General features: G+C 37.9%; 1 protein-coding gene, 1 long non-coding RNA gene and 1 pseudogene across 4 annotated transcripts; 2 read left to right on the forward strand and 1 right to left on the reverse strand.

Annotated features, from left to right (window-relative positions):
- Nucleotides 1-7,396: 7,396 nt before the first annotated feature.
- Nucleotides 7,397-65,697, forward strand: Efemp1 (EGF containing fibulin extracellular matrix protein 1). Of its 3 annotated transcripts, none has more exons than XM_046423691.2 (11): nt 7,397-7,553; nt 8,836-8,923; nt 13,311-13,359; nt 13,527-13,913; nt 49,539-49,661; nt 53,233-53,352; nt 54,352-54,471; nt 55,751-55,870; nt 59,670-59,793; nt 59,883-60,078; nt 65,019-65,697. In XM_046423691.2, exons 2-11 carry the CDS (start codon nt 8,843-8,845, stop codon nt 65,178-65,180), a joined length of 1,482 nt encoding a protein of 493 aa, XP_046279647.1. In that variant the 5' UTR covers nt 7,397-7,553; nt 8,836-8,842; the 3' UTR covers nt 65,181-65,697. The 3 variants fall into 3 exon arrangements, with proteins under 3 accessions (XP_046279647.1, XP_046279657.1, XP_046279637.1); XM_046423701.1 differs by lacking the exon at nt 7,397-7,553 and adding an exon at nt 7,970-7,991; XM_046423681.2 differs by lacking the exon at nt 7,397-7,553 and adding an exon at nt 8,347-8,366.
- A 15,522-nt stretch (nt 65,698-81,219) lies between these two features.
- Nucleotides 81,220-116,000, reverse strand: LOC124079971 (uncharacterized). The gene is made up of 4 exons (XR_006847549.2): nt 115,538-116,000; nt 109,871-110,042; nt 91,217-91,331; nt 81,220-84,125 (listed from the first exon to the last, which is right to left on the reverse strand). It is a non-coding gene; the product is annotated as an uncharacterized LOC124079971 (long non-coding RNA).
- Nucleotides 86,133-87,256, forward strand: LOC124079957 (homeobox protein TGIF1-like; annotated as a pseudogene).
- Nucleotides 116,001-144,179: the final 28,179 nt, after the last annotated feature.

Raw genomic sequence — 144,179 nt, forward strand, 5'->3', positions numbered from 1 at the left:
ACTCTTGGCCCTTTAAAAATCAACTACAATGAAAGCATCTGCTTGAACAGAGATCTTAAAGGAAAAAAAAAAAATCTTCAATCCAAGCAATATCCCTCTTGTGGATATGTAAACTTTTAACCTCTTACCTTGAATAGAATTTCCACATTTGCCCTATTTAATCAACAATAAAAGTCAGATATGTCATTCCTTATATTTTATCCTTTAGAAGCATACTATAAATTCTAAGTAGAAAGGGATTTATTTTTTTGCCTTTCCACATTCTACAGTGAGATAGAAACTAATGCTAGTCTATCAAAATAATTTATGTTTTAAAATTCCTTAAAGAGCAGAGAGAGAATAATAATATCCATCCCATTTCTAGGCTTTGGTCTCAGGAGTTCCACTGGCATAGCACATGACATGTTCAGGGAAAAAAATTCATAAATCTGTCTTACTAAGACTATTATATATTTTTTTAAATTATAGTTGTCAATATACACAAAGTCTTCATGATTTTGTTTGAACCACTATTCCCTAAAAATCAATTTAAATATTTTCAAAGAGATTTTAAAATCTGTCTTGTAACCTATAGTCAGTATCAAGATATAAGATTAAATATTCACAAAAGGACAAATGAAGAGCTTCTCTTTAAGGAAAATCCACAACGTAAAGGAAAAAATTATTCAACTAAGGTAAAATAAAGTTGGAAGTCAACAAAATATTATGGAAAGGTACCAAACTGGCAAAAGTGGAAGAGTGATGATCTAGTAATTTAAATTACACATTGAAATAAAATTACTAATTTTCAGAGAGTATTATTTCTAATTTCATGCTCCATAATATAATCATCTTGAAACACCATCAGCCTTGATTAGCCAAATGAAGTTTCCGGAAAAGCCAAGTTTGAAATAAGAAAGAAGGGATTTGAAGCCGAAAACAAAATAAAGTTTCCCATCTGTGTCTGCATCTGAGGTTGCTCTGTAAGATCTGATAACTTGTTAGAAAGCAATCTCTTTTGCAAGGCAATGGATTTACATCATACATTTTTATCTCTCCAAGGAAATTCTAATTACTGGTTCCAATCATTTCTGATTGATTTGACTTTTATTCATCCAAGGTATTCTCTGCTCGGTGATGAAATCAAGCCTCTAATAAAATTCCAAAATTTTCAGAACAATTTACAAGCTCCAGATGACTGAAAGTTTTCTCATGTTCATTTGGCATTTGGGAACAGAGTTTCCCTGAATATATTCTGAAGAATGATACATCTGGCACTCACTAAAACAAAGAACTTACCAATGACATACTTAAAGCCAATTAATGTGCAAATTTGTCAATATTCTTTGAGGATCAAGCTTCAATACAACCACCACCTATTCAGTGAGTCTTCTAACATCCGGGCCACCAGTCCCATGGGTTTGTGTTTGGAGGTTATTTTAGCAATAGAGTAAATAAGTACACATTATCTTCTGTGCACAAGTTTATATTTATTTATGTATGTTTTGTTTTGTTTTTAAAGAAAAGACTTAGCATCTGTTGAAAGCTCTCTGAAATTCATCCTTTCTTTTGACCTTTTGGACTCCAATTCAGTGAGAAAAGACAAACTATAATCAAAGAACGTTGGCAACCATCTCTTCCAAGGCATTGTTTCAATCATGGTAAGTATATAATCAATCCATTTGTGTGTTTACCATGAGATTATTTTCATGAATAATAATGGTAAATTTAGCTATTCAAAAACATTGAACTTTTTAAGCATCAATATGAAAGCAGTTCAAGAAAATAGATGACCGGCATTATTCTTGCAAGAGTATACAACAGGGCTTTTAGTTGTCAGTGATCAATTTTTATCAATTCTCTAAGAATACTAGCATTTAACAATGAAACTCTTTCTATAAAAGGAAGAAATTTATTCGGTCACTGTGGCTCCAGCCTTGGCTTGTCCTTCAGCACCTTCATATAAAAAGATACCTTTACAAACCAAGTGGACCCAAACATTGCCTGCTTTGACCACAAGGCCAGAAATTATTGGCTAATTTGGTGATTCATGTCTTGGTCCCAGCATGCCAGGGATACCCACTGTGGTCCTTGTTGGATGCAGTCACTCTATATCACTATGAGCCACTCTTAGAAATGAGTCACACTGATAGAATGTTTGATTCCAACATTCTAAGCCTCCTGCTCCACCACCTCCTCATTGAGGGATGTCTTAAAGTGTGTCTACCATTCCTAAACCAAACATTGTGGCTTTAAGAGATTTGATGTTATGACTAGCAGGGTCTAGGTACATGCTCGCCCATCATGCCAGGGGAAAAATAAACTCCATGCAAATCATATAGATCAGAAAAGTTCTAAGCCAAACCTGCCTGGATTCAAAGATAGATAATTATCATCCAAAGAATAAAATGAAAAAAAAAAAAAAGGTTCATGAGATGCCCCTGCTCTGGTCTTCCTTGTAGTTCACAATGGCTGGCCTGAAGCCCAGAAGTCTTGACATCCTAGATAGAATGAGCTGTCTTCCAGTCACAGGGACAGGAATAGTGCTGTCTGTGTGCCCTCTCTCATCAGCACACAGAGACAACTTAAACTGATACAAAGGGCAGTTTTCTGCCACAGCACCGGGCCTAATGGTCTAGCTAGGTTCTGGGCCTTGATATGCTTGTGCCTGCACTGACCCAGTCCCCCATCTATTCTTTAGGGTCTACGAATTTTCCTTTGGTGTGCACTTAGGGGCATCCAATAGATGGAACTGGTCAGTGCCTACAATATAAGGCTGGTTTCCAAAGGAAAACCAGGATACTGTCGCTAGAAGGAGAGAGAATAAATGAGGAACAGTAAAAACAATATAATGACCTCAAATAAGCATGATGTTGATACCAGCAGGTGAAATACTATAATTATTGCAGAAAAATAACATCAACATGTGTGCAGAACTGACTCAAACAACCTGGGTGACTGCCAGCGCTCCCCACAGGAACATAGTAAAGTCCAGGCAAGAACTCCTGGCTACCTGTTCCATACATTTCCACTACTCACACCTTCAAGTCTGCCTGGGACCAAGAGATTTCCCAGGACAGAACTTTCAGTAAAAAAACAGGAAAGTCCTGGGCAAGCCAGGACAAGTTGATCACCCTATAAATCACCATGTAACAGATCCATCTTTAGTGCCCTCTTACCGAATTCATTTTTTTTCATCAATTTTAATTTTTTACATACCAGGGAATATTCTTAAATAGTTTTGAACCATAGGATTTGTTGACTCCATGACTCAAATATTTTTAAAATAAATAAATAAATATAATAATAATAATAAAAAACCTATGTGGGATCTTGAGACTTCTGATTATTTTCAGTGAACTTTTAAAAAGGTAAATATTAGAGAAAACATAATAATTTTTTTGTGTGTGATATTTACAATGTAACATCCAGCAAACTGGGAGCACAGGGCTCCGATATTAAAGCTATTGTTACTTTTTAAATTTGTTCTAATTAGTTACACATGATGATAGAATGCATTTTGATGCATCATATATAAATGGAGTATAACTTCTCATTCTTCTGGTTGTACATGATGTAGAGTCACACCAGTCGTGTAATGTCCAATCCATTCTACTATCATTCCTACCCCCATTCACTTCCTTCACTCCTCTCTGTCTAATCCAAAGTACCTCTACTCTTCCCTAGCCCCCTGCCATCAGTGTGAATTAGCATCTACATATTAGAGAAAACATTTGATCTTTGGTTTTCTGTGACTTTTTAAGTCACAAAAAGCCGGAGTTGTCTTCTTGAGGCAGTGACTATTAAATGGAAAATCTTTGAAAATCACACATACACACAGAGAGAGAGAGAGAGAGAGAGAGAGAGAGAGAGAGAGAGAGAGAGAGAGAGATTGAGAAGCTCTCCAAGTAGAAGAAGCTGAATGCTCAGCTCACCCAAGGACAGAAAGGCTGGGAATCGCTCTCAAGAAATACTCCAGGCCTGTCATTTTGTAGTGCGGGGCCCAGGTACAACACTTGACCAGGGCCCGAGTTCCCACAGAGCGAGTCTTGCTCAGCTAGCAGTGAGTACATTTTCTGCTGCAAGGAGCACCTGACTCAAACTCCTTGAACCATGAGGAAATATATTATCTGGGAAAGCTAGAGTACAGAGGTAAGGCACAGTCCATTTTTGAGTAGCTCAGAAGCCACAACGACTTCCATGATCCCTAGGCATCCTTGCCCTCATGGTCCCCTTCCATCATAAAATAATAATAACAATAATAACTATATTTGACAACTACAATGGTATCAAGGTCAATCTATTTTCTTCTGATTTTAAAAGAAATTAAATCATCAAGGAGAACCCCTGAAAGTATCATGGGTCCTGGGATAGATACATGAGACCCAAGTTCTTTGCATCTGTTGACTATGGATAGTGTGTATCATCTGTGGGCTCAAGCTGGTTTACCGCCAGGCTGTACTGTGGCTGCTAAGTGGCAACTGAGGCAGTGGATCCTTTGTTCTGCTCTACTGTCAGCACAGAAAGCCTTTCCCCCAGCTATGGGAAAGAGCCCCTTCCTTTCAGTTCTTATGGATCCAGCATTGGTATTACATGGCCCACACCTGAAGCAGCAGTCATAAAACCCCAGAGTTGACTGCATTACTTTTAGACTAATCAGAAAAAATACCCTGGTGTTTGGAATGGGCACAATACCTAAATAATATTGGGTCATGTTGGAACAGAGAAATGGTCTACCACAGTTCACACACCACAAGTTCTAGCATCTAAAAACAATCATTCACATGTATTTGATATTCGCCAGAAGTTTCTTACTCAATCTTCAAAACAACTTTAAGAAGTACAGACTGGTATTCTCCCCATTTTACAAAAGCAGGAACTGAGGCTTAGAAACCGTAAAACATTTGCCCAAGGCAGATTTCTTAAACAGAACAGAAAAGGATGAAATATAAAGAAAAAAGTAATAAATTGAGCTTCATCCTAATTAAAAATGTTTGCTCTCCAAAGACAGAATTAACAAATTGAGAAAACAAGAGAGACTAGGAGAAAATATTCAAAAAAAATTAATATCCAATAAAGGACTTGCAGGAACTATTCTTTAAAAATAAGTAAATAAAAAATAAGAAACTCTTGCAACTAATAATAAGACAAAAGAAGTAATAAATAAATAAACAAGATTTGTATGGGCCTTTCAGAAAGGAAGATACATTAATAGACAATAAGCATGTGCAAAATGTTTAGCACTCAACATCAGAAAATTATAAAATAAAACCATAATGAAATACCACTTAAACAGCAACAAAATAGCTAACATGATAAATACCTGGCAATATTTATATTGGCAAGTGTTGTCATGATGTGGGACAATGTTGTCGGTGGAAATGTAAAATGGTACACTTACTTCCGACAATATTTTTGGCATGTTCTTATATAGTTAAATATACCTCTACCATATAACCTAGCAATTGTACTCCTATTTACCTAATAGAAAACATATATGCCCACACAAATATTTCTGTGCTAATGTCCATATTGGAGTATAGCTACACAATGGAATACTATGTAACAATAAAAAGGAATAAGATTTTTATTATCAAAATTGATAATAAAATTTTTTTTTATAATTAAAATCTTTCTGATACTCCTAACAAGGATACATCTCAAAAATATGATAACTGAAGGAAGTCAGAACCAAGAGATTATATACTGTATGATTTCATTCACATGAACGTCTGCTGGGAAAAGGGCTGCAGGGGGAACAACAGTGTAAGCAGGGAGACCAATCAGGAGACTGTTGGAATAATTGAGATAGGAAACGCAATAGCTTAGACCAGGGTGTCTGCAAAGGAAATGATGAGAAGTGGTCCAATCCTGGATATTATTTGAAAGTGAAGCCAACAGAGTTTTCTGAAAGACTTGAATGTGAGAAAAAGAGAAATCAAGCATGAATCCATGATCTTGGATATGAGCAAATGGAAAGATGAAAATTCTATTAATTGAGCTGGTAAAACAGGTGGGTGAAGATGAGACCAGCATATGTGATCAGTATGAAATGTCCATTAGATGTCTAAATGAAGACAAGTCCACAGTTGGATATACCGGAAGAGATCCAGGCTGCAGATAAAAGTTTTCACCTCATTTTTCTGGAGAAAGGGCTGAATACAAGTAAAAAGAGTTCAAATGAAATAGAAGAAAACACCTGGATAGATCTTTTACTGTATAAAAAGTAAAGATCCATTTTAGAAAAGGAAAGTTTAAATGTTATTAGTGTCTGGGGAAAAGATGTACTGGAATTTTGATAATAAAAATCTTCAATACAATTATCAACACCCTGTATGTTCATATAAGGTACAAGGAAGGTCATGGAACTCCTCTGAGCTTGTCCAATAATGCAAAACTTTTCACCAAGCTGGCAAGGTCTGGGCACCCATGAGAAACTTCTCTCTCCTGTAGTCTCTATCACCTTCCCACTCTTGGTCACACCTCTGCTTTCTATTCTTAGGCAGAGTTTTTAGTTCTTAATCCCTCCTTGTTTGCAGGTAATCTCTGTATTTGATGGTTTGGTTCTTAATAGGCACAGCTGCCAAGGAAGCAAACTATTAATCTGATTTTAAAGTTGCAGCTTTCAGAGATAACTCCAATCTGTGTGAGGATTCAGTGAAAAGAAAAAAAAAATCTCTGTCCAGATTCCCAAAATTCCACCATTAGGTGAAAGGGGGAAGAAACAAAATACCCAACTTTGAATAAGCAGCGTTGGGGACTCCATCAAATGAACCAGCAGAAAAAAAGATAAACTGCAGAGGAGAAAGGAGAACCACTGGATAGCGAGGGTTGAAAAACCAAAAGTAAACCTCTCCTCACAATTTGGTTGGGGTGAATTCCATGGCCCCCTTCCCAACACCTTGCACACTGTAGGCCACAAATATTTGTTGAATGAATACAGGAATTCTCGTTTTTGTTTATTTGAGGAATCACCTTTTCCCTCAAAAAAAAAAAAAAAAAAAAAAAAAGCCAAGAAATAAAGAAAAGGAAGGAAGGAGATAAAGAAGAAGCGGGGGAGGAGGACCATTTCTGTGGATGGGATTAATGTACTCTCCCAGGATTCACCTACTAGGGAAAATTTTTTTTAAACAACTTTTGAAACTTTCAAGGAGAGACGTTTGCCCCTCTTAGAACCCAAGAAATCTCCCTGTACTCCCTGAGCATCACCAAGGCTGATTCAAAAGCAGGGCATCACTTCTCAAATGTACTCTCTGAGGCCTGGGGTCCCCGTGAGTCAAAAAACTCCGGAACTGGAGAGGAGTGCAAGCTCTGGGCGGCGTAGACCCGCCCTGGGGGGCGCAGAACCAGCTGCGCGGCGCGCTGCCCCGCGGGCTTGCAGCGCTTGGCTGGGCGCTTGCGCCTCCCTCCGCTCTCTCCTCCGCCCCCCTTCGCCCTCCCTGTTTCCCTCTCTTTCTCCTCCTCCTCCCGCCGCCGCAGCCGCTGCCAGACTTCGCCAGTTCAGACCCACCGGGCTGCCCTCCCCTGCGCACTCCCCTCGCTGCCCCGGCCAGGAGCGCAGCACCGCAGCGCAGGTAGGAGCCCCCTACGGGGGATCGCACCAAGCACGCCCAGCACTCCCGAGGCTGCGCGCCGGGGAATAAGGTGTGGTGACCTGCGAGGTGCAGAGCGCCCGAGAACTGCCCCGGACTGTGCAAGGTCTCTCAGGCAGAAAGGGAGGTGGAGGTGTGCGGTCTAGGAATGCGATCTGTCAGCGCGTGCGAGTGCTCCTGACATCTGTTGGGATGGGCATGTGTGTGCGCGCCTATGACCAACCGGCAGGGTATTGCCTGTAAACGTAGTTTTGAAGATTTCAGGAGACCCATGTGAGAAGTTTAAGCTGCACTTGGATTCCACACCAGCTAAAATAGAAGCCGGAGCGCTAAGCAGCTCTGACTGACAACCGCCTCTTAGCTTATAGTTGAGAAAGTGGACCTTACGTCGCTGGAGGCGCCAGGGCCCGCTGCCCCAAAGTTGGTACCCCTGGGGCTGCCGCGCGGTCCACGGTTCCCCCCCTAGGCAGCCGGATCCTGAAGGTAGCAGGTCGGGGACCTAGGGATTGATAAAATACAAGGAATTCAGAAGCTTTGGGCTGCTCCTCTACAGAACCTGAGGTTTTTAAACAAAGCTATGTGCAGAAATGCACTTTGAGAGTGTGCACTGAAGGATGTGGGACGCTCTGAGGGATGTGGGAAGCTCCAGTATTTTACTAGAACTGGGAGGAGGTTGCTTTCCGAATTTTGTTTTGATATTTTGTTAAGGGGGAGGGGGAAGTTTGAGGCCAGGTAATCCATATTGATTCGCAGGTATTTTTGCTGAGCTATGCAAGGAACTTCACTTAGCTGGAGGTGAGCATATAGGGAAATCCTTAAAAGTTCAAGGGAATAGAGATTTACTGCCCTACTTCCACCCGCCCCTCCCCCCAGGGAGAAGGGATTCACCGTCGCCTTTAAAATTAATTACTCTTGATTTTCCTCAATTCCCTTTTTTCTGGAGCCTGCTGTGTAAGTGCAGTATAAAATACACGCCGAATGTCCTCTGAAAGTGGATGAATGGAATAAAGAGAAATGCAATTCTGCAGCCCCTTTTCAGTCTTTGCTGCCTTGTTTGGTGGCTACCGGGAAGGTTGGGGAGGGGGAGGAGAAATGAGAAAGCAGAAGAGAAGTTGGGTGTTGTAGAGCCTTGGCCTCCCCACACTCCCTGTCTTGCCTGTTATTTCACTGCTGAAGTCCCCCCCCGCACCCCCACCCCCCGCGCGCGTCCCAACCCCCCCGCAGCAGATACTAAACATCGATTTTGTCCTGTGTTTTCTTTGAGATTCACAATGTTGAAAGCCCTTTTTCTAACTATGCTGACTCTGGCTCTGGTCGAATCACAGGACACCGAAGAAACCATCACATACACGGTAAGGGGAGATGGAATTTGAGATAAGAATGTTCAGTGGGATTCTATGACACAAGAAAGATTTTACCCACCCCTGCCAGTGAATGCCGGTTGTATTCTGTGACGGGTAATAAATTAAACACCACTTTAGTATGGTTCACATTTAAGATATGTTGTAAATTGCCCAGAATCCTTTTAAAAGTTCATTTAGATCACCAATTGAGATAAAGACCAAAAAAAAAAAAATGTAATGATTTGTATGAGAACAAAAGAAAGGAAACCCATGTAAAATTAAAATCAAAGTAAGCCACATGTTTCCAACACATTTAATAAATTAATGGATGTAAGAAATCAGGAAACTTGGATTCCTACATACATGCAATTGAAATCAATAAGTGCAGAATAACATCAAGTCAAATAAGAATGTTAAGCATGATATAAACACAACATCCCATTTGTGCATGTGACTTTTGTCATTGAAGCAGCCTTTATTAAATTTATAAAGGCTATATATTCACTTATAGTATAACTCACATAAGTACCCTACAGTATTCAGTATTGGCTAAAGCAGATTTAAAATGCAGTTTGTGCAACTCTGCTTTGCATTTTTTATTAGTATCTCTGATATTTCCAAATAGTGTTTGATTAACTAGTTAATGCATGAATATAACCAATATATAATGAAATGTTAAAAATATCATCTGACCACTCCCACTGCCAAAAATAGATGTGGTGAGAACAGAGCAAGACAGGACTTACCTCACTTGTGGTGAGTTTGCATCTCTGTTTTGTGTTTTCTAGTTTTTTGTCTATTGTGAAGTGAATGACATTTGTCCTGGTTCAGAATATGAAAAACACATTTTTCTATTTGCTCCCAATTTTAAAAATTAAGTAATCATACTCAAAAGAATGCAAAAGAATTTTTTTTAAGTTTGAAAGTGATTTTATGTCAATTATTGATAATAAACATTATCTCACTATTTTTTAAACTCCAGAATGTTAGTATTCATCTGGCAAATGTTTCTTTTTGTTGTTGAGATCAATTATAAATAAAATAGTATAATATAAATATTTTGTTAACTTGATGTTAAATGCAGTTGCTTCCTCTGCTGAAGATAAATAAAGCAAGAGAAATTAATGCATGTGCTGTTTATCTTCAAATGAAAATGTTTTATTATTCTGGTTAAACTTACTACCTTCTCAGGGAACAAAAATTTAATTTGCTTTTCCCTTTTGTAATCATATAATAAAAGACTTTATAATTGCTTATTTTATGCCTTTCTGTTTGCTAATAGCCTAAATCTAACTTATTTTTAGTAGAGAAAGTTTCCTGTAGATTAAGCACTGTAGTTTTAAGACTATAACCAGAGTTCACTATTATTCTAATAGATTTTCCAGATATGATGCACTTTTTGTGCTAAGATTAGGTCTCTTCTCTTTTGAATTGTATATGCCTAATAATCCATAGTTAAAGGACATAAAGGACAAGAGGTACCTATTCTCAAGTACTCCACTATGGAGACACTATCTCCTTTCATCATCACAGCAAATTAAGAGGTAAGTGGCATCATGCTCCTCCTGCTGATGACGGAACTGAAGACCAGAAGGAGTGTCTGCCTTGCACATGACTACACAGCCAGCAAGTGGTAAAACTAAATTCAGTCTAGGTTTGTTTAATAATAGGTCCAAAATGTTCTAGAACTAAATAGCTACAACCAACTGCAAGTCTTCACTACTTACCATACAGATTATTCAAGTGAACTGCCATCTTTGCCTGGTTTGAAAGATACTTTTTGGAAGGATGGGCTTATACAAGACAGCCTCATATTCCCCTTCCATATTGAAGGCTGGTTTTAGGCAGCTACTGACTCAACAAATATCTGCATAAGCCTCTCTCATCACTATCCAAAGAATTTAAGTGGCCAGGCAAGACGGCATACGCCTGTAATTCCAGCATTTTGGAAGGCTGAGTTGGACCATTACAAGTTCCAGGCCAGCCTCAGCAATTTAGCAGGGCCCTCAGTAACTTAGCAAGATCCTGTCCCAAAATTAAAAAATAAAAAGGGCTGGGGATGTAGCTCAGTGGTAAAGTACCTCTGGGTTCAATCCCCAGTACCAAAAAAATAATAATTTTAAAAATTTTTAGTTTATTTATTTACTAAGAAAATTCAGCCTTCTATCTCAGGGAATTTACCCTAGGAAGGCATCATTGAAAACTACAAAGTTTCTAAGTAAATACAAATAATATTATACAGATTATATAAATTGCTAAAGAAATAGAAAAGCAAAGAGGTGATTAATGTCAGTGCTGGCCAACATAATAAAGAAGATACTGGGCTGGTTCTTGAAGAAGTTATGACCTCAGATTGATCTAGAAAGGCTAAAGATGCACTTGAGTCAGAGAGTGTGACATCACCATTTACTGGGGGTGAAATGGCCAAGACAAAGCCAGGAGGGCAGATGGGCTGGAGCTGGGGGTGGAGAGAACCTGGAGATGGTAATAATGAGCTATGAGAGGTGTGCAGCCCACTGTGAGCTCTTAGTAATCAATAGAGCAAAAATGATTATCATAGGGGCTACTGCAGAATGTCTAGATCAAGAGCCTTGTCGCCTCATGAGGCCAGGGAAGGTAGTAGGTAGAAATGTGGCTACTGTGGTCGATGTAGAAGCAGACTCAAGTAGGCAGAGCCCGAAGGAAAACAATTAGAGAAGTCAAAGCTCATGTTCATGGGTCTTGAGAAAGGTGGTAGTGGTACCTTGGAAGCGTTGGGGGAAAATAGAAAAAAAAAATAGTCTGGGAAATAACATAAGTTTAGTTATCATCCTGGTAAATTTCAGATGTCAGTTGAATAGTTCAAAGGATATCTCTACCTCCATTTAGCTAGTTATTTGCCGTACATCCTTTGTTGAATGAGGAACTCTTGGTTCTGTTAAAAGGATCTAGTTTGTTTGTTTGTTTACTCCATTTTTGCATAATCCTTCCTGAAGCATCTTCCTCGCCATGACTTTCTGAAGCAAACATCTGATCAAATTGTCTCTGGAGCTTTAAAATTCTGCAGGGGACTCTTAGCACCTACAGTAACTTTTCTCAAGATGTAGCCCATAGGGGCTGGGGATATGGCTCAAGCGGTAGCACGCTCGCCTGGCATGTGTGTGGCCTGGGTTCGATCCTCAGCACCACATACAAACAAAGATGTTGTGTCCTCCGAAAACTAAAAAATAAATATTAAAAAAAAAATTTTCAAAAAAAAAAAAAAGATGTAGCCCATAGATGACCTATTTGGGAATCACCTGGGATATTTATTAAGAATTCAGATTCCAGGTCTCTGGTCCTGACCTATAGAATCAGATCCTTTGTTTGAGAGCGCATCAGAATCCACATTTTAAAAAGCACCCTAGATAATTCATCCTAAGGCATAATAAAGCTTGAGATTCAGGGACCTTCTGGGTAGAATCTAGTTCCCTCCATCCCAAGGAAAGGCTTCCTACATTTGGCCCTGCCCACCTCTCTAACCTCACTCCCCCACCCAGAACTACTTCCAGTCCTTTCCCTCTGACAGTTCTGTGCCTTGGCTCACAATGGTCTTCCTTCTTAGAAGAACCACATCTCCCTAGGAAAATCCTCCTCATTCCATAAAGCCCAATTCACCTGTCACCTCCCCTGTGAAGCCTTTCCTTCTGCCTTGTTCATACCCACCCCTCAGCCCAGGGCAGAGTGCCTCACCCCTTCCACATACACCCTTGTGTCACACCACTGACATCTTGCTCCAACTTGTCCAACTACCTGTCTCCTCTTCTGGCCCATGAGCTGCTTGAGGATTGGGGCAATGTCTTCATGATCTTTGCATCCACAGGGCCTAGAACAATCCCTATGTGCTTGATAGATGGCTTGTTCAGGAAGTGAACAAGAGAGAACCCATAAGAAATAAAGTGAAGGGGAAGGCCAGGTGTGAGAAGCAGCTAATCATGGTGAGCAAAGCCGGGAGCTTGATTGCTCAGGAGGATTTAGAGAGAAGGAAGATGTCAGGGCTGGGGGAAGGAAAAACCTGGTGAATGTTTTGTCTTTTTTGGTAAAATTTACAATGTGGGAAAGGGGATGAATAATAGTGTAGTCAGAGAGACTGAAGAAGATTAATCTCAAGACAAAGAAAAGGATTCAAGAAAGATGGTGATGGGCAACTGTACCAAACCCAAGAGTTCAGACAGTGGCTGATTGAGAAGGGAACCCTGAAGCAAACCAATGCATAGACTTGTCTTTAAAACGAGGAAAGCTCGAGAATGTTAAGTTACCCATCTTGTATATCTAGGACCCCAGCCCAAGGATTGTTGCCCATGAGCATAATTTTGAGTGTCTTCTTAGGGAAACAACCAATTGTCTTCTGGCTCCATCTTTGATGTTTTCTTTGCAGCAATGCACTGATGGCTACGAGTGGGACCCTGTAAGACAGCAGTGCAAAGGTGAGCCGGCCTCAAGGACTTCCCATCTGAACACAACATTCTGTCTCCATCTCTTTGTGTTGCTCCTGCTGTCCTGTTTGTATTGTATCAAAAAGGCACGTGCATACAGTTACATGTTCTATTTTCCCTCTAAAAAGATTGCTGACTTATTGTATTCCTGACCACAGATATTGATGAATGTGACATTGTCCCTGACGCTTGCAAAGGTGGAATGAAATGTGTCAACCACTATGGAGGATACCTATGCCTTCCTAAAACAGCCCAGATTATTGTCAATAATGAACAACCTCAGCTAGAAACACCAGCAGCTGAAGCAGCCTCAGGCGCAGCCACTGGGGGTGTAGCTGCCAGTAGCATGGCAACCAGTGGAGTGGTGCCTGGGGGTGGTTTTGTGGCCAGTGCTGCCGCAGTCGCAGGCCCGGAAGTACAGACTGGCCGAAATAACTTTGTCATCCGGCGGAACCCAGCTGACCCTCAGCGCATTCCCTCCAACCCTTCCCATCGGATCCAGTGTGCAGCAGGCTACGAGCAAAGCGATCACAACGTGTGCCAAGGTGAGCATGACTTACTATGCTATCAAGAAGGTTCTCACCCAAGCATGAACCTGGTAAGAACAATAGCAGGAGCTCATGTTTACCAAGGGCTTCCAGTGAGACACTGTGCTGAGTGCTTTGTCCACCCTGGCATATTTAATCATTGCAATAATCCTAAAAGGTAATTGTCATCAGTGTTGCTATTGTTTTCCAAGTGAGGAAACTGTGGCTCAGAAAGTTCATCAGTGGTTCCCTCCCCTCCCATAGCTGTCCCTATTTATAGTCACTTAGGAACATTTCAAACTTTCTCAATGGCCAAACCACACCCTAGCACAATTAAATAACTGTTCCCAGAGGTAGATTCCAGGCATCAGTATTTTTTAAAAGCACCCCATGTGGATCAGCATGCAGCCAAGTTTGAGAACTGGAGGTCACACAGGTGGAAGTGCAGATCTGGCTTTCAAACCCCCGGCAAGAGGGCACCAGAGTCACAGTTGTCAGAAGTAGCAGTCAGGTGATTTGTCTGGAATTTGAAATAGTGCTCCATAAATGTCTCCCATTGGTTTCTCAAGCTTTATTGTCATTGAACTTATCAAAATACTGACGTATTTTCCTCATTCAGCAATAAAGAAACAGGGCTCCTGCCTCACTACCTTGGAGGGAGTCTCCACTGTTCACATTTACTTCTTTTAAAGCTCTCATTTGAGCACATTTTGCTTCAATCACTTGCACCATGGCACCGTCTGCCTGGGCTTTTCTGTTTATTTTCACAGAGAGTACACATCACTGTGTATTCTAGAAACAGCTGTAGACTCATGCTAGCACAGCGATAAGAATCTCAGGCTTTGAAGACATGTAGGGTATTAGCTAACTGGACTGTGCTAGGGATTTTGTTTCCCTTTTCCTTCTTAGCAAACCCTTTCAGAGCTGCCTGATAATGGAGATTGTGTTAATGAGATGGGGCTGTAGGACTCCTTTCACACTGCTAGGAGCTAACTATGTAGAACCCATGTTATGGGGCTCGTTGTCACCACCATGTAAGTGCATGGCACATGCACACTGGCCAGTGGAAAGGACCCAGGAGTTCTCATCTCCAACTTCTGAGTGAGGAAGAGAACACCTTCCTTCCTCCACGCAGTTGGGGTCATGGAGCTACTGCAATCAGTGGAAGGTGAATCTCCTTGTGCCCTGAGATGCTGTCCTATTTACCAGTGCTTCATTTTATCTTCTGTATAAGAGACAATAGATTTTAAATGGCGTATAGGTAAGGAAATCTATCATGCTCTGACTTTTATTATTTCATATTTTGTGTGCAAATTTTAAGTTACCCCACATCAAGAGCTAACCCATGCAGGGATGGTGTCACTTTTCAGAGGGAGCATCATTTGAGCATCTGTTTCGTGTTACTGTCATGAGTCAGAATTCCAATATTGATGATGAATGTTTCAGCATCTGCTTGATATTTTGATATTTAATTTAAGGATTATGTCAAGGAGATAAACTGATGAGGTTATTTTTATATATGTATTTGGGTGAATATGGATTAAAATTACCTTGAGTTTATTTAAGATATACAAACTTTTAATTGTTATTTAAAAATATAATTAGATTGGAAGATTTGGTGGTATGTTTCCTGGAATTTAAAAATTTTTGTTGGATTTCAGCACTGACTTTTCTGTTTTGAGTTATTTTTAGTCTTTCGGATATTAGAAATTTAAAAGTACTTGGGAAATTAAAAAAAAAAAAAAACAGAAAATGAATGGGTTATTGCCCAAAGTGGTTTATAGTCCATCATTGACACTTATGGTTGAATTTAAGATCACTGCCTAAAACTGCATGAAAAATTCTAGAATGAAATATTCAAGACTTACAATACCCATTGGTCACAGTAGAAATTATACTTTGAATAATGAAAATGAAATTCCATTTAATTTTTCTTGATTATATTTAGACTACCTTCCAAAATTACTTTTAACATATTAAGACATTTCTAATTCTGCTTCTTTGGGATTTTTCTTTTAGTTATAAACTGAAACTATTAATTATCTTCTTGTAGAAAATTTAAATACAGATGTGTTTATTGTGTGCAAACAGGGTATTTCCAACCCAAACAGTTCTATATAATTGAGCCGATTTCTAAAATTTCAGATTGGGATCTGTACCATTGAAAGTAGGGTTAAAAATTTTTTGGATGACTTAAGGCTCAAGTTGGATTTCTTCCCACCTTACAATTTTACAAAGTGCCCATAAATGTGGATTTATTCAATTGTTGATAAAGGGGAGTTATTTCATATGATAACAACAGGATAATCTGTCTAGGGAATCTGACTAACATAAGTCGAGTCACACTTGTGCCCATTTATTATTGAGCTAATCAAACATGCAGTCCAGGTTCTTCTAATTGCCTGCAGATGTATGACATTCTCATTCCAGGCCAGCAGCACAAAATAACATTTTATAACCAATATGAAAGTGTGGGGACCTCTGCTTAAAACAATAATGTGCTCCAAGGACCTATATTCCTGACATCATCATGCAGTTTGAGGAGCCTTCTGTTTTAATAAAGATCTCCACTCCCTTTTAAATGTTGCATACTTCTGCCCAGTAAACCAAACACATTTACCATGGTTGGCTGGATGAGAATAGTGAATGCCTCCTTATGAGTCATATTTGTACAAAAAATATTTCTTTTTTCCACATATATTTTTCAACAGGTACAGTTTATCATTACATAACCTAAAACTAAGAACTTTTTTTTTAATGTAAGGGTTGAGATCTGTACCATGTCTCAGTCTTAAAATCAACTTTGCCTTTGAATGCCTTATACCAATCACAGAAAGTTCCTACTAATTTAAATAATATTAGATTTTTTTAAATTTTTTATTGTTGGTTGTTCAAAACATTACATATTTCTTGATATATCATATTTCACACTTTGATTCAAGTGGGTTATGAACTCCCATTTTTACCCCATATACAGATTGCAGAATCACATCAGTTACACATCCATTGATTTACATATTGCCATACTAGTGTCTGTTGTGTTCTGCTGCCTTTCCTATCCTCTACTATCCCCCCTCCCCTCCCCTCCCCTTTTCTCTCTCTACCCCCTCTACTGTCATTCATTTCTCCCCCTTGTATTATTTTTCCCTTTCCCCTCACTTCCTCTTGTATGTACTTTTGTATAACCTTGAGGGTCTCCTTCCATTTCCATGCAATTTCCCTTCTCTCTCCCTTTCCCTCCCACCTCTCATCCCTGTTTAATGTTAATCTTCTTCTCCTGCTCTTCATCCCTACTCTGTTCTTAGTTACTCTCCTTCTATCAAAGAAGACATTTGGCATTTGTTTTTTAGGGATTGGCTAGCTTCACTTAGCATAATCTGCTCTAATGCCATCCATTTCCCTGCAAATTCTATGATTTTGTCATTTTTTAATGCAGAGTAATACTCCATTGTGTATAAATGCCACATTTTGTTTATCCATTCGTCTATTGAAGGGCATCTAGGTTGGTTCCACAGTCTTGCTATTGTGAATTGTGCTGCTATGAACATCGATGTAGCAGTGTCCCTGTAGCATGCTCTTTTTAGGTCTTTAGGGAATAGACCAAGAAGGGGAATAGCTGGGTCAAATGGTGGCTCCATTCCCAGCTTTCCAAGAAATCTCCATACTGCTTTCCAAATTGGCTGCACCAATTTGCAGTCCCACCAGCAATGTACAAGTGTACCCTTTTCCCCACATCCTCGCCAGCACTTGTTGTTGTTTGACTTCATAATGGCTGCCAATCTTACTGGAGTGAGATGGTATCTTAGGGTGGTTTTGATTTGCATTTCTCTGACTGCTAGAGATGGTGAGCATTTTTTCATGTACTTGTTGATTGATTGTATGTCCTCCTCTGAGAAGTGTCTGTTCAGGTCCTTGGCCCATTTGTTGATTGGGTTGTTTGTTATCTTATTGTCTAATTTTTTGAGTTCTTTGTATACTCTAGATATTAAGGCTCTATCTGAAGTGTGAGGAGTAAAGATTTGTTCCCAGGATGTAGGCTCCCTATTTACCTCTCTTATTGTTTCTTTTGCTGAGAAAAAACTTTTTAGTTTGAGTAAGTCCCATTTGTTGATTCTAGTTATTAACTTTTGTGCTATGGGTGTCCTATTGAGGAATTTGGAGCCCGACCCCACCGTATGTAGATCGTAGCTGACTTTTTCTTCTATCAGACGGCGTGTCTCTGATTTGATATCAAGCTCCTTGATCCATTTTGAATTAACTTTTGTGCATGGCGAGAGAAAGGGATTCAGTTTCATTTTGTTGCATATGGATTTCCAGTTTTCCCAGCACCATTTGTTGAAGATGCTATCCTTCCTCTATTGCATGCTTTTAGCCCCTTTATCAAATATAAGATAGTTGTAGTTTTGTGGATTGGTTTCTGTGTCCTCTATTCTGTACCATTGGTCCACCCACCTGTTTTGGTACCAGTACCATGCTGTTTTTGTTACTATTGCTCTGTAGTATAGTTTGAAGTCTGGTATCGCTATACCGCCTGATTCACACTTCCTGCTTAGCGTTGTTTTTGCTATTCTGGGTCTTTTATTTTTCCATATGAATTTCATGATTGCTTTCTCTATTTCTACAAGAAATGCCGTTGGGATTTTGATTGGCATTGCATTAAACCTATAGAGAACTTTTGGTAATATCGCCATTTTGATGATGTTAGTTCTGCCTATCCATGAACAGGGTATATTTTTCCATCTTCTAAGATCTTCTTCTATTTCTCTCTTTAGGGTTCTGTAGTTTTAATTGTATAAGTCTTTCACCTCTTTTGTTAGGTTGATTCCCAAGTATTTTATTTTTTTTGAAGATATTGTGAATGGAGTGGTTGTCCTCATTTCCATTTCAGAGGATTTGTCGCTGATATACAGGAATGCCTTTGATTTATGCATGTTGATTTTATATCCTGCCACTTTGCTGAATTCATTTATTAGCTCTAATAGTTTCTTTGTAGACCCTTTTGGGTCTGCTAGGTATAGAATCATGTCATCTGCAAATAGTGATAATTTAAGTTAATATTAGATTTTTTAATGTACACTGTTTTATAAATATGTCTTTTAACCAGCTGTCTGTGTCAACAGTTTAGTGAAAACATGTTTTTATTCCTTTTCATGTATTTTTTCAGAGTTCTCAGTTTTTTTACAAAAAAAAAGGAAAGGCTTGAAATACAACATAATATCCAAAGAGCAAGTCAGACTCAACTGTTTTTTTTTTTTTTTTTTCAATTTTAGCCAAATGAAGGTAGGGAGAGTTTCACAAAACTAGTGTGATCATTGGCAGCTATAGAATTACATGACAATCACTTCGGTGTTACATACTTGGAGTCATGCATGGATAGTTTTAATAATTAGTTGTTTCCATGAGATATCACCTACCTCAAAGACAGCAGATATTTATCTATGCCAAAAGGAAGAGGTATGAATAGGGGATTTATTATAACCCATTGATGGCTTATGCTTGATTTTCTACATTGTTTTTACAAAGTCTCTATGTAATCTTTCTCAAAAGAAGGAATGAAAAATACTAGCTCAAGTCAAGAAAAGATTTTTTTAAATCACATATAAGTTTCTAAGAGCCCATTTTTGTAGGGAAAAAAAATCATTTGGGAACTGGCAAAAAAAAAAAAAGAAAAGGCATCAAGTGCCTAATTTGCTTAATTAACTTTCAAAAAAATAAAAGTAGGGCATTTTGCATAGCTAGTAATTAAGCCATCACCAGCTCAGTCAAGATTTACAGATATGATTACTAACATGCTAAAGAAACTGTGCCATCAAGAAATGAACTCAGTACAGATGCCTAATGAAGTTGATTATAGAGCCAAACCAGAGCACACTTCCTGGCTTATATTATATAAGGTGTCACTGAGAGATGTGAAAACATACCCGAGGGGTTCCAACTGTCTCCATCTGCCAGGACTGACCTGGTTTGAAAACTGCAAGTTCTATGGTTCTGGAAACACCTCAAACCAAGGCAAACAGGATGGTTCATCACCCCAGCATGCACACCCCTAGAACCAAACCCCATGAAGCTCACAGCCAAGAGAGCAAGTCCTAACATTAGAGTCATTAGTTCACTTAAGGCATTGTGTCTCCAGTGAGATTATTTTTTTTTAAAATTCGTTTTAAACTTTTCAAAGCCAAAACCAAACTTCATGGATTTTTCATTACTTAGAGCCTTCCTGTGCAGTTATTGGGATCCCACTTGCCAGTTTGCCAATGAGCAGGTCTCCACATTGTTTTAGACTTTGCACAGACGGAATACCTAGACATTAGCACCTACAGACTTAGATATATAACCAGCTCATCTTTTCACATTTCCACATGGCCAAATTAAGGACCAAGCTTCAATTATAAATTTTTCAGTTTGCTAAAGATTTAATTTTTTAACTCTCAGCTGTATTTTCAATGATTGTATTTTATTTTTATCATTATTACCTGTATCACAGGAGCAAGTAAAACATTTTTTAAAGCATGCGTGGGTTTTTTTTTTTTTTGGCTCTTTATAGAAGTCTAAAGAAACATCAAATTATGCTCAGCTTAAAAAAAAAAAAAGCAAAAAACCTTCATTCTTGGTTACCATCCATTATGTTCTGCACATTTCTTTATAAACAGAAGGATAGCTAAAATACTGTTTTGAAAAGGAAATAAATTCAAGTTACTATCTATAAATCTACTTTAAAAAAGAGAAACTTGAACTAACATGTATAGCCTCCCAGATAGGAGGGACACCTTTCTTTGACTTCTTTCATTTTGAATTTAAGTAGTCTCATATCCAAAAGAAGATTTATAAATTATAGTGTAATCAAGTGGCTCATCATACCTGGCATTGTCATTACCAAACAGCTTTTAAACACTGCCCTTCTGTTGATCTTACTAATGTTATTAGGGTCTCTGGTTTGTTTTGTAAGGAAATGCCTAAATTTTGTTGCATATAATTACACAGCCCAATGAATAGCTTTGATCTAAGAAAATAGACATTTTGCAGAAAGAAGGCTATAATTTTATAGAGTAAATGATGATATTAACCAAAAAAAAATACTTAAAGCAGAAAGTAAAATGGGCATTTAACCAGCTTATAGTTCTTCACTGTTTTTAGTTGTTAACTACCTTTGAGTACCTGAAAATTCTCTAAAGCTATGTAAATGGAAAGGAGTTGAGTTTTGAGGGAAAACTTCATTACTTTTTAAGTAAGCTGAGGGAATGTAATAGAAGTGATTGATTTACTCCTGAAAAATCTAGCATTGTTTTATGATTTACTTTTCAAAATATTGTAGACATTGACTTCTAATCAATTTGAGATATTTTTAATGTGCATGTGAGAATATACATATCTGATTCACACACAATCAGAAAGTATCCTTAAAATTCCTTCATAAACACTGAATGACAAGCTGGGCAGAGTGACACTCACCTGTAATCCCAGCAACTCCGGAGGCCGAGGCAGGAAGATCCCAAGTTCAATAACTTAGCATCTTAGCAGCACCCTGCCTCAAAATAAAAAGGGCTGGGGATGTAGCTCAGTAGTTAAGTACCCCTGGGTTCAATTCCCAGGACAAAAAAAAAAAATTGAATGCCAACCATTTGAGGTAGAAGAAGAAATCAGTACAATCTCTTTTCTGTAATAAAAGATTATACCATTAAACACCCAACTCAGCAGTTTCCAAACTATGGTCACTACACCAGAAGCATCAACTCATCTGGCAACTTATTAGAAATACAGATTCCTGGGTCCCATACCAGACCTACTGAATCAGAAACTCTGGGGATGGGATCCAGTGATCTTCATTTAAACAAAGATTCTTGATGCCTGCTCAAGTCAGAATCAATACCCTAACTTAATCTTAACTTCAGGAAGCTACATCCAATTGTATAAATCAGAAGACAGGGTTAGAATACTTGACATGGGATGGTGAACAAAAAGCATAAAAAAACAAATTGTTGTTCTGTGGGGTAGAATAATATATTATTTTCCTTATCTCACTTTTCTTACTGTTGTCACCAGTACATTGACTCCTGAAAATGGGTGGTCATGAGTCCTGGTTAGGACTGTATCCCTGAAGCAAGGACTCAATATGTACAATCTCAAGGAAAAGGCACATCTGAAAAAAACAAGAAAGACTTGCATCTCTCTATACATAACCTACAAAGATGAAATAATATAAGTATCCTTAAATTGCCAGTAGGTGAAAAGTCGTACTCTGACTATGGTAATGATCGGTGCTAAATGTTAGCTCTATCTCCCATCAGGACCCCCCCTTAAGCTCATGGAACAAACTTGTGATATGAAGCAATGCTGTTTGGAGGTTTAGTTCGTATAAAGCTACAAAAAGGAGAGATGTTGGCTCTGACTTTGGTTTTAATGCATCTTTCAGTTACCAAAGTGATATGGGATCTTTTTAGAATAAGGTGCTTAGTTGACCATCTTATTACATTTAGACTCTGTTAGTCATCAGATATTTGAAGGGTATTCACATTAGTGTATTCTGTACAATTTAAACTTTATCAAAGATTTACTTCCCATCAAAGATAAGAAGATTCTTGTTAAGACTAGTTAACACTTAATCTGTGGAATGAATTTCTCTCTCCGCATAGAATCACAAAGAAACAGATTAGAGTAGAATTGCAAGCCTGGGTAACTTCAGGAATGTGCGCTGGTACTGGCTCATTATTTCTTTCTCCAGCAGAAAGTCTCAAGCTATATTCTCTGAAATCAACAAGTTGCCCTTTTGTAAGGATTGCCTTTGCACTTGTTGAATTACTGGCACAATTTTATTCTTTGAAACCAGAGAGTAAACAAAATTTGTCCCAAATGTGTTTGATTTTGCACGAATGTACAAATAAGTAATTCACGCCACATCTGAAATTCATTAGTATGCTGCTTTTTCCAGGAGGTAACCACAAATTGCACACTCAAAAGTAAAACTGATGAAGAAAACTGCCTTCGAATGCTGGCAAGAAGAAAACAGTCACTGTAAGAATTTAGACACAATTGCAGGTTTGTGGTTTACACCTAAATGACTTGCAAACATTTGATTAAAAAATGACATGAAAGGAAGGCTGAGTGCCAAGATATTGGCAGCAGCATGGATAGTTTACAGTTGTCGATTTCATATGACCATAGATAAATGGATGAAAAAGAACACAAAAGCATTCGGTTAGTGTTCAACAAAGTCAATCAAGTCTGAGAATCACTTTCTATTGTGGTTTGATAGACAGTCTCAAGTAAAAGGAAAAAAAATTGTCATGGTCCTTAAGGGACTTAGCATAATCAACACACGGGTTACCCAATAGCCAGTAAAACAAACAACAAAGCACTAAAGTAACACACAGACATCACAATGAATTACCAAAAGTAGAAGTAAAGCTAGTTTGTGACACAGGTGGTCCCACAAATTTTTATTGAAATATATAGTTGGACATGAAAAGAAAACATGTCCCTAGAAATATAATCAAGGATTAAAGTCTATTTCCTTCCTGGAATGGAGAAGAGAATAATAAGTTGATAGGACTGATGTAGAAATTAAGATTCTTTCATCAGAGGAAATACCCATCCCATAGCCAGGCAGAACTATCGAGAGGCCGGGTATCTATGTTCCTTCTGTCCCAGAACAGTCTCCCCAAAGAAGTCCCAGGGGCACTGTGCTTCTGATAGGAATGCTAGCAAGGTAAGTTAGGAACACAGACCAAATCAGAAAGTAACAGTCCACATCTATAACTGGTTCCACCCTCAGTAAATCCCCCCCAACAAAATAGTAGTGACTTCATTTAGCCTTGGCTAAAAGTCTTCCAGAACCATGTTCTGCATCTTTGTATCAACATATCCTTCCTCAGAAAGCTCATGGTGAATAATGAGAATATACAGTTTGGAGAAATCTTAATATGCATTATGTTTGAAGATAATCATAAGGTTGGAATTCTTTTTCATCTTTTAAGTTTTACTTTTAATTGGCAAACAACTGAATACAGTTATGGAGCACAGTGTGATTTTTGATAGATGCATATATTATGGAATGATTAAATCGAGCTAATTAAAACAACCTTCACCATACTTATCTTTTTTTGCGGTATGAACAGTAAAACTGTCTTAGTAATTTTGAAATAACATTAAATTATAATCAACTATAGTTGCTGGCATGTACAATAGATCTCAAAAACATTCCACCATTTAACTGACACTGTACCCTGTGACTAACATCTTCCCATTCTTCACCACCCCCAGCCCCAGCCTCTCTCTGGTAACCACATTGTTCTTTCTGAATCTAAGAATTTGACTTTTTTTTTTTTTAGATTCTACATGTAAGTGAGATTAGGCATTATTTGTGTAAAGGCTGGAAGATATTGATGTGAGCTCTCTGATATTCTGAAGACCCTGAAGGCTTTTTGATGAAGGACTGTGAAATAAAGAGGTTTCCTGGGAGTAGAGGCCAGAAATTATACTTTTAAAATCTGTTTTTAGAACCCAAGAAAGGCCGTTACTTAAATGTAGGTACTTTAAGAAGAGCAGTTCTGATCTGGCCCCAAAAATAGGAAGAACTGAATTGCTAGGGAAGTGTGTAGGAAAGCCACAGCTCTCGGGGGCTCAGGATGAAAGAACATGGCTCACTGAGGGCCCCGTGAGAGTTAATAACTGGCTTATACTTGAAGTGTAGGTGAAATAAAAATAAAATAGGGAACGGAACTGGAGCCTGCCATAAAACTGTGTATATGGCGTTCCTTGGGCCCAGCTAAAGTGAGAATCATGACAGGAGTTAGACCTGCCTTTGTGCATATAGTTAAATGTTAAAAGGCTCTGGGGACTGTGGCAAAATAAGTTTTCACTCTGAACAGCTGTTTTTGCAAGGAATCTAATCCTGATCCCTTGACTGGAGCCACAGAACACAATTCAAAATGGAAAACAGCTCCTGGAGGCCTGTTCATTGCCCTCCCCGGAGACTAGGTCTATCAGAACCTGGATTAGGGAAGAATTTTTATCAGTAATGATTAGATTTCACTTGTGGAATATTTCGCAGTAAAGCCCACTTGTACACGCACTCACACAATTCTGCCATCAAATTGTTAAATTTTTAAATTCACTAAAAGCTTAAATATCCCAATATATTCTAGTACATGAAAATTACAAAAAGCAGTGTACGTCTGTTTTCCGAGTTGATGTTGAATCCTTAGCATTGTTAATTTGAAGAGGCTTCTTCGAGAATTAGTTCAACTTTAATCATTCTTCTAAAATATGTGAGCAATTTGTGTATCTGGTATCATTCAACTTTGCAAAACTCACCAATGAACTTTTTTTTTCTAATCACTATTTTTCAAAATTTAAGTTCTAAAGAGATGCTATTGTATAAAATGTTTCTTTTTTCTTCTCATTATGTTCTTTCCTGAGTAGTTGATGATATCAAAAGACCCCTTCTCTAAAAGAAAAAAGAGCATCCCAGAAGAGATTGTTAAAAAGACACTTGGGATACCTGCCTATACAGGATACACACCCCATGTTTGCCTGAAGTTAGTTTATTTCAGCTATTGTTACACACACAGGTGTACATATACACATACCTACTCAAGCACATATCTATCTATACACATGTGTAAGCACAAACTTACACTCACCACTATTTTTAGTAGGAAAGTAGCATGTACCAAACTGATCAAAGCTAATAGACTTCCAAAATAAATTGAAATGCATTTCTGCCCTCATTATTTTTGTAAAATTAATACTCGAAACCACTTTCTAAATGCATCTGTGTACCTCTTGCAAAAAACTAGGGCACCTTGGACAGCTACTACACTATTTGCTCAACAAAGAATTGTATTAAACAGAATAACACAATGAGTCAACAAAATGGAAATGAAACTCCTAAGGCTTAACCTCTGAGGCTTTGTCACCTTATACTTCTGCACATCCAGATCATTTCATTTCTAATCTTTCTGAAAGATTTACCTGGATTCCATCCTGACCCACCTTTGTATTTTATACTCAATGGAATTTTTTAGCAAAGTTAACTTTTTAGATAAACCATCATAGAGTGGAAATAATAACTTATCTGGGACTAACATTGAATCACCAAGCTCTTTCATTTTTCAGACTTTGGTAAATTATATAGTAAGAAGGAAGTTCAGAATAAAACTACACTCATCAAGCAAGGCAGAAAATTCCAGTCATTCATGATGAATTAAACTTCACAGTAAAAGCTGTGGGCCTTTTTTGTTAACACAGTTCATGACCTGGTGTATCATAAGAACCCTAATCCAGGGAAGAAGCCAGAGAGAAAAATCCTCCCACACAGACTGGTAAAGATGCTTTGTTCTGAACTTCAATTGTGTGACCTCCCTCCTTCAGTGATTGGGAGGAGGAGGGCTAATGATAAAAAGAAGCTAAATGCAACATGGGAATTTAATTGTGGTGCAATTTAAGCTGCTAATGATAGCCCTGAAAAAAACAGGAAAGATTGTTCAGTGAATAGCTCATTCAAAAAACTTTGTTAAATAGAAAAACTATTATAAATTAGAGCTCAACTCTAAGTAAACTATAAAAATCTTCTTATTGATTTTTTAATTTGAGTAAAAACATGATTTGTGTAACCATGCCAGAAGAGTAGCTTCCAATAAACTTGCCTATCACAGATGGTTAATACCCTAAATAGACTTATCAGAATATCACTATTAAAAAATGAGCCTGGACCAATTTAGTTGCCATTTTTAAACCTGGTCACAATAGAGTAGTAGGGTTTTAATAGATAATTTTTAAAAATTATTGGAAACTATGGTTATAATGTCAAAATTAGGAATAGGGAGACATACACATTAAACAAAATTATGTGTGAATCAGTTATAAAATAGTTTAAATTATGTTTTGCTCTTTTTTTGCTTATTTTTCATGAAGATTTTATTTGGTAATCATTTTAGACTTACAGAAAAGTTTCAAGGACACTGCAGAGAATTCCCATATATCCCTCACTCACTTTCAGATTCCTTTAATATCATATTTCTGGATATGTTTGTCAAATCTAGGAAACTAACATCAGCATATTACTATTAACTAAACTCTGGACTTTATTAGGATTTCAATGTATTGCTCTTTTTTAAAGTACAGTTTCTGGTCTAAGATTTATAGTGACAAGGGTACAAGTGTATTGATTAGAAGAAATAAAGAAGACCTCAATAAGGAAGATTGCATGAGTTACTTGACTTAAAATGAATGATGTTTGAAATTTTCTCCAGAGCCTAAAATAAAGAAAAAAATCAAGTAAAATTCTTGAGAAATGGGTAAAATTATCTGCAAGCACTGGGCCTGCCTATTCCTCAGTGTAAATCTTGAATTAGGGAAGAATCAGTGCAGATTCAACTTCAGACCAAGGCTTTGCATAGAGCTGAAGAATCTGAATGTCTTAATTATTGCAATAGATGACACAATATTATGTCAAAGCTATTACTCAGCAGAAAGACATATTACACTTTCCCTTAGAAGAGGAGAAATAACTTCTCTCTTCTGTCACAGTTAGGTGAACCTCTGCATCAATCAGGGCTCTCCAGAGAAAGAGAACCGGTAGAAGAGTCTTTAAATTCAGAATCAAGTTTAATATATGTTCAAGACTCTTCCATATGCCCTGCATTCTATATCAATGCCTCTCAAACTCTAATGAGCTTGCGAATTTCCTGGGAATCCTTTTTAAATAAAGATTCTGACTCAGTATGTCTGAGTTAAGAACTGATATTACACTTTTCTAACAAGTTCTTGGATTTTGCTGATGTATGCAGAGTATATCTTCCAGTAGCTGACAGTGCACTTCCCACCAAGAGGCTGATATGTTTAATGATTCTTTATGCTTCATTTTCTGTGGTAGCAAAATGTGGTATACTCTGAGTAGAATCAGATTTGCATATAGCGATTTTTCAAAAATTTATTTCCCTCCTTTACTTAGATATTCAGTCTCTCTGACATAAGTTATTATTGTAATAGCTACAGGTATAATATACAGATACTTCCCTTGCTTACTAATTAACAGAATTTTCTTCTGTAGTGGAATGTGTTTATGCTTGAATGCTCAGGAGGATTCTAGAAAATAGTCTTTGGCAGCAAAGAATGGTAGAAAACTCCATGTAATGAAGCAAAAGACAAAAATTTCCATTTGGGTCTTCCCCTAAGTGATTCGTCGACTGTATTAAAATAGTTAATCTCTCTGGTCTTTAGTTTTCTCAGCTATTATTCAAAATAAAGAGAGATCCAGGAATGTTTGTAATCCCAGCAGCTCAGGAGGCTGAGACAGGAGGATAACAAATTTGAAGCCAACCTCAGCAACTTAGAGGACTTTAAGCAACTTAGTGAGACCCTGTCTCAAAATTTAAAAATAATTTTAAAAGATCAGGGTTGTGGCTCAGTGGTTAAATGCCCTTGGGTTCAATCCCGGGTACCAAAAACAAAACAAAATAATAATAAAGAAAGAAAGAAAGAAAGAGGGTACATTTTGTCTAGGTTATAAGCTTTGTGGAAGTATGAGAATGGTATAGTTCTTGATATAGCCCTTAAACAGTTCTTCTTTGCCTCTTGGATGGCATTTCTATGAGGAAAACATACCAGGGCAAGTTGAAATCTGCCCTGAGAAGAATGCAGGTGCATTCCATGATTATAATAGTATTAATGACTCAGAAACAGAAAACTAGACGGTTTTAATGACCTGAAGCTTTATTGACAAAGCAGTTCACACCCAGTACTGGTTGTTTGCTAAAAGTCTGGGCCAAGTCACTGATGCTTTAAAAACTACATCACTGCAGTCGTTCCCCCAGGCACTGACATGAGCAATTATTATGGTTCATGACACAGCCCAGGACTCCATCTGAATTCTAGCTCAGGAAGGAGTTATTTTAACTTCAGTGCACAGTAAGTATACTTTTTGCATGTATCAATCCAAACTCCTTTAAATGTAAAAGTATCAGCACTAAATATGACCAACCTTTTATTATTTTCTTGATTTTGAGTTAAGATTTCCTGCCTTCACTGGGACAGGAGTGCTTTTCAACAAAGAGCAATCTATTTAAAGTCTACAAGGTGGTTCATTTCACATTTTGGAATCTTTTTCAGTCTTAGATTCAAACCAGGCACACAACACTGTGGGTTTTGTCTGAGATTATGCATTGTTCTTTTTATGTACAGTAAGGAAGGTTATGTGCTAGTTATCTCTTGCTGCATAACAAATGACTCCAAATTTAGCAACTTGAAACAATAAGCCCAGTTTCTCTGGGCCAGGAATTGAGATGTGATTTAGTTGGGTCCCCTGGCTTTGGGTCTTTCACAGGCTGCAGAGATCTCAAGGATTGACTGGGAAGGGTCCCCTTCCCAGATGGCTCATTAGTGGCTGCCAGCAGGACTCACCTCCTGCCTCAGGTCCTCATGAGTTCTTCCACTCACAATTCCTTGGGCATGCACTTCTCCATAGAGCATCTCCTAACAGGGCAGTTTCCTTCAACAGAGTAGGTAAGGGAGGGAGCAAGAGAAGGTGCCATCAAGAGAGACAATGCTAATTAAAGTCACTAAGTCACTGTCTTTTGTAGCCTACTTGAAAAAGTGTCAGCCCACCTATTTTGCCATTTTCTGTTCTTTAGAAATAAATAACTAGCTCCAGCCATACTCAAGGGTGTGAATGCCAGGAGGCTGGCATCACTAGGAGTCAGGTCAGAAGCTGCTACCACAATCTTTAATTAAAATTCCCCCTGAATTCACTCCAGCCCAATCTTTCCAGTTAAATCTAGAATTTTAAAGTATTTCAAAAAGAAAAATATAAGTTAAAAGCAAAGTGCATTCCCCGTTCTCTAGCAATGCCAGAGACTGGATAACTCATTTGGATATACAGCCTAGTGGGTATGGTCAGCAGTACAGGTGAAGTCTTGTCCAAAAGAGGAAACTGGGTGCTTCTAACAGCCCCTGTTGAATAAGCACATCCTTTTCTTCTTCATTGACCTGGAACTTCTCTCTGTCTCCTCCAAATTCACTCCTAAATATCTCTTATTTCCTTTGATTTTAAAATATCTTCTTTCATTAAAATCTTTTCATCCACTTTACAAATAAACAATATCCATAAAACAAAAATGTTATGAGCAAGCACAAAAATCCCCTTTCATTTTGCAGATTAACATGTAGTTACATGCCTGTTACATAAAAGAAAGAAAATAAACCTGTTCTTACTTTACGTTATCTTTTGCTCTAGACATTGTTGTATCTGTGTTTCTTAGAGAATCATAGGGGAAAAAAATGTTCTCATCTCTCCCATAGAAATTCCTGTTCTGTTTTGGTTACCTGTTCCTAGAATCATCATCTTTACATTTAAATATGTGTAAGTCTTCTTTTGCCTCTAAAGTCTACTAGGGGATGATTGCTTAAAACACCCAATAAATAGATTATGTAAGAGTTAAAAATTCAGAAGCAACAAAATTCCATGTGAACTTTCTTGTGGTCCAGCAGAGAAGGTATCTTAATAGGAGGCAGGGCGGTGGCTTTTGTTAAAAGATATATGACCAAAAAAACTCAGTGAAGATAGAAACCAAGCAATTGAACATAGTATAGGGGGACCTATAAAACCAGCTGGTGATGTGAAGGGATGGCCACCAACCACATTCAGTCTCTTCCCAAACAGTCTAGTAGCCAGATTGTGAATCAACCAGAGAGGAAGAATAGAGAAGGGTAAATTCAGCTATTAAGAAGACTAACCAAGCTGGGGACAATGGTACATGCCTGTAAACCCAGTGATCAGGGAGGCTAAGGCACGAGGATGGTAATTTCAAGGCCAGCCTCAGCAACTTATTAAGACCCCATCTCAAAATAAGAATTATTAAAAAAGGGCTGGAGATGTGGTTCAGTGGTAGAGTACCCCTGGGTTCAATCCCCCCCAAAAAAAAGAAGGAGGAGGAGGAGGAGAAGGAGGAGGAGAGTAGTAGTAACTAAAATCCAAAGGAAGATTTGGTAAAGAATATTGAAATGAACCAAACATTCTTAAACTACTTTTGAAAGTACATAACATAGCTCTGCATGAAGTGTAGTACATTTTCCCCTTGGTTCACTCTATTTTCCAGATTTGTTCAGGTGTCTCTGATGCCAATAATAAAACTATGGCTTGTTGAGTGGGTTATGGGATAAGTGGGTGCCTCACAGCCCTATAGAGGCCAGCCTCTGGCCTTGGGCCTAGAGCATCCTGGGGAGGCTGGTTTGGTTCATGAAACCAGCAATAAGAGTTGGAGTCACCATCAGGGGGGCTCCCAGTTGGATCTGGTTTCCCTTACTCTGAAGCCCAGAGGGAAGTAAAAAAGCATTATGCTCATAAGATTTCCTCATATTCAGCAATCCATTTGCTGATACATTCTCTTGACATAAGTAGTCCCACTAAATTCCTCTTTCCTCATCACTAACTCTAAAATGACAGTTTAAGGCTTATCTCTTCTGCCACTTACCATGAAACAGGGCTCCAAACCAGTTTGTTATAGGTTTTGAGCTTACCCACAGAGCTCACAACTGAGCGGTTAATCAATCATTCTATGACTAAATCCATCTGGAACAAATTTGAATAAGTGGCCATGTAGGTTTCTTTGGTGTGTGGGAGGTGGGGGTGGAGAGGTGGGAGTGGGTACTAAACTAAAACCAGAGTTGATCTTTTCAAAGGTTCAGAAGAAAAAACATTATAAAGCTCAGCAGTGACTTTCTCCTATTCCCAGAACTCCTGCGTGTTCTCTGAGTAAGGTTTGTTCTGTCTTTATCCCATTTTGTATTGCACTTAATCCTTCCAAGTGTCTGTCTATGGATATCCTGGAGCAGAGTCCACTTCCCAGAGAATGAGATCACAATCTCTCCTATGGTAGAAAGGAAGACAGGACATGATGTGGTCAGATCATCACCATAACCTCATGCTGCTCTTACATTCCCAAACATGTAGGGATCCACTAAGGGATTATGGAAACAAAGGAGCCTGTTTCCAGCCCATACTTTGTTGGATCACTACTTTTTGTCTCATAGATATTAAAGGATAATTTAAATATCAAGAGCCTGGGTTTTTAAGAACTCAATCTTTTCCTCACTAGACCCCAATATGTTAATGTAAATTTGGGATACATTTCTCCATATACCCTGAAATCTGTGCCATTGACACATGCTCTGTTCAATTTGTGTCCTCTATTCATGCATTAGGTCAATGCGTCTGCAAACTGTACTAGACACCAGGCACACTGCCTTTCTAGCAAGGACTTTTCAGTCCATCAGAAAAGGTAGATATGGTTGTATTTTTAAAAATTAAATGATAAAAATAATTCATCTCAACGATTCAAGTTAACAAACTAGTTGAGAACATTCATTCTCATGTAGTCAGTTGTAAATGGTGGTTACCAAATAACCCTGAAGAAGTCAGAGGAGGGATTGGTGGATGCAACCAGGTGCCTGGTTAAGACTTTTCAGAGAGAGTGGAGGGTCATGAAGGATGTGACTCAAACTGAAAAGAGCAAGACAGGCTTTGATGGGTGACACCCTGAGTATAGCATAGTGGTGAGAGTCTGTGTCACTCTTCAGGGAAAAGGAAAATGAGGCCACTGTGGGTGCAGCAGGAAAGATTGGAAGAGTCATTCATTGGAGGATGGTTAAGGAGGACCTTGAATTCTTGATTAAGAAGTTTAGACTTAGTACTGTCATAAGAAAGATTTTAATCAATGAGTGACATAATGTAAACACTACTTCCAGGCACTTATAGGATGAGGAAGAAAAATAAATAAATATACACACACACATATGGTTAAATGGGTTAAATTATCCTAATAAAACTGCATATGGGAGGGGATAGAGAAGGAAGATGTCACTCTAATTTGTAGAAATGTGAATTTCTCAGAAAAGAATTGATTACTCTCAAGTACTGTATATGCAATAACAATGCTAACAAGAGACAGCAAATTGATCAAGGACTATTTTCAGGATATGAATAATTAATTTAAAACTATTTTTTAATTTATTTTTTATTCTACTTTGTTATATATGACAGCAGAATGCATTATAATTCATATTACATGTATAGAGCACAGTTTTTCATATCTCTGGTTGTATACAAAGTATATTCACAGCATTGGTGTCTTCATACATGTACTTAGGGTAATGATATCCATCTCTTTCCACCATATTTTCTACCCCCATGCCCCTCCCTTTCCCTCCCACCCCTTTTCCCTATCTAGAGTTTGTTTAATCCTCCCATGCTCCCCTCCCAACCCTACTATGAATCAGCCTCCTTATATCAGAGAAAATATTTAGCATTTGGTCTTTTGGGATTGGCTAACTTCGCTTAGCATCATATTCTCCAACTATTTCTAACAAACATATTCATTATTTTTGCATGTAAGTGCTTCTCTTGAGTCAAACAGTGATTCTAAACATGTTCAACTCCAAATAGGGTAAATGGTTATGATATTCTTTAGCGATGTATTCATAGGTATTATAAAGGTAAGCATCAATTACAAATTAATAAGATCATGTGATTTTAGCTCCCACATCCTGTGAAATAACCAGGTTGGAGCTACTTAAGCCCTTAAATGATTTTCTGAACAATCAGCTTTTCTTTTCTGTCTTGTGCCCACATCCTTTAAACTGGAGAATGTTCATTAGTTGTAATATATGATCAAATAAATACAGAGCAAGTCTCCAACTATAAACTACATCTAAATGTGGACAGTTAATAGCAATTACTCTTATCTTAACAAGACCGTGACCCTTCAAAATGCAGTGAACTTAACCTAAACAGAATCATGCCCTGATTGTTAGGTTTTTACAATTATCAGAAATCATGGCAAAAGGCATTTATCCATAGGCTCACTGTCCTGCATACTTCCCTATTATCAATCTGCAAATAAGCATGAATAAGTAATCTTCTCATAAACAGAGGAGAATAATAAGTTCTCCTGATACATCTAAGGGAAATGCATCTTCCAGTTGAAAATTATCTTCATCTGAAAATAAGAATTTTAAGGTTGGGGCTGCAGCTCAATGTAGAGCGCTTGCTTAGCATGCACAAGGCCCTGAAGTCCATCTCAAGTACTGAAAAAATGGCAGCATGGGAGATGAGTGGAATCAAATTTTAAAGGGGAACAGAAAGAGGAACAGTGATTTAGGAATAGGGGTGAGGCTAGAATGCTGAGCAAACTTTATCAGCTTAGCAGAATTTAAGAGCATAAGAATATAAAGTTTATGGAATAATGCAAAGGAATTTTAGCTGGATTTAGATCTCACTTCATTCTCAACTCTGTAGTTGTTGTTTTCTTTGAAGGCTCCCCCACAGATACTCGGCAAAGGTAAAAATACACCAGGTTTGTCCACATATTGCCCTGTTTAAGTTTTCATTCTGAAACACTTCATAAGCAGTAGCTGTGCCTGTACTTTAACTTCTCGAGAGTAGGAGTCATCTGGAGATGATGTGTTAGTTGTCTAGATTTACTTTTTTTATTTTGTGTGGATTGGGAATAAGATGGGAAGTGGGATTTAACCTTGCTTTGTTAGTTAATGTTGAGGAGATGGCATGAAACACTCTAGGTGTCCTGTTGCTAGATCCCAACACATAATTTCAAAGTGTGACATTATTCAGCAAACGTGAACTGGGTAACTATATAAAAAGTGTTCTAGGTGATGAGAATTCAAAGAGAAAAGTTTATGGAGTCTGCCCTCAAAGAGCTCACAGTCTAGGAGGAAACAGACAGTGATTAGAAGGTAACATTTTGAGTCCCATTTTAGGGACTTCCTAGAGACCAGGCCTCAGTCTTAGAGAGTTGTGGAAATTAGACTTTAGAGAACTGGGGAAGGAGGGAAGGAGAAAGAATGTTCCAGGAAGAATTAGAAGCATTTACTAAGATTGTAAGTGGAAGACACAAGAAAGGAACAAGTTGTTTTGTGTGACTTCGGTGTGCAGAGTGTGAGAATAGGCGGGAGTCAAATCATGAAGAACCTTGCATGTCATGTTAAAAAGTTTGGGTTTCATCCTGAAGTGATGAGAAGTGACATAATCAGTTTTCCTTTGCATGAAGTGAAAAATGCCCCAGGTCAAATTGTAATTTACATATGCAAATCTAAATGAAGTCATGTTCTTTGCTCACTAAAGAATTAAGACACCATTTACTTTTAAATTTATTTCTGAATTATAATTTATTAATGAGGTTACATAATTTAAGTATAACTAATTAGGACTAGTTTTATTTTCCATTTACAATAGTGCTACAAATCCAAATTAATTGTGGATTTTATTCTAAAAATAGCAACATTTCTGTTCATAAGCTTGTTTTTATCAAACAATGCAGTAGAGAAAACATCTTTTAGCTCAAGGAAAAGCTGCAGACATCAAACCAGCCTTAAAAGTCCACTCAGCATTTAGTGTGTTGTTTCAGGCCTTTTCTAATTTCTCTCCACACAGACTATAACTGTAAGTCTTAAAGGATTTTTACTATGTAAGGTCTGTTCTATTTGAGAGCCTATACTAAAACTTATTGGAACACTGGTTTGAAAAACAAAATTGAAATTCAGCCTTTGCAGAAGCTACATACTGGCCTTTCTTGGCAGAGCATTCTCTAATCTTGTAAAAAAAAAAAAAATGTTGCTGTTGTAGTGACAACTGTAAAACCCTAGGGAAGTATCAAATATTATTTAAGTGTTTTGCCTCTTTACAATGTAACAATGCTAGAAAGTGTACATTAAATCTAATGGAGGGCTTAATTGCTACCTTCAACTGGTTAAGGCTATAAAATTATATAGCCACTGATATGTGCCAGGGGTTATCCAGCTGCTAGTTTCTCAATGGAAAATTCCAGAACTTGTTGATTAGAGCAAAACTTGTATAGGACCATGAGCCAATTAGAGTTCTATGACACACAGATTCATCCTTGGGTGACTTTAAAGATGAGGTGGGGAATAGTCATCAAGAACCTCATCAAGTCAGTTGAGTTTCCAGTGATAGCAGGTATGCTTACTACTTCTCTTCCGTAACAAGGATAAATCATAGATACAGCTGTCCCAAAGGTCATTTGGATGACTGGTAAGCCGAAGTTGTCCAAATGAACCTAGGAAAAGGATCTTAAAGAGGTAGACATAAGGAGAACCTTGAAGAGGAATCAGTCCTGGTAAGGTAGAATAGTTAAGGGAAGGCTCACAAAGCAGACAAGTGACAAGAGTGTCTTGGACATAGCAGTGGGCAGCATGGCTGATGTGGAGGGTCCCATAAGATATGCTGGTGACTTGGAGCCCAAGGAGAGGCTACTTTGTATATAGAACCACCTATATTGTTGCAGTGAAGTTCAGAGCAATCACCCAGTGCCATCTGCCACTTTATTAACATATACATGTACAGTCACAGGCAGGTCTTGGAGCCCAGAGAGCCTGACAGCAACCCAACCTCACTAGGAAGGTGAAAAATGGCAGGGGCAGGCTTGCCAAGCTCCTGAGGATCTCAATGGAGAGCCACCACCCTGGGCCAGAGGAGAAGCACCCTCAAACCATTCCCCAAGAAGCAGCACCCCTGACCTCCAGACCATTAGAAGGGAGTCTTCACACCACCGCCACATGGCAGCAACCAGAGCTCTCCAGTTGGAAGAATGGTCTGAAGCATGATGCAGAATTGAATGTAAAATAGGAAGAAGAAAGAAGCCAGAAATGCAGGATGGAGACAGATAGGTTGAAGGACAACAAAGGAAGTCAGTGTGGCCACCTGCTAATTTGTCATGATCTCACCATAAGCCTGAAGCCTTTCCTCAGACTTTAAGTTTTTTCATTTTTCCTGCTAATTCTCTCTGTTATATCCTTAATATGGGATTAATAGGCAATCATATATGCACATATAATTTACCTGTAGCTATAATGAAAGCATTTGGAAAGGATCGTTTGATGTTCAAAGAAACCAAAATTAGCTTTCCAAAAGAACACTTTTCTAATACGCCATGATTTTACTCTATTACTAGCAGAGCATTTTAAAAAACAAAATCTGGCTCCTGATCAAACTCTCCTATGTGATGTGACTCATGGATGCTCCATTAAGTACAGGCATAAGTTCTGTAGATCACCATTATGTTTGCAACCTGCTCATTTGAGAAGTCAGGCATCTAGTGAATCCAATCCATTCATCTTATACTAAATCTGAGACTTTCCTTAGAACAAATGGCCAGAGATCCTTATCCTACCTTATATTCAGGTACTACGATGACATTTGAAAATATCACTCCATTTGTTCTCTAGTTCTGAGTTATGATTTCATTATTGCCTTGAAAGATGGTGATTATAATGTCCTGTCCTACAGGATCATGCCTTTTTCCATAGCCAGAACTTGTTCACCCACTAGTTCTTTCTTGGATTTACACATAGTCTCTATCCAGAGCTCTAGTTAATGCTATGCTTGCTAAGAAGTCTTTATAAACATTGACGCTCCATTGCCATGAAAGGGTCCTGTAGTCCTGAACAGTTCTTTCCCATCACAAAACATTTTGAAATGCAAAAGATGCTAGATTTATTTTGTTTTGCCAGATCCCTTGTGGTTGATTATTTGCAATTTCCCTAATGAGAAATAACTTCAAGAAAGAAAGGCTGACTGCCTGCTCTTGTATCCATTTGTCTGGAATATGTCAAAGGAAGGGGAAGGTCATGCAATGCTATGATGTTCCTCCTGACTGGATTTCAGTCGTCCTGATGGATGTTATTCAAAACATGACAATAAGCAAGGAAACGAAGATAAGATGTTTAATTATATGCAAATACATGAATATTATATTAGAAATCATGACTTTTGCAGTTTTTTGTTTCTTCCCATCTGTATTCAACAGAAATATCTGCCTGATCTATTATCAACTTAGAACCTTTTCACTCAAAGAACAAATTATTGAGCACTTTACTAAGGAACAGGTGTATATTACAGAGATTAGCCCTCACAATAGCATTATGAATTCGGTATTATCCCTACTTGATAAATGCAGTAGTAAGACTTGGAAAGGCTAAATAACTTTCCCAGGAGATGCAACTAAAGCATGATATTACCTGGACTTGAATAGAGACCTATTTGATTCTAAAACCCATGATCTTACATACTCTTCTGTCTCGGTTATTTTTCTGCCAGTGAGCTACATAAGAAAAAAATTTATTCTGAAGTTCTCAGACTTTCTAAAAAGATCAAGTCCTCACTCAAATGCTAATTCTTGCTATTAATTATACGTAAGCATTTATTCTTGTTTTAACAAGCCTAGAAAAAAAGCTGGCATAAGCAACTATGGAAAGATATAATCTCAAATAAAATAATTTAGAACTTAAAAATACTGGCAGTGAGAGAATAGCCTGATACTTCTACTTCTCAGAATCATAAAAAGAGATCTGTAATGAAGGTCACCCCCAGGGGACTGTTTCACACCTATCTGGCAGCTTCACAGTCATCCACATTAACCACATAAGTGCCTGAACCCAAAAGTTTTTATTTAGGGGTTTCCATAAACAAATTATCACATTTCTAGGGAAAAATTATCCTAGCTCAGTTTTAAAATTAACAATATGAATTGCTCAATGTTTCCATTTTCTTGCAAAATAAAACTTGGATGTGCTGCATATGGTAACCATGTAAAGTACACATAAAAGAAGTCTGAGAACGTAGGGTTTCTTTTCCCCATTGGTGTTATTATTCATGCCAAGAAATTCTCTTGAAGACTGGCTTAGTTTGGCATCTGCCTTTACACATCAACTGTATCACTGGCACAGGTCCATATGCCTTTGTACCCTACCAACACAAGAAACCACATACAGGGCATGTTTCCCCACAAGACATGTTTCAGTTTACATTGCCAAACAGACATTAAGCTACTCTAAATTCCTACAAGTATGTAAATTTACAGGTACACAGTAGTGCATTTAAACACTGAAGTGAACTTTCTATTCTCGGCTAACAGAGCCATTTACTCTGATCTAGGAAGGTGAGTCCATTTTTAGACTCTGCTTTGATCCTCCAGATTAGAGGACAGGAGAAGTTTGCCAAAAAAATGAAAAAGGAAGGAAGAGGAAATAGACACCTGTGACCCAGATCTCATGAAAAAGAGCATGTTATTCAGATTTCCCAGAGTCCAACGTAGTCACTTAGAAAGGGGAGGAGAGATGAGAGAGAGAAAAATGAACGCTTTTTAAACAGCACTCAAGAATTCATCAAAGTAACCATTAATTCAGATTCTTAAAACTGAAAGAGATCTCAGAGACTGTATAGTCCAAGCTTACCAGGGAAATGTAAGATAAAACGCCCCAGTCTCACTTAAAAGCTCAAAGACTTCTCAGAAATACCCAGACTTGTAATACTCATAGGGTCAGTCGTTTTATTGAACAGTATTTTCTTTTGTCCCCTGTTACATTTAGGCGTTCCTTCTACAGACGCTCAGCAGTTGTTTGAATACTCCTGCCTCACAATACTGAAGATGTTTTAACACAGAGAGGGGAAAAAAAAAACCTCAGTCTTTGCCAACACAGTTTATTAGCAAATTAAATTTAAGTGTGCGTGATATTCATGGGTAACTTCGAGAAAATGCTAACTATAATGTGAATGTGAAACAAAACCAAGAAGTCTAAAATTCTTGGTTTAATGGTACTTTATCAAAGATCTGGGCACAAGCTGAAAGTTGTTCACATTCAACATTTTAATCACTGAATAAACATGAAAAATCCTAATACAGGACAAGGAATAACAAGTCAAAGACTTCTCAACTGCTTTCTAGGTCAAGGAGGAAGGAGGAAACAAATAGCCACTTTTTAGAAAAATATATTTTAGTTGTAGATGAACACAATACCTTTTTTTTTTTTAATGTGGTGCTGAGGATCGAACCCAGTGCCTCACATGTATTAGGCAAGTGCTCTACCGCTGAGCCACCACTCTAGCCCTCAAAATAACCACTTTAAAAATGAAATCTTTCCTTGCTTCATTTTATCATCAAGCAAGTTTTTCAGGTGTTAGAGGAGACATTATAAAATGTAAAAGTTAACTTCACAACTATACAATGATAGATACATGTGCACCATATGTCAAACAAGAATACAGATCTTCCATTTTCTTAAATCTTCTCAATTTTCTATGTTAGGGTAGATGCAGCATCTGTTTTTCAACTTTTGTTTTTATTAACATTACCAAGTTTAGAGAAAAGTTAATTGTGCAGTAACAAAGAACATTGAACCTCAACATCCAGATTAAAACACCATATACACACTACCATATTTGCCTGCAGCACCTTAACACCATTCTTAAACACAGACAACTAACTAAATCCCTACCCACTGCTAGGCTCCACATTGCACCATTGCAATATGTCCAGAGATAGGAAGCACATTATCTCCTACATTCAAACACCTAGTGAGTGCATTTTTTCCTTACATGGAACTAAAATCTACTTTCCTTGAATTTTGCCCATTCATTCTAGTTCCACCTTTTGGAAATACATGATTGAGTCTGTTCCTTCTTTTTTAAGCAGCCCTTCAAAACCCTGAAGTCCACTTATAGCCAATTATGACTCTTACAGAATGAGGACAAGGGAGAAAGACAAGATTGATGTGAGGTACAAGGAAGGGGGGGGGGGCTCTAGGCTTTCTTATGTGCTGGCATTTGTTCCCACAGATTTTGATATGTAATATTTTCATTTTCATTCAGTTTCTCCTATTCTCCAATTTGGATTTGGCCATTTTCTTTAAGACATGGATTGTTTTAAAGTGTATGCTTTCTTTTCCAAAACAAGGGTTTTCCCCCTCCCCTGGTTTTATTGTTGCCATTGCTGTTTTTGTAATTGTTTTGTTTTTATCTTATTTGCACAATTAGAGAACATAGTTTGTATGTTGCAATTTATTTAAACTTGCCTTAAGGCTAGCATACAGCCATTTTCTTTTTTCCGTATTTTTATTGGTGCATTATACTTAATGATGGGATTCATTGCTACATATCCGTTCATGCACATGACGTAATGACATAATTTGGTCAATATTGTTCCCCAGTATTTCCTTTTTCCCTTCCCTATTCCCTTTCCTTTATTTTATTAGCCTCCCTTCTATTTTTTCTCAAGATCCCCTTGCCTTTCTTTTTTTTCTCTCCAGCTTCCATATATGAGAAAAAAATATGACCCTTGACTTTATGAATTTGTGTAGCCATTTCCTTTAATGTTCTCTCAATCCGTAGAAAGGTTATGTATTCCATATAGAAATACATATAGAAAAATTTTAACTGATTGATATATAAATAAATGTATATTATATGTTTTATATATTGATATATATCAATTAGTTTGAAATTTTTAATCATGTTAATTATATTTTTTTCTTTATTTCTTGAAAATGTAGGCTTATTTTGTCAGTTCTTGAGAGAAATATGTTAAGATCTCACCAAAATTGTGAAATGCTTCAGTTTTATCCACTTTTGCTTTAATCTATATTAAGACAATGTGATTTAATGCATATGCATTTTCCTGGTGAATTCAAATTTTCATTATTATGTGGTATTCTTTTTATTCTTTAATAATCTTTTTTCCCCTTAAGTGAATTTGATATTAAAATTCCTAAGTGAACTTTATTTTATTTAGTGTTTGCATAGTATATTTTCCAACTCTCTTAATTTATGTGTCCCTGTATTTAAATAATGTCTCTTGAAATAGCATATTTGGGTTTTGTTTTTAAATCAGTCTCATGATGGGGGGGGAGCAGTTCAGAGAGCATTTATTCCACTTATAATTAATGCAACTACTGACATGTTTAGGCTTAAAACTACCATTCTACCATTTGCCATCTGTTAGTCCAGCAAATTTTAGCTTCTCCCCCTCTTCATTTTTTTTCTTTCTTGCTTTCTCTGTAAATTGATGAAATATTTTGTATGATTCCATTTTCACTTCCATTAACTTTGTAGTTTTACATTCTTTTACTCTTCGTTTCATGTTTTTCCTAGGGATTACTTGAATGGTCCTCCATGATTTATTAAGATCTAAAATAAATTAGAAATTTCAACCCTTACTGGACAATGTGAAGAACTTAAAATTTGTAAACTCCATTTACCTTCTGGTCAATCTATATGCTATCATTCTCATGTATTTTAATTCTAAATATTTTATAAATCTCCAACTATAAATCACCTACTAGTATCGTTTTGCATAGTCAGCATTCATTTAGATTTACTCACTTTTATACTTTACACTGCTCATCCTTGTGCTGGAATTTTTTGCCAAAAACAGGGGAATAAAAGAATTTAGTGTAAATTTGGTGAGTCCATCTGACATCACCCTTCTTCCTACCTCTTTACTTCATTTGGAATTCAGAAAAACACTTGGGGAACATTGTGCAGAAATAACCTAAGTAAGATGTGATGAAATGGGCAGGAAAATACACACAAGAGGGCAACACGCTCTGGAGGCAAGAGGCACAAAGACATACTTTATTGAAAAACCTTTAGGCAGTTAATGAGTTGGAGAAGTATTGCCAAGTTACACTCACCAAATTTAGTACTATGCCTCAATTTAGTGGGCACAAAAGCTGCTTATTATTGAATGCACAAATATAATGTAATTGGTCTCATATAATTAGGAGGTCACCAAGCCATGCTTGTTATAATTGGCATTGCCATAGCCAGGGGCTTTTGTGACCTCAAGTGATGATTTGCCTGAAGGAGTAAGCCTGGAATGTGCATGCTTTGGACTAGGGAGACTGTCTAAGCTGGCTGTAAGGCATAGGGAGGAAGGCCAAGAATCAACTCACAGGGCTCATGTAGGGCTTGATGCTCAGTTGAATGTAGTCGATCTCCATTGAGTTCATCAGTCTCCAGGGTTTGATTTGGGACCAGGGAGACAGAGAATGGAGGAGAGGTAAGATGAAGTGGTGAGGCTTCAGGAAAACACAATTAAAATATCAGTGCAAAGGCATCCCATAATAAGTTGGGATCATAATTCCTCCCAAGCCCATTCAGTTTGAAGCAGAACTCCAATAAAGAACTCCATAAAACAAACTTGAACCTTCACACAGAGGGTCTTTAATTCCTAGTACTGAGCCACCTTGGAGCAAAGACTAATAATACTCCTTGTTTCAAAATACAGTCTTATTCCACAGGTTACAGACAGATGATTTGTTGTAATACCCCAAATTTCAGGGTATCTTTCCCCAGTCATTTTTTTAAATGGATAATTAAGCTAAGAAGACAAAGAAAAAAAAAAACAGGAGAGTTTAGCTGGGTATGATATAGTCACTGAGATGCCAGAATATAGCCACTGATACAAAACAAGGATTTATCTATAGAAAACGTTGTTTTCTTAAGGTTGTGAAAGCAGTAAGCTCCACTTAGCCAGTGTGTGAAAAAAGCTGAAAAGAAACAGCTCGAAAGCCTTTGTTTTCTTGCTTGTTCTTCTGTTTTAGCCTATGACTGATTGTTTCATTTGGTTTGTGTATAGTACAGATGAGTCACAGATTGATCATTCACATGTATCAGTTGGTTTTCTTCCCACATTTATGAATATGTCTAACCTCATCCAGTCATCTTGCAAACCCGAAAGCTGTTATCCCCAGAGGAAACTAGAGACCGAGGGTCCATTTTCAATGCAAATTCTTCATCATTTCTAAAAAGACAACTCCAGTACATGTAGCATGATGTTTCCATATGGGAACTGCATATTGCAAGAGTCTGATAAAACACTGCTATGCCAAGGACTGCCAGGATACTTGATTTGTCGCTTTCTAAAACAAAGACAATGAATCAAGGAGGCTGATATTTGTTGACTTTGGTGGTATTTTTGTTTATCATTTAAAGCACACCAAATTATTAACAATATGTTTTGCCAGAACTGATAACAATCTAGAACTATAAATCTAATGCTGGCCATCAATGAAGACAGTTCTCTTCTCTTACTTAATATCAGTATTTATTTTCTCCACTAGAACTGCTTAGCTTGGGTGAATTCTAGCTGATAATTTCAGAAGGGTGAAAAGCTAACTAGAACTGGGCATTTGGCCCAGATAAATCTGATTCCAGTACTGTGAAGGAAGCAGAAAGGGAACTAGAAGGTCTTTGACAAAAATTGTTGATAATTGGCTAAGAACTGGGGAGGGAAACAGAAAACTTGGAGCACTCTGAATGTTATTGTAAGCAAAAGAGACTCAAGGGAGGACTCAAGGTGCTACAAGATTAGCGACCCTCTCTTTGATGCTGAGAAATATAAAATCTATATGGCTACAGGAAAATCTCTGCTATCTAGTACTCTTAGGAAATAAGCCTTTCTGAAGAACTAAACTACAGAAGTAAACTGGAACTCTTGGGTTTGAATCTGTGCTTTGTGTGATCTTAGGCAAGCTACCTCACTGAGCCTACATTTCAGTAACCTCCTTCCTCATCTGTTAATTGTGGATGATGCAATCACCTTTTCTACAGAACTGGGTTTTGTAAATCTGACTCCCTCACCAAATAATAGATCTTTTCATGCTGCGAAGCATTCTCATCCCAATTAATTTTAGAATTTTAATAAATTATAAATGAAGCTATATAAAATATTATATATTTTGATTATGATTTCAATCAATATAACTTAATACCTTGATTACTCAGGTTATAATTATCAATTGCCCTTAATAAATAAGGCGATAGTAAAACAACAACACCCTCAGCTCTTGCTAAACTAGTTCCTACCTTCCAGGATTATACTGGAAAATAAGATGAATATTCCAAGTTACTATAAGACCTCTATCTAGTGAGTCTCTTTTATTTCATTTAGAAAGTTTCCTTGATACTATGACCCTAGATCCCATAGCTATCACAGAATAAAAATCACTTCAATCCCCTTCCTCCCGTTTCAGGGCACACCCATTAATAGCCTATGGTGGCTTATTCAAATGTACTTCTGAATTATTTCTTAAACCTAAAGCAGCACAAATTAGAACAGTCTAAATAAGCACTCAATAGCATTCAAAATGCAGATAATTTGTTGCCCATAAAAATGCACTGAAGTGACTCCATGTCGTGGTAAGTTATCAAATTATGGAAAGAACATTGCAGAGATTAAAATGTTGCATAAGAGAGAGAAAGCAGCATGAGTCAGGGGTTTGGGAAATATGAGTCAGACTGAAAGGAGGGAGCCAAAAAAACAGAGAGAATGAAGGCCTAAGCAGGAACTTAATGGACACCACAGTGATGTGGACACCATTGCTTCCATTAGCTTGGAGAAGAGATCAAATGTGTGGTTCCATCGACTGACGGCCAGTGTGATAAAGACGCTAGAAGTAACAGCTGAGCAAAGATTAGTCTGGACTATTTAAAGCAACTAAAGTTGCCAAAGTCAGCAAGAGAGGGACCCACAAATAGTATAAATCACTAGGAGGGAGACCGTGGACACATTTTTGAAAAATGAGAGAATCACCAAATATTGCCATTAGTTATTCTTAATATATTATAATGATGAAATATGTTGTGATATTTTAGGAAGCACATTCTATTATTTTGTTCTCTGTTAATGTCAACATTAGGTTATGACTGCATAGTTCAGGTCTGCTTGCTGTGGTGTATAATCCAAACTCTCTAATCCCACCTTTAGGGCTTTACTTTATTTTGTATTCTGTCATATATGACAGCAAAATGCATTACAATTCATATTACCCATATAGAAGGGCCCTGAATTTTATTCATGACTTGAGCCAGCAGTTTATGAGCAACTTCTGCCAGGCACTGTACCAGGCTCCTTACACACAGTGCCTCCAGTGTGCTGACTTCAGCTCCTTCCATTCTCCTCATGCACAGCAACTGGATCTCACCACTGTTTTCTAATGGGAACAGCTTTCTCCTTAGAAACAAGCTCATTTTCCTGCTAATTCATGTATCTCATCTTTTTCAAAATGCAACGGAGGACCCACCTCCTTGGCAAACCTCCTGAAGCTGCTTCCCTCTTAGGCTGCTTCATGCCTCATGGATTCTTCTGCACTCAATTGCTTTACATTATTCCCACTGACCGATACTTTGCTGATTTTGCTGCGTTTGTTTCTCAGTTCTTGCATGTCACACTATCTTATACATTTTAGTTGCATGAGATAAAGCACTGACCCTACTTTCCTTAAACTCTAGGCATCAATTCCCAGCAAACAATAATGACTCATTCATCTATTTATTGAGCAAATAAGTATTGAAAAATCACCATGTGCTATGCACTCTACTGGGCTAGGCACACAGAAAAAGTAAGATATAGATTCCATCCTCAAAGAGCTTGATTCCAGGGCCCACAGCATATGCTGACTGCCTAAAAAACCAAGTAAGCTCAACTATCGAGAATAAATGGTAGATAATTTAAAAACACAATACAAACTCCTCTCCCCAGAGTATTTATTCTTTCATTATCAGGAAAATCTTGACAGACTTGAATAGTTTCCCTGAAAAATAAAGCATTGTTCTTGCCTATGCACATACCCCCCCGCCCCCAGTATAGATGTAGAAAATGGATTTTTGACTACACACCGCAGAGGTGCCTGCAAAAGACATTGTTTGTGTTGGCTGAATTAGTGATTTTTGAATCATATTGAAATGCCTACAATAGAAAAGACAAATATAAGAGAGTTTATCAACATATAATGATTTTTATGTGACCTTGTATAGCTGTGTAAATATGCAATAACAGGATGTTAAAGAGCAATTGTTTTAAATAATGAAAGTAATTATTTAAGTAAACTAATAAATGTATACTATAATAGATGATAGCTCAAAAAAATCATTCCATTGGGAGACTTCAGCACTAGATAACCTGCTAAAAGCAAGGAGGAATATATTATAAACTGTAGTCAGAGAAGCCATAAGTGGAAATACAGTAAATAGCTGCTTTCTGGAGCCAGGGATGGTGGCACATACTTATAATCCCTGCAACTCAGGAGGCTGACGCAGGAAGATTGCAACTTTGAGGTCAGCCTGGGCAATTTAGCAAGACCCTGTCTAAAAATAAAAGGGCTGGGGATGTAGCTCAGTGGTAAAGCGCCCCAGAGTTCAATTTCCAGAACCAAAAAACAAAACAAAACAAAAAGCCTGCTTTCCTGGTCACAGAGATTACTTTCTCGATCATTTTGGAAGTCCAGGTAAGTAGAAAGTATAATCACTAGTCAACAGTAGGTGAGGCTGATCCTACTGCAGCTTTGCTTGTTTTATGGTTTTTGTTTGTTTGTTTGTTTGGTACTGGGGATTGAACCCAGGGGTGCTTTACCACTAAACTATACCCCAATCCACTTTAATTTTTTTTTTTATTTTGAGTCAGGGTCTCTCTAAATTGCTGAGGTTGGTCTCTAACTTGTGATCCTCCTGCTTCAGCTTCCTGAGCTGCTGGGATCACAGGCATGCACCCACTGCCAGCTTTGCTTGGTTTTTGATAGAGAAAAGAAAAGAACATAGTGAGAGTGGAGGTGGTAGTATTTTGGTTTTTGTTTTTTTGTTTTTATTAAATTACTTTAACTTTTGTTTGTTTCTATTAAATAACCCTCTGGGAGCTAAACAGACATGATAGTTAAGGAGTAGCAGCACAGGTTTCTGTATTTAAAAACTATTTAGCGATGCATTGATTCCACTGGACATGTTAGCCTATTTATTAAAGAGGATAAATAACATGTCCAGTGGAATCAATGCATCGCTAAATAGTTTTTAAATACAGAAACCTGTAACAGTGTGAAAATAGGAAGGAAATTATAGGACATCAAGAATGCAATGGGGTGGAGGCAGTTTGCAGAGAGATGTCTCCAAAAGAATAAGCCTCAGTCACTGGAGAGGCCTCCCTTAGAAATGTAGCAGCAGCCCAAGTCCTTGATCTTCTGCCAGAGTGTGCTGAGGAAACCTGCCACATCTGAATCTAACATTGCCATATCTCTCAGGGCTGTTATCACCGCAAATGCTGGCAAATGTTCTTGACATAAAACAATAGGAATTCTTCTGTCATTTCTGCATTAACGAGTCATAAAGCTCTGAAGAAACCCCAGTAGAAAGGTTTTCATCAAGTGCATATGAGAAAATAATAAAAGACACCAAAAGGAGCAGATTAATCTCACAGAAAGATTATCGAACCATTGTATCGTACCCAAAAAGCACAGTTTGCAATCACTGGTTTGAAACTAACAACAATAGTAATAGTACTGATAAATTTCAAAACAGAGCCAGAAACATACCAAGAAAGCTCAGCTAAAACTTTATCACCAGGTTCAAAGAATTATGTAAGTAGATGCACTCATAGGTTATTATCCTACAAATAGCCGTACAACACTCAAGTATTTTTCACCTTCTGTCCCTCTTTCTTGTGGAAATGCCCAGCTAAGTGAAACAGTTATCTGAGGACAAACTTCTTACAACCAGGTCTTCCTACATTAGGACACTGCATAATGCAATAATTCACCTTGAAAACATGGAAAAATGAGGCAAAAACACAAACGACCACTCTCTAAGCTTCTGAAAGGGAAAGCAGAGATTGCATGAACTCAGATGATTGGTTATTTTTTAAAAAAATTGATTCTTGGTCCACTATTTCTGCTAGAGCACCCCCAAGTAGACCATAGTGATGATTTAAGACAGGATGATTTAAGATCCCCTAACTCTATCTTAGTTTACATGCAAAATGTGTCATCTCAGAATTACATGTCATACGATACTCTTAATGACACTTAAGAGTCTTCAATTAGAGAATGCCAAAACTGTGTAATGCTTTCATTTGTTCTATTTAACTTCATGATGTGGGAGATTTGAATGAATACAAAGGTGATATAGATAAGGCAAAATTGAATTCACTTATAAATGACAGTAAACCTGAATGTACACACACGATTTTATATCACATTTTCATATGAAAAAAATTCTCTAAACTGGTTTTATATGTACAGCTGAGTTGTTTGTTTTGGGTTGTTTGTTTGTTTGTTTTACTTTTCTAGAACAATGACCTGCTTATTCCTTAAGGAACATTTGGTGAAACAGTAAAAGGCTTTGGGAAATTGTGTATTTTAAAATACACCAGTCTTTGTCTCCTAGAGGAATATGATCTTATTGAATCCCTTGCATTTTGAATTTGCAATGAAAAATTTATACACAAATGTTACTCTACCATTTGCAAAAAAAATTTAAAAAGCAACAGGAAATTAAATGTATAATATTAGTTATACCCACCTACTGGGCAGATTTTTAAAGCCTTGTAAATAGAAATTATAACGTAACATATGGGTGGAAAAGCCAGATAACATACAGCTTACTAAAATTTTAAAAACACACTAAACTACTATATCCAACTAGATGCACACACCTAATCCCTGTTTAACAAAAGTATAAACATCTTCTGCCTGTTAGGAAACTGGCACATGATGGGTAAGGGGTTGAGGATAGGGTGAGGTTTTAGCTGCATCTGCAATGTTTTATTTCTTAACAAAACAAAAGCAGCCAAGACAAGCATGGCAAAATGTTAGTGTTTTAACAAACCATTATCTATGAAGTTATTTACTGAATTCTTGAAATGATTTAAATTTAAAATATTTTCAATATAACAAAAGTATAATGCTTTAAGAATAAAGTCAAATTCAGTTTAAGAAAAGCAATGGCAAAATGGAAGAAATGATGAAATTTTCACAATCTACTAAAACATTGTTTGTGTTGCGTGTCTTGGACAGACATCGACGAGTGCACTGCAGGGACGCACAACTGTAGAGCAGACCAAGTGTGCATCAATTTACGAGGCTCCTTTGCATGCCATTGCCCTCCAGGGTATCAGAAGCGAGGAGAGCAGTGTGTGGGTAAGTCCCATGGGGCAGTAAACAGAGTCTTGTCCTGGGCATCTTCAGGCATTCACAGCAAAACACCCATATCCATTGAAGAATGATAGTAATGATACTTCCTCTTTCGTTGACTACCAATCCATTCTCCATCTAACAAGAACAATTAGCCTTAAAGGTTAAGCCTATCCTGAACAGCAAAGTGTTACAGATTAAGCCAAAGCAGAAATCTTTGGTACAAATTGGACCACAAGGGCAACCAAGAAAGTAATTCTAAATTAGCGGGTATTGCACCAACACACTAGTGATGTGGCTTTGGCACACTGTTGCATAGCTCACGCAGCACAGCACACAGGGCAAAGGGTGAAGTTCAAATCCTAGCTCCATCCCCCCTCAAGGCTGGAACTTAAGTTCTCAGTGTCTTTCCTTGTTCCTGTGTCCTGTGGAGACAGCAGGGGTCCCTACCTCAGGAGCTCCTGCACAGGATCACCCACCACAGAGACTGGCCCTGTGTGGTGCAGCTGCTTGCCATCATCATGTAGAGATTAACAGAACGGCCAGAGACTGTTGCCAGCCTGTGTCGGGTGTTTTAAGTGCAAAGCCAAGCATAATTCCTGCTTCCTTGAGGGTCTGAGCATGTCAGCTCCCTGAGGGCAAGGGCCAGGTCAGCTTGTGTCACTGCTGGCTCCAGAGTCCTCAAAGAGAGCCCACCACACAGAGGATGGATGCTCCGTGGGTGCATTTTGCATTCAAAATGGAAGAAGACAGTGTGAGGAGGTAAACTGGCAAATAGTGAAGTCAAATAAAGCATCCTGGCTCAATAGTGAGGCCCAGCAGTAGCCCTGAAACTCTGTAATTGAGTCCCTCTGTCCATTTATTTATATACCGCCTCTTACCACAGGCCAGTGAAGGGTGAGGATGTGGAGATAGGGAATCACTTTTTCACCCACAAGTGTGAGCTGTTGACATTAGGTTGTCAGCACTGAGCTTCCCATGGGCTGTGGCCCAGTTCTGCCTGCCATGGGCCATGCCTAGATGCTGGGGTTGGTGCCCAGCCTCTAAGGAGCACCCAGGGTTTGTAGCAGCTGAGCCATGGTTTGGGAAAAGAGTGTGGGGAAACTCCACAGACACCAGAGCTTTGCCTATTGTGTTAGTTAATAAAATAAACGTTCCAGAAGAAAGAACTAACTCATCCTACTGCAGGACGAACCTAGAAGACAGGAACATAATAGGGTCTCAGCCCTTTGTGAGAAAATAGGAAGAGACCTTCATGACTAATTATACACATACACTGTCACACTTCAGTACCCCCACCCAAGTTCTTTCCTGCTCCAAGAACATTCCCTCCTAGCAAATTTCTGTTCAGTCCCAGTTCAGAGTACCTCCTCTAGCAAGCCTTCCGTGATCCATCCAACTATAATTGGTCACTCCTTCCTCATCAACTATGATGAAATATCCTTTTGCAGATCTCTAATCTGTTGCAAGACCAATACATCTGTAAGGTATAATAAAAAATATTGTGGTAATGTCAATTGCTATACCTAAACATGTACTTTCAGTTTCTGTATCGATCCAAATAGTCCATGGACCAGCAGCACTCAGTAGGTCACACTTTGTGTAGCACAGTGTGCTCCTTCTATCCCTTATACATCTATTATTGATCTTGTTATTTCATGGGGAAATTTGTTTCATGCCTATATTCCATACTAGGCAGATGCAGATCATTATAAACCGGTGGTGCCAAATAACAATGGTTGATGAATGTCCACTGGTTGAGAAGACACACATTATTTATTTATCAAGAAATTATTTAAGGCTGACTGTGTGCCAGGCGCTGTTCTGCATACTGACTATAATAATGAACAAACAGATTGTACAAAGTCATAACTATTAGAAAGTACCATTTGTATAACTGACTATCAATACTGGAACCTGCCTATAATACAAGGTACTAGGAAGCACTGTGCTAATTAGCCTTAAATTTCCATTCATTCAAATAATGATTATGGGGCACCCACTATGCCAGTCCTTGTTCCACATATTAAGCATATGGCATGATCAGAAAAAAAAAAAGACCCACTGTTTTTACCTTAAGGAGAAGATACAGGTTTTATTTGGCCTGCATTGTAGTGAGGGAGACAAACAAGAGGCAGATAAACATATAAGTCAATGTCAAGTGATGCAGAGGGCTCAAGGAAATTCCCTCCTAGCAAATTTCTGTTCAGTCCCAGTTCAGAGTACCTCCTCTAGCAAGCCTTCAGTGATCCATCTAAAACAATAAAGATAAAGAAATAGATGGGGCAGAATAAACTATTTTATATGTGTGGGAGAAATGACCTCCTTGAGGAGGCAACATTGATCAGACAATACGCTTTATTTTAATAAGTAGGTTAAGGAGCTGGAGCTGTAGATCAGTGGTAGAGCACTTGCCTGGCATGTGTGAGGTACTGGGTTCCATTCTCAGCACCACATATAAATAAGTAAAATAAAGATCTATCAGCAACTAAAAAAAATCCTTAAAAGATGCAGGTTAAATCAAAAATATTTTGCAGCTTATTAATAATAGCTCCCATTTATTTTTATCTGTTGTGATCCAGGAACTTTGCCTACATTATGTCATGTAATCCTCCTAGCAATTCTATCATATTTTTTACACTATTACTTATGGAAGAGGAAATGGAAGCTTGAGAATTAAGACCAAGCTAGTAATTGCCAAAGTGAAAATCCAAACTTAGGTTACCCTGAAGCCACTTGAGCACATTGCCTCTCACATTTTTAAAGTACCCAAACAGCTTCACATTGTTTTGTTTCATTTTACCAAAAGGCAGAGTCTGTGTACAGTGTTACCTTGTACCTGCATACTTTTTGCTCTGAATGACACATGCCATGTTGGAGTTGTCATTAAGCATAGAGTCATGAATTAGTGGCATTTTATTACGCTTCTAAGATGTTCATCTTCCTCTGCAAGTTCTCAGTTGAGCATCTTATGGTTGGAAATATTTGTCTGAGAAAGACACCATCTGGAACACCTCATCAATGTCAGCAGGGCCCTCTCAAGAGGTGACTTGTTGTGCATCCTTTCTTTCCACAGCATTCTTTCATTTGACTCTCACAAAAACTTCCTAAGATACATATGGCAAGCCTTCCTTTCACTGTGTGCAGAAGAAACCCCAGGACACAGAACATTTCAGTGACTTAGCCCCTGTCACCAGCCACACATACTCTACAATTCCTTTCCTTTCTCTTAGTTTCATGCTGCATTGCTTAATTGGTTTTTACCTCATTTCATAAGATTTTAGTTCCCCACATGGACATTTTCTTATGTATGTGAAGTGGTCTTAATTATTCTTTTAAGTCTCAACCCACCCAGCCAGGCTTATTTATCACACACTGGGGTATGCAGTCTTCGTTCTTAACATCTTATTTAACTTCAGAATGCTGATTCAAGTATATTTAAAACACCTATACCCGAATTTTAGTAACAAAAGGATTTTTTTTTAATAAGGTCTTCCCTACATAGGTTTTCTAGATCATCTCTGCTGAAAACTTGGTAAGTCAATAATTTGTCTCTCTGTGTGTGCTGGTCACCTAGACATAGATGAGTGCTCTGTGCCTCCGTATTGCCACCAAAGATGTGTGAACACTCCAGGCTCATTTTACTGCCAGTGCAACCCCGGGTTTCAGTTGGCGGCAAACAACTACACCTGTGTAGGTAAGTCTTGAGGAGACCGCCACCCTAACTGATTTCTGTCTTTAAAAAAAAAAAAAAAAAAAGGAGACCCCATATCAAGGTGCACTACTTCCAGTTTTCAGCATTCTTTAATGAACTGGTTTCCATCAACTTCCCTTGAGTAATCATTTAGTGCTGAAAGGACAATAACTAACATGTTTCCTAAAACACATCAAAATGTGAACGGAAACCTTTTTGAAGCTTGGTTTTAGCTTTCCTCTGTAAGTGTATCAAAATTTCTTTCAAATTATAGATCAATTGATATACACACACCAATTCGTCAACAGGGTGTGATATAGATGATAATGGTGCCAAGGAGGTTACTGGAAGTTCAAGTACATAAACTTTCCACTGAAAGTGCATCTGATTTTTACATGCTTCTTCTCCCCTTTCAGAATGCAATGTCACGGCACACAATTATAAGATTGGCATGACATGGAAAGAATCTAGTGCAGGAAAAATGCCTTTTCACAATATTTTCAGTGCCTTAGAGCATTGCAAAACTCTGTATGAGTCTCAAAGGCTTATGTTATAATTGTAATGGAATTTAACAGAAACCATTTAAAAAGTAATAAATAGCACAGATAAATCTTCACTACAGCATGCTGAGAGACCGTATCAGTATGAGTGTCTTATAACAATTATTTATAGACTTGGCGTTTTGAATCTGAACAACAAAAGAAAATAGACACTGGAATGTTTATTTATTAGAAGCATTAAATTCTTTGGGGAAGATTATCAAACATCAAACATCAAACTGTCGTACCTAGAAAAAAAACATTCTGGTATTTCTAAAAGAAGTATATTACAGACCTTTGAAGTTGTTCCAACAAATATGAAACTGAATGGATTTTCTCGGATGAGCTTCTGCAGGGCAAAGAATTCAGCTAGGGAATTACTCATTTATCATCAGATGATATAGGTACAAGAGAGCAAATATATGTTTAAAGTCATATGTATATCTACAACTTTTCCCTTCAGATATAAATGAATGTGATGCCAGCAACCAATGTGCTCAGCAGTGCTACAACATTCTGGGTTCATTCATCTGTCAGTGCAATCAAGGATATGAGCTGAGCAGTGATAGGCTCAACTGTGAAGGTAAAATATTTTTGAAATAACATGCAATAAGAGTTCACCCTTGTCATTCGTGTGGTTTTTTTCTGATCATGCAGCTGTTGGTGAAAACAAATTTTTGCTCACACAAATTCTATTCCAAAATCTAATTCATATAGTTTAATGTTGGCTTCTTCATATGTTACCAAGAGGAAAAAAAACAGAAATAACTGAAATTTTAGATGCTGGCTGGGTCTAATCATTAGAAAGGATGTTCTAGTGTGTTGCTTCTCAAAGTGTGATCTGGTGACCAATAACACCAGTGTTCCTGGAAGCTTATTGAGAGATTCAGAATCTCAGACCCCAGCCCAAACTTTCTGAAGCAGAGTCTGCATTTAACAAGGATGCCCTGTGATTGCTGTGCATGTTTGAATTTGAGAAATACTGAAGGCATGTCAAAAACATTGCAATAAAAAGAAAGAGACCTGGCCCCTAGCTTTATTCCTTCCACTGTGTGCCTGGGGTATATTTCTTAAGCTACCTAGGTTTTAGTTTCGTATAAGTAAAAAGACGGCCATTATACTGGATGGATGACCTTCAGAGTCCTGACTGTGCCCATTCCTCTGAATAATTCAAGCAGCATAAGATACCATGAAGGGGATACCATCAACACTTGATGTCCTTAAATTCCTCCTGGTCCCTTTCAGATTCACTTGGGGCCATAAAGGTCATACCCTACCCAGAGAAACCTCACATCATACCATTACGCTCAAAACCATAAGGAGACAGCTCAAGGAAGCTGCATCTGCAATTCTGAGCAAACTATACATGCATCCCTATTCAGATATGCAAAACATTCTTCCTCTGAAGACAAGACTCTGCCAAAATATCACCTCTGGAAACTTGCACAGAGAATGGGCTTGGAATTCAAAGCTCAGATGAATTTAGTAGCAGAGTCACCCAATTTCTGAGAAGACAAACATGAATCTGTATCCTGTGTGGGAGCACAAAGTGAAGTACATGTCCCACAAGCCAATTCATTAAATCTGTTTAGCTAGTATAGTTAGGTCCAAGGTTAACTAAACTGTCCACAATTAATCAGTAAAACTGATGGTAAAAATAAAAACTCCTGATACTGGGAAGTTGTAGAGGGAAATACACTGATATTGTTAGAATTTGACCTCAAGCTTTTGATAAAATCTTATATTTCTGTTTAAAGTTTACAATGGTTTTATTCTCTTTAGCTCATCTAAAAAGTGTATTACCAAAGTAATGGCATGAAAGTTTTTCAACTCTGTGTCTTTGCTCTTGTCTGATTCAACAGATATTGATGAATGCAGAACCTCAAACTACCTGTGTCAATATCAATGTGTCAATGAACCTGGGAAATTCACATGTATGTGCCCCCAGGGATACCAAGTGGTGAGAGGCAGAACATGTCAAGGTAAATTTGTTTTCTTACATGTGAAGTGTTTGGTTTTACCCAGGAAGAACCTGAAGGAAGTTACAGGATTCTCTACTACAGATTTTCATTTTTCCCACATTGAATACACAATTAGTGCTCTTTGTGTCCCTATTCATCATGAGATAATGCACATCTCATAAAGAGGAGACTCCATGTTAGTCTTGACTTTCTTTGGAATTTAGAGTAACAGTTTTCCTTTCTAAAAAGTGTAAATAGTTTTAATAAAATGTTAATATCTCTACTAACTGGCACATATAATCTCTTCCAAGCATCTACCAGAAAAGATTCAGTTATGAAAATGTTTCACCATGAGTTTGAGCTTAGAGCCTCAATTTAACATGTGAGTTAGAGATAACCTCAATTTAGTCTTAATTCTCTAAGATACCAAGATTATAAATTATGTAGTAATTTAGGTGATGAGAAAGTCATCCTAATATGTACTAAAATGTGCCTGTATTCTTCAGGAAAAAAAACTGTTAAGCCAAAAAATAACTAATGACCTTGTACCAGCTACAAAATAAATACTTAGGTGGTCTTCACACCCACACATAGATGTGAGAGGCAACCATCTACAATTGTATGATTTCAGAGTCTTTTAGGAAAATTTGAAAATGTGCCAAAATTTGAAAATGTACCTCCAATACCACGTGTAGTTTAAAACTTCTTCAAGAGGAAAAAGACTGGTAGATAAAACAAAACATGTAGATAATCCTGAGAAAACTAGTATAAATACTCAAATTTGCATAAAACAGTGAAAGTATAAAAAATGACTTAACTTGAGGATAGAAAAATCTGTATGTATTGCATTCTGATGTATGTACTGCCTTTCTGCATACTGAATCTGGATGTACTACATTCTATCTACACAATAGTGAGCAAATCAAACTTCTCTTGAGTCTCAGCTCTCTCTTTTGGAAAAAGGAGATGTGGGAATGAAACAATATAATGTGAAAATAATTCATAAACTATGAAGTTCCTACAATTCAAGGTGTTTTTATGGAATATGCTCAGCAATGTCAGGAACTAATAGTAAGTCTTTTTTAGAGACTTTTAAAATCTCAGAATTGGAAAGAGTACACACAGGACAATAAGGATCTTTTTAAGAAAGGAAAAGATCAAGGAAAGGAAACACTGGAAAGTCTCAGTCTATATAATAATTGTGTAGGGAAATAGTAACTCAGAGGAACATCGTGACCTGGGCTTTTGTAGCATGAAGCTAGACTCCAACCACTAGGTATGTGCATAATCAAAATGTCGTTCATTTCTTAATGAACATCTTTATAACCCTTACTAGAAACTCTGTAAATGTTAATTGTGGGGAAACATTGCATTCCATAGGTCTTACTTACTGAACCCTAATTGAGACTTAACATGAATATTACATGCAGAAAAATGTTAGCCAGTAGGATATTTTAACCAATTTCCCTGGAGTCCTTCAAACAAATGTCCATGTGTTTCTGATCATAAATGAAGTTGATATTGAACAAAGACAAAAGAAAATTAATGCACAGTAGGATCTTACTTGCCTGACCTATATATCCAGAGACATGTCTGTTTTGAGTAAAGGTGGAAAATGCACTGAAATTACAGATGGAGGTTCATGAATGTTGTTATATTGAAGATATGTAGCTTCAGAATATTTGAGTGAGCCAAAATATTGTTTGTGAAAGAGACTTGCATTCTTTTAAAGTATCAACCAATTGCTTTCCCCTACTGAAACCATCCCTCCTGAGCCCTGTCCATAAGAACAAAGTAGAATTCAGAAGGTTTGAATTCTTACGTTCCTCTAAGGGCTTATTTGGGGTATGAAATAACTTTTCTCATTTCCACAGACTTACAAAAAAGAAAACTCTGTGTGTGTGTGTGTGTGTGTGTGTATTTTATCTAAACAGACAGAAAAAAAACATACATGCAGATGCATGCTCCTCAAATATTTTAATACTGTTCATTTCTGAACAGCCTTCCAGAATGGTTAAGCTGTTGATTATGCTAGACTCTACACTGTCAGAATAACCAAAGTTATAGAATAAAGCTTCCTCTTGCTGTTGTTGGACTCCATATAACAAACAAGTCTTCATTTTCCCTTGAGGTGAACATCACCTTTATTTTTCCAAAAGGTAAAAAAGGCTGAAAGGGCAAATCAATTGTAATTTCTTCAGAGAAAGTTAGGTTTTCTTCCCTCAGCCATAGCAAGTCCAAGAAGACACTTCTTGTGGCTGACTCTTGGAAACTGCATAACTTTTCCAGTTTCCTCCTGGAATTCAGTTTAGCCAATTGGAAGTCAAAAGAAAAAAAAAATTCTCTAAAGACAAGGCATGGAATTATTCTTCCCTAGAGAACCTTGCACTGGAAAGATGCCTGTCACTAACTACACAAACTTGAATCCACCACTTAACCATGGTGGATTTTTTTCTCCATGTCAAAAGAAGATAACATCTTCTTCACCTGTCTTCACACAGTTTTGTGTGAGAAGCAAAACTTAATGTTCTTAAAAGCCAATGTCCCAACGCATTGACACTAGGTGATAAAAAGGGTTAAAATGTGGGTACAATGCTCTTGCCCTCAAGGAATTTACAATAGAAGGATTAAAACAAATGGGCAGGCAGATTTCAATAATGCAAAGCAGAAAGCAATAAAGATCCTAAAAGCGGAGTACCAGGTATGGGAATACAAAAGAGAGATCATATCCCAGCACCCAGCCCATGCCTGGCTTGCAGCAAGGATTCAGTAAATTACCTGTGGAATGAGTAAATGAATGAATGAAAACATCCAATGATGGGGAAGGCATGATTCAGAAAATGTTTATATGTGATAAAATATAAATCACTATTCAAATGTAAAGGAGATAGACTTAGGGTGATGGATATTAATTTAATTGTTTCTGTGGTTACAATTGCAATGGCTCACTAAGGTATTCTTTCAAATATCACCTGGGAGTTCCAAATAGCCAAATTTGAAATGAGCCTTCGTCCAGCCTAGCCTACTCACAGCCGGAGCTCTCCCCTCTGGCTCTTTGGCACCAGCCCCTTCTTCTTCTACACAGTCCTTAAATATTTGTGTTCTACAAGGTGGAAAACCTCATGACATCACTTCCACTGTGCTCCTTCCTCTGGACCATGGAAACCCCTCATCTATCCCTCAGCATGCCTACTTCCTGAAACTACCTTTCTAGATGTTTTCTCTCTCCTGAGCTCCTGAGACAAAGGACCAGCTGTCCTCTGCATAGTTTCCACTTGCTGCTTTCTCATCCTGGGAAGCCTTCCCCAACCTAGCAATGAAAAATCCATTTAACTACCACCCTTCAAGGCCAACCTGAGATGTCTACTTCTTTTTTCAGCCTTCCCTAATCCTCCAGGCAGAATGAGTCAATTCTGCTTCAAGTCCTCCTCCGTCCTTACCTATCTCCTATTTAATTCCATTTTGCTTTATAAGTAATTGTTCCCAACTAAATTATCATCTCCCTGAGGAAAGGAACTGGTAGGGTATTTGGTTGGTTGGCTTTTTTTTTTTTTTAATATAAGCCAAGTCAATGGTTAGCATTTGACTCTGAATTTAACAGATAAACAATTGGTACTTGATTTTTAAAAAAAAAATCACAAAATGATACATATTAATCTGTGCAGAATGGCTCAACTACATCTGTCCTGAATTCAATGTAATGAATTCAGGTTCCACCCAGTTTTGTGTCTTATCTACTGCCTTCCTTGAAACTTACACGATTTTCCTGCCACTTACACAATCTTCTTGATCAATATACTCTTAAACCCTATGTCTGCAGATATCAATGAGTGTGAGACCGCCAATGAATGCCGAGAGGATGAAATGTGTTGGAATTATCATGGTGGCTTCCGTTGTTACCCACGAAATCCTTGTCAAGATCCCTATATTTTAACATCAGAGAAGTAAGAAACATCAACAGAACTTTTGAAAGTGAGCCTCTTCTGTTACTCCCCAACCAAACCAATGATCGCTTTTTTATTTGTCTCCACAGCCGATGTGTTTGCCCAGTCTCAAATGCTATGTGCAGGGAACTGCCCCAATCCATAGTCTACAAATACATGAGCATCCGCTCTGACAGGACTGTACCATCAGACATCTTCCAGATACAGGCCACAACTATTTATGCCAATACCATCAATACTTTTCGGATTAAATCTGGAAATGAAAATGGAGAGTTCTACCTAAGGGTAAGTATCGTGAAGCCAGCTGTTGAGAAAGGTGGAAGTTTGTCCTGTCATATTCACTTGGAAGGAAAGCTAACATTTAGAGTTTTGTGTGTAGGCATGTGTAAGGACCTCCAGTGTATCTTATTTCAGTTAATCCCTTGGTAATGCCATAAGATAGATACTAATATTGATTTTGATTTTTTACAGAAGACAAATATGACATGCAGAGAGATTAAGTAGCTTCCCTAAAACCACAGATACCAAACTGCTGACTCTAGTACTAGAGTTGTGTGTGACTACCAAAACACAAACCTACAAATCAATGACATTTGACTGTATGTAGGAAAAATAATTTCTGGAGAGTTTTTCAAAAATCATGAATTCCTTATTGCTACATTTGCAAGACAGTTTACATTCACAGCAAAACTAAAACCTGTCAAGTCTCAGAAGTGACCTACCCTGCTGCTCAGTATGAGTCAACACATGTACCACTGTCTTCTGGGCAGTGTGGGCTCACCCAGGTCTTTTCCCTGTCTTTTATTACCTATGTGAAATCTTGCTTCTGAATTCTGCCATTTCTCTCTTCATAGTGTCTCCTGGTTTATCTTTGCTTCCAAAGCCCCAGCCTCCTCTTCTCTAAGCTGCTTGCTTCACCTCCCCAGTCTCTCCAGAGCCTTCCAAGCTGATCTCCCAGACTCCATTCCCCCCCGCAAAATCTCAGCAAGTTCATTTTAGGTTAAAATTCTGACACATTTTAAATACAGCTCACCACTTCATGTGAAAATGATGGCACCCCACCAAGCAGTTTGCAGGGTTACCGTAACTGTTTCAAGCTCAGGATGTTATTCATCCAGTTACAGTTTTTTTTCAAAACTCCTTTGGGCACTCTTCCTTTTTAATCAGATTTTAAAGTCAATATTTCATTTTGAGAATATGAAAGCAAATTGGGAAATTCATCCTTGTGGTCGAGTTTACAGATTTTTTAATGTTTACACGTTTATCCTGTTCTTTGATATACTGACTTCCTTTCCAGCTTAAGCAATGTGATTCTCTTTCTTTGCCAGTAAATTATAAATGATTAATTTCTCATGACCAACTTCTGAAGAGAAAAACCCAACCCAAAATACAATCTATTACTATCATTATTTTTTCTAGTAGGAAAAAATAAACTTCTTTAGCATTTGGTGTCTTAAATTTGAGATGCACTAGGTTATTTGTAAAAAGTTTCCTGTAAATGAGTTTTACACAGTTCAGATAGGACCAATTAATTAATTCTAGCCCAAACAGATAATATTATCAGTAATCCCATGGTAATATGATAGGTTCATCTCAAATTCTCCTTTAAAAATAACTTTCCATTTTGAACTCTGCACAATCATTTTAAGAAATAAAATTTCCTAGTAGGATCAGCAGTTAAATAAAGTTCCAACGTGGTTTTTCTCTGTAATAAATAGGACACTTTGAAAGTTATTTTTATTCATTGACTTGATTTATTGAGTTATTGACTTGATTTTTCAAATACAAATACAAAGCCTTTTTCCCATGAATAATATAAAATATTGCCAATTTTGATAATCCCAGAGTTAAATCATTTTAAATTACTTGAATAAAAAACTATTTTAAATGCTAAAAAAATACATCAATACTATTTCTTATCACATAATTCGAAAAGCACTTGGATCAAATCCTACAAAATTTCTCATTGAAATTCCACTTCGCCTAAGAATCAACCAGCAATCCATAATTAAGCACTACTATGTTCTTGGCTCCATAGTGAAGAATTAAAAAGACAGGTAATACACAGTTCCTGATTTCAAAGAGTTCCGACTACAATTGTGCAGCAAAAGTTAACATCTATGGAAAAGAAGGAGCCAGCATTGTACTTAATTCCAAGGTTTAAAGACAGCAAATTAATAGATAAAGGAGGTTTCTTGATAGTCATGAGACTTGACCTGATCCTTGAAAGGATATGTGGAATATAGGATTTTATTTATATTCCTCTTGGGAGAAGACTGAGAAAAGCTCCTTCCCTAGAAAGGGGGACATATTATAAGGAAGTAGTACACAAAATTGAAAGTAAAGTATCACCTTCAAAGTATTACTGTTACCTACAGCTATTGCTTCCAAGAAGCAAGTACTATAGACGATCCTAGAGGCACAAAAATAAATAAAAGCAAGCTAATTCCTATCCCATTGGAGATAATAGTTAAGATGCTGTACAAGTGCTCACAAGGGTGCTGACCACTGCAACAAAGAGTTTAAAGGTTGCTCACAAGTATGTAAGCAGAAGACCTAATCAGGTCACCCATGGTCTAGGAACCTTCTGGTACAAGTAGATTTAAACTCAAGGACCAAATTGAAGAATAGCAAATTAAAGGATTATATAGAAGTGCAGTTGGTCTGGAACTCCAAGTGCTAGAGGCAGAGGAGCCTGAGAGGATCCTGGAGAGCAGAACGAGCTAGATCTCACAACCTTATAGAGTATTTTAAGACCTTCAGGTAGAGGAGTCTCTATTGGACTTTCAGGTTAAAATGATGTCTGCCTACATTACAGAGCATGGATTGAAGTGGGGCAAAAATGGAAATAGATCAGTTACACATTCAAGAGATAGATAGGAAGTTAGGGTGGTAGCCAGGAGTTTTTTAAAATGAAGAAAGAACAAATTTAAGAAGATATTGGAAGAACTACATGACTTGGTAACTCATTTGCTATTGGGAGGTTTGAGGAGAAAGAAGCATCAAGAAGAAGACCCTTCTTGTTTCTGTCTTGAGCAACAGTAAATAGTTGAGATAAAGAAGAATAAGGATCCAGTGTGGAGGGAAAGATGAAAGGTCATTTGGATAAATTAATTCCAGGTCCCTGTGAAAAATCAAAGTAGAGATACTTGCAGCTGGATTTGTGGATTTGGAACTCAAAATGCAGACTTCCAAGTCACTGGCAAATGCATAATAACCAAAGCCATGGTTATGGATAGGATCACTCAGGGAGAGTGTGTTGGAGTGGGTGATTAGTGGTAGAGAAGAGAGCCTGAAATAAGGAACGGCTACATCATGAAGACATTTCCTTTCTGTAACCTGATCTGGGCACTGTTAGAATTATCCAGTGCCCTAGCCTATAGTTCCCTGGCCATCTCATCTCCCATGGCAAATCCAGTAAATGTAATAACATCCCTGAATTCAGGATTTCACAAGATGCAGAACAAAATGACACCAACCCCCATGGCCACACTCAGGTATTGGTCTCTGGTGACCATCCTCCCTCTCCACCACCCTGCTCTCTCTCTCACATCATCACTGTCACACAGTGCTTTTCACTCTCAAAGTGATGCTAGTTCCCTGATCCTCCAATCCCCTGTCCCCTTCCAGTCTATCAGCTACTTGGTGGACACTTAAACTACCCTGTCACCAACACATCAATCCTCCATCTGGTAGCCCCACATCAATCCCATAAATCCATATATATTTTCATACCCAGCTTGTATGGACTAGTAATCCTGTAAAATTCTGGTCTCCTATTTCAGATGGGTGTTCAGTATGCTCAACAATTCTGTTATTTTTCTTAATTCCCTGGTCTCAAATGTCCCCATATTCTTTAAGTCCTTGCACTCTTCATTTTCAGTAGGTGACCTCACCTCCTACTCCTCTGAAACCACTGACATCAAATAGGTATGAGTTAGCTGTACTTCCCATGCCACTCACTGCAACTTAAGTCTCTGGATTCTCCATCAAGTTTCCAAAAACAGGGTTTCGCTTCTGTCAATCAAAATCCATCCAGCACGTGTATTTTTCATTTTATCTCCTCCAGAGTCTTATTTTAACAGACTCCTCTCTACTTTCTACATATTCAACATGTTTTTCCCTCTGGATTTTACCCTACCTTTCCTCTCCCTTGCCAGACTAGCTTGTTTAAATGCAGTCTGTAATCATGGTCTGTGCTTTATCACTTCCTGGTCACTCCTGTCTTCTGTTCCCACTACCATATGGAAGCTGATATGGGGAAAAAAAGCCACTAATGACCTCCATACATTAAATCCAAGAGGCACTTTAAAATTCCAGAATCCTCATCCTCCTCCGCTCTGGTGAACACAAATGGCCACTCATCTGTTCCCCCACTTAATCATTTATTTCTTCTCAGCTTCTTTCTTTGGTTTCTCCTCTACCTACTCCTTCAGTGTCATCCTCTCCTAGAACTCTGGCTTTACTACATCCGCATTCTCTCCCTTGGTTTTATGTCCACCCCTTGAGGTGATTGCTAAATCTGAATCTCTCTCTGTATCCTTTGTCATTCAGATTCACCATCTGCTTACCCACCCCACCAATATCATCTCTCTCCTCTTTCCAACACCCGTCACATTTTTCATCAAAATTAAACTGCATTGAGTTCTTCTGAACATGATGCTTTACAGAACTTCCGCTTATCCCTGGGGACTCTCCCTGGGTATTCCAAAGCCTTTCCTTAATATTTTAGGATTCCTCCTCTTTTTCCCATGTATTTGCACCTGTCTGCACACACCCTGAGTATCCCCATATTCCTTAATATTTGCAACATTCTATTGAAATTAACTGTTTCCCTCTCTCTTCACCCACTAGAATGTAAATAGATGCACAATGTCAAGAAAATGAAAAATTACAGCTTAGTTTACCAGTTCAAAAATGATCTGATTCCAAGCTCTGGACTCTATAATAGCTGAAACTGCTCAAGGGTTTAAGAAACATTCACAGAAAGGGAGGAATAGAAAAGAAAAACTATTTGAAAAGCAACTCCTTGAAACTTGGAGCTAGGTCCAAGGATAACTATGAAGAAGGTTTGGAATCAGGAAGGGATAAGTCGTAGTTCTTTTATCCCACTTCTTACCTATCTAGTACTTAATTATCCCCTAATTCTCATTGGAGGTATAATAAGAGAAACTCTATTCCAAGAAAACTAATTCTCTCCCTCTTCTTTCTTCTTTTTATTTTAGCAAACAAGTCCTGTAAGTGCCATGCTAGTGCTTGTGAAGTCACTAACAGGACCAAGAGAATACATCGTGGACCTGGAAATGCTGACAGTCAACAGTATAGGGACCTTCCGCACAAGCTCAGTGTTAAGATTGACAATTATAGTGGGGCCATTTGCCTTTTAGCCTTTTACCAGAGTCTACCACAGGCATTTAAATCAACCAAAGAATATTGTTACCTTAAAGCACTATTTTATTTATAGATATATCTAGTACATATACATATACATCTATATACTGTACACTCACCCATAATTCACACAATTACACCATGGTATAAAGTGGGCATTTAATCTGTAAAGATTCAAGGTTTGTCTGTATTAATGTGTGTAAATTAGACATTAATCCACTAAACTGGTCTTCTTCAAACATTAATTCACTAAACTGGTCTTATTCAAGAGAGCTAAGCATACATTATCCGGTGAATCTTGGATTCTATCCTGTAAAAATGGGACCAAGCGATGTTGCTCTTCTGTGGTGCTTAGGAAAACCTTAAGACAGCTCCACCAACAGTCTCTTAAGGGGGCAGTCATCCTAACATTGAATAGCATGCTAGGGCAGGAATGAGGTTTTTTTAACTGCTTTGTAAGAAAATGGAAAAAGTCAATAAAGATATATTTCTTTAGAAAATGAGGAACTCCCACATTTGTGTTGGTCCTTTATTTTCATGATCAGTCTACAGATGGTTGTTCATTACATACAATAAATCATTATTGTACAATAAGCTGGTCTCCATAGGGTATTTTAAATTTTTGTCAGAAATCCTTTATTATGAACATGAAAAACCAATAAGAAAAATTTCCCCAAATTCCCCCAAATGAATCAAGTATCTCCTAGAAAATTATTCTGTTGAGAAATCTATGAGAAACAGAGGAGAAAAAAAAATTTTTTTTTTCTAAACCACATTGGAGTTGAACGGAAGCAGCAAATCCAGTAAATGTAATAACATCCCTGAATTCAGGATTTCACAAGATGCAGAACAAAATGAAGAAAAGGTATTTTACTGGGGGAGTTTTAATTTCTAAATAAAATTAAAGTCCTAACACTTCACTGGTTTATAAGTAAAATTTTTCATATTTGTACTCAGTGCCCACAAAGGAGGAAAATGATGATGGTTCTTATTCCTGGCATCAAGAGTGAGTGTGAACTAAAAGCAAATCCCTTCCTCCAATTCTAGGAAAAGGTTTTAGGTCTTCTTATTTTTTTTTAATGTAACTGCTTCACTTTGATGTGTCATATTTTTAAATAAAAATAAATATTCTCTTAGAAGATCGACCAATCTTTGGAGGTTTCTTAATGTAGCCAATAACAGGCAATATAACTTTTATATCTGGGGGAAAATCACTGCCAGAGCAAGAACAACCATTATATTTATGTGTGCGTGTTGTGTGTGTGTGTGTGTTAAGAAATGAAGAAACAAAGACTATTAGAATCATGCCACGAAGAAAGTGTACAACAATTTTTTTTCTTGCATCCAATTTCAAAGCACAAATGAATAACCTCTGTCACCAAGTAACCCTGCTGCTAAAATGAAGGTCTCTCACAGTGGACTGAATGTGTAAGAATTGTCAAAAAGAAAGTTCAGCAAGAGACCAAGGAACAAAACACAAGCTCCTTATGTTAGAGTGGGGGATGGGCCCTTCAGGGCTAGAGAGGGGCAGGACCAGTGGAGGAGGAACAGGTCTGACCAACAGGTGAGGGTATGCGCCTCACCTGCCTACATGACAGTTGAGGAGTCCAGATAAATTAAGGCTTGGTTTAAACCTTTCTATTTGTAATCAATCTAGTGATTTGTCTGCATAGAGTAAAAAAGAAAAGAGCCTGAGACCTTCCAAGATTGTTCACTCTTAAACTAAAAGGCAGAGTCTTTGTAGTAGAAGTAACAGGAGTCTCTGGGATATCTGCGCATAAACCCTGGCCCTCCCTTTACCCCCAAATCCTGTATATGAAATCCAAATCTTAGAAACCATTAACTTCCAAGATAATGAATGTCCTTGAATCTCAAGGCTTGGTCCTATTCACAAATCATAGATCACGGAGAGGGATGCTATACTGAAGCTTCACTGATTCAATCCCCTTTTCTTATAATTTGTGGTAGAACACACATCACAAAATTCAATGTGGTCGTGTACACAGTTTTCAAGTGTATACTTCAGTAGCGCTTTAAACATTATACAAATATTCCCACCATGTGGTTCCATAACATTTTCACCATTGGAAAAACAAACCCCATGCCCATCAGCAGTCTGTCTCCACTCTTTCCTTGTCACAGCCCCAGTGGAAACTACCTCAGATCTCTGTGGATTTGCCTATTCTGGGCATGTCATATAAATAGGATTATAGAATTTGTGTCCTTTTGTGTCTGGCTTCTTTCATTTAACAGTTTTCAGGGATCAACCATGTTGTTTCATGTATAAGTATTTCATTTCTTTTTGTGACTGACTAGTATTCCATTGTATAGATATACCACATGTTGTTTACCCATTCATTAGTTGACAGATATCAGTAAACAGATGGTGTCCATCTATAAGTCCTTCTTATTTGGGATGTTGAAAAGAAACTGATTCCCAGACAATTCATCCACTAATTTCACCGTCTAAATTCACCCAATTTTAGTTTCCTTTCTGACTAAAAAGAGTAGCAAGTAAACTTTTTTTAATAGGAATGAAAACTTGGAAAGAACTTTGAGAAGTTAACATGAGTGCCTTTATAAAGATCCCATTAAACATAAAAATCTCATAAATTTCCCCTTTTCCTTCCCTCCCCACTCCCTGTGTTCCTTTCCCTCTACTATACTGATATTTTTGCTATTTACTTTGGTAGTTTTGTTTTGTTTTTGAGTTAGTTTCTTATGGATAGACATGATGGTGAGATTCACTGTGGTATATCCATATATGTACATAGCAAAATTAGGTCAGATTCATTCAGCTGTCCTTCCATTCTCCCATGTCTTATCCCTCCCCCTTAGTCCCCTTCATCTAGTCCACCACTGTAGCCTTTTCAACAAATGGTGTTAGGAGAATTGGATGTCTATAAGTAGAAGAATGAAACTTGACCTCTATCTCTCACCCTGCACAAAAATCAACTCAAAGTGAATCAGAGACCTAGGAATTAGACGACAAACTCTGAATTTCTGGAAGAAAATATAGACCCAACAAACACTCAAACTTGTTGGCACAGGAACCAACTTCCTTAACAAGACCCCCAACATACAAGAAATTAAACCAAAAATCAGTAAGAGGGATGGCATAAAATTAAAAAGCTTCTTCATAACAAAGGAAACAAGAGTGTGAAGAGAGAGCCTACAGCACAGAAGAAGATCTTTGACACCTGCCCCTCGGAATATATAGAGAACTTTAAAAACTTGACACCAAAAGAACAAATAATCCGATTAAAAATGGGACAGAATAACTAAACAAAACACTTGTCAATAGAAGAAATACAATTGGCCAATAAATATATGAAAAAAATGTTCCACATCTCTAGCAATCAGGGAAATGCCAATCAAAATTACATTGAGATTTCATCTCACTCAAGTCAGAATGGCAATTTTTATGAATACAAATAATAATAAATGCTGTTGAGGATGTGGGAGAGACACACCCATACACTGTTGGTGGGACTGCAAATTAGTATAGCCACTCTGGAGCAGCAGAGAATTAGTGCAAACATTATAACAGCACAGAATGGAGATTTCTCAAAAATGTAGGAACGGAACCACCATATGACCCAGCTATCCAACTCCTCTTTATATATATCCAAAATAGCTAAAATCAGCATACTATTTGGATATGGCCAAATCAATATTTATAGCAGCACAATTCATAATAGCCAAGCTATGGAACCAAACAGGGGGCCCTTCAACAGGTGAATGGATAAAGAAAATGTGGGTTTTATACACAATGCAGTATTACTCAGTCATAAAGAATGAAATTACGGCATTTGGAGAGCATACACCAAACACTAAGCGGCCGAATTCCGGCTCCCGGAACTGAGCCCGCGGGGGCTGCTTCTTGGAGCCTACACTTATAGGAGCTTACACCGAGCACGGAGCGGCCGAGTTCCGGCTCCCGGAACTTCCCTGGACCGGGGCTAGGAGCCCGCGGAAACTGTGTCTCGGTCCGGGTCCTGCTGAGGGCAGGTCAGGACTCACCCATTGCTTGGGTTGCCCGGCAAGGGGAACGAAATGCTGCCATTCGCATAGGATACCAACATGGCAGAGATCTGATGTCAGCAGAAAGCGGTGGAGGAGAGATCTTCATCAATACCAGCGGTGACATAAACAGTTGGTCTTCTGGTAAGGGGGGTGAGGCTCAGTCACCCGAGTCTCCTCAATTTGTCCTCGAGCCGGAGGGAAGGAGCCGGGCCGCCGCCAGCCCCCGGAGCAGGCCCAGCGGCTCGCCAGCGTGGTGACCGCGTGACCCCAATTGGAGAGGGGGCGGAGCGGAGCCGCCACCCACACCCGCCAGGTGGGCAGACCCACGACCCAGTAGTACATGGGCGTGGTAGGAGGGGCAGGGCAGAGCCGCCCTTCGCGCTTGCAAGGTAAACAGACCTGTGACAGCCTGGCGGGTCAGGCCCAGTGGCCTGCCAGTGTGGTACACACGTCACCCCAACTCGAGTAGGGGCAGAGCAGATCCTTATCCCACGCCCGGATCAGGCCCTGCCGGTGTGGTGGTCACGTGACCCCAATTGGAGTGGGGGTGGAGCGGAACCGCCACCCGTGCCCGCAGGGTGAGCAGACCAGTGATCAACCTGCAGATCAGGCCCAGGGGTCCGCAGGCGTGGTAGGAGGGGCAGGGCAGATCCGCCGCCAGCGCCTTCAAGGTAGGCAGACCTACAACAGACCGGCGGATCAGGCCCAGGAGCCTGCCGGCGGGGTACAAACACCACCCTAATTGGAGTAGGGACAGAGCAGAGTCGCCTCCCTTGCCAGGAACAGACCCAGCATCCTGCAGGCGGGGTAGTCACGACACCCCAACTGGAGTAGGGGCAAAGCAGAGCCTCCACTCGTGCCCGAAAGGTGGGCAGATCTGCGACCGACCAGCAGGACAGGCCCAGTGGCCTGCTGGTACGACAGACACGACACCCCAATTGGAGTAGGGGCAGAACAGAGCCGCCACCAGCTCCCAGAACAGGCCCAGTGACCTGCCGGCGTGGTAGCCACGACACCCCAATTGGAATAAGGAGAGAGCAGAGCCGCCGCCCGCACCTGCAGGAAAGATACGCAAGCAGTATGAAAAGACAAGGAAAGAAAGGACCACAAGCAATGCAGGTCAACGCAACTTTAGAAGAGGTAACAGCTGCAGCAGATGGAATGTCAGATAAAGAATTCAGGATATACATGCTTCAGATGATCTGGAGTATCAAGGAAGACATTAAACAGCAAAATCAGACAATGAAAGATCACTTCGACAACGAATTACGCAAACAAATCCAGGAAGCAAAGGATCAACTATACAGGGAGATAGAGGTTATAAAAAACAAGCAATCAGAAATCCTAGAAATGCAGGAAGCAATAAACCAACTTAAAAACTCAATGGAGAATACTACCAACAGAGTAGAACACTTAGAATATAGAACATCAGACAATGAAGACAAAGTATTTCAACTGGAAAAGAACATAGACAGCTCAGCAAGACTGTTAAGAAACCATGAGCAGAACATCCAAGAAATATGGGATAACATTAAGAGACCAAACTTAAGAGTCATTGGGATACAGGAAGGTACAGAGCTCCAAACCAAAGGAATGAGCAGTCTATTCCATGAAATAATACAAGAAAACTTCCCAGACTTGAAGAATGAGACAGAATCCCAAATCCTAGAAGCCTACAGGACGCCGAATGTGCAAAATCATAAGAGATCCACACCTAGACACATTATAATGAAGATGCCCAACATACAGAATAAGGAGAGAATTTTAAAAGCTACAAGAGAAAGGAAGCAGATTACATTTAGGGGCAAGCCAATCAGGATAACAGCTGATCTTTCAACACAGACTCTGAAAGCTAGAAGATCCTGGAATAACATATTTCAAACACTGAAAGATAATGGGTTCCAACCAAGAATTGTGTATCCAGCGAAATTAAGCTTCAGGATGGAGAATGAAATTAAAACCTTCCACGATAAACAAAAGTTTAAAGAATTCGCAGCTAGAAAACCATCTCTTCAAAACATCCTAGCCAAAGTATTACAGGAAGAGGAAATGGAAAATAACAATGAAAACCAACAGTGGGAGGTAGGACAGTAAAGGGGGGGGGGAAACAATCAAAGAGGAAAACAAACAATGTTTAGTAACAGAAATAAACAAATATGGCTGGAAGAACAACCCATATCTCAATAATAACCCTAAATGTTAATGGCTTAAACTCACCAATTAAGAGACACAGGCTAGTAGAATGGATCACAAAACAAGACCCAACAATATGCTGCCTACAGGAGACGCATTTGATAGGAAAAGACATACATAGGCTGAAGGTGAAAGGTTGGGAAAAATCATATCACTCATATGGACTTCGGAAACAAGCAGGCGTGTCCATACTCATATCAAATAAAATAGATTTCAAGCCAAAGTTAATCAAAAGAGATAAAGAGGGACACTACATACTGCTTAAGGGAACCATACACCAACAAGACATAACAATCATAAATATTTATGCCCCAAACAATGGTGCAGCTATGTTCGTCAAACAAACTCTTCTCAAGTTCAAGAGTCTAATAGACCACCACACCATAATCATGGGAGACTTCAACACACCTCTCTCGCCACTGGACAGATCTTCCAAACAAAAGTTGAATAAGGAAACTATAGAACTCAATAACACTATTAATAACCTAGACCTAATTGACATATATAGAGTATACCACCCAACATCAAGCAGTTACACTTTTTTCTCAGCAGCACATGGATCCTTCTCAAAAATAGATCATATATTATGTCACAGGGCAACTCTTAGACAATATAAAGGAGTAGAGATATTACCATGCATCTTATCTGATCATAATGGAATGAAACTGAAAATCAACGATAAAAGAAGGAAGGAAAAAGCATACATCAATTGGAGAATGAACAATAGGTTACTGAATGATCAATGGGTTATAGAAGACATCAAGGAGGAAATTAAAAAATTCTTAGAGATAAATGAAAACACAGACACAACATATCGGAATCTATGGGACACATTGAAAGCAGTTCTAAGAGGAAAATTCATTGCTTGGAGTTCATTCCTTAAAAAAAGAAAAAACCAACAAATAAATGATCTCATACTTCATCTCAAAATCCTTGAAAAAGAAGAGCAAAACAACAGCAAAAGAAGTAGAAGGCAAGAAATAATTAAAATCAGAGCTGAAATTAATGAAATCGAAACAAAAGAAACAATTGAAAAAATTGACAAAACTAAAAGTTGGTTCTTTGAAAAAATAAACAAAATCGACAGACCCTTAGCGATGCTAGTGAAGAGAAGAAGAGAGAGAACTCAAATTACTAGCATACGGGATGAAAAAGGCAATATCACAACAGACACTTCAGAAATACAGAAGATAATCAAAAACTATTTTGAATCCTTATACTCCAATAAATTAGAAGATAGTGAAGGCATAGATAAATTTCTTAAGTCATATGATCTGCCCAGATTGAGTCAGGAGGATATAGAAAACCTAAACAGACCAATATCAATTGAGGAGATAGAAGAAACCATCAAAAGACTACCAACTAAGAAAAGCCCAGGTCCCGATGGGTATACAGCAGAATTTTACAAAACCTTTAAAGAAGAACTAATACCAATACTTTTCAAGCTACTTCAGGAAATAGAAAAGGAGGGAGAACTTCCAAATTCATTCTATGAGGCCAACATCACCCTGATACCTAAACCAGACAAAGACACTTCAAAGAAAGAAAACTACAGACCAATATTTCTAATGAACCTAGATGCAAAAATCCTCAATAAAATTCTGGCGAATCGGATACAAAAACATATCAAAAAAATTGTACACCATGATCAAGTAGGATTCATCCCTGGGATGCAAGGCTGGTTCAATATACGGAAATCAATAAATGTTATTCACCACATCAATAGACTTAAAAATAAGAACCATATGATCATCTCGATAGATGCGGAAAAAGCATTTGACAAAGTACAGCATCCCTTTATGTTCAAAACTCTAGAAAAACTAGGGATAACAGGAACATACCTCAATATTGTAAAAGCAATCTATGCTAAGCCTCAGGCTAGCATTATTCTGAATGGAGAAAAACTGAAGGCATTCCCTCTAAAATCTGGAACAAGACAGGGATGCCCTCTCTCACCACTTCTCTTCAACATAGTTCTCGAAACACTGGCCAGAGCAATTAGACAGACGAAAGAAATTAAAGGCATAAAAATAGGAAAAGAAGAAATTAAATTATCACTATTTGCAGATGATATGATTCTATATCTAGCAGACCCAAAAGGCTCTACAAAGAAACTATTAGAGCTAATAAATGAATTCAGCAAAGTGGCAGGATTTAAAATCAACACGCATAAATCAAAGGCATTCCTGTATATCAGCGACAAATCCTCTGAAATGGAAATGAGGACAACCACTCCATTCAAAATATCTTCAAAAAAAATAAAATACTTGGGAATCAACCTAACAAAAGAGGTGAAAGACTTATACAATGAAAACTACAGAACCCTAAAGAGAGAAATAGAAGAAGATCTTAGAAGATGGAAAAATATACCCTGTTCATGGATAGGCAGAACTAACATCATCAAAATGGCGATATTACCAAAAGTTCTCTATAGGTTTAATGCAATGCCAATCAAAATCCCAATGGCATTTCTTGTAGAAATAGAGAAAGCAATCATGAAATTCATATGGAAAAATAAAAGACCCAGAATAGCAAAAACAATGCTAAGCAAGAAGTGTGAATCAGGCGGTATAGCGATACCAGACTTCAAACTATACTACAGAGCAATAGTAACAAAAACAGCATGGTACTGGTACCAAAACAGGCGTGTGGACCAATGGTACAGAATAGAGGACACAGAAACCAATCCACAAAACTACAACTATCTTATATTTGATAAAGGGGCTAAAAGCATGCAATGGAGGAAGGATAGCATCTTCAACAAATGGTGCTGGGAAAACTGGAAATCCATATGCAACAAAATGAAACTGAATCCCTTTCTCTCGCCATGCACAAAAGTGAATTCAAAATGGATCAAGGAACTTGATATCAAATCAGAGACGCGCCGTCTGATAGAAGAAAAAGTTGGCTACGATCTACAGTCGGTGGGGTCGGGCTCCAAATTCCTCAATAGGACACCCATAGCACAAAAGTTAATAACTAGAATCAACAAATGGGACTTACTCAAACTAAAAAGTTTTTTCTCAGCAAAAGAAACAATAAGAGAGGTAAATAGGGAGCCTACATCCTGGGAACAAATCTTTACTCCTCACACTTCAGATAGAGCCCTAATATCCAGAGTATACAAAGAACTCAAAAAATTAGACAATAAGAGAACAAACAACCCAATCAACAAATGGGCCAAGGACCTGAACAGACACTTCACAGAGGAGGACATACAGTCAATCAACAAGTACATGAAAAAATGCTCAACATCTCTAGCTGTCAGAGAAATGCAAATCAAAACCACCCTAAGATACCATCTCACTCCAGTAAGATTGGCAGCCATTAGGAAGTCAAACAACAACAAGTGCTGGCGAGGATGTGGGGAAAAGGGTACACTTGTACATTGCTGGTGGGACTGCAGATTGGTGCAGCCAATTTGGAAAGCAGTATGGAGATTTCTTGGAAAGCTGGGAATGGAGCCACCATTTGACCCAGCTATTCCCCTTCTTGGTCTATTCCCTAAAGACCTAAAAAGAGCATGCTACAGGGACACTGCTACATCGATGTTCATAGCAGCACAGTTCACAATAGCAAGACTGTGGAACCAACCTAGATGCCCTTCAATAGACGAATGGATAAAAAAAATGTGGCATTTATACACAATGGAGTATTACTCTGCATTAAAAAATGACAAAATCATAGAATTTACAGGGAAATGGATGGCATTAGAGCAGATTATGCTAAGTGAAGCTAGCCAATCCCTAAAAAACAAATGCCAAATGTCTTCTTTGATATAAGGAAAGTAACTAAGAACAGAGTAGGGACGAAGAACAGGAGAAGAAGATTAACATTTAACAGGGATGAGAGGTGGGAGGGAAAGGGAGAGAGAAGGTAAATTGCACGGTAATGGAAGGAGACCCTCAGGGTTATACAGTGGAGGGGGTAGAGAGAGAGGAGGGGAGGGGAGGGGAGAGGTGGGGAGGGGGGAGGGTGGATGATGGGAAAGGCAGCGGAGCACAACAGACACTAGTATGGCAATTTGTAAATCAATGGATGTGTAACTGATGTGAATCTGCAATCTGTGTATGGGGTGAAGGTGGGAGTTCATAACCCACTAGAATCAAAGTGTGGAATATGATATGTCAAGAAATTTGTAATGTTTTGAACAACCCACAATAAAAAATTAAAAAAAAAAAAAAAAAAAAAATTAAAAAGAAAAAAGAACTGGGGGTATAGCTTAGTGGTAAAAAGTGCCTCTGGGTTTAATCCCCAATACCAACAAAAGAGAAAAAACAATCCAGAAAAGAGCAAGTGTTGATGAGGATGTGCTGAAACTGGAACCCTTGGGCATTGTTTGTATGGATATAAAGTGGTTCAGTTGCTCTAGAAACCAGTATGACCGTTCCTCAAAAAACAATAAAATAAAATTATCATCAGTTCCAAAAAAAAAAGAAATTACGGCATTTGATCATAAATGGATAGACCTGGAGGCTATAATACTAACCAAAATAAGCCAGACCTGGAAAGCTAAAAGTTGAATGTTTTATCTGATATGCAGAAGCTAATCCAAAATAAGGAAGAGGGGGAAGAGATAGAAAGGGAAATGGCAGGGAGATTCCATCATGTTCTCTTTAAATGCAACTTGAAATTCAAAATAAATGACTAAAAATAAACCAAATCAGTAAGACAAAGTTCTGCTTTTCTTTCAGACTACACAAGACTCCTTCCTTTTGTCATCCTTAGAAATGGTTGATTTAAACCAGCTCTCATAGATGGAAATCATAGAAAAATAATTCATTGTCAGAATCTATCTTTTTTTGTCAACATTCATTGATAAATGTCTCTGCTAATCTAACAGTGTGATGTCATCCTAAAGAACCACGATTCTTAGTCTCTTTTCTCTTATTACCAGTAGAGAGACCTTAGTAAAGTCACTCAAAATCTTGGATTCTTTATGATTCTTTATCTACAAAACCAGGATGTTGAAACAAGATGTTTTTCCAGCTTGTAAAACTAAGTTTTTATAAGTCCTACCCCAAGGATGCACTCAGAGAAGATATAGTTCTATTTACCAAATCTTTGAAAGCACCTGAGTATTCTTTGAATATTGGACATTGGCAGAAGAAAAAAATATTAACAGTTCCCACCCTAAACCAGATCTTCAACAATGTGGGTTCATTATTGAGGATGAAGACACAATAAATAATCCAATTCAGCTCTAAGTTTTTAAATTACAATTCAAAATACCTTTCTTTTTTTAGTATTTACTCTGTAAAATTACATTTTTGTTACTTTCTGCTGATACTGAAATATAATTACTCATGTTAAATTGAAAGTCATTTTACCTTGTTTCACCAATGGAAAAAAGGGCCAGTCATGGGTTCCCACACTTCAAACATGCTTCTGGGAAATGCCTACTCGGTGAGCCTTAGTGTAATGAGAACTTTACTAGACATTTCCACCACTCTCCATCCCAATGCCCCTGGCCTGGGCTCTGAGACTTCGGTGCTCTCCAGGTAAGGTGGAATTGTTTTCTGACTGGTTAGGCAAGGCCTGATGGAGATTAGGCCATCTCAAAAAGAGGATGACTTCCCTCAGCTGCCAACTCCCCACCCCTGCAAAAGTACTTTGACAACTTGCAGTCACCATTTCCTCCAAGCAAAATCTCTCCTGTTACACACCTTTCCTTTTAATAATCATAGTAATAAAACAGGATTCTAGAACTTAGACGCCATCTTGTTTTTAAGGCTTGCTCAGGGTTGCAGTTTGTTAAGCAAGAGCACGATGCCTAGAACACAGGTCCTAAGATTTAAATTGGAGCACTTTTCCTTGGCCACACTCCAGATTCCAACACCGTCAGGCAATCCCTTTCCTTCCAAACTTCTTCCTATAAAATGCTATATTTCCTATAAAATGTTCACTCCGTGTCATGGATAGACCTTGCTGGTTACATGACCAGTGGTCACTGCTACTGTCACATGTAGTTGAGTTGAAATAACACAGATACCGACCCAAGAGAGACAGACTCTCAAGAACTGTAGTTGATTTGTTCTTTTAACTCCAGAGAAAGAGAAATATGTTACGTAAAATATTCTTGAGCTCTACAAATTGAAATGCAAGGACCAATCATGTAGACCTTACTATAGTTGAGAGAACAGCAATTTCCAAAAGAAAAGAAGAGTCTATTACTAGAGATCCAAAAGGAGCTGGGGATGACGGGGTGGGCTTTGAGAGACAGAGTGGTGAATATGGAGTGGGTCTAACACTGTCCTGGTCCAGGAGCTGGACAAAAAGGCTTATGGAGTCCTTCCTGCCATCGGAATCAGTGTAAGACAAGGTGTGAATGTGAAGAATAGTGTCATTCCTTGATGTTGGTTCATATTATTAATCTTAAGTGTTCTTGAAGAAAAAAATAGGTACAATGAACATTATCTGCTAAGGCTTCTTACTTTACCGGCTGGAATACGATATCACAATTGACAAGTTCATCATAAAAGACCTTTTAGGTCTTTCACAATATATTTAAGTGAAAAGGGGAAAAAAACAAATAGGTACTTTTAAAATCATGATTAAATATTGGATAGTAGAAATCAGCTAGAAACCAATCCCCATATCTAATAAAGGTAGTATCTCTACCACTATATAAGGGAGATGGAGTGAATCCAAATGATGGAACAGAACAACTGTTCAATGCCCTGAGACCACCTGAACACAGCCCGGTGGGATTATTATTTCTTGGGAAGCTTCACAAATAAAAGGTTATTGTTGAATCTTGTTTCCATGACTTCAAGCAGTTGCTTATGTTTTGAATAGCTCTGTATGCATCTAACTTTCTAACTTTCCTTTTAAAATATAGAACAGCTGCTGGTCTGCTCATATGTTATGCATAAGCAGCCCACAAGGGACAAAGCCCTCCATTAATATGTTGAATTATTTTTAACACACTTATATTTCTATCCTGAATCATCATCCCTGAGAGATGGCAAATTTCCATCTTCCCAGCTGGGGGGAGCACCTGCAAAATGTAAGCCCAAACTGTGACACATCTGGTATCAAAAAAATGATCTTGTTTCATCTGGCCAACAGGCTAAAATATCAAGATCATTGAACAGAAACAAGGCAAAAAGTTAACTGCCTCTTCTATGTAGTCAACGCAGATGTCTAGTTAAGCTGTTTATATTGTAAGCACATGTGTATGTTAACAGAGCACAGATCCCTTTAATAAGCCAGAGATGGAATATAAACGCAAGAGAATTTTAAAGACCTGAATGCAATAATTCAGTTCTTTTTTATCTTCCCATAGAAACTAAATTAGTTTCTGCAGATCTGTATTATCTTTAAACAGATGCCTGTAACACAAAAATAAGTTATTTTAATAAGTTATTTTGGTATCTCCAAATTGTTTATTTCCTTTAAACACCATATTCCACGTTTTTTGTATTTTAATATTTAGCTTACACTTACCATAAATTACTTGCACATGACTTAAACCAGGTGTCTTGATTTGTGAGGCTTCAAACCACTTTGTCCTGAGACAAGAATTGAGTTTGGGTAGTTTGAGAGGTTATCTCAGGGAGTGGGGAAAGGGAGCCATGGAAAGGAAAGATGCCAATAAGTGAGTGACTTAACGAGGGGGCCATCTCTGTGGGCACCTGGTGCTCAGTTCCTCTGGGATCCTCAGAAAAATCCTGTGGAACTCAACTCAGAAGCATTCCACCAACCAGTGTAACTCCACATCATGTTCAACCACAAGAATAAGATCCTAATTAAAATGAGTTTTATATATATACATATATATATATATATATATATATACATACATATATATATATATATATTCCATGTATAATCTGTCAAAATACATTCTACTTTCATGATTTCTAAAAAGAATTTAAAATTTAAAAAAGGAAAAGAATTCCACCAAAAGCCCAATATCTGGGGTATTTATCTACCAACTCCCATCCCTGAGGTAAGGGTCGACCACCCACCCCGAACGTCCAGTTGGTGAATGAGCTCTCTGATGCTGGAAAAAGCCCTCAGGCAAAAACAAGAGAGAGCTTTGATACAGGCCACTGCCAGTAAGTTAGAAACATCTACTGTGGCACCCAGTAAGCTTATGTGGCTAAAGCGATGTGCAGGTGGACTTCGGCATCGGCTGGACAAGGTCAGTCAATGCTTTATGACCTTGACAGCTGAAGTTTATGTTATTTCCTGGCTTAATGGCTTCTTATCTTATCACATAAACCTCTTTCTTGACCTTTTACTCTTCATTCTCCCATCTTTTTATTTTTTCTTCTCTTTTCCTCTCTTTTACTAAAATTTTCTTCTCTAAGTGTTATTTGATTAGCAAGTTGGGCACCACCATGTCTAAGAGATGTGGTACTGATAGACAAAGATCCATAAGGTACTATGAAAAGTGTGGTGTCGAATTGTTGACACCAGGAGCCTGATTCTAGAGTTCATCACACCAAACTACAGAGTACTGGATGAAATGGGTTGCTCTTCAAAGGTGAATGTTCAGGGGAGCTAATGAAGCTAAAGCTTCAAGACTCCTCTCTTACATCAGCCCCTTCCAAGGCCCTGGAAGGGATTCTAGCTATATATTCACATAGCCATATATTTTTGTCAAATTTGAAAAATTCATATATTTTAGCTGACTTACAGGATCACTCCTTCCTCTCGGTTTTCAGCATCATACTTTTCCTCGTGTTCTGTAGCACTGGAGTAGGTCACAAGCATTTTTGAGAATCCAGTCTGGGGAATTTGAGTTAGGAAGGTATATTCAGTTTGGGTTTAGAAGGACGTATTTATATGGTTATCAGTCTCTTCTATGTGTTATTTGAGCTCCTGTCTGTTAAAGGAACAGCTTCTAAAAATATTCCTATCACCCTCTCTGTTGATCTTATCTGATAGCAGGTACAAGGACAGGATTCTTATCACAATATAATGTCCTATAGCATCTAGTGCTGGATGTGAACCGGGAAAACAAGTTTTGAAATAGTCATAGCCAGAAGCTAATCTACCAAAAATTCTTCCATACACCAGAGATATAAAATGGTAATCAGAGGGCTTGGGTTTTAATCAATTCCTAAGTCATGAATATACTTGATTATGCAGCAGGCACAATTACAAATGCACCATACCATGAAAATATTTTGCATAAATTTTACAAGAACTCACTAGAAACAATTCTAACTATGAGAAGCGAATTATAATAAAAATATGTTTCAGATAATACCAAAAGCTGTAACTTATTGAGAGGAAGAAATAAATTTCAAATGGAAATAATGGAGAGACTTGTGGGTTAATTTGCTATCAAATTAGTGAAGAGGAATGAATCATGTGAGCACACCGGGATAAGATGTAAATGTCCTGCTACTTCAGTACAGAACACTAACATAAGTGAGAATAACACAAAACCAAGAGTTAGACACTACCCCCTGACTTACAGGTGTGTCATTTCAAAGAGTATTAAAATTAGTCCCTGGACGAGAAAATTTGGAGTGATCCAAACTCATGCAGATCTTACATGATACAAAATTGATAGATGTTGGAACTGCCATATAGGAGTTGAGCACCCTTAGCCTTAAGCTGTGGAGGTGTGGAGACTGGTTTCCCTTGCACAGGAAACAGGTGGATCCACAGGGGAGCTAGGCTCTGGGAATGGGCATTACCCAATAGGAGTGGGCTGCCTTCTCATTCCTTTGTAATACTACCCTTTACCTTTTTTGGATGGAATGTTCTATCTAATGGTTCTCTTCAATAAAAACCAAGGTTCAGGGCCTGTCCCCCCCTCCCTCTCCCTCCCTCCCCCCAACCTCCAGTCTCCTGTGTTTTTCTCTTGTGCCCCTTGTGGGAGCTTAAGCTGGAGGAGGAGGAGCCATCCTGAAAAGCCCCAAGAAAAAAGGTATTTTCTGTGTCTGTGTGATTTGTTCGTGCCAGCCCAATTCACCTGAGTGACCCCAGTTGTGAAGAGGTTTCCCAAATTTCCAAATTTGACAATTTTTAAAAAGTGCATGATGTTATAATGATTTATGAAGGCAGAAACTTCTAGAAACCATAAATTAAAAAAATGAAAACCTCAGGCTGGGGTTGTGGCTCAGTGGTAGAGTTCTTGTCTCACATGTGTGGGGCACTGGGTTAGATCCTCGGCACCATATAAATAAATAAAATAAAGGTATTATGTCCATTTACAACTAAAAAAAAGTCAACCATACAAAAAGAAAAACACAATTATATATCTATTCTCTCTATTAAAAATATATAGAATTGTCATCATACTATGCAGCCAAAAATGCAGGAAAGGAGTTTTACAAAGGCGTGTTAGGCAGCTTTCAAAAAAAACGTTTGTTCCCCAGACTTTGTGACTTTTTGCTATATTTGTCAGCTTTTGAAATTTGTAATTTGTTGTGTTTTCTTTTGATATTTTAAATAAAAATTCAATTTTGTGTCTAATTTTACAATTATAATTTTGTATTCTTTCCCTTAAAGTGAACCACCAAATATGTATAAGCTTTGTTCAAAACTTGGGCACATCCCTGGTAGTAAGACCAAAAAGCATCCCTGCTGCTTATTACATATATGGAGCTTTCGTGAAAGTTAGAAAAGGACACTTTCTTAGTATATTCTGTGTTGCGAAATACTTGACACTTTATTGAGAGAGAGAGATATCTCAATTTTATAGACTGAACTTCCAAGATTTTGTGTCCCCACTTGTTTGGCCTCTGGGAAGATCTCTGGTGCTGGGAGCCATTAGCCAAGTAGGTATGACAATTTCCTTGCCAGCGTACCCCATGTTGCAGTGACATTGAATGTACGTGACCTTGCTCAAGGACCAAGGCAGATTAGGGTGTTCCCGGTTTTAAGATAATCTTGTTTAGGGCGTTCCCAGTTTAGGTTCCAGGTTTAAGGTTTAAGATTATTCCTGCTGGGAATAGGGCGTATCCTGCTGCCTGAGTTCCCCTTGAGTTCTCACGGGATTCAGACAGTATATTTTGGGAGATAGAAGCCCAGTGGAGGTGGATTTGGGCAGAGAATGTGGATTTGGGCAGAGAACGTGGATTTCCCCAGAACGTGATTGTAGACGGCTGGTGTGAGTTCGGGAATAAAGAGTTGCTGTTTGAATCTACAAGCTGTGTGGTGGCTCATGATTGTGTGCCCAGCCAGACTGCGGCACTCTGGCTATATTATAACATGGTAAATGCATCGTATTGCAGGTATGTGGCACAGTAGTGTGGAAGAGGTCAAATGACCAGAAGGAAAGCAAAAGACTGCAGAGAAGACAGGCTTCACTCTCTATAACAACCCTCATTCTCAGGAGATAATCCACCCTTGCAAGTTTCCATGAAACCAGCATTAATTCCTTTAACCAGCATGCTCCTGACCCAGTTGCCTTCAATTAGCCCCTAGCTCCTAAAGTGCTGAGAGCCATTGCCAAGTAGGTATGACACATGGCATGACCCAGGTCATTTGCAGTGACATTGCATGTAAGGTGACCTTGCTCAAGGACCAGGGCGGATCCAGGTTTAAGGTGTACCCTGCTGGGAATAGGGCGTATCCTGCTGCCTCAGGCGCACCCGCTCCTTGAGTTCCCGTTGAGTTCTCGCGGGATTCAGAGAGTATTTGGGATTCAGAGCCCGGTGGAGTGTGTGGATTTGGCCCAGAACGTGGATTTGCCCAGAATGTGTGTGTAAAGTGCCGGTGACAGTTCGAGAATAAAGAGTTGCTGTTTGAATCTACAAGGTGTGTGGTGGCTCGTGATTTTGTGCCCAGCCAGACTGCAGCACTAAAGGTCCTTTCAGTACCATTACTTTGGGCCCAAGCTTTAATTTAGGTTTGAAGAGAACTAACTGCTTCCAAACTATGTCAGACACTTAATCTTGGTCTTGGAAAATGAAAATAGTCAGAAAATGGTACAGAAGCTGACCTTATATTTCCACACCTGCCATCAGCTCCTATAGCCATCATTTCATCTTGTTAATAGCAATTGTGGATTTAAGAGTAGTAAGTTCTGACTCAAGATCAAAAGTTGAAAAATATACATCAACACTCATGTTTATAGGTGAGTTATTCTTATAGCACTTCAATGTTGTATTTTTCCTTACTTGTCTCTTACCTGTCTTCATTTTCTCCTTGTATCTATTGACTAGCCATTAATAAGAAGGAAAAGACCTCAGAGAGGTTGATCTGAGGCTATCCAAACCCCTGATTATATCTCAGCAACTGGATCCAACCTTATATTTCTAGTAGCATTCATTTTAATAAACATTTCACTGGGCATCCACCATGTGCCAGGTATTGCACTAAGTACTAAGTGAATGAAGATAAATACATCATGGTCCCTGGACTCAGAGAACTTACAGTATAGTCAGAAAATGAAAATTAATGTTTTGCGTTCAGTTTTTTAAAAACGTCAGCACCATTTACTGAGCACTTATTATTCATGAGGTGCTTCCAAACCATTATTTCATTCCTCACATTCACCCTATGAAGAGGGATTACTATTCATCATAGTGGTGAAGAAGCAGATTCGATGACTTGGTTAGGACCAAATATCAAGCAGGGTTGAATCAAGACAGGAAACAAGACCCATTCTGTCTCTAAAGCCTGAATATTTTCTTAGGAGAGCAAAGCTCAGGGTAATTGATTTTGGTGAGGGGGCAGTGAAGTCACTCCTGGGCTCATCTCTAGGGGAACCAGATTTCTTCAAGTGCAGCAGGTGTTTCAGCAGAAGAGGACTGAAAGGATAAAAGAAACTGAAGTTAAAGACCAGGCATTGTAAAGCTTCTAAGCTGCAAAGCCTGAGTTAAAATGTAAAAGACCAGGTATTGTTAAGCTCCTATGCTACACTCAAAACCTGAAATTCCTGTAGCTGTTAGGACAATTCACGGGACTGCCCAGTAGATATTCCCCCTGACCATTTAGTTGTTCAATAACCTGGGCCCTGTGCAGTTTGGCACATAGGCATTCAGGGCCCAAACCAATCAGTTTGAATGTACCCCCCTTCTTAGGACTGACCTATCACCCCCGCCCGACCTGTTCCCGCCAATGAATGTACTAATCATGTTCGAGAATTGTTGTTTGATTTTCCCGCAGTGTATGGTGATTTGTTGAAGGGGACTGTGATGTATGTAAAGTCCCTGCCCTCCCTAAAAAAATGTATATAAACCCTGTTCAAGTTGTTCTCGGGGCTCTGGGCTGCTCTCCCTCCTTGAGTGAGCACAGAGCCCCAGCATGCTGGATCTTCAATAAACCCCCTTTTGCTGTTGCATGAGTCGGTCTCTTGGTGGTCTCTTCCTCCGTCGTTCGCCGGTCCCTTACAAGGACCTATGCACAAAGGCAAGCATTGTAGTCAGCTTTTTCCCTGCTGCAATTAAAAGACCCAACCAGAACAATTGTAGAGGAGAAAAAGTTTATTTGAGGGCTCACATTTCAGAGATCTTAGTCTATAGAAGGCTGGCTCCATTCTTTGGGACTCGAGGTGAGGCAAAACATGATGGCAGATGTGGTGGAGGGAAGCAGCTCACATGATGATCAAGAAGCAGAGAGAGACTCCACTGGCTAACTATTTTACATATTCTCACACATGAGCTTAAGGGGGACACCTCACATCCAAATATAACAACAGGAAGCAAAAAACAAGTAACAGGGCGAGAAAACTTATAAACTTTGTGGTTCCTCATGCTCAACCAAGATCCTGGCTCCTGATATTGAATCATGTGATGACAAATCACTTCATCCATCAGTTTTTTTATTTCCCCCAAACTTTTTCCCTCTCTCTCTTTACTTCTCTCCTTCTTTCATTCCTTCCATGAGCATGGATATGATGGTTGTTGAAGTACCTTCCCTACTTGTAAGAAACTTACAGGTTTTTTGGGGAGGGGGAATGAATCAAATAATCTCACAATCGAATGTGATTTGTAAATTTCAACTGTGCCAGAGACTACAAAAAAGGCATGAGGTACTACATGAGCCTAGGGGGAAATCAAATGACCTACTTAGGCATCCCTAGAAAATGTCACTTGAACTATCTTTAAGATACATACAAAATAACTACACACACACACACACACAAAGTAGCATCCAGAAAGGGATATACATATGCAAATTCTCTTCAAAGAGAGAGAGCATTTTTTGGCACAGTATTACAAGCAACTGGAATATCAGTGTGGTTGGGGCTGAGGATGAGGCTGGATAGATATGTAGAGACCATTGAAGAAACTGTGCCTTTGTTTTTAAAACAATGGGAAGCTATTTAAATATTTTAAGTGGGTAGGTAATGTTACCAGATTTTCACTTTTACAAAAAAAAAATCACTTTCACCTGGAGATAGGTTGGAAAAGGGGTTAGGGTAGATGCAGGTTAGAAAGACTTCAGCAGTTCAGGAGAAGATGGCAGGGTAACTCAGGCAACAGTGTTGGTGGAAGTTCTGACAGCATTTAGGTGCATCATGCAGGAGCCAGGAAAGAAGGAGATGGTGAGGGGAGTGAGCTGGGTGAGGGAGAGTCCCCTCTAGCTGCCTTAAGATCTCTATAGTAGGAGGTCCATGAGTCACTTGAATTCCATCCAAGAACAGGCACCTGGGATCCTGGTGCCTTGCTCAACAATAACAGCTGGGGCACATCCTATAAGTTGCAGGAGAGTCAGCAGTGAAGGAGGACAACTCCTTGCCTTTGCCTGCTGTGTCCCTGCTCCTGGTCCCTTGATTTCTCAACATTGCCTTTCACTGGGAGAGCAGTTCCAGAATGAAGAACAAGAACAGTGAGGTTGGGACATCTCACAGCAAGACTGATGATAAGGACAACTTGGACACACCTCTGGACCTTTCCTCTTCCACTGACTGGGGCAAGAGAATGAGAAGAGGCAACCTGCCCAAGGAGTCTGTTTAGATTCTGCAGGATATGAGCACCAAAAAAATGCCTGTCCCTCAGAGGGAGAAAAAACAATATTGTCCCAGCAAACACACCTGTCCACGCTACAGGTTTGTAGCTGGTTCATCCACACCAGGTATAGGCTTCTCCCTGACTTGCTGAGAGAGGATGGCCAAGATTCATCATTTCTTGCTCTAGAGCCAAGATTTCTGAAGCTAGCTGTACATGTGAGAAATAGAAAATCTAGTCTATTTTCAAAATACAGTATTCAGCTTTAATTGGGTCCAATTGTAGCCATTTGATGGTAGCCCTTTCCTTTGCCCACCCCAATTTTAAAATTAGCCAATCACATAGATTGTACCCCTGTGCTCCTCCAATCAAGGCAATTGGCAGCACTGCACTAGGTATATAGAGAGGTGGACTGCCCGCCCAGGAGCACTTGCTAGTCAGGTTCCAGTAGGTAGGGAGATGTTCTGGAAGAAGTAAAAGTGTGCCTTGCCTACCCACTTTCAAACGTGTTTGATTTCTTGTGGCACTTCGGTATTTCTAGGCTGCAATGGGCATTGAAAACATCATGCCAGCTCTAGAGAAGAGCCTATTTTATTCCTGTACAACTAGACCAAACCTAACCCTGGGGAGGCCACTGTCTCCAAAGCCATTATCCCTGGATCAATTTTGGCTTGTCCATCAGTGGTCTGCCATGCTACTCTAACTGCTTTGAAAGATGTGCTTTTCTCTTTCTGCCATTGGTTGATGTGGGACAAATCACAGATATACAGCAAATGGCAGCCAGCAACTTTACAGCATCTCTCTCTTATACCCAGAGGACACATATAAATCTGGATTGAGTACAAATAAATACTCAGGAGTGGTCTTTTCAACACTCCTCTCTCACTCCACCAGACCTCAAATAGGATTTTCATAGATTTCAGCTTCTGGTGGATGTTATATCCAAACAGACTGCAGAGATAGGAGTTTCAGGCAAAACTATGGCTTAACCCCTGCTGTAGCAAAAGATTTCTCAAAAATGTTGTCATGCTTGCTGGACAGTGAGGGCAAGATATGAATTGAATTTTTAATATATTTTATTAAAATTTGCACATGGGATTGCTAAAATGAAGCTTCTTGTTAGTGAAATGTCTTCAATGGAGTACAATCAACACAAGAATTATTCATTTGTAGAAGCAAAGAGTTACTTTTTTGAATGTTTCTTGGTAGATTATTCATAATATGAGATGGCTCTCAGTATCATGTAATTTTTTTTTCCTCCTCTTCTCTTTTTTGTTGGTGATTTTTCAGAATGTGCAAGACTTAGAACATATAGCATCATTTCTTTCCCATGTGGAACAAGATGCCCACATACTGTCTAATTAATTTCAAAATACTGCCTAATTAATTTTCAAATTCTTTTCAAACAAGTGTGAATCTAGTTGATTGATGTCTTTTTCATAATATTTTCTTTATCAAAAAAATGTATTAGTGGAAGACAAGAAAAGAAAGGAACAGATTTAACACATTTAAGAAGCAGAATCAAAAGCTTAATGATGGATGAGATGTGGAGCATGAGGGAGAAGGACATGTCAAGAATTAATGTGGGTTCTGGCTCCCATTATCTGTTACATCAGCAGTGGTTTCCATGAAGAGATTAAGGAACGTACTTGGGGCTCCACCACCTTCAACAGATGGCTTCCAAGGTCACCTACTTCTCATCTACATCAAGTGGGTGGGGGAAAGCATGGAGGATTGAACATGAGGACTTTGCTAGGGGGCAGACCTGAATGTTGCTTATGTCACTCTGCTCATCTTCTTTTGGATGTGCTTCATTGTGAGGAAGCCTGAGAAATAGATTCCAGCTCTGTGTCCAGGAAGAGGTGCAAACAGACCTGGTCATTAACTAGCAGTCTCTATCTCCATGGATGAAGTAGAAAAGGAGTATATTCTTTACTGTGGCACTGCAAGTGTTCCCCAGGAACAGAGAACAGTTTTCTAGTCCCCAGACTTGTTTTCTTTTTAGTTGTAGATAGACACAATGGCTTTATATTGTTTATTTATTTTTATGTGGTGCTGAGGATCGAACCCAGTGCCTCACAAGGGCTAGGCAAGTGCTCTACCACTGAGCCACAACCCCAGCGCCCCCAGACTTCTTTTAGCTTCACTTTTCTCCTTATTCCTTTGGTATATTTCTATCATTCAAGGATAAGTAGAGTCCTTATGTCCCGCCCCACTTGCATATATTCATTTTTACCAAGAGAAAATTACCTTCTCAATACTATTTACTCATTTGATAGGTAAATATATCCTATTGTCTCAGAAAATAATACTCTGACCAAGTATGACAGAAATAATCAGATTTTTTTCCTTTTTAAAATAAATTTTAACTAATGTATAAGAATCAAAATCATGCATATTAGTGGGGTAACAGGTGATGTCTCAATACATATATACATTATTTAATGTTTTAGAAACTAATCATTTATTCTTTAAAAGGTATATCAAAACTGGGTTTCCAATTTATTAGAAAAAATGTTAGTGTACAAATGTGATTACATTTGTATAATTTCTAATAACCATATGAAATAGTTTAAATGCATAATAACGGAGAATGGCTAATTAAAATTTGGCTAGTCTGTAGGTAGAATATTTGGCAGTAATTAAAATCATGTTTATAAAGAGATTTTTATAATAAGGGATGTTTATGATACAGTAATACCTGTAAATGCAGGAAGTAGTGTCAATTACATAAAATATACGTGTGTGTGTCTGTACTTTCTTATATCTGAAACTTTATTTTTACAATGAGTTCCATGAAAATTTTCTTGTAATTCAAAGCAAACTCTAAGAAGACATAGGAGACTTGGAAATATGATAGGTAATTTCAACCAGGTCATATTTAAGTATTCCAAGTAAAGTGGACACTAAACTAAAGCTGGAGGTTCAGTCCAAAATCCAGGAGCAATATTATGATTTGAGGTCCCCCATTGTAATTAAAGACTTGTCACCAGGGTGCTGCTATTGGAGGTGGTAGAACCTTTGAGAAATAGAGCCTAAGAGAAGGCCCTCTGGTCATTAGAGCATGAGGTATTTCTTTTGAGATCACTTTGATAGTTCTCAGAAGAAGGCTGTCATAAAAGGAACAAGCCTTGGCCACTTCCACTCTCTCTACCTCTTTGTTAAAGATATAATCAATCACCTGCTTGTTCCCATATACACCCTCATCATTACCATCTGTGCTGTGGGTGGGGCAGCCCTTGCCAAGCCTGCACTATGGCCTTTTGGATTTTCAGTCTAAAATCATGAGCTAAATAAACCTTTTCTCTTTATAATAAGTTAGTTGATCAAGTATTTTGACATAGTGATAGAAAGATGACTATAAAAATTCCATATGAATGATTATACAACAGTGTTTTCGTATAGACTGCACCAGTCTCATTAAATAAGAACTTTAACACCTTGGTGTCATGTGTATTGCCCAAGGATGGGCCATCCATGCTGGCCTGACAGGCAAAATGAAAACACAGCATTCAAGCCAGAGGGTCAGGCCTGGATAGATAAGGTAGAGTAATAAACCTCCTGGTAAGAGAAGAGCTAGGGGACAGGCCAAATCTTGGTTACCACACCTCTGGGGATACAGGAGATCCCCTAAGTCAAACAATTAGATGCAAGAGGCAAAAGCTGTGGAAACAGATTGGAATCGCACATATTCAGTGAGGACCAACAGCAAGGATTCAGGTGCTAGGAGGTTCATATTGATTGATTTCCTAGGATGAGATTTAAGCCAATGCCTCACTTGAAGATGGAAGGCCCACTTTTTCTGGCATGATTTTAAACATCTTACAGGCATAACTTAGTGTCATCAAATTTTCCAAGAAAGACATTTTTTAATGCCTAGATATTTGAATAACAATGATGATAATAGCAAACCTTTATTGAGCACCTATTATAACCATACACTGTGGTCTTGCCTTGTGCTAAAAGTTTCATGTGCTTTACAGAGAATCTCATTTTATGAGCATTTCCTTCCTGTTTTAAAGATGAATATTTTGAGCATCAGAGAAATAAGAGACTGCCTGGGTTGCACAACTAGAAAGTGGTAGAGCCAGATCATTAACCCAGGTCTGTTTGACTCCAGAATCTGTAGTCCTAACTATCTCACTACTGTCAGTGCCTAATTATATGTGGTCATTGATTTTCTAAAAAAAAAATTATATATATATATATATATATATATATATATATATATATATATATATATATATATATATTTCATTGAAGCAAAAACAATGCTTCAATTGGGCTGGTAGACACCATGTATAAATAAATTACATTAAGGTATTTATTCCCTGTTAAAAGAATATTACTAACAGAAAACTATAAGAGCTAACATGGGAAGGAAGGATATCTTTTTAGCACCCCTAACATCACACAATAAGAACTGGAGATGACTCTTCTCCATCCCTAGCCAAGGTAAATAGGGAAGAAATTAAAATTTTATACTAGAGATAGCTAAGGAAGCCATTAAAATTAGTGTGGGTTCAGGAAGGACCTAAATAAATAAATCATTAAGCAATTAAGATTTCTAATTAAAATGGAAAAGACAACACACAACCTCTATACGATACCTCTTTGGATCACTGAAGTACACCTCTTTAGGCCAGACACACTGTTAAGTATAAAATATAAATATTTAAAAATCCCTACAGTGCAATAAATATTTCTGGGGACTGGAGAATGTATTTAATTGTACAAGACCAAACCATGGATAAAAACTGTGAATACTCATTTGTTTGCTTCTCAGAGATTAATGTAGAGCTGTTGAATATCAGTTGCACCTTAACGTGCTCAGATTTTTGTGTTTTTCTTTTTTTAATTACTTAAGATTTGGCACATTTTCTTTTGTTGAGCGAAAACCCAAGCAATTAACTGTGAGGAAAGCTACAGATACGCTAGGGCCACATTACCTTAACAGAGTAACTGTTCACACATCATCAATTGCACAGTCTCCATCATTGGTCCTGAATCTAGCAGGCTATTCCAAAAGCAATCATGGCAGCTTTGACACCTTCCATTCACTTTCTGAAGAGAAGGGAAGGTAGAGGAAAAGACAAAATGATAGGTAGGTTACAATCTTAAATAGCAATCTTTATCCTCATTCCTAAATAAGTTTCAAATACTTTGTGATGAAATTATAAAAAGAAAATACAACAAACAATACTATGAATGTCACAAAATGGAAATGGGAAGTTTCATGGCAGGCCATGATCATTTTGGAGGAGGGTGAAATTAAACATCTGCTCAAAGACACCCGTGAAATGTTGTTGTCATTTTTGTTGTTGTTTTGTTGTCAGTGGTCTGAGTGCCAATCTGAAGATTCCATTTTGCAATCTCTGAACTTATACCAAGGTATCCTTTTTATTCAATGATGGTGCTCAGAGGTGGGTGGGACAAGTTTCCATGTCAAATAAATAAATGTAGAAGATAAATAAAAAGAAGAGAATGATGTAATGCAAAGCTATTTAGCTTTGCCAGATACTTCTGTAGCAAATAAGAAATCCCCGCAAGTCAAATGCAAGTCCTATTATCTTCCCAATAACTTCAATAACGAGTTATTTGGTGTGGAAGCAAGCTTGGGCCTCGGTTTTGACAGTTTTATAGTCCTTGGTCAAACTTTTCAACAGCACTTGGGCAGGCGTGACTAGGCAGCTTGATTATACATACTTACTGACTTTCCACTTGCAGATACACAATATTTACTTTTCAGGGTGAGCCTGTAGACTCTCTGACCAATTAGGCCACAGATTCTTGTGCCTCATGAAAGCTAAGCAAAGGCTGTGGATGTAAAAGCCTCAGAAACACACGCAGGCTGGGATTTGCTCAATGTGTCTTCATATAATCTTCACAAAAGACTGCCAATGTCCAGTAGCCTTTTACATCATAGCCACTTCGGTGTAAAAACACTGAAAGTGTCTCTCAAATAGACAGTTTCGTTCTGTGGGTTTATAGAGAACCACATTCAGGCAGCAGATAGGATCAAACTTCAGAAACAGATACAAAGCTTTTAATAAACCTTCTAAATCCTTCTGCTTTCCTTGTCATTTTTTCTGTCATTCAAGTTCCTCCCCAATCAACATTTCAACTTTGTAAGCCAACATTTCCATAAGTGATCCTCCATTCTAGCCTAATTGATCTCATGGTCCTCTAAACAGGAATGTGTATTCCTTTCCCTCTGCCTCTGCTTGAATCGCTGATCCACTTAGGATGTCATCATCCTGCCCTCCTTATTCCTCCTTTCCCCATGGTAAATCTAAATGCTACTTAAATTCCACATCCACCATGAACATTGCTTGGCAACATGATCTCTTCCTTCTCTGTGATCCTATGGCACCAACTGTTTTGTTTATACTGCGGTATGACCATTCTGTAACATTACATAACTTCTCATTTATGTGTGCTTTACTCTCCCCAAAAAATCGTTTCAGCCACCAATGACAATTTCTACTTAGGTGGCTACCATACTGAAAAAAAAAATTCTACCCCAAAGCCTGTATAAATTTAGGTTACCATTGTCCTTATATTTAATCCAGGCTCAAAACCATGGAATCACTTTTGAGTCTCCTTCCTCTTGCCTATTTCCCATATTCAGTCACCAGAATTTGTGAATTCTAGCATTGTTCTATCTCTTGCAACCATCCGCCTTTTCCATTTCCACTGCCAACACCCTTGTTCAGGCCTTTATTTCCTTGCCTGGACTATTTCAAAAGTCTCCCACTGGCCTCTCTGACTCCAATTTCTCCACCTCTAATCCAATTTAAACATACCAGCCAGATTAATCTTCCTAAATACAACTCTGACTCACATTACTTCTCTGTGTAAATACCTTCAATTGCATCCAAAAATCTATTGAATAAACTATAAATTCCTCAATCTGGCAGGAACTGGGCCCAGTGTAGTGAATGCTGTGGTGGGCCACTGTGATCCCCCATACCAAATAGATTCATTTCCCCAATGCCAGATGAATCCCTCTCTAGAAATTACCCTGAGCAATGGGTGCTCTTTGGACCAAGTTTTGTACCCTCCCCAGTCTCAACCCACATTCAATGACTGGTTGCTACGAGGACACAAGGCCCATCCCCCTTGCATCAATTTGGGACATCTTCATAGGTCTATGCCAGCTTCTGAGTGACACATGTGATCATCTTTTGAAAATTCATTTCAGTTCAACTTCTCAGCCTGCCTTCTTTATTCCTTTACAGTTATTGATCCTAAGGGCATTCCTCAATAAATTTCCTGCACTAGAATCTTCATCTCAGAATTGGTCTTCCAGGATATAATGGACGATACTCAACCACCTTTCTTTCATATCTTTTACTTTTGTCTTCTATATATCCTACACTCCAGCAACTGGCTTACCTGACATTCCTTCAAAATACTATATACATTATCACTTATTTATTCACTCAAAAAAAAAAGTATCTACTGATTACCTAAAATGCTCCATATTTCAAAAAGGTACTGGCTTAAAAGAACATAGACAAATAAAGAGGCTACTAGACTATAGTACGAGCAGTTGCTATGGTTTAGGTATGATTTGAGTGTATTCCCCAAAATTCATGTGTTGGAGGCTTGATCACCAATGTGGCAGAATTAAGAATTTATGGAAGCTGTAAGAGATGAGGCTAGGTGTAAGATAATTAGATCATCGGGGGCATTGCCCTTAGAAGAGATAATGTGATTCTTGTGGGATCCCAGTTAGTTCATGCAAAGGTGGGTTATCAAAAAAAGAGCAAAACTGGCCCTGCCCCAGTCTCTGGCTTCCTGCCTCCTCATGTGATTCCTCCCTCTCCTATGCATCCTCATCATGTTGTGATGCAATCTTGGATTTCTAGGCTCCAAAACTATAAGCTAAATAAACCTCTTTTCTTTTCAAGTACCTAGCTTCAGGCATTTTGTCACAGAAACAGAAAACGGATTGATACAGCAGTGATTTCTCAGCTGAGATCAGAGGAAGAACAGGGAGAAGAGTGTGCCAGACATGGAAAAGTCTTGGAGACAGGAAAACGGTTGAGTTGATGAACTGGAGGTACATTTTTAAATGGCTAATGTAAGGGAAATTGAGAGGTGGTAGCAAGAGAGTTCAGCAGGGCTAGCATAAGAAAGACAAGTAAGTCTTGTGTAGGATCTGGACATCATCCTTAAGGCAAGGGGAGATATCACAGAGCTTTAAGGAAATAAACAATACAATGACCAAATCTATGCTTTAGAAAGATTCTGTAGAGAAAGAATTAGCTGGAGTAAAGTTTGATGGCAGATGACTACTACAGTCCTCCAAGCAAAAGATTATGGTGAGCTACCAAAGGAGATAGCAATGAAGATGGAAAGACCTGGACAGATTCAAGAGACATAAGAAAATATAAAGGACATTATGATTTATTATACAGAGGATGATGGGAGGGGAGAGTCAAGATCACACTGTTTCTGACATATTTCTTAAATAATTAGATGGGCATCATTCACTGAAGTAGGAAACCCAGGAAGATGGAAATCTGGAGACAAAGATGAGTTCGGTATGCAACATGCAGAACTTAAGATCTTTAAGTAAGAGTTGGATACATGGATGTGGCCAGCATTCAGTTTCGTATAGGTCTGAGCATCAGGAGAGCAGCCTGGCTGGAGGCACAGGGGAGCTACCATTAGCATATCTATGGTCATAGAAAACTGAGGGTGAGATTGAAAAGAACCCCCTGAAAAGAAGAAGGAAATCCTGCAGAGTGTGAGGTCACAGATGCCAAGAGGACACTTCAAGATGAGATACTTCTACAGTACCAAACAGGAATCAGACCAAATAAGGTAAAAACCAAAAAGTGTCCTCTGATTAGAAACACACTTGTGCCTTCATCCAAACCTCCCCCCAGTTTGAAATGTCCTTTCCCGCAACCAGAGACCACAGAAACATTTCCATCTTTCAAGGATGAGTTCAAATTACCTCACATTTGCATGGTGATTTGCTGAAGATCATCACACATGACCTCATTTACTGACAGTTAAGATTTTGAGGGTTAAAACCATCTATGTATCTTGGCATCCCTTCAGCTCATTAAAATGTGGATGCTGTAGGTTCAGAAAAAGAGCCAAATCTGTCTGGGAAAACCTCACAAAAGAAGAGAATCTTAGGATGGGAAGAGCAAATCTACTGCTTGTCCTTGTCAGCAAGAGGGCACATGTGGGACAAGCCTACTTGACAGTCTGTCTTCAGCCTTATAAGAAAACTTAGTGAATGAGATCGCAATGACAAGACCATATTGACTTTTCACTTTGACATTAATTTTGTCAACGAGTTTCGTGTTAGATGTGGAGCAAAAACGCTCCATCTCCCAGAGCCTGGCTGACCTCACTTACCCTCAAAAGGGAGGCTGGAAAGAGTCAGTGATAAGCAGGCATTCATCTTCTGACTTTTTTTTTTTAACTTCTTCTTCCTGGAGTGTAAACATCTAGAGAGGAAAGCCTATTTGAATAGGTGCAACTGCCAACTTCACTTGCCCTCTTGCATTTAATGAGCCTATTTTGTTTTATGGGTGCTTCAAAAGAACTGACAGAGAGGAGGCAGCTACGAACAGAAAACATGAAGCAACTTGCTGAGCCCTCACTGTGAGGTCGAAGGCCTGTTATGCCACAACCTTGCAGACCTACATATTCATAATTCCTCTTTCAAACACAGACCAAAACCCAAACTAGAACAGAAGAGTTCCTGCTCTCCTTCAAAGTGTCAACACCAGAGAGAGTATTTCAAGGTAGCTTGAGGGAGTTGCAGTCGCCATCACAATAACAATTTGAACTGTAGTAATGTGGTACATTTTTCAGAGACATTCAGCCCAGATAACCAAAATTTGCTACACAGCTGCAGGGACAGGTATTTTTGTGCCCTTCCCCCATCCTTGCCTAAGCAACATTCTTCTTAAGTCCTCAAGAGGCCTTGGCATTCCGAACATTAGCAAATATTTACTCAATGACCAACAGAACACCTTGAATATGGCGGGTCCTTGATGGTGGTGATGTTGGACATTGGTAACAAATAGCCTTTTAAGCCGTAGGTTTTTATAAATAGAGGGTAGTGAAAATAAATGTTAACAAAGGTAAAAATTCCCAACAGCTGGAATCTAGAATATGTTGCCTAAAGAAACTTCAGGTCAGTAAGAAGTTAATAAACACCTATTAACATTAAGCACCACAGGAGCACAGGTGGCCCTCTCTATCCATCACCTCATTTTGTCATTTCAGCACTGCCTCTGTATTGATACTGCACACATGGCAGACTTCACTTCTGGATGCCTTCATATTTATGCTGTGTTTTTTACCATAACCCTGAGTGAAAAAAAAAACAGATAATCATCTTTATGCTGATCTATCCTACAAGGTCCAAGGATATAAGTCATTATAAAAGTAGAACCAGATAGGGCTGGGGATGCAGCTCAGTGGTAGAGCACCTGCCTAGCTTGTGCAAGGCCCTGGGTTTGATCCCTAGCATAGGAAAAGGGGAAGGATAAAAAGTGGTACCAGCTGTATAAATAGGCACTTCAGACAGGAGAAGGAAATTCGGGATTTAGTCCAATGCCAGAATTTTACATGATTAGAAAAACTTTTTAATAAGCCAAGATATGAAAGAGATTTACAAAGATTAGATCATTGTAAGTAACATCTCACAATTAGTTTTATTCTCTGTGCATTCCCTCTGTTTTTAATACCTGCAATATTAGAATCCTGTCACAATATACCAGCATGCTACATTTTATAACCTTAATCTCCTCAAACACAGAGCCCACAACTGTCTCAGGGGTCTTTAGGAAGAACATGGATAAGGAGATTAAACAATTTAGGTAGAAAAGAATATTTTTCAAACACCAACTATATATTAAAATAAGGAAAAATATATTTGTATTAAACCATAAAATCCTCTCTAATAGCTAGTAGTAGTGGTGGTGGTGGTGGTAATGATGATGAGATGATGATGATAATAATAGGTGAGATTTTTTCAGATGCATTATGACATTTAACCCTAACACCAATCCTATGATATACAACTATTATTAGTCCCACCTTAGAAATGAGGAAACCAGGGCTTTAAGAGGTTAAGTAATTCTCCCAAGGTTGTGGATGTCCTGTAGCTAATAAATGAGCAAGGATTTGGGCCTGTTAGGCTCTTGAGGTTCCCTCGTCACCACTAGGCTGCACTGCCAAGGTGTAGGTTGCACATACACAAATAAAACACACAAGACTAATTTCCAGGTTTCCCAGAGGTCAAGAGTTGCATTCTATGTACAAAATTTGTGGGTTGTCTTATTTTATAGTAAGTCATGGAACTGCTGAACTAAAACAATCAGCCAAGTCTTTCTGTTTGCAAGCCACCTTTTCCACTGCGGTGTTGCATTTTATTTCACTCACTAATTTTTTTTTTTTTTTTCCGCTAGCATGATTGCTTCCAACCCGAGAATTAAAACTATGCAATTATGTTAATATTTTTCAAGAACTTGGATTTTTTTTCTCTAGAAGATTATTTTTTAAAAACCAAACTTCAGCATTTGTATCTTTTGGTATTATTCACAACTTGTTCTATTTCTAATAATTTATAAATGGAAATGAAGCTTGCTTTGGAAGTCATGCAGATTGGAAATTTAGTTACTTTTCATTAAGTTTAAATGAAAGACTCCAATAGTGACCACTTATTTTACTACTAGGTAATCCCTTTTGAAAATGGAATCAGAATTTTTTAGTTGTCAAAATAAGAGAGGACTTCTTTGTCCAATACTTTTCTCATATTTGTAAGCCAATCAGAATTCTCCAAACTATCAAATTATAAATCACTGTCACAAATTTACAATTTAAATTCACCATCAAATTACAAAATAACTTAATTAAATTCAATAAAATGAATTAGAAGACTACAATATGAGTAAGTAGTAAATAGTAGTTCCAAACAAGTATCTATATTATTTATATGCAGGACTAAAAGGAGTTATTTTTTGACTAAAATTAAAAATCAACCTCTTTCTGGATAGTTAATTTTTCATCAGTTTTCCACATAAGGTAAAATTAAAACTTGATTTAAAGACAAATAATGAAACTAAGCATGACAATTAATAAGGTACTAGTGATGAACAGGACCTCATATTAGATGCTGATAAGATATGCCTAAAAATTCAAAACCAGGTCCCAGATAATTTGACCACTGTTTTGAGGTATTGTCCTTTCCACTCTATGTTGGGTTGTTGGTTTTTGTTTTTTTTTTTTCAACTTTACTAAAACATAATTGATGAATTAAAGTCTTATATGTTTAAAATGTACAACTACATATTAAATAATCATCATAATCAAGCTAATAAATATATCTATACTTCATATAGTTCCCTTTGTGTGTGTGAGTGTGGGTGAGAACACTTAAGATCTACACTCCCATATTTCAAGTATACACTTTTAACTATAGTCACATTACTATAGATTACACCTCCAGAACTTACTGATCTTGCAAAAATAAAACTTCACACTCTCTGATCAACATCTCCCCATTTCTCCCTCCCTGCAGGCCCTAGCAACCACCATTCTACCCTTTGCTTCTATAAGCTTGATTTTAGATTCCATATATAGGTAAAATCATGTGGTATTTGCCATTCTATGTCTGGATTACTTCACTTGGCATAATGTTCTCCAGGTACATCCATGTTATTACAAATGTCAGTATTGCCTTCTTTTTAAAGATTCAATAATATTTCCTTTTATATTACTTACACTACATTTTCTTTATCAATTCATGTGTCAACAGACATTTAGGTGGTTTTCACATATTGACTAATGTGAATAATTCTGTAATGAACACGGGAATGCAAATGTCTCTCCAAGACAATTATTTCAATCCCTTTGGATATACATACCAGTAGTGGGATTGCTGGATCATATGGTAACTACCATTTGAGGAACTTGCATAGTGTTTTCCATAATGGCTGTCCTTATTTACAGTCTCGTTGCCAGTGTACAAGGATTCTCCACATTCTTCTAACACTGGTTATTTTTTATCTTTTTTGTTAGTAGCCATGCTAACCAACAGGTGAGAGATGAGTCCTCTCTGTTTATTAATTATGTTATTTTTTTCTTGCTGTTGGGTTTCTTAGACATTTTGGAAATTAACCACTTATGGGATATACAGTTTGCAAATATTTTCTCCCATTCTATAGGCTGCCTTTTTACTGCTGTATGCTATGAAGAAGCTTCTCCTTTTGCATGTGGGGTAGGGACTTTTGTTTGTTTTAGTTTGGTGAAATCTCACTTGTCTACTTTTTTGGGTTTGTTGCCTCTGCTTTTGGTATCATAGCCGAAAAATCACTGCCTAGATTAATGTCAGGAAAATTTTTCTGTTCACTTCTAGTAATTTTACAGTTCCAAGTCTTTTTACAATTAAGTCTGTAATCCATTTGGAGTTAATTTGTGTATATAGTGTATATAAAAGTATCCAATGTCATTCTCCATATTAGATATCTCATTTTCCCAAATCCATTTATTGAATATATTATCCTTCTCCTATTGTATCTTGGCACCATTACCAGATATTGGTTGTAGAGAGATGTGGATTTATTTCTGGACTCTATTCTGTTTCATTGTTTTATGTGTCTGTTTTTTATGCCAGTACCATGTTCTGAATACCATAGATTTGTAATATATTTTGAAATCAAAAAGTATGATGACCCTCACTTTGTTCTTCTTGCTCAAGATTGCTGTTGTTATTCAGGGATTTGTGTGGTTCCATCTGAATTTTATTTTTTCTATTTCTGTAAGGAATGTCTGTGGAGCCAGGCATGGTGGTGCACACTTGAAGTCCCAGCTACATGGGAGGCTGAGGCAGGTGGATTGCAAATTCAAGGCCAGCCTTAGCAATTTAGTGAGACCTTGTCTCAAAAATTAAAAGTAAAAAAGACTGGAGATATAGCTCAGTGGTATAGCCTCCCTGAGCATCCCCAATGCCACCAAAGGAAAAAAAATGGTTAATTTGTATCTTCATAGGGATTACATTGAATCTGTAGATCACTTTGGGTGGTATGAACACTTTAACATTATTAATTTTTCTAATCCACAAACATGGAATATTTTTTCCATTTATATGTGTTTTCTTTAATTTTCTTCATCAATGTTTTACACTTTTCAGTGTACAAGTCTCTCACTTCTTTGGGTTAGTTTACTTCTACACATTTTATTATTTATATTGCTATTGAGAATGAAATTGTTTTCTCAATTTCTTTTCCTGACAGTTGACTCTTTGTGTCTAGAAATGGGACTGATTTTTGTGCATCAATTTAGTAACTTGTAATTTTACTGAATCTGGACAGTATTTTTGTTGAGTCTTTGGGGTTTTCTACACATAAAGTCATATCATCTGGGGGAAAAAAAGATAATTTACTTCCTCCTTTCCAATTTGGATGCCTTTTGTTTCTTTCTCTTGTCTAGTTTCTTTTAGCAATGAGTAGAGGAAGAGATCAAAATGTCTTCCCTGTTAAATATGATGGAGTCAAAATGACAAGATCAAAACAAGATCTAAAGGTAGGATAAATACATCCTTTTCATTTATACCTAATAAATATACCATCTGAAAATCCCCCTTGAAAGAGAGAGAAAAGAAATTCACATTATTACATTCTCTATCATAATTTAGCAAACATTTCCCTGTTTCAGGGGTAACTCTGCTAAATTCATTAAGGTAAAAATATAATACAATGTAATTCATAGCAAAGACTGCTATCTCCGCTTGTTCTTTTCCCCCTGAAATGATTGCTCATGGTTCCTAAAAATTACAATATTAATGTTTACTTATTTAGCTATATGTCCCTCAACATGTCTTCACATCCTTTGCCTCTATTGAGCCTCAAAACCATCCGGGAAAGTTAATTAAGGCATTATACAAATATAATAACTGGCCCATGGAGAGAATGAAGGATTTGTCCAAGGAATACAGCCACCTAGGAGGTGAGCCAGAACTAGAAGTCAACTTTTAAGGACTATATGTCCATTTTAAGTGTTTGAGGTCATCTAATAATTTACATGATGGTATAAAAATAAAATATTTTTTGTAAATCTGATCATTTCTCCCACCCAGCCCCTGCCCAATAGGATTCTGATAGCATCCTGTTGCTTTTAGAATTAAAGATCAAATTCATCCATATCACAATCTTTTGTGTCTCTGGATGACCCAGGCCCTGCTGCCTGACCCCCTGTTGTTCCCCCATCCTTATTCTATTCCAGTTCTTCTGCTCCTTTCTCTTCATTTCTCCTATCACGGACCTTTAGCCTTTGGCCACTGAATCTAGAACTTTCTCACCCCATCCCCCCACCAAGTAATGCCTCTTTTTCCTCTCCTCTCACCTCACAACTGTGTCAAGCTCGCCTGTAGTTCTATTACTTTCCCTCTTGGGTACTTATTACCAATACAATTTTAAATGTATTTGTGTGATTATGTGATAACTATCTTCTCCTTTCAGACTATATGCTCCATAAAGATGGAAGCTCCATATCTGGTTTTGCTCACCATTGTTCACTCCTGTTGAACAATGTGCCTAGAACAGAGTCTGTACACTACGAAGCACATCAGTGAATGGCCTCAGCAAAATAAGTACAATTGAATTTATGCTTATTGCTTGTGATATACAACTTTGCAGCCTCCCCTTTCAATGGCTCCCTCTTAGGCCTAGTTCCATGGAGGTAACAGCTTTTTCATCTTAAATGAAGTACTTCCCACAGGAATTCCAGGGAGGACAGGGACAGTGACATCAATCAAGGACCTCTAGTTCCTCTGCAGGGGTGGATGGTGAAGTTACTATATAGCAAGGAAAGCCAAGATGTGCCAAGGAAAGTCCTGTTAGTTGCATTAGAATTTAATCTCTACACAGTTACTCTCTCTTCAGAGAGTTAATCTCTTCTCAGATAGTGTAAGGGTTTCTGACCAACTGACAATAGAGAATTTTTGGTTTCTCTGAAAAAAGCAAAATCTTTCTATGGCTTGGGAATATTCTTGTCTGTTTGTTTTTTAGTTCAGTGTAACTTAGTAAGTTCAACAGTAATATTTGAGTTGGAAAATCTAAATGCACAAAGAGTTTACCTGATCCATCAATCCCAGAAGCATCTATTCATGGAATCAAGACATCCTCAGGTTAGAATGGACCTGAGAGATAACTCATCCCCTTTCACAACCAAGACTCAAATCATTACATGTCTCTCTCTCTGGGGTTCCCTTGATCTAGGGCAATATGTTCCATAACTTTAAGAGAACCTAGAGGAGGACTTCATGATAGTTCTGTAATTTAAAAAATCAAAATAATGGCTCTCCACATAGATTTAGAGAAATAGGAAAAGATGGTGGAGGAAAAGAAGAGGAAATGAGGAAACAAGAGTTAGAAATGGATAACAAGAAAAAGAACAAGTAGGGCAAACAATGAAAATGGAAAAAAATGAAAAAAAAACAAACTTTGGAAACATGTACAAATTCAGATAGCCCAGGATATGAGTCAGAAGAAACTTGCTTTTTAAAAAAATACAACCAAAGACTAATAAGGAAAATGAGATGGCTTTGCTGTTTTTGTTGTTAGTCTCTTCAAAACATAAATTTACAGTTATTAAACAAAGCAAAAATTAGAGTTATTACAATGTTCTGTTTGTGTAGGGAACATTTTTAAAGCAAAATATGGATATCCAAGAACATGTAAATCAGATGAAAAGATTCAAAATGCACAGTAAAGTATGCACAGTAAAGCATACCTTACATTTGTTTTTTAAAAAACAAACAAACAAAAAAAAACCACTGAACAGCTAAGAAGATCCCTTCCAAAGTGTTTCATTTTCCTTCTCTTTACTGGCTTCCTCACAATGCATTCACCTATATACCCTGATGTTACTGGCACATAAATCAAATCTTTCATAAAAATCAGAAATAAAAAATATATGAGCACAGGAGTTCTTGATATTGGAAAGACTCCAATCCACATGTACTTCTGGGCCTGATCCATTAACATACTTTAAGAAGTCAGTTTGTTCTTAGTTCAGTCGTGAAGAACGTGTTACCAGACTTAATTTGCATGTACTTATACACTCTCTATAAGAAGTAGAATTTCTCTAACAAATTGTTTCACAATTGCCATAGGAGATGATGTTGCAAGGTGTGTAAAACCTTCCCGGCTACTTACTCGTAACCAGGCAGTAACTAAAGCATCAGAAGATTTGGAAAATCTGGCTCAATGTATTTGTGACTAATAGTAGTGTAAGAGCCCACAAAAGGAAGTACCGTTGCACTGGGTCTGATGTCTGAGCAGGGAAACCCTCTCTGAGGACAAGACACTGTGTGCGGTGCAAACCACTCTGCACCTCGGGAAGATCAATGCTGATCAACAGTAAAGCAAATAAAGGTTCTTCCCCCAGCACCCCCAAAAATGTTTGAAACTGACAAACTACAGATCATATATAATAATCTCAGAAAAAAAATTCAAAAAAGAGGCACAGTAAGTCCCTTTCTGCCAGAGGCTGACTCCCAGGGAGGGGCTCCCAGAGCAGTCTTCAAGTCTGTTGACTTGTTTTCTCAAGCTGTTAATGTAACTTGCAGCTACATTGGTTTGTTTTGTTGTTGTGACATGGTCTCCATAGATGTGCATTGAAATTGTGCCCAACTGCACTCAAGCCAAGAACCATGCAATCTGGAGGTTGTGCAAGCAAGATTACAAGGCTCCAAGGTATCCAATGCCTGCACGGCTCATCTCTCCCTCTTACCTCGAAACTCTCCTTGTCCAACCCAGGCAACTGAATGCTACGTTGGGACCTGATCCAAATGCTATGGGAGAATGGTCACATTAACAGAGAAAGAATAGAGCTTTATCTTCAAATCAGGGTTTTATTTTGCACATTTGGAAAATGGACAATGATAAGCTAGAACCAGTTTGATGTTGGTTTTGGGGGGTTTTTTTGTTTTTTGTTTTTTGTTTTTTTTTTTTTTTACTTGCCCCTCTTCCTTTGTGTACATAACCCAACTTGCTCTTCTTTATTTCTCTCAGGAGTCCATCGCCCTCATATTTTCTTCATCCTCCATCTCAAGAAATACATTCTTTAAAAATAACTCAATAAGGGGCTAGGGATATAGCCACTTATCAGTGTTACAGCACTTGCCTGGTATGCACAAGGCCCTGGGTTCAATTCCCAGACTGTGCAAATAGAAAGAAAGAAAGAAAGAACGAACACAATCCATTCATGCACACCAGACTTAGCAAAAATAAATACAAAACACTCAGATGCAATTAAATTTGAATTTCAATTAAACAACAATCTTTTAATGTATGTCCCATGTAACATTTGGGACTTACTTATCCTAAAAATTATATTAAAATTAGTCATTATTTATTTGAAACTCAAATCTAAGTTGTCCTGTATTTCTCGTGGCAGCCCTACACTAAAGAGTAAATGCCTTGTGATGTTTTCATCTTTTCCAAGGTTACTGACTGATTTTAAACTTAGGGTCAAAGTCCCCATATTAATAATTTGGAGAGCATAGCAGCCAACTGAACAAAAATATAGCAGGTAAGCAACCACTTCTTAAAATTTGAAGGCCTCTATTCTAGAGACAAAAATTATACTTTGGAATTAAGGCTTATTGGTTGGAATTAAGGCTACTGATCAATGTTTATTTCAAGCCAACCAGTGTGATAGTTAATGATTAATCATATTAATTGGTGCTCTATTCTTATAAATGGAGAAAATATTGTTCAAAGCTACAAATCTCAGATCCAAAATATTGATTTCCACAGTGTCTTCAGGGGACTAGACCCACAAGTTGGGGCAGTTGAGTTTACTAAGCTCAGCTCACATATCAACAAAGACTTTTTACATGTTGTATGCATTGACAGAGTCAAATAGAAAATATGTACTTTTCAAATCCTTAGGAAACCTGTAATTAGGGACAGGGAGAGAGAGGAGGTGCAAAAAGAATGGTAATGAAAGAGAAAACAGGGAAAAGAATGGAGCAATAGAAAAAGAGAAAAAATAACCAGATATAAAATATGTAAATGGAGAGTGAAGAGGATACTTTTGGGTCAACCCCAATCACCCAGAATAGGTGGTTGTCTATTGGTGGAAGTTGAGGATTTCTGAAGAACTCTATAGAAAATACTAGAAGTGGGCTCATTCAAAATTTGTTTGAACCTCTTTATGGAGTTTATTATAGAGGCTGGTCAACTAAAAATTATTTTTTTTCCAAACTTCTTGCAATTGCAGTTGATTTAAGCTCCTTCACCAGAAACACTTTAAGAACTTGCATTCAGAATAGAGCGCAGCAAGGAAAGACACAGGGCATGAGGAATGAGGGATCCTTCTGCTGCTGCGGGTGGCATGTTAGCTCCCTTGTTTAGTGGGATTGGATACTCTCCATTGCTCTCCATTCCGTGGTCATGCAGTGTCCAGAGAGATTCCCTTGATGGCTCATACGTGGTGTCATTTCAGGATCCATTCCTGAAAGCTCCACCCTAGATTTCTGTTTCTCCAGCCCACAGATCACTTGTGCTGACCACTCAAAACCCTGTGTCATTAGTACATTTCAGATTAAGCCAGCTAGAGAGGAGTCTGCCCTCTGCAACAGAACACTAAATGATATAAACTGCAGTCCCTTCCAATAACTATTCCACCAGTCTCATGGTCCTTATGGTCCTGAATCAGGGATACTTTTTTATCTTCTGCCCAGGGATCACTTGACAATGTCTGGACACGTTTTTGGTTGTCACAGCTAGGTTGGGAGACAAGGGAGATGTGAGTGTTACTGGCATCTAGTGAGCAGCAGCCAGGGAGGTTACTAAATGTCTCACAATTCACGGTACAGCTGTCCGCAACAAGCAACTATGCAATCCAAAATGTCTGAGTGCCCAGATTAAGAAACCCTTGCCTAGCAGAGCACTTGGTTTGAAAACTTTTCAATAAAATGCAATATTTGGGTTTCAAAATTATCCTCTTTTACAATGCAAATTGCCCTCACAATAGTATAGGTATAGGTTAATTTTATTTTCATGTAATATGGTCTTATTCTCAAATGTACATGATTTTCACATTTTGATATTTCTGAAACCATGCCATGGTCCAAAAATAAGGTTTATCTAGTGTGGTATTTTTTTTTCTTTCTTTCTATTTATTTATTTATTTTAGTAAAAAAGTCTGTTATTAAATCTGTAGAACATCTTGGAACTGGTGACATCTTATCAAGGATTTAGGGTAACTGAAGCAGGTACTCTCCTGAGAACAAGGTTGCCCAATTGCACGTGGTGGAGGAGCACTGGGGGTGCTCAGAAAGCAGCCCAACCTCAACCTCAGCTGCAGTACAGAATCACTGAACACTTTTCATTGGTTTCGGCGTGAGACCTATCATCAGTGTTGTTTATGCTCTATACAGGCAGAATCCAGAACAGATACATTAGGGCACCTTGAAGGAAATGGAGAAAAGGGAAAAAATGAGTGTCACCAGAGACAAACAAAAAAATGATAGCAGAAAACCCAATTTCAGAATTTTACTGTCCTGCCCAGGATCAGCTCTCCTTACTAGTGCCAGGCAATTTGCTGACACTCCAGTCTTTACAGCTCTTAGTAACTTTCACAAACTCTCAAGGACCCAAAGGAAATCACAACCAGAGAATTTAACTAATAATAGATCCTGATAAGAAGACACAGAGTATGCTTTCATCCACAGGGAACACAGCACATATTCCAAAAGCAATCTGTACCTTATAAATATACTTCCTACAACCTGTAAACACTCTTTTTCCCATAGTCAAGCTCCTGCCTTGAATGAAGAGGTGCTCAGTAAATATTTGCTAAACAGAATTATATCCATTCTCTAAAAGTGCTACTGCCTCGAATGGGGGAAGAGATATAAGCTCCTTTTAAAAAGGAGAAGGTTCAAATTCAAGAAAACAATGGTGGGGGGGGGGTGGCAAAGAAACTAACCCATTCAATTATCCCTTTTAACTAGCAATAGAAAGAGATCTACCTGGCTTTAAATAAATGTTGCTTCAGAAATTTGCTACTACTGCCATCCCTGTATTCCTACTATTTGTTTTTTAAATTTATTTTAAGTCAAAATCAACACAATAAATTCTAGTGTCCCCAACTGCCTCAAGACCCAGAGCATAGTTTTCGAGAAAGTTAAACTCTAGATAAGATCCTGAAGTCAAGCTTTTCTACACCCAGTGTGTTTGGGAGACAGGCCCTGATATTGCTGAGTTAGTTTGAAGCAGTCAAGTCTGAAGCCTCAGCCTATCTTTTTAGAAACAATCCTCCTAATTCCAACAGAGTCAGTTTTCCTTTGTTTTACATTTATTTATTCAGAGACTTCTAAATATATGCTGGTCTGTTGAAACAGCCTCTGGGCCCAAGTACAATAAAAACATTAATTAAAACACATGATTAGAAACACCCAGCAGTGAGCCTGGAACAGCATCAAATGAGCTCTGCCATTTAAGTGTCAGTCAGAGAAGATAAAGCCGCCTGAGGGTGACCCGCGATGTGCCTGCCTGGCTTCTCTGAGGATTCCTGATCCATTCTGAGGTGAGTGCTCTCTGCTGATGGATGCCCACACCCAATTAGTCAAATTCTCTCCTAACCCTTGATTTGGCACCATCTCTACCTGCCACACCTTTCATTCTGCTGTGGACTAACGAGAAATTTGCAGAATCCCCAAGTTTGGCAGAGAACTTGGGCACAGGAAGCTTACATAACTGTTGAGCTTTGGCAGGGCAACACCAGAAGAGCTGGGTGCCTTCGGCTGAAATGTGCCCTGTATTTCTTGGGCAGTGTCACTCTGTCTCTGAAATGGTCTACTCCTGCTTCTCAATCCGGAAGCCAGCTGCAGAATTCCCATGGAATGCACAGTACAGGAGTCAGGGAATACCATGGGAATAGCATCCAATCCAGGAAGTGTAGGTGCATTGGATTTGAGGAAAGAGAGGTAATAAACCTTCACTTCCCCTTGACATAAAAAAATTCTCTAAATTCCAAATTTGTTTACACAGCTAATTAAGCATGAACATTTTGAATCTAGCACAGGCCTGTTGAGAAGTCAAATCTTGTTCCACACAGACATGTTCTGTCAAGGACTCATATCCTTTGAGGGATGCCATCCACAGGAAATATGACTTTATTATAAGTTCTATCCTTTTCTAAATGGTTCACAAGTAAAATAACAGCAAACGATCTTGGCTTCCTTCTTTTATGTATAATTTTCCCACAAACCTCCCATCTTAGAAAAACAAGAAAAGAGATTTGAAAGAAAACAATAGCATATCAATGCTAGGTAGGAATAGGATTTCAAAAGAGGGGGAACATATTATTTACTGTTCTACTGGATCCTGTATTATTCATTCCTCTTTATTTTTCTTTAATGACAAATGTGCCAATATATTATTACAAAAAAAAAGGCTACCACCAAAGTAGATAAAACTGCCTTTTATCACACATCTGGCCCAAATTATATCTCCGCAACCCCTTTTCAATCAGTCATGGTGTTTTTTATAAATTTGTGACTTCGTCGAATTGGCTGAGTTTCATGTGCTGCCTGCTACTACATTCTGACATGCCAGGCTGGTACCTAAGAGGAAAAATAACACTTTCCTTCACTCTTAACCCACATTCTGACTTCTCATGCTGAATTCAATCCCCAGCTAATTAGTTCAAGAGCAAGCAACTTTAACCAAGATTTGGTATTACTTTCCTTTTTCTGAGAGCTGGGCTTTCCCCAAATGTAGCTCTCTTGTTACCCTTTGCATTTTAAATAAGCCATTTTGGAGCATGGCTCTTGTTTTTTCTTTAATATATGCGCCCCTTGGGGCTGCACCGAAGCTTGTGATGGCTCTCTGCCGGCAGTCAGGGCAACAGAATGTCTGCGAGATCCTGCTTTGTACTGAAGTTGGCGTCCATTGTGCAGCCCCAGCTGAATGCCGAGGTTGCAAGTCAATTTTCTCAGAAAAGCAGAGTCCCTAGTACTCTCAGTAGATTCCTAAATTCACTTAGGTTCCTCCATTTTGTTTTGTTTTAAACACACAGTATTTTCTTTATTGATAGTTTGCGGAATAAAGTATTCAACAGAAGTCAATTTTTCCAATAACTGAAGACTTGTTAATGTAAGAACTTGATGAAAATCCTTTCTCATATGTTAAATAGTTCCCTTAGGTCTCAAATAAGATATATTCGATGTATTTGACTTTTTCTTGATGGTTTGGAGTCATCTTTAAACTATCAAGTATTATGTGGGGATACAAAAAAAATAACAAAATCATTCTCTGATTCACTCTCATATAAAATAGCCCCAAGCCACTGGATTTTCTTTTTTACTTTGGCAAATTTTTATATTTTTAATTTTTGTCTCCTTCCATACTATCAACTTATCAATGATCAATTTGCACTGATGTTCATATGTCAAAGCAAACTTTGGGTTCATTGCCTCCACTGTACAAATGATTGGAAACCCATATAAATAAGTATGATGTAACATCTACATTAAAAATAAATCTGCTTTGGATAGTATCAATAGGGAATATTGCTTTGGGATCTAAATATATAAGCATCAGTACCTGAATGTGCAGAATCTATTCTGGTTACACAGAGGTCTTCTTAGGGCTGAATTCCAGCTCTTAAGAGAGATTACCAGAGACTTGGTCAAGTTCAGTGGTCAGTAATCAATCTGTTCACTCTCAGATTTCTTCTTTCTTTTGTGTTCTTGTCTTCTCTTTGTCCCTCTAATTCCTGCCATGAACCATTTCAGTAAACATTAAACCATCTACCAAAAGGAAACAAATTATTGAGGAGAGACCAAAACATTTTAATCTATAACAAATTGAATTCTGGATTTTTGTTGTTGTTGCTGCTTTTGTTTGGTAGGAGGAAAATGAAAGTACATTAAAATTTAAAATTATTTGAATTTTTTTATTTCCCTCTCATTAAAATGGGAGCAGGAAGGTTGGCAACTCTCAATCAGGCACCTGCCACTCTTACTTCAACCCCTTTAACTAAAATCTCAATGTCAGCCTAAATAATCCCAATCAAACTGACTTGGAGGATGTCAAAGAGCCCCCAGGGTACTGGCACTGGTTGGACAGCTCATCCTAGTTTTCTGATTTGAAAACCAAAACTCCCACATTCCAGAAAACTTCTTAGTCCTAGGCACATTGGGACAATAGGATGGTGATGACTCAGAGGTCTCTCATATTTCCCCCTGATAGCACTTTTATTTTTACAGCATTTCTAACAATTCCAAAAATTGTTGTTTTGTTTTGTTCTGTTCCTCTCTGCCCAGTCTGGCTAATTCTTTCTAAACCATTTCTAGTGCTGCTCTCCTTTTTCCCTATTGCCAACTGAGATCTTTATCCCCTGATACTGGGCTGTTATGTCATGAAATTTCTCTGCCTTCATTCCAATGCATGCCACTCTCATGTTAACCCTTTTAAAATCCTTTTTGACACAAGGGCTTTTGGTATGAGGAGAAGGAACATACATTGAAATTTGAAAAAATTTGAAAATTTTATTTTTTTAAAAATTTGCCTCTCATTAAAATGGAGTCCCACCTCCTCCACAAAGTCTGGCATCTTTCCTGGAGAAAAAGTGAGCAGGGTAGAAGAAAGAAAAAGGCAGGAAGTGTTAGCTGCTCAGTGCTGCAAGGCCCAGCAGAGGGGCTCCAGAAATAAAATCTAAGAAACAAAAATCAAGACTGGGCTGCGTGAGAGAAAGACAGGTCACTGAGATCAGTAACCTAGAAAAGAGGTCGGAGTCAGCCATTGAGCCAAGGAGGCCCAGCCACACACAAAACAACAACAAAGTATCTTTGTGAACATCCCAGAGCCAGGGTACCTGGGCTCTGCATGTGAGAAGCAAGAGGACCTTAGGAAGCCAATCACTGGGAGTACACTTTACCCCACAGCTGGTTGGAAGCAGGATTGGCTGCAGAAGGAAAAGTAAACTGCAGTAGCAATACTGCTATTACCATCCTCCTTGCAGTTAGCAGGTATGAATTTGGAAAACTGTTTATATTTTAATGTATGCATCCCTTAAATGCAAAAACTACTTCTTCAAGTGCTCTGTATTCCCGACACCCAGCACAATATGTAGTCAATAAATATTTGACTTAAATGATAATATAATCTGTTCCCATCTTCCAAAGGCCATGTGCACAGGAAACCCATGAGGAGGTTTCAGCAACTCTTTTTTTCAGCAACTTCTTTTCAGGAAGTCTGGAAGCCATCTGCCTGGTTGAGGTGGAAGATACACTAATCAGCAAATCCAGAGTGAACACAAATCCTCCCTTTTCTCTTTTTAAAACTTCAGAGCAAACATAAACTGTCCTACTTTCTCTTGTATCTTGGTTCAAATGCTAGGCATAAGAAGCAAAAATAAAATCAAACAAACTTGCTTTCACCAAGACTGCAAACTAAGCCCCAGATCCAAAATATCCTTGAGTTTTCATACTATAGTGTTTATTAGTACTTGAAGTTTACCAGAGGGCATGAAAAATTGATCTAGTTGTTCAGTTTCTCAACTTGAGAGCTTCCAGCACACGTGCTAAATCAGTGTCTGAGCATATGTTGTGATGCGTTCATGCTGAAAACCCCTTTAAAATGATCCAGTCTTTTAAAGACTGCTAAGAATATATTTTTCACGAGATAACACTTTTAAAAAAATCTAAGTTTAAATGAAGACCTATTGAGCTAACTTTGTAAATGCAATTACCTTCATGACTGATTTATGAAGTCCCTTGAGTAAACAGAGAAAAGAAAAAGTGATAGTTAAGATTTACAAATAATGAACTATTTGAAAGAGCTTCAAGTAAGAGCCTTGTTTTAAGTGCCAAAGTAAACATCTACCACTATAAAAGGGGGCTACTGTATTTTGTTTTCTATCAAAAAAAAAAGGTCAGGTATAATTTTGGAAAGCCTCTGGGGAAGCAAAAAAGAAGCCCCCAAAATGAATTTCTGATAGGAATCTGCATAACATGCATAAAGCTAGAAATATTATTCACCGTAAGAAGCTGACTTCCTTAAACTTTGTAAATCACCTAAACTAGAATTCCTCAATCTTAACACTGAAATTCTGGACCAGGTAATTCCTTGTTTTGCAACAGGGAAAGGGGTGAGGGGAGCTGTCCTGTGTTGTACTGCGGGATACAGAAGCATCTCAGACCTATAATCACTAGATGCCAATAGCAGCTTCCTCCCACCCCCACCCCTACTACCACTAGTTGTGATAATAAAAAATGTCTACAAGCCAGGGTGCAGTAGTGCATGCCTGTAATCCCAGAGACTCGGGAGGCTGAGACAGTTGGATCACGAGTTCAAAGCCAGCCTCAGCAATGGCGAGGTGCTAAGCAACTCAGTGAGACCCTGTCTCTAAATAAAATACAAAATACATCTGGGGATGTGGCTTAGTGGTCTAGTGCAGTTGAGTTCAATACCTGGAGCACCATCCCCCAAAAAATGTCTACAGCCACTGCAATATGCCCTGGGGTTTGGGGTTGGTGTGGCAAAATCATCCCAGTCAAGCACCATGGACCCAACTAGAAAAAAATTTTCTTAAAAACATGAAGGACACCAGGTTTGTAAGGACCAAGCAAAGAAACCAGAAATGTCACTAACAAGATGAACAAGACAATGCACAACTTAGACAAACCATTAAAACAATGCTCAGAAACAAACATACCTGAAAAACAAACCATTAGATCTAAACTGCAAGGAAAATGATATACTAAAGAACATAGGAAAAGCCAGCATCAGTGGCTATTTGAAAAAAACATTTTTCTTAATTTTTTAATTGAAAAAAGAAACCACATTGGTCTAGATTTTTACAAGTCAGAAACATTTTGCAAAGAACAATAACGCTTCTCGTCATCTCCCAAAATTGTGTTTGTCAAATTTTTAATATATAAAGGATAAGATTTATAAATTTCCAAGGAGTCGGTACTAATGTGGAAAGTCATTGATATTTTGATGTTTGTACTTGAATGTGAAGACTAGGTTAGGGCTCTGTATTCCCCACATATAGCATCCTGGACACTCAGAAACTGTTTTATTTAAATGATAATAAAATGTACCTTCATGTTGGAAGAGGCTTTAAGAAGACCTTTCAAAATGTGATGGTATGAATGTGTTTGAACATCTCATTTGGAAATAAGAATTGCTCTGTGGAAAAGACCAGACAATGCTCAATAGACATAATGCAGTCAGGAGGAAAGGAAGAGTTAAAAAATCTAAGTTAAATTCCAGCTTCACTGGTCTTAGATATTGTGACCTTGATTCTGTTAACTCCTCCGAAGAACGAGTACAGTAATCCTACCTCAAAGGACAGTGAAGATAATTATATCAGATAAAGTACACACAGTAAGAAAAAAAATGCCTCTCTTGAACTTGGAAGAAAATGGAATTCTAACTCCACCTGCAGTACCTACCCAAGTTAACTTTTCTCTTTGAAGTCAAGAAGAAAAATATGCCAAATCATCACAGACCTAAATCAAAGTGTCAACAAAGACCCACACCAACAATGACAATATAAAACAAAAATTAAAGGGTGCAGGGGCTGGAGTTGTAGCTCAGTGGTACAGCATTTGCCTGGCATATGTGAGGCCTTGGTTCGATTCTCAGCACCGCATATAAATAAGTCAATTGAATAAAAGATCCTTTTCCAACTAAAAAACATTAAAAAAAATTAAAGGGTGCAAGTAAGAGACCTGAGAGTAAGTGGATACAGTAAGAATAGAATATTGTCAACATAAAGTCCACTAATAAATTTGGTAATCTTTTATAGAAACTCTAGATATAAAGAGAAAAAAATATGACTAAACAAAACCTAATGTCTTAACTCTTCTGTAAAGTATTTAAAACTTTACTTAACTGTAGAATTAATTATTTTTTTTAAGTTCAATGTATCTCTGTTAAAACTTTTGGAAAAAGAAGACCAATTAACCTAGATATACTTGCTTAAAATTAATTTCCAACTTTGTTTTTAAAAGGTTTTAAACTGAAGGCTACTTCCAAAGTCATAGAAATAATCTGTTTATTAATCAAGGAGCTGGTTACACAGGTATATAAATTTATCAAAACTCACCAAAAATAATATCTTGCAGTTTATCATATGTAAAAAATAGAACATATGTTTATGTATTACATACATCTTGATGTACTTACATTTATGTTTCTATTTATGTATATCCATGTATATATACATAGTACATAAACATGATACATTTATATAACTACTTACATTTCCTAAAATATATAAATTTATGTGACACATATGTTTTTCCTCTCCTTAAAATTGATCCATTAAACCAATTTTAATTAGAAGAAAGAAAGAAAGGGGGAGGGAGGAAGAAAGGAAAGAATTTAGTTTACAGAAAAATATAAATAAAAAGAATGACAACAGCCAAGGTCTACCACCTCTGTATGACTATAAGAGTAACACAGGCTATTTGTCCTGGTAGCCAATAAGGGTGATTTTTCATCTCACATTATTATTAAAAATGAATATCTATTGGATAATGTAGATTAACAACAAATTAGTAATACTGAATGTGTGTATATAAAACCACACAGCAATGCTGGGAATGTGGCTCAACGGCAGAAGGCTTGCAGAGCATGCACATGACCCTGAGTTCAATTCCAAGCACCACAATAAACAAATAAATAAAACCACATAAAAGAGCACGCATACAAGCGATACTGACAAAACTGCAATAAAACATTGAGATGGAAGTTATAACTACCAGACAAATAGGATAACTTTTGAAGGACAGAGCAACAATCATAAAAATGAGCAATATCAATCATATTTAAAAATTAAACATTTTTTTCAGATTGGTTTACTGTCTTTTTAAGAAATTTAGGATAGAAACAAAACTCAAACTTAATGAAATATTCGAATGGAAATTTTCAAATATCAGAGATGCAAATAAACAAAACTGGAAACAGACTTGAAAAGCCCAGTCACTAGCTACATGAAAACAGCCTTTCCTAATGCTTCTCCAACACCTCCACAGCCTCATCACCTCCTCCCCAATCTAAGCAAAACCAGAGCACTGGGCCTCACATTCAAAAATGAGTGAATAGCTGCAGAATGCCAGGGATTGAATGCAGGGCACCCAACCACTAAGCCACATCCCAGCCCTTTTATTTATTACTTTGAGACAGGGTCTCGCTACATTGCTTAGGACCTCACTAAGTTGCTGAGCACAGGCTTTGAACTTGTGATCCTCCTACCTGAGCCTCCCAAGTCGCTGGGATTACAGGATTCACCACCGTGGCTGGCAAGAAAAGTTCTTTCAAAAAGAGACCAAGACAACTTCTGAAGAAAAGTAATAGTAACATCAAAAAATAGGAGAGTAAAATGAAGTCATTTTCAGATATATAAAGTCTCAGGCAGATTTGTAAGATGCTTTTTCTCCAGAAGTCACTGAGGAAGGAGCTCTACTAAAATGTTGGATAAACCCAAGAAAGAGTAAGATTCTCAGAGAGAAAACTCCTTCAGAAAAAATTCACCAGACGGTAACAAGGTAAACAGAACCGTAGCAGGTCCCAAAGCCAAACAAAACTTAATTGAAGGGAGCTCAAAACAACAGAGTTGCTTCACCCAGGAAAAATATAAAACGGAACTTGAAGATTATCTTACAGATTGTATTGTGAAAATTTATAATGAGAGCCACTTCAAAGAGAAGTTTGTAATTTTAAAAATGTCAACACTAAACAATAAAAAGGTGATTATTAACTCCAAGAAAACTTAGAAATTGTGTAAGAAATGAAATTATAACATAAACTATATATATCATATATACATACTGTTTCAGTACATTTAAACTATCTAGTATGAATAGCATATACTATATATTATGTATATTATAATCTATATATAGCATAAACTTTAAACCTGTATGACTAAATAGTATATAGTATAATTTACACTGTATGTACACATATACAGTGTACTTTAATATATAGTACATATAATCATATATACATTGTATAAGTTATATAAAATATCCACACAAACTACATGCATACATACTAATTATAACAAATCATTGAATACTGATTTAAACAAAAATTGTGCTAGTATCATTTAAAAGAAATGAAGTGAGGAAATGAGCCATAACAGGGCCAAAATAAGTAATGTTTTAAAATAATGAATAAAGCAATAGCAGTATATGCATAGTACTTTGATATTAGAAGTAAATATCTTATAAGCTTTTCTTTTTTTTTTTTTTTTTAAGTACTGGGAATTGAATCCAGGGGCACTGTGGGTTCAATCACCAGTACTGAGCCACACCTCAGCCCTTTTTATTTTTTTGCTTTGAGATAAGGTCTTACTAAGTTACCCCAACTTCTGCAGTTGCTGGGGTTACAGGCAGGCATCACCATGCCCAGCTAACATCAGCTTAAACATCTGAAAATTTTAAAAATGGTTATCTGAGGGAGACATGACTTCCAGAAAAATGGGAGGCAATTGGGGTGGAAGAAAAAAGAGAATGTTGGTTTTTGCTAAAAGCCTCTTAGCACTAATTGACTTTCTAAGCTGTATGCTCATTACTTTGATTTTGAAAAAGGAAAATATTAACTTTTAATAAAAGGAAGGAAAGAGGGAGAGAAAAGGAATGAAATTATTCCCTTAAAATAGATTTATGTGATGTAATACTGTAATACTATAAAAATATTTATATAATCATAGTTCTAGGGACTGCAACTCTCAAAGAAAGCAACTGTCCCCAGCTTTTCAGTTTGTAAAAAACTCACCCTCAGAACTACAGTATTCGAGTTCAAAATCAAGCTGAGTAAGTATATTAAGTCTGAACCCATTGGTTGATAATGAGTGGGAAGGAATCCTGGCTTGCCAAGTTTTGCTGACAATTGCTTCTTACATCCTATCCTATGTATTTCATAAAGGTTTGGGTCACATTTCTCTCAAAGAAATCGAGGACCTAGGACACATCTAACTGCTTTGGCAATTTGAACAGTGCTTTATACATTTTAGTACAGATACAAGAGGGTTCAAATAAAGCTACTTAATTGATGAAAAAAGGAAGACTGCAATTAACACCTTATTCATAGAAATGGTAGAAGAAAATACATGGTTGATAAAATAACATCATTGTAAGCATTCTCAATGATAAGTATGCATGTTCACTACTGAGTAATCCCAGGAGCAAAACAAGGCCTCGGTTACATAACTCTTACTTTACCTTTCTTAATCTTTGAGTAATTAACATGGAAAAGAGTTGTTTTCTGGGCCACTCCACAAATCGTTTCCCAGCAGAAAGAGACAAGCAAATAAGCCTGAGCATGTGATGGACTTGGAAAGCAATGAATCTTAACAAATTTGCAGCTGAATTATTGAACTATTAAGACTGCAGAGTTAAACAGAAAAGATCTGGATGGACAAATGGGGTTTTGTTACCTTTGTTTTTCCTAATTTTGTTTGTTGCAGCTGCTTGTTGCCATGAGAACTCAAAAGTTATGACACTGCCATTCACACTGCATATTTTTGCTTGGAAAATAAGGTTTCACTTACATGGTTGAGGTTCATCAACCACATGAACTTCAAGTGGGAGGTTTACACACACACCATAGATTTATTTGCTAAACCACCGATCTTGTTTATTTTTAGCTAAATTACAAAATGGTCTTTCTTTGGAGAAGAATGGTGGTTCTTTTAGAGAGTCTTTTCACTGATTCATTCAACAAATATTTTTTTAATATCTATGGGCTACATGTGCCATACTGTGTGCTAGGGGCTAGAAATAGGTGCAGTGCAAAATAGAGTATCTACAATCCAGTGGGTGAGTGGGGCAATTAAGCAATGAAATAAGCAATTATAATAAGACGAATTAAGTGCTTGGAACACATTTAACAGAAGCACTGAACATATTCTGGGGCTTAAAGGTGGGGAGGGTTTAGTCAGGGAAGCTTCCCAAGTGAAGTGACGTTGCATGGAACTCAAACATGAGTGGGAATTATCTTTGCCAAGGAGGATGGAGAAGAGGCAGAGGCTGAGGAAGGCCAGAGGCCAAAGAGAAACAGTGAGGAGGCCACAGCAGTAAGGGAGGAGACAGACAGATGCCAGTGGCCTGAACTTGAGTGATGGTAGTGGTGTTAGAGAAAAAGAGATAGATCTGAGAACCACTGAGGGCACAGAATTGACAAGATTCTGTGACTTATTGCACATGAGAGATAAGGAAGAAGGAGGAAGGAATTACATCTGCAGGTTTCCAGCTTGGACAATAGGGTATATGACAGGTGTCATGCACTGAGCTAGTGCACACAAGAGATATAGGTTGAGGGAGAAGATGGAGAGGCTCAGAATATGTTGAGTATGAGGTACATGCAGGCCCTCAATCGATAATTTCTAGTAAGCACTTGGGCTTTAGGGCCTGGGTTCCCAATTCGAAAGTTATAGTCTCAGAGAAAGTCTATAGAGAGGAAAAAGCAGATGTCAAAGACCCTACTGAGAGCCTACTGATCTTTTTTTTTTTTTAAAGAGAGAGTGAGAGAGAGAATTTTTAATATTTTTATTTTTTAGTTATCGGCGGACACAACATCTTTGTTTGTATGTGGTGCTGAGGATCGAACCCGGGCCGCACGCATACCAGGCAAGCGCGCTACCGCTTGAGCCACATCCCCAGCCCAAGCCTACTGATCTTTAGGGAACAAGCTGAGGAAGCCTGAGAAAGAATAGAAAGGAGAAGATGTTGTAAGGGAGGGGGAAAATTAACTCTACCCACTTAGGCTGCATGCCTGGAATCCTATAGATAAAACTGACAAAATACCGGTTAACAGAAGAAAGGCATATGAATTATATTTGATGTGTGGCTTTTATAAGACACCATTGTCTCCCTGCAAAAGAAGTGAAGACCAAAGAAGCAAATAGGCCTGATAGTTTCTATACCATTTTTAACAAGAAATGATAAATTGGGGAGATTTGACAAGACAGGGAAAAACAGTTCTAGGCTTCTAAGAGCTGCAGACCATGAGGAGTTAAACACACAGGGGAAGTTAATAGAAAACAAGAGCTACCTTAGCAAGGTTGTTTGGGCAGATTCATCTCAGTACCAACTTCCTGTCCTGTAAGTCCTAAAACTTGTCCAAAACAGAGGATTTATGGCAGTCCTTACTCTCAGAAATTTCTTCTTTTGCTTAGATAAGGGGAGCTCTGGAAAGACTTCTTTCAGTATCTGTTGATTCTCAATTTTCCTCAGCTCAAAATGATCCTATGTCAAAGTGGCATATTTGGGGTGGCATAATCTACTGCTCTTCCATGATAAAGTCTCTGATGCCACAGAGAGATCGATCCAATTCAATATGAATTTATTGTGTACCCACTTTGTGCCAGGCATATGCTGCTGGGTTATGAGGATAGAGCAGTGAAGTTGACCCAGTCATTATAATCAAATAAGAGAAAATGGCTATGGACTTTGGGATTGTAGAAAAATGAAGCTTTTGCAACAGCGGGGGTGTTTTTGTTTTGTTTTTGTGGTACCAGGGATTGAACCCAAAATCTCACCTGATTTTGAAACAAGTTTTCTACCATAACCGTTTTGCCTGGTTCCTTCACCATTACTGATCTGCCGTTTAAAATCATTCCCTGTGCCAATCCCCGCAAAGGAGGCTCCTTGTGGGTGTCCAATGTCAGCTTGGAACTGAACTAACTGTACTTCACTCCTGCTTGCCCTTCATCCACCTTCCTCTAACTTCCCCAGCCCCAGCCAATGCTCTTCTGGTTCACAGAACACCTTGAGGTCAATGCTGGCAGCACCTCCAGTGAAATACCAGGGCTCATGGGGAACCGCGAGGACTTGTCTCTGAGGTCAAAACACAAAATAGGTTTAAATGAAATCATTTCCCTTCACTAGCTTAAAAGCAGGATTATTACACGCTGAGTTGACACTGAGCTGGGACTTGATCAATTATTGACTAGTACAAAGAAGAGAACCCTAAATCAACCAGAATTCAGATTCTCACTGGCCATTTATTATTTCTGTAGGTTTTGGCATATTGTTCTAAGTATCAGAGTCTTAGTTTTCTTATCTGCAAAATGGAGATGACTATAGCTAAACATGTTGTGAATAACCTTATGCGATCTTCACAACCTGGTACAGTATAGCGGGCCCTGCTATTAATAGTTAATACTTGATGGCTGAGGTTTAAACCAGATAGCCCTACTCCAGATCCTTCCCCTTTAGCCCCTGTGCTCTGTTGAGTTTAATGATACCTTCCCTCCTACCTTCAGGACTATGAAGAGGAGCATCTGAAATAATGTGGAAAGAAACACTTGGTAAATTACTGTTTAATGGGTACAGAGTTTCAGTTTTGCAAGATGAAGAGAGTTCTGGAGATGGGTGGTGGTCAGGGTTGCACAACAGTGTGAATGTACTCAATACTACAGAATTGTACCCTGAACATGACTAAGATGGTATATTTTGGATTGTGTGTATTGTAACACAAATTTTTTAGTTAAAAAAGAAAAGACACCAGGAAGATCATAAAGTGCAAGACAATTGTGAACTTTAATGTTGTTTTTCATTATTGTTAATTTATCAACCAGTAGGCTCTCCTAAAGAAAATTTGATGTGACTCACTTTTAGCCTCTGAATGTCTGGAAGAGATGACAAGAGAGGAAGTCTAGCGTAAGACGGCAACATCTGTTGTTCAGCCTCCTCAATGACAAAATCCAAATAAGGAGGGAAAAGCAAGTTCAGGTTGGTTTTTAGGTGACAACCTGAAGATCCTGAGCCTGGCGTTCTCTGACCACTCCCTGCACTGCCCAACAAGTCTCCTTCAAGGGGAAAGATCACCACTGAGGCTGAGATCACCAACAATGATTGCCAACTTCACGTGGGGACATTCCCAGCAGCACACACAGTTCTTGCCCTCAGCTACAAAGGAGCCTTATAGCTTATGTTACACTTAAGCTACCACATTCCCCGTAATGCCTTCCCTCTCATCTAAAAATAACTTTAATCAAAAGCACATATTCATTATAAAAAATTTAGAAAATATAAAAAAAAAATGTTTTCTGATCCTCTCCAGAGAATAAAAGGTGAAGTTTAATCTTATTTTGGGGTAAATGAAGTTCTGAAGTTTTCCTTAAAGTTTTTTTTTTTTTGTGTGTGTGTGTGTGTGTGTGTGTGTGTGTTTTAAATCTGGAACTCTTGGTTATATTTCCTTTTAAAAGAATGTCATGAAAGGCTACTGGGTTTCCATGACAGCCCACAGTTATTATGTAAGGTGTAATGGAGCTGAGCTGTAGCATTTGTTGAGCTATAACATCAAGTCCCTGGACGGTAGGTCCCTTCTAGGAAGCATGGACTTTGCTTGCTATTTCTGAACCTCCAGACTGGCGAATATTGCCCACCAATCCATGACCATTATAACCTTGAATTTCCAAAAAGAGAGGAACTGACTGGTCATCTCTTCTCAAGCAGCAATAACAAGAGCACCCAAAGTTTCTGTAGTTGGAAAAAAAAAGAGAAAAGTGCCTGGTTAAAGAAGAGGACAGCAATCTTTAGCATGTAAAGGTCATTGGTACAGTGAGTACTCAAATTAGAGACCTACTTACTGGAATGTGTTACAGAATTATTTTATTGGGAATATACACAGTCAACAGCCAGTTGTATTTATTAGATGGCTGTCTTTTATTCGTTGACTGATAAGTTTGTGCTGTGAAGGAATGCAAAAGTATATCTCTAGGCAACAAAATCACATGAATCCAGTAAATTTTCTCCTTTCTGGGCCTGCAAAAATAGGCACAAAAAAAAATGACAATAATAAATTTACCAAGCAATACAATTTAATGTCAGAATAAATGAAGTAACTCATGCTTTGAAGTGGGCTGATTTCATAAAACTGGAGTTCATTCACCAGTGCATTTCCTGTTTTGCTTTAATCATGCAACAGAAGCCTGCCTGTAGTTTCTATGTGCCGAATGCTGAGCTAGGTGTTAGGAAGATAGCTATGATCCCAGCCCCGTAGGGAGTTTCAGACTAGTGAAGTCAGGAGAAGACTGGCAGGGAGCAAGTATCAAACAAAAACATTTGTCTATGCCTTTGGAGGATGCAAGGTTCATTTGAAAAAATAATGTCATAAATGAGAGAAACTTCTTATCAAAGTGTGTCCAGGCATTGGAGGAAGAGGAGCTTCTACATAGTATGCATTATGTGACATTGCATGAATTTTATTAGTTTGTAAAATTGTTTATCCATTCAACATCTATCTCTACTATCAGGAAATAAGTTTGATGAGGATAGGAACTGTGCCTTGCTTCCTCCTATGTCCCCAGTTCATAGAATTATGTTTGTCATGTACAATCTCAATAAATATTTACTGAATAAATGAATGAACCATGTATTTCATTCTTTTTCAGCAAAAGACCCTTCATTCTTTGAAGTGGGCTGATTTCATAAAATTGGAGCTCATTCACCAGTGCATTTCCTGTTTTGTTTTAATCATGTAACAGAAGCCTGCAAATCATCATCCTCTTTCTTATCCATTTTGCAAGTCTGGATTCTTACACATCAACTGAGAGGAAAGAAGGAAAAGTAAACCAAATCAAATAGTCTACCTTATGGAACAGAATGACATTGCAGAATGTAAATCCCAGAAAGAGAGAGTCTATGGAATGTGCTCACTACATATTTTAATAAATTAATTACCAACATGAGAACCGAGATCACTTGTCTGTGGTTTTTGGAATTATATTCTTTTAGCAGTTGATTAACAACTTTGCATTTCAAGATAATATTTTGGGTATCCATTAAAGCATTTTAACTCATCTTACTTGACAACTATCATACCAACCTGGTCACCATAAGTTTAGGCTACCCATTTCAGGAAAATCACAGTATAGTGACATATTCTGAAAAAAACTGAGGGACTGATACATACATTCATCCATATCAAAGCTCTTTGCTCTCTCAGCCCCATATATGCTGACTTGAGGAGTGACCTGTAGAGGACCATCACTGAGCACAAAGGCCAGTGAGTTAGTGAGTTTCTGGACCCCTTCAGCTAAAATTGCTCTTGAAGCAAGCTGTCGAAGGGTGTCCTCTCTCTATGGTTGCCATAACAAATTGTCACAAAGTTGGTGGCTTAAAATAACAGAAATTATTTCTCTCACAGGTTTTGAGGTCACAAGTCCAAAAATCAAGGCGTCAGTAAGGTCTGGTTTCCTGGAGGCTGTGAGGGAAAATTCATTCTATGCTTCTCTTCCAGCTTTTAATGGCGGCTGGTGATGCTTAGCATTCCTAGGTTGCTACTTGCATCACTTCCAATCTCTGCCTTATTCCTTACATCTGTTTCTTCTCTGTGTGAATTCTCCCTTCTCCTATTCTTTCTCCCCTCCCTTCTCTCTCTTCCCCTCTCTCTCTCTCTTTCTCTCTCTCTCTCTCTCTCTCTCTCTCTCTCTCTCTCTCTCTCTCTCTCTCTCTTTCTCTTCCTCTCCCCTCCCTCCCCACATTTTCCCCTCACTGGGAATTGAACATAGGGGTACTCTACCACTGAGCTACATCCCCAACCTTTTTTTATTTTTCATTAAGTTGCTGAGGCTGGCCTAAGAAATTGCAATCTTCCTGCCTGAGCCTCCAAAGCTGTAGGGATTACAGGCATGCACCACCATGACTGGTTCCCCTTCTTTTTTAGGAGGGCACATGTCATTCAATTTTGGACCCATTCTAATCCAGGATGACTTGGATCTTGACATCTCAAGATCCCCATCTGCAAAGACCCTATTTCCAAATGCAATCAGATTCAGAAATTACAGTTGTATATAAGTTTGGGGTTGGGGATGGAGACATCATTCAATCCACTAAGGACTGAAGCAAGATTAAAATTTGAAAAATAAGATCGTGCAATTCTAATGAGGTAGTCATTTGAACTAATATGATCAGAACAGATTTTTTTCAAAGAAAGAGGAAAAAGGCATTTGTTTTGTTTTAGTTTAGTTTAGTATGGGTTCATAACTGTTTTCTTTTCCCCTTCACAGGTAAAAAGGGAAAGTGGTGCCTAATTCTTTAGTTAATTCTGATTAATCAATATCAGAGTCCCTTTGAGAGCAATCAGGTCAAGATGAGGGGTCCTACTCCAGCAGTGTATGTAGAGGAGGAAGCCTTGATACTGAACTACATACCCTGATCATAAAGAACCCTTAGAACAGCTTAGGGTGAGAGACCCAATCCCTTTCCCTGCCCACCTAGCCCCAAATCCCCTCTTATCTTTCCTATGTGCAGATGCAATAGATTGCCCCAAACTCAATGATGCTTGTGCATTATCCAGAGCCCCTTCCTTTACACATTCCCTGGCGATCCGATTTGGAAGAAACAGCCAGCCCTGGCTGAGAGGTTGGGCGACATTACAAGGCACACGAGGCAGCAAGAAGCACTGCCAAGATTTCGTTTCTGTTTTTGCTGGTCTCTTCTGTGGTTTCCAATGAAAAGAACAGCTTTTAGAAGGTAAAGTTGGCAGGGCCACCCTGTGTCAATGGGTCACTTTCAGCTCTGAGGAGCCTAGCTTGCTTTCTTTTTCTAGGGGTACACTCCTCTGGAAGACTGGAATTCATTTATGGCATAGTACTTCACTAGAATCAATTATGCATGTTTAAAATTGTGCTTTTAATGTTATTTTAAGTACCTATTTTATAATTTCAATAAAACCACTCTTGATCATGATGTAATGCTGATTAATGACACTTCTCTGGTACACCAAGAGCTCTCAGTTCTGCCTCGTGCCTCAGTGCTCACCTGAGGCATCCCATCAATCATTGTTATGCCACAATCTGTCCTATCCTATTGCTTAATTACCATTGCTGTTACTCATCCATCTACTCAATTAATCCCCATAGAACAAATTCATCACACCCTGAGGCCTTGAAGCAACAGTCTTCCCAGTCTTGCCAGAAACTAGCCCGAGAAACAGTTTATCCACACAAGATGGAAGGACCCCAAAGCTCTGTATACTCAAGGAAAACTATCCTTAACGCACAATTTCTACACAAGGGAATCTTGTCTCTCCTTCTTCTTGGCAGACACAAACCTTACACACCTTCCAAAGCTCAGCTTGATCCCTGCATCCTCCATGAATTCTTCTTTAATAATAATCTTTACTGTCGATATCATAATCTGTATCAGTTATTTTATTCTACTCTTTGGGTATTATACATGATTATTAATTCAGTTGGACTATTAATTTACTTAGAACAGATTTTATTTTATTTTAGTTTATTTTATTCTACTCTTTGGGTATTATACATGATTATTAATTCAGTTTGACTATTAATTTCCTTAGAACAGATTTCATGTTTAATGGTGTTTAGAAATAATGAATGAAGCCAAGCACAGTGTCACTCTCCGGTGATCCCAGCCACTCAAGGAGGCTGAAGCAGAAGGATAGAGAGTTCAAGACCAGCCTCACCAATTTAGCACCTTGCTAAGCAATTTAGTGAAACCCTGTCTCAAAATAAAAATAAAAATGGCTAGAGATGTGGCTCAGTGGTAAAATGCCTCTAGGTTTAATTCCCAGTACCAGAAAGAAAGAAGACAAGAAAAAAAGAAAGAGTAAGTAAAAATAGTAACACCTATTACACTGCCAGATACTGGGCTCAGTGGTCCACACAGATTACCTCAATGAATTATATCAACATCCTTGGTGAAAGTCCTTTCATTGTCATCTTCACTTCACACAGGTGAAATTGTCCTTGTGCACACAGCAATAAGTAGTAAGCAGAGTACAAGCCCTGGCAATCTGAGTCCAAACCCCAAGTTCAAAGTCACTAAGCAGCACTGCCTCTTCTCAAGACCTTCACAGTGTCTGGCAGTGAGCTAAGCATGTTATTAACCAGCTAATTGTTTAGGTTGGATGAAAATCCCTATTCTGAAGAATCAAAAGAACAAATATGTGGGTCTAGATTAGAATAAAGACAGAAAAAGGGGAGATTTTTTAATGTCCTTATTAGTGCATTATAGTTAAACATCAGAGCAGGCTTCGTGGAGACATATTCATAAATGCATATGATATAGTTTGCTCCATTTGAGTTCAAAGGGATAAAATTCTAAACCTAAAAGACAGGAAATTATTGCCAGGTATTTGGAGAGGGAGAAAAGTATTTAAGAGAGCAAGTGTACAAAATTCTACCTTCTAGAGAAGATATTTTCATATAAAAACTTAAATACAGTTTAGAAAATTAAGAGGGGTAGGGTGAAGCCGTAACGTAGTTCTCTGATAATAAACTTCTATTCTGGGAGGCAGGACCAATAGACTATAACTGAACATTTCCTGTCATTTCGTCACTGATTTGTATAGGAATCAGACTTGCTCCTCTCCAAGCAGGAAACTAGGTGTAAAAATGCAGGTGCTCTGATCCCTCCTTACAGAAACTATGCAGCAGGAGGCGCCAAAACAGTAATGAACTTTCTAGTCATAATTTATTTTCCATAAGAATCATAAAAAATAACACCTTGCATTTAAGAATATTTAAAATATATATCATTAAATTACAGAGGATAATTGTGTATTATAAACTACTCACCCTTTATGCAAGTTGTCTTACCAGTAGAAAAAGATAATTACATAGTTGTTGGCATAGGCTACCTGCTGGAGGGATTTAATTTCATCAGTAATACCTTGTATTCCATTTTCATGCATCTGTATATGTGTTTCCCCCTCAAAACAGTTCATAAATATATAGATATGCCTAAGTGTTGTGGCTATCTTTGGAAGTTAGAATTTGGGATATACTTAGTTATATTATTTGATTTTTTATAATGGACATGTGAACATTTTTACAAAAAACAATACATCTAATTACTTTTATTCCTTTGACTTGGGAGGTGGTTTAGACTAGTTATAATCTGAAAACCTTCTGGATATCAGAAACATTTGAAGCCAGAATCAGTCATATATACCATATTGCCAAGATAGAAAGAGTGGGCTTTTTTGGGAATGATACTCATATTTATGGCAGCACAATTCACAATAGCCAAACAATGGAACCAGTCTAGGTGTCCATTATGGATGAATGGAAAAGAAAATGTGATCAGCCAGGCGTGATAGTGCAAGCCTGTAATTCCAGCAGCTCGGGAGGCTGAGACAGGAACATCTCGAGTTCAAAGCCAGCCTCAGCAATGGCAAGGTGCTTAGCAACTCAGTGAGATCAACAAATCCCACCCTGTCTCTAAATAAAATACAAAATAGGGCTGGGGATATGGCTCAGTGGTTGAGTGCCCCTGAGTTCAATCCCCCAAAAAAAAGAAAAGAAAATGTGATCTCACACACACACACACACACACACACACACACACACACAGAGGGAGAGAGAGAGAGAGAGGAGTTTTATTCAGCCATAAAGAAAAATAAAATTATTTACAGGAAAATGAATGGTGCTTAAGAAATAAGTCAAATTCAGAAAGTCAAGGTTTATGTTTCTCTCATATTTGGAAGCTGGAGAGGAAAGAGAAAAAGAAAGGGGAGGGGGAATCTCATGAAAATCAAAAGGAGATCAGTATAATAAAGGAAAGGAACCAAGGGGGATGGAGGGGGAAGTGCTGGAGAGTGATATTGGCCAAATTATATTGTCATGTTGTGTGCATGGAAGACTATGGATCAACAAATCCCACCATTTTGTATAACTATAATGCACCAATTTTTTAAAAATGGTGGGGGGAGGGGAATGGAGTAAGACTTCAGCTGCTAGAAGTGAGCTGACGATGGGAACTCCACCTAAAATAAAAAAAGTCTCTGAGCATGTTGAGTCCAGAAATGCCAATGGTTAGCTTTGCCTAGTTATGTTGTTACATGAACCTGGAAACTGACATTGTTAAGCAAAATGAAGTCAGCCTGTTCAAGTTCTAATTCAGATTTCAGTGCTCATAAACAATAGAATTTTGAAATTTACATACAATGTGTCAAAAAGCCTACTTACTCTAAGTGAATACTAGAGGAACATTTTTACCACCTCTTTCCTCAATTCAACACATTTTCACATTTCTGGCAGATATAATGGTGATTTTTTGCATGTTCTCACAGCAAAAGCACTACTTATTTACATAATCACTCAGTATTTTGGTTTTATATCACCTCTCTTATACATTATTTTTTTTTCCAAATATTGTCCTCAGAACTGAATTAGATTTCAGAAAGAACAATTTTTCCTAGGATTCTTCACACTGGCTCCAAGAATGCTAATGAACGTAAGAGGCACTGGGTAAATATCATTTTTCATTAGCATCTTGGGAAAAGAGTTTACATTCAACTCCAGGCACAAGAATGAGAAGAAGAAATTCAAGTGGGAAAATTCAATTCTACGAACAATTCTTGTAACCCTAGTTCAGAGCTTTGTGCTTGAGCACTATCCCACAGAGAGGTACATCTAAACCTTTCCAGTCATCCCGTGAAAATTTTCAGAACATCCCAAGAAGGTACATAATACCATGAGGAGATGCAAATACCATGAGCATCTGTGCTAAGCAGCATAAGCCATAGGAAAAGAACATCTTGCAAATTGTGCGACTTGTGGAAAGTAAAGGCTTCCTACCTCCCAGATTTATATTCCATCCACTTCAGAAACCTTTTCCAATTTCAATTCTTATCCCAAAATCTATCCTGAAGGTCATTTATTTCTACAAACTCCTGATACCAGCCCAAGGAAGTAGTCTTCCAAATATTTGCCAATCATATACACTCATTCATATAGAATGATTCTAAATGCAGGGGGAGGGGTTGCTGATAACATGGATACTTTGTTTAAATTATTATTCAGTCTTCCTGTTTTCCATAAACTTTTCTTTAACCTCCTGTAATTACCCATAGCTACAAAATAACCTCAGATTAGCTAACTTGTGCCATCTAAAGGTGGTAGTGAGAAACTCTGACACTGCCCCTCCCCCCGAAAAAGAAAAGAAAAATCATTAAAGACATTTATATCAAACTTTCTACAAAATGAATTCAACAGAACTGTTCTGTATAAGTATAAAATATAAAACATATAATAAAGGCTTGGACATATAGTATGAATATTGTATTTAGTTAAGGTAAAAGAGAAAATCAGGACACCTGTGAGTTTTAGTCTTAACTCACCAACAAATTGTGGGGCCATAAGCAAGTTATTTTAACACATATTTCTCATCTATGAAACATCAACAACAACAACAAAAGAAACGGGCTATGATTTCAAAGTATATTTACTAATATAATTTTTAACTTTATGAAATAAAAAAATAAATTTAGAAATATTTATATGAAATTCAAGGAAATGGATAAGTTAAAATGATTAGTGAATTAAGAGAAGTAGAACAAATCAGAGGATTTCAGTTCTTTCCTTTTTTTTCAACTAAATATTGTAATTCAGATATCCGTGTGTGTGTGTGTGTGTGTGTGTGTGTGTGTGTGTGTGGTGTGTGATGAATCTAAATACTTTGACACACTAGCAGGTTGTCCATCAAACTATTTCCTCTTATTTCCAGGCACAGAGTAGTGCACATTTTCTAGGTTCTCTCACAATTAGATGTCAACAGTGTGATTGATTTATTGTCAAAGGGATGTTAGTAGAAAGATGTGAGCCATTTCCACATGACTCCCATAAAAACCTCACATGTGTGACCTTTATGCTCCTTTTCTTTCTGCTTATTTGATGCAGATGTGTGTGACAACTTTTAGAGGAACTGAGCATCTGAATTACCACTTGGAGAAGCCTCTTTTATCTACCAGATAAGTCCATTTGAGATTTTATGTAAATAAGAAATAAACTTACTTCAGGTTTTAGCATCATACTGGGTTTGTTTATATCCATTATCTATATTCTAATATGACAATATTTCTACATTCAAATTAACTGGGGGCAGATGGTCATTTTTATTGGGATCCCCTTTTTTTCTTTTTTTTATTATTAGTTGTTCAAAACATTACAAAGCTCTTGACATATCGTATTTCATACATTTGATTCAAGTGGGTTATGAACTCCCATTTTTATCCCATATACATATTGCAGATTCACATCGGTTATACACCCACTGTTTTACATATTGCCATATTAGTGTCTGTTGTATTCTGCTGCCTTTCCTATCCTCCACTATCCCCCCTCCCCTCCCCTCCCCTCCATCTTCTCTGTCTACCCCATCTACTGTAATTCATTTCTCTCTCTTGTTTTTTTTTCCCTTTCCCCTCACATCCTCTTATATGTAATTTTGTATAACAATGAGGGTCTCCTTCCATTTCCATGCAATTTCCCTTCTCTCTCCCTTTCCCTCCCACCTCTCGTCCCTGTTGAATGTTAATCTTCTTCTCATGCTCTTCCTCCCTGCTCCATTCTTAATTGCTCTCCTTATATCAAAGAAGACATTTGGCATTTGTTTTTTAGGGATTGGCTAGCTTCACTTAGCATAATCTGCTCTAATGCCATCCATTTCCATGCAAATGCCATGATTTTGTCATTTTTTAGTGCTGAGTAATACTCCATTGTGTATAAATGCCACATTTTTTTAATCCATTCATCTATTGAAGGGTATCTAGATTGGTTCCACAGTCTAGCTATTGTGAATTGTGCTGCTATGAACATCAATGTAGCTCTATCCCTATAGTATGCTCTTTTAAGGTCTTTGGGGAATAGTCCAAGAAGGGGAATAGCTGGGTCAAATGGTGGTTCCATTCCCAGCTTTCCGAGGAATCTCCATACTGCTTTCCAAATTGGCCACACCAATTTGCAGTCCCACCAGCAATGTACAAGTGTACCCTTTTCCCCACATCCTCACCAGCACTTGTTGTTGTTTGACTTCATAATGATTGCCATTCTTTTAAAATGTCATATCTAGAATCATATGCAACATATCCCTTTCTAATTTTATTTGTGCTGTAAATCTAAACTAGAATGTCAAACACTGGTTGTCACCTCAAGGAGGAAAAAAAAAGAAAGAAAGTATATGAGCCACAAGGAATAGAATGTCAGAGCGAAAGGAAAGGTGGAGACACTTGCTAAAGTAGCCCATATGCAGCTCAGTGCCTAGAACAACGTGTTCTTGCACACAACTCATGTTCAATACACATATTTCTTAATTGAAACAAGGACTCACAAATATAATCCTTCCTAAAGTGAAGTATAATTAAAGGATTTGTTGCCCATGCCATAGAATGGTTAGATTTTAATGCATTCAGGACCCAACTGTTATCAGCAATGTCTGTCAGTGCCAGAGAAAAGTCCCATTCACAATGTATGCTCTCCTGACTTGGAAGTGCACTAAGAAACTGGAATATTTGGACATTCACAAAATAAACCCAGCCTAGGCTTCTTCCACGAGCCAAGACCTCTGTTCTGGCCCCAACAGATACATACCTACTGCCTGTAGCATAGCTCTTCACTGGGAACCTGAAAACCTTCAATGGAAGTTCAGTGGGCTCCCAGCCTGCTGAGAGCCTTAGCCAAGTTGGAATGACGCATGGCATTTTTGCCAGAACGGAGTGGTTGAGAGGTGATGCCTGCAAGCCATTGAGATGATAATGGTTATGTTAAGCTGTGTATTCATTTGTATATTAGACCCCTGCTGTCCCACCTCGGCCTGCTACTTTGGAGTTCTCGCGGGGATTCCCGGAGAGTTCCCATTGGTTGGGGAAGTGCCAGAGGAGGGATTTCTGGAGGAGGGATTTCCGGTTGGTGTGTGGTGTGTCCCGGGAGAAGGCCGAGTGCTTGGTGTTCACGGGAGTGCGGAGAATAAAGCAGTTCCTGTTTTGAACCTACAAGGCTGTGTGGCAGCTCGGTCATTTTGTGCCCAGCCAGACCGCAGCACCAGCCTCTTCTGGCTTTTTCAGTATTATTTTTCTCATTTATAGAGTAGTACTGAATCAATAGTTAAGAGTCTGGAGTAAGAATTCCTGGGTGAAACCTGCCTCTGAAATTTTAGTCTCAGATGTTTAGAAAAGTTACTTAAGTTCTCCTTCCCTATAAATAGGAGTACTACCAATATCTATTATTTTGGTTGTTCTGAGGGTTCATTGAGAAACTCCAAGTTTAGACACTGCTTGGCATACACTAAATTTACATGTGGTAAATTTTAGATACCTTTTCTCTTTCTTTAGAATATATGGTTTTAAGATAACAGATACCAATGGAAATGCACCATGCAGGAGGTCAGAATTCCTAGGTTGTAGTTTCAGATATGTTGTTAAATAAAGTATTTTTAACATAAGCATGTCACTTAATGTCCCAAGTCTCAACTTTCTTTTCTTTTAAATTAAAAAAAAAGAGAGAGAGAGTACTGGTTGATTTGTGTTTTCCCTTCCACTTCCACTGATTCTATATCTTAAGTCTTATGCAGGTCTGTGTAACCTAATGCTCAGTACTTTGTTCTGTATAAAGCACAGACAGTTCCAAACCTCCCTCTGACACCTACTCCAATGGTTTTAAGCCATGAGAGTTCACTCTTGGCATCTTTGCCATCTGGTAAAGTGTGTAACAGGAAAGGCAGGTAGAGCCAAACAGGACTCAGATGCCCTATCAAACACCCTGAGGGCAGATGTTATGGCCAAGAGTGCAGGATCCACAGACACATCTGCAGAGAGCATCAGTAACTCACAGAAGCTGCCACATTTATCTCCTAGCAAAGCACCTCAGGGATAAATAGCAGAATCTTAAGCAGAGCACACTCAAGAAATATCTGTGACTTTGTTTATTTATGTACAATGCTCATTTCCCCTTCCTAAAGAAATGAATTTGAAAAGACCAGAAAAAAACATTATGATTCTTGCTTCAAGTAAGCGATTATATGTTTTATTTTTTAAGGCCAGCACATAGTAAATTCTCAATATATATATGTTTGAAGAGACAAACCAGACCTCAGGCCCTATATTCCAGGAATCCAGACTGCTGGAATCTTATAAATTAATGTTTATAATTTCTCTTCATGAAGCTGATGGTATATCATTACAATCATGTCTCCCAATTTACCACTTCTCCCTGTGCCTGTACCCCTTTTGTACTGTGATGTTGCTACTTCTCCAGTCCTTTGAATCTAAACCAACCTTCTGACTTGCTTTGACCTTTGTAATACAACAGAGGTGACTCTGTGAAAGTTCCAGATCTTGACTTCAAGATTCCTTATAGTTTCTATCTTCGCTTTTGTTCCTTTGTTTGGTACCAGGGATTGAATCCAGGGGCACTTAACCACTGAACCACATCCCCAGCCCTTTTCTATCTTTACTTTTGAGACAGGGTCTCATTATGTTGCTTAGGGCCTTGCTGAGTTGCTAAGGCTGGCTTTGAACTTGTGACCTTCCTGTCTCAGCTTCCCAAGTTGCAGGAATTACTGGCATGCACCACTGCACCCCATAAAATACTTGAGTTTTGATAGCAATGAGAGAATGTGAAGAGGAAAATCACAGTTTTCCAACCATCCCAGTCAAGGTCCCATAGACCAGTAGAACTGCCCAGCCAAACTACAGAATCATGGGAAATAGTATATTGTCGTTGCTCCAAAACATGAGTGCTAACATGAGTGCTATACACAGAAATAGATAATCAATCCAAAACTATTTCTGGACCATAATCAGAACAGTCATGCAATAAGATGTTTCCTGAAAATAAGATTACACCAGCAGTTCTGTGAAAGGGGGAGAAAGGGAGAAAAAAATGGAAATGATAAATGACAAAATACTAGATTTAGTCAATAGGCCAATAATGCAGGAAATTCAGGGCAAGAATGAAATACCACAGTGGATTGGGAGCCCAGCAAAAAGTTTCCAATTTGTAGAAGCTTTTTTAAAATCAATTAACTATTCATTAGTTATTACTTATTGTATTAGTTATCTATGCTATGTATCAAATCATCCAAAAACTCAGTGTTCCATTAGGAACACCAGTCATTTATTATCCTTCTGGTTTCTATGGATCATGTATATGAGAGAGGTTTGATTTGGCTCTTGTGATTCCCAGGCGTGGCTGGGACTGAAGGATCATTTTGCAAGGTGCCTTGCTCACATGGCTGGTAGACTGATTCATCTCCCCTTGGGCTTCTCCTTGCCACTCTGTCTATTCTCACAACATGGCAGCTTTCTTCCCATAGAACCAGAGATCAAAAGACCAAGGCAGAAGGTGAAATGTCTTAGAAGTCACACATAACCACTTCTACCCATATTCTGAATGGGCACATTGAGCAGCTCAAAGGTAAATAGAAGGACTACACAAGGGCAAAGATTATTTAGGTCATCTTGGATGCTGTTTACAACATAATTGCCCAAAAAAGAAAAAAAAAATAGAACATATAGTAAAAATGCAAATGCAACAGAATTATTTTTTAAAAAATGCATATGTGACAAGTTTATTAAAAATGATATTAGCAAGTGAAGAGCCAAAAGGGGACTTAATTCTGTCTAGGTTTTCAGGTAAGACATTTATTTTACAAGTCCATAATTCTTTAACAGAAACATGTGAGGCCAGATGTACTTGAGGTTAGAATTGTTTGGATTTTAGAAAGGTAAGGAGACACATACACTAGATATTACACAATACCTTCTAGTAGGGCCAGGAGCAAAAATCTAAAATCTACCACTTTGTTATTTATGCAGCACAATGTATGAATTTTCAAAGTGAGGTAAAGACTAAATAGTTTCACATTCATTTAGGTCAGATTTTGACAATTGTTTTAAGTCTGGATTTTTTAGAGTTTTTGTTTTGTTTTGTTTAGATTTATGAATTATGGATAAAGGATTGTGAACCTGTACAAGTTGTAAAGTGCACAGGATCAGAACTCAGGGCTACAGATCGGTGCATCCATCACTATTTCCAGGCTTAGTCCACTATCAATTCCCCTGTACTACTGATGAAGTCTATCCTAAAAACATAGATTCTCAGAACTGACTGGTTCAGATCTGAGGTAATCTGCTGACCAATTTTTCTGCCTTGGATTTTGATTTGGGTATAGCTTTTCCTGGTGCTTAACTAACTCCCAGGTTTGTAGTTACTTTTTTTTAACACTGACATCTAGCAATTATTGCATAGCCTGAAATGTAGGACAGTTACCACAGATGAACCATAGATTTAGCTGGGTTTCCTAACAACCAAGACAAAAATCAGAAGATGTTTAAAATAAATCAGTGTCCTCCTTATATCAAATTCTGGTAGGAATTTACTCAAATGTACTATTAAAAACAACATACTTCTAATCTGATAATAGAAGCATCCAAGGTAAGATATAACACCCCTGTGAGTCACAAAGTAAAAAACTATTAGTTTATCTAAAGAAGTAAAGAAAGATTTTTAAAATGTCTCAAAACAATGAATATGAAAACATAGCATACCAAAACCTGTGAGATACAGCAAAAGAAGTACTAGAGGAAAATTAATACAATCAAACAGCAAAAGAAAGAGCTCAAATAAATCACCTACTGCTGCATCTCAAACAACTAGAAGAACAAACAAGTTTATTAGAAAGAAATTATAAAACTAAATTAATTTTAAAAAGAAATAATAAAGTTCAATGCAGAAATAAATAAAATAGAAACTAAAAAATACAAAAGATCGATGAAACAAAGAACTGGTTCTTTGAAAAGATAAACAAAAATTAAAATCCCTTAGCTAGATTAACAAAGAGTCAAATAAACTTAGAGATGAAAAGGGAAACATTACAACTGATACCACAGAGATACAAAAACTCATTAGAGATTATTATGAACAACAACACACCAACAAATTTGATAACTTAGAAGAAATGGACAATTCCTGGCCATGTAGATCCTACCAATATTGAAACATGAAGAAATAGAAAACCTGAAAGATCAGCACAAGTAATGAGACTGAATCAGTAATAAAAAGTCTCACACTGAAGAAAAGTTCAGGATCAAATGACTCTCCTTATAAATTCTACCAAACATTTAAAGAAGAACTAACACTAATACTTCTTAAATTATTCCAAAATGATTGAAAAGAAGATAATTCTTCCAGACTCATTCTTCAAGGCTAATAATCCTGATACTAAAACCAGGCATGGATATTACAAAAAAGAAAACTATAGGCCAATATGTAAAAATGCTCAACAGAATATTAACAAACTAAATGCAACAGCACATTAGAAAAATTATTCAGCCAGGCATGGTGGTGGCACAAGCCTGTAATCCTAGCAACTCAGGTAGCTGAGTCAAGATAATTGCAAGCTCAAGGTTAGCCTCAACAACTTAGTGAGACCCCGAGCAACTTAGTAAGAATCTGTGTCAAATATTAAAAATAAAAAGGGCTAGGGTATAGCTTAGTGGTAGAGCACCCCTAAGATCAGTCCCCAGTGCCCCCCCCAAAAAAATTGCTCTCCAATATGAAGTTTGACTGATCCTAGAAATGCATGGATGGTTCAATATACATAAATCAATAAACACGATGCAATATGCCAACAGATTGAAAGATAAAACCATATGATCATCTAAATAGATACAGAAAAGGCATTAGATAAAATTCAATAGATCTTTATGATAAAAGTGTTGAACAAATTAGGCATAGAAGGAACATACTTCATAATAAAGGCTATATATATATTATCACAAACATCATACTGAATGGGTAAAAACTAAGCTTTTTTCTAAGATCTAGAACAAGACAAGGATGCCCACTTTCACCATTTTTATTCAACATTGCGGGGGAAGTCCTAGCCAACAAAGGCAAGAGAAAGAAACAAAATACATCCTAATTGGAAAAGAGGAAGTCAAATTGTCATCGTTTGCAGATGACATGACCATGTTTAAAAAACTCCAAAGATTCTACACACATATGTGCACATGCATACACAAACACACACACACACACACACACACGGATAAAAAATTAGTAAGCTACAGGATATAAAAATCAACATCCAAAAATCATCAGCTTTGCTATATTACCAATAGCCAGTTGCCTGAAATAGGTATAGAAAGAATGTACTTCATAATAAAGGCAATAAGAAAGCAATCCCATTAGCTGCAAAACATAAAATACCTAGGAATAAATTTAAACAAAGAAGTGAAAAATCTCTATAATGAAAACATTGATAAAATAAATGAAAATAAATAAATAAATAAATAAATAAATAAAAAATTGTATGGAACCACAAAAGACCTCAAATAAACCAAAACAATCTTGAGCAAAAAGAGAAAAGCAGGAGGCATAATACTACCTGACTTCAAAATATACTACAAAGTTATAGGAGCTGAACACCATGATGTTGCCATAAAATTAGACACAGGGACCAACAGAATAGAATAGAAAGCCTAGAGGTAAACCCACATGTGCTGGGTATGGTGGCACATTCCTATAATTCTAGTTACTCAGGAGCCTGAAGCAGAAGGACTGCAAGTTCAAGGCCAGCCTCAGCAATTTAGCAAGGCCCTAAGCAATTTAGTATGACCTTGTCTCAAAATAAAAAGTAAAAAGGGTTGGGGATATGGTTTGCTGGTAAAATGCCCCAAAGGCAATCCCCATGTTAGGTTTAGATATCAAGTGCCCCTCAAAAGCTCACATGGGAAACAATGCAAAAAAGTTTAGAGGTAAAATAATTGGATTATAAGAGCTTTAACCTAATCAGTGTATTAATCCTCTGATAGGGATTAATTAGGTGGTAACTATAGGCAGGCAGGGTATGGCTGGAGGAGGTAAGTCCCTGTTTTGTGGGTATATATTTTGCCCCTGGAGAGCTGAATGTTCTCTTTGCCTCCTGGAACAATGTCCTAAATTGCTAGTCTCTGACACACCTTTACTCCATGAAGTTTTGGAACACCTCAGGCACAGAACAAGGGAGTATGGACTTTGACCTCTGAACCCGTGAGTCCCCAAATAAACTTTTCCTCCTCTAAAATTGTTCTTGTCATATTTTTTGATCACTGTGGTGAAAAAGCTGACTAAAACACCCAAGTACCAAAGAAATGAAACAGACAACTGGTTTTCAATAAAGGTGCTAAAAACACAAAGTGGAGAAAAGACAGTCTTTTTCAATAAATGATGCTGGGAAGATTGGATATCCACATGCAAAAAAAAAAGAAAGGAAGAAAGAAACTAGATTTCTGACCTCTCACCAGTTATAAAAATTGACTAAAAATGGTTTTAAAACTTAAATGTGAAACTTGAAACTGCTAGAAAAAAACATAGGCAAAACACTTCAGGATGTTGTAATAGGCAAGGATTTTTTTGGATGAGATCCAAAGTACAGGAAACAAAAGCAAAAACAGACAAATGCAGTTGCATTAAACAAAAAAAAAAAAAAAACTTCTGCTCAGCAAAGGATGTAATCAATGTAGTGAAAAAACAACCTTGAGAATGGGAGAAAATTTTTGCAGGCTATGTAGCTAAGAAGGGGTTAATATCAGAACATATAAGGAATTCCAAACTCAATAGAAAAAAAAAAAAAAAACAGATTTTAAAATGGGCAATAGATCTGAATTTCTCAAAAGAAGACATACAAAAAGCCAACAGGTATATTTTTAAACACTCATCATCACTAATCATCAGGGAAAGTCAGATCAAAACCACAGTGAGATATCACTTCACCCCAGTAAGAATGGCTATTGTCAAAAAAACAAAAGATAAAAAGTGCTGGCAAGGATGTGGAGAAGGGACTCTTGCATACTGTTGGTGGGAATGGAAATTAACACAGACATTAGGGAAAACAGTATAGAACTTCCTCAAAAAATAAAAATAAAATTACTATATGACCTAGAAATCCCACTACTGGGTACATATCCAGAGGAAATGAAATTAGTGTGTCAAAGAGACAGCTACACCCCATTTGTACTACAACATTATTCACATTAACCAAAAAAGTGGAAACAATCTAAGTGTCCATCAACAGATGAATGAATAAAGAAATGTGATACATATATATCTGAAATACTATTCTGCCATAAAATAGAATGAAATCCCGCCATTCATGACAACATGGATGGAACTGCATAAAATTATGTTAAGTAAAATAAATCAGGAACAGAAAGATAAGTACTACAAGATCTCGTTCATATCTATAATTTAAAAAATGTTGATCTTATAGAAGCTGAGAATAGAATAATGGTCACCAGATGTTGGTGAAAACAGAGTGAGGAAGGGGTAGGGAAAGATTGGTCAACAGATACTAAGTTACATTTAGATAACAGTAATTCTGGTATGCTTTGTATAGTAGGATAACTACAGATAACAATAATGTATGGTATATTTCAAAATACTCAAGTTTGCACCATAAAGAAATGACAAATGTTTAAAGAGAAAGATATGTTTACCTAATTTAAGCATTACACAATGTATATGTGTATCAAAATACCACATAATGCCATATATATATATATAATACATATATATATGTGTGTGTATATATATATATATATATATATATATATATATATATATATATTTCTTATGGTTTGATTAGTTAAAAATAAATTTAAATTTAAAAAAAGAAAACAGACTGCTAAAGGAAGTTGTGTGTTTTGTTGTTGTTGTTGTTTTTAAGTTTCACTATATTCATTGCTACCTGCTTCCGGAACCAGAGAACTTACCCAAATGTTCTGGATGCAGTGATCTAGGGCCAGCACATGTAATGCAGGTGTTTTAAGGCCTAAAATAAAGTAAGGAAGAGGTCATAACCAAGCTGTGGTTCCACAGGAAAGAGATGTGTTCAAAGACAGGAAGAACACTGAACCACTGAAGGTGGTTCCACTCTGCACCCCTCTATGAGGGGGGCAAATCATAAGACCACTCTGCTTCTGTTGCTTTACCCATGAAGTAGGGATTCATAGATTTTTTTGTTAAATTTTAAATTTCAACTAATAAAAATTGTACATATTTATGGTACAATATGTATAGTATTTTGATATATAGACAAAATGTGTAAAAAAAATGAGACTGTGGCAGATCATTTCATGAGGGCCTGCTGAGCAATACCACCTACAATTCTGAGTTAAATCCAAAAGTTATGACTATTGTTTTCTTCCACAGACAGAAGCCATTTATATTCTTTCTTTGTTCTAATAACTTAGTGACAAGGCATTGGATAACAGTTATACTGACTATCTGTGTCTTGTTGATTCATGAATTTTGGGTTTAATTAGAAATCACTCCTCCCCAAGAGGCAGGGAATCTAGTAGAATGAGTAATGGAAAAACCTAAACTATGTTCTATTAACCACCACCACCACCATCACCACCACCCCCCCCCCAAAAAAAAAAAACAGAGCTAACATTTTCTTATTCAATATAGCATCTTGCCTAGAAATACTACTTTGCTACTGACAAGATCCTGGCAAAGTAAGCGAAGCAGCTGGTTCTCTTACTTCTACAGTGAAAATCAGGTCCAGCTCTAGACTCCAGGTCTCATCAAGCCTGGGCAAGTTCTCTTTCCATTATTTTTCTTAATATTTTTAGTTGTAGATGGACACAATACCTTTATTTTGTTTATTTCATTCTATTTAATGTGGTACTGGGGGGATGGAATCCAGTGCCTCACACATGCATGGAAAGCACTGTACCACTGAGCCACAACCCCAGCCATCTTTCCATTATTTTTTGTGACTTTATTTTATTTGTTTATTTATTTACTCATTTATTTTAATGTGGTGCTGAGGATGAAACCCAGTACCTTACACATGCATGCTAGGCAAGCACTCTATCACTGAGCAAGAACACCAGCCCTCTTTTCATTATTTTTACCTCCAGGCTTTCATTAAATGATTCTGAACTACTGCAAATAAGAATTTAAAGACTTTCAGGAGGAAAAACACTTCAAATGCCTTTCTAGCCATTGTGCTGTAAAGAGCATAAGCTTTGGAGAAAGACACACCTGGTGTCCTCTCTCAGTGACCTTAAGTACTCCTGGTTCTCCTAGTCCCCATTGTATCTATCAGTGATAAGGATAACACCTCCATCATGTGGTAGTTAGCAGAATTAAATAAGACGATATACATAATGTTTTAATATATAGTGGACTCCTGAACAATGCTAAATCCACTTACCGATCTCAGCATTCAAGAAATTCTACTTTATTTTTACCTTAAATTATTACCATTACATTTTCTCTTTTACTTCTTTTTATATTGTGGACGACATACAGCATGTATAATCTTTAGCACATCAATGTACTATAAGTTTTAGAGTATAAAAGAGGTAAAATGTGAAGATAAACCCTACAGCAAGTTATGATCCTGATTTTTAGACTAACACAGATGGGAAAAGTGTCTCTCAAACACCACAATTATGGGAACGTCCATGTATCCTCTCCCACGTGATTATCATGAGTACACAGCAAGAGAAATTTATTTTTGTAGCAAAGGAAAGAGATGACATTCTGAATAACCAAGAGACAAGACACATGACCTGAAACGTCTGATTAAATAGGGAACCAATGTCTCAGAGTTGGTTGTTTTTGTTTTTTGTTTTGTTTAGTAATATTTGTAGCAGAAGAAAAAATATCAGAAGGATCCAACAGGCAAAATGTTTCCCATTTGCGTCATGAACAGTACTGTTAAAATCCTGACAGCATGAGGAATTGGTCCATTTGCCCAGTTTCCCCCAAGATAGTGGCAGTTTAAAAAATAAAACAAAAAAAAAAAACTGGACTTGATTCTCACAAAATATTTTTCTTAAAAGCCTTGCAAAAGATCCTAACGGTTTTCAAAGGCCAGACCTGACTTCTTAAAAGCAAAAGGAATTTGTAAACGCCAAGTCTAATTTTGTTGAAACTACCACAGCCAAATGAAAACCCCACCTATCTTCCACGAGTTAGAGCAGCAAGCAACTAAACAGGATACCAAGCTCATGCTTTGGTAAATCTAACTTACATCGGGAAAATAATGACAGTTCAGATTTGAAGGAGCTCAGAGTCAAGCTTTATCCACAAACAGAGACTCATTAAGCACATAGTGTACTAACCACAGTGTACCCTACAGGGATAAATTCAGAACTCTTGGCGTTTGAGATGTTAGGGCTGGAGCAACTCTGAACTTCTTTTATAAAGGCATGAAAAACATGAGAAGCATGTCTCTGAATTTGAGCCAACTCATAAGGCTGCCATGCCCTCCTGTTTTGGCACAAAATTAAAAAAAAAAAAAAAACGCTTAACCTTTGGGTGGTTATCTGTCCTCACCATGTTATTCTAATCTGTAATATTATGAAGTTATAAAATTAAAGATAAACTTGAATAAATGGGATTAAGTGGGGAATACCCTATATCTAAATCCAAGTTCACACTGCTAATCCTGATCATTAATATTGCTTCTCTTGCCTCAACTAGCAATAGACTTCAACAGGTACCATAGATTCATTTACCCCCTCCCCCAAAAAAATTGATTATACAGGTCTCTTTTGGAGGGAAACTTTATGTTTGAAGGACAGATGATATAAAGCAAAAATGCTTGTTAGAAAAACACAAAGAAAATGAAAAATAAAACAGCAATCCAAGGAAGAAAAAAAAACTCAGATAAACAAAGTAAGTGATGAAATCACACAATGATGAAATCCATAAAACAGGATTAGGACATGCACACAGAGGAATAAAGAAACATAGAGAGGATAAAGGAAAGCAGCAGATATAAGAAAAGGAAAAAAATGACAAAGAAGGAAGGAGAAAAGAGGAACAGGACAAAAGCAAATGAGAGATAAGTTCTCACAGGGGTAAAAGAACACACTTGCAACCATCTCAAAAGACTCCCAAGTAATGGGAGAAAATGATCTTTGAGTTGCCTTACATTTGCATTATTTGGTCCTATATTAACTGCAGAAGTATATTTAATTGTGTTCATGTGCTAAGTAATCTAAGTCAGACCTTTTAAACTATCAGCCTATAACTATGCCTCAGAATATGTTCCCTAATGAGCATATAAGAAAGTAGACAAAGTCAATATAAAGGTACTATGATAGAAAAATGTTATAAGCATTAAGGAATTCTGCAAAGTTAAATGCACATGAAGGGACACCTAAGGTTTCCCCTCAGAGAAATACAAGGAATTTCTAATAGAAGAGAACACAGTCTAAGTATCAAGCTAGCTTAATATCTTAGCCTATGCATAACAGGAGCAAAATTAGGCTCATACTTAACTGGCCCATTTCTTATAGAATGATTCTCTCAGTTACTATTCTAAATCCTATTTTAATCACAGAAATTCTTAACAGATATACTCAAAGATTGCAGTCATTAACGTAAAGAGATAAAATACTCCAGCATCTCATGATGTCTTCCCAAAGCAAATTTTGAAACTGGCATTTCTTTTCTTATTTAACTTCTAAAATGCTGTGGTAGGCAGAATTTGGCTTCCATGATCTTCATTCCTGATGTTTCTTCTGTGCTTATATGTTCAATGACATAGCAAAAGAATGCTGCAGATCTAATTAAGATTTCTGATCAATTGACCTTAGCATAGGAGGATTACTTGGGATTATCAAAGTGGATCCCAAGTAATCACATTTCCCCTTAAAAGAAGGGGACATCAGGGAGAGGCATTGGAAGAGGAAGTGAAAGGGACTGAAAGCCATGGCCAGCTTGAAAATTGAAGGGTCAGAGCATGGGGTGGAACTGGACTCTGCCAACAACCTGAATAATCTTGTGTTTTGAAATGCAAATTTCACAGAACCTGCATTTGAACCCACATACAAGGTAGTTAATATATGCATTAAAGTTTCAGAAGCACTGCTCTAAAGCACTCTGAAAATGGATTTAGGGACTAGAGGCAATGCTGAATAAAACCTGAAGCACTCTGGGTTACCAACATTTCAGCCACACAACTGATTTTCTGAGTCAACCCTGCTTCCTCTGTGGGTCAGACATTCTCAGGGAATGGCAACACTATCATTTATCGGTTCTCCGAGATACCCCACCAAGGTTAATCGAAGCTTGATGCATCATCTCATGACAAATAGCATTCTTATATTGTTATGTCTTATCTTATGT

The sequence above is a fragment of the Marmota monax genome, unplaced genomic scaffold (genome assembly GCF_021218885.2).
Source record: "Marmota monax isolate L192 unplaced genomic scaffold, Marmota_monax_Labrador192_F-V1.1 WCK01_AAM20220418_F8-fsc00015, whole genome shotgun sequence".
Classification (NCBI taxonomy): Eukaryota; Metazoa; Chordata; class Mammalia; order Rodentia; family Sciuridae; genus Marmota; species Marmota monax.

What these genes read in the sequence shown, in the direction of transcription:
- Efemp1 (XM_046423691.2), top strand. Translation starts at nt 8,843, where the DNA reads ATGTTGAAAGCCCTTTTTCTAACTATGCTGACTCTGGCTCTGGTCGAA. An exon ending in TGATAGGCTCAACTGTGAAG is followed by an intron (nt 54,472 to 55,750) that starts GTAAAATATTTT and finishes CTGATTCAACAG; the next exon opens with ATATTGATGAATGCAGAACC. An exon ending in GAGAGGCAGAACATGTCAAG is followed by an intron (nt 55,871 to 59,669) that starts GTAAATTTGTTT and finishes CTATGTCTGCAG; the next exon opens with ATATCAATGAGTGTGAGACC.